The following is a 117,621-nucleotide window of genomic DNA, read 5'->3' on the forward strand; positions in this document are numbered from 1 at the left end:
TGCTACTTCTAGATCTGGTTCCTTAAATGACCTTCACAATTTTTCATGCCCTCTCTTCATTGTCCCATGACAATAAACAAAGACTTTTGGGAGAGTGGAGCTTCCTTGAGTCAACACTTGGAAGAGAGCTGCTCAAGAAAGCTGGAAGACCAAATTTGGACTGTAACTTTGTAAAATCACTAAGATTTTGGAATGGTAAATAGAGTTATTGTCCTCTTTAAAGGTATGATAAAGAAGAAATAATGTGAGCACATTCGATAAGTCTGTATATACAATTAATAACTAACCTTTGTACAGTTTGAATTTTATCTGTTGCAACATTGGAAAAGAAAAGGACCCATATAAAAGGGTATTCTTGGGTTCCTTGGAATATAGAGTATATCACCCCCCCCCCAAAAAAATAAGATCCTAGTGAATAAACAGATAGCAAAGGGAAATAAATAATTAGCTCTTCAAAACAGAATAAAAACCAGAAACGAACCAGGGAAAGATAAGCGATACTAGACAGTAATTCCTGAGCATGGAAATGTGATGAGAAGGGAAGTAGAAGAGTCATGTAAGGAATGAAAACATTTTGTGGTGAGAAAGGGGAAGCTTCTGTGAGTTCTATGGATGAGCTTTATGTGTTACCTGGAGCTGTTTTACCCAAGGAACAGCTTTTGTGTCAAGGGAATAAAGGCTCAGAACTGTGCACCTAAGAAATGAGTGGTTAAGAACTCCCATGAAAACAGTTTACTTAGTGCATATGATGAAAATCTGGTCTTAAAATAAGTAAATTATTGGAGAGTTTGTAAAGGAGAAAGAAAAATTAAATTTTTGAAGAGGAGTCAGATTTGCCTCATTCCACCTGGTACCCCCTTCTCTCCAGCAGTCACCCCTCCCCCATTAGTTCATGTCCATGGCTTATGTGTGTAAGTTCTTCAGCTTCTCCCTTTCCTATACTATTTTTAACATCCTCCTGTCTATTTTGTTCCTACTAATTATGCTTCTTAATTCCTGCACCATTTCCCCCTTCCCCTTCCCAGCAGGTAACCCTCCAAATAATCTCCATACCTATGATTCTGTTCCTGTTCTGGTTGTTTGCTTAGTTTTTTTTTTTTTTTTACATTCAGTTGTTGATAGTTATGACTTTGTTGCCTTTTTAATGTTCACAGTTTTGATTTTTTTCTTTTTCTTAAATAAGTCCCTTTAACATTTCATGTAATAATGGCTTGGTGATGATGAATTCCTTTAGCTTTAGCTTGTTTGGGAAGCACTTTATCTGCCCTTCCATTCTAAATGATTGCTTTGCTGGATAGAGTAATGTTGGCTGTAGGTCTTTGCTTTTCATCACTTTGGGTAGTTCTTGCCAGTCCCTTCTGGCTGGCAAAGTTCCTTTTGAGAAATCAGGTGATAATCTTATGGTAACGCCTTTTGTAGGTAACTCTTTTCTTTTCTCTTTCTGCTTTTAATATTTTCTCTTTATCTTTTACCTTTGGCATTTTAATTGTGATGTGTCTTGGTGTGGTCCTTTTTGGGTCCAACTTGTTTTGGACTTTTTGTGCTTCCTGGACTTGGATGTCTATTTCCTTCACCAAATTAGGAAAGTTTTCTTTCATTATTTTTTCAAATAAGTTTTCTTTAATAAGTTTCCAGTTTTTTGCTCTTTCTCTTTTCCTTCTGGCACCCCTATGATTTGGATATTGGTACATTTAAAGTTGTCCCACAGGTTACTAAGCCTCTCCTTGGTTTTTTGCATTCTTGTTTCTTCTTTATGTTTTGGTCGAATGTTTAGTTCTTCCTCTTTTTCCAAATTATTGATTTGAATCCTGGCTTTCTTCCCTTCACTATTTGTTCCCTGTATATTTTCCTTTATTTCACTTTATGTAACCTTCATTTCTTCCTTTATTTTTTTGCCATACTCTATGAGTTATCTGAGCATCCTTATCACCAGTGTTTCAAACTCTGCATCTGATTATGTAAGCTATCTTCATTCTGTTTAGTTCTTTTCCTAGGGTTTTGTTCTCATCTTTCATTTGGGCCATATTTCTTTGCCTCCTCAATTTGGCAGCCTCCCTGTGTTTGTTTCTTTGTATTAGGTACAGCTGCTTTGACTCCCTGCCTCAGTAGTGTGGCCTATGTAGCAAAGTCACCTGTAAATTTTATGGGGTGGAGTCTTAGGTAATTGCCAGGGCGGGGCCACCCACTTTATCACTTTGTGGCTCTGTTTGTGGTGGGGGCTCAGAGAGGGGACAGTGTTACTGCCTGGCTTCTGGTAATTGGCCTGGCATTCACCCTGTTTCCAGGCACTTCACCAACTTCTCGTATGTGATTGGCACCCTTCCAGTTGCTACCCTGGGGTTTGCATAAGTTCTAAGACAAGGTGGGCCTTTTAAACATTGAAAATCTCTCAGTTTTTTCTGCCATCGCAACCCCCACTGGTTTTTATAGCCAGAGGTGATGGGGGTTTATCTTCGCAGCACTGGAACCCTGAGCTGATTTGGGGCTTGGATCGTTTGCTCCCAGGGTATCCCTCTCAATTTTTATCCACCACATGCTGCCACCACCACCGCCACTTGTCTGAGCCACACCACCTTTCCTCTCCATCTCTCTTACTCTTCCCCTCCTAACCATCTGGATGAATGTGACTTCCTTAATTCCTTGATTGTCAGACTTTCATATAGCTTGATTTTCTGATGGTTCTGCTTATTTGCTTTTGAGATCTGGTTGTAATTCTTTCTATGGTTACATGAGAAAGTGAAGCATGTCTACCTAGGCCTGCATCTTGACCAGAAGTCAGTGCTCATCTTTACAAATAAATTCAATTTATATTTTATATTTTGCAGCATTTGCTATTCTCCTCCTTAGGATTTATCCTGTGCATAGGGAGATAAATTCATTCCTTTATCTATGCTTATTTATCATTCTTACTGTTCACAGCATTCAAAATACACTGTATACTGTGATTGTTAAAATCATAAAGACTCTAGTCTTTAAAGGCTTTGTAATATATTTTTTAAAAAAACTATTAAGCTTCTACACTGTACTCAACAATGGGGATATAAGAATGAGTAAATGACAACCCCTACCCTCAGTGAACATTCAATCCTTAAGGAAGGGTATTATTCTTGTTACCAATGTAAAGGGATTTGTTTGCCTGCATGCATTAAAGCCCAATAAAACAAGAACAGGAGTTTGGAGCAAAGAAAGTAAAGGTTTATTGAAGAAAATGGCATCAAGCCCAGAAACACAGGAGAGCTGACACTGTAAGATCTGGCTCCCTGATGGTTCCCTTGGGGACAGATTATATATGGGGAAAAATTATTAATCATGGTGACTACAGGAGTTGGGGTCATGGGCTTTACTGATTCGTTTGGGCCAGAGTATGAAGTCAGGTCCAGATATAAGCCAACATTGCATCCTTTGGTCTGGTTTTACAAGGGTGTGGTTTAGGGCTGCCTGCTTTCATGGGTCTGGGGTTGAAACAAAACTGAGGTCAAGATGTTATCTTCAGTTTGACCCAAAACTCTGTTCCCTTGATCAACAGACTTGAGTCTTTTTCCTTAAGACAATTTGAAGCTGATCAAAACCTGATGCCCAAAGGGCTAATGTTTAAGGGAGTGGGTGTACAGGATGTCATGGTGCTATTAGACTGGACAAAGCTAACTTGAATTAAGAAAAAAGTCATGTCAAATAAATGAAATTCTTGTACAGTTACATTCTGTACCCAATTCTCATGTGTGGGTTTCCTCCCCAAACCACCAAACAATTCTCTGACACCAGCTGGATGTCCTACAATCCAACTCAATACTGACACTTATCTCTGGATAGCCAGAGATAGCATCAGATTCCACAAGTTAATAGCTCAGTCCTAGGAGAGACTGTGCTCCACTCAAATGCTAATTACAACTCCAGGTTGTTATCTCCGCTTCTGACAAACTGGCTATAAATCCAGGATTACCATGACCCCTCGGGTTCCCCTAAATTTGATTACTTTGCTAGAATAGCTCGAAGAACTCAGAAAACTTGTTTATTCACCACATTACTGATTTATTACAAAGGTTGTTAAAGAATATCAACAGCAGAAGAAGGGATACATAGGCTGAGGTCCTGAACAAAGTAGCTTCTGTTCCCATGGAGTTTAGGGCCTGGCAGAGCGGCACTTGGAAGTGTTCTGATTCAGCAATCGGTCCTGTTGGGTTTTTATGAGGCTTCATTGCATAGGCATGCTCGAATAAATCATTGACTAGTTGTTGAACTCAATCTCAGGCCATTCTCTTCTCCCCAGAGGTCAGGAGGTAGAACTAAAGGGTTTAACACTCTCATCACAATGCTGGTTCCCCTAGCAATCAGCCTCCTCACTTCCATGATTTACAGGCTTTCCAAAAGGTAGTTCATTAACATAACAAAAGACACCTTTGTGTCTCTCCTCACTAAGGAATTTCCAAGGGTTTTAGGAGCTGTGCCAGGAATATATATATCATATTATAAATTACAATATTCCAATGATCCCCAGACATGTAAAGATACTGTTATAATCCAGTGAAATACTTGGCATAGTGGTTAATAGCATGAACTCTTAAGCACTCTTAAGTCAGATTGCCTGGGTTCAAAACCAGCTATTTAATATACAGGGTTCATGACCTTTGAAGAGTTACTTAACATTTGTGTGTTCAATGGGTAATAACACAATTTTCCACAGAGTTAATTTGAAGTTTAAGTGAGTTAATAGTTCTAAAAACCTAGAAGAATGTCTAGCATATAGTAAACATGGTATGTATTAACTATGATTATAATAGAAGAATCTACCCCCCAAAACTCAAAATTATCTTCTGGAGGGCAGGCCCCTTGTAGTACAGGCTTCCCCCACTAGGTGAATGTTCTAGGAACGCATTTGTATCAGTGTACCAGCTGGCATTGTTGTGAGACGCTGTGTTCGGCTTCAGTGAATTTTTTTGAAGACTCTTTCAGCACGTTTGCCCGTTTTGTGACGGGTGATTTACAAGCACACCTGCCCACACTGCACTGTGTGTCCAGCAGTTTTTGACCAAAAATGGCATGAGCCCCATGCCCCAGCCTCCTGATCTTGCCTCAAATGACTTTTTTTTTAGTTTCCCAGGATAAGAAAAATCCTATCTTCAAAGGAGAACATTTTGCTGGTGTGGAAGAGGTGAAACAAAAAACAGCAGAAGCACTAAAAGGTATCAAAACCGATGGGTTCAAAAACTGAGCAGTGGAAAAAATGTGATAGGTTTATTGCATCAATTGGAGAGTACTTTGAAGATGACTGAAGTTTAAACGTGTAAGAATAAATACACAATTTTTTAATAAATAAATTCCGGTTTTTTTGGGGTCCAGCCTCATATTCTGGGGGCAAAGAGAAGGAATAGGTTAATTTTGCCTGCAGGGTGAAGAACCTTATAGAGGCTAAACTTTGCAGGCCAAAGGGGAGAGATAAGTATTAAATCATGTGATAATTAATAATAAAAAGACCACAACTAAGATTGAAGGACCTGTAGGGGGAAATTTCATGCCCAACCACTCAATAGAGGCTGTCCCAAACAGGGAAACATCTGCCTTGCATCTGCAACAGGCTCAGCCAATGAGAGACTGTCACAACCCAGCCAACTGAAAGCCATTACACTTTGAATTCCCAGTTTCCTTCAGTGGATTTTTTCTGTTTAACAGCTCCTCCCAACTTCCTCTTTCCTCTGTAAAAGAATGTTGTATGTGCCAAATCCCAGTTCTCTGCTATTCCTGAATGAACTAATTTTTGCTGGTAAAATAACTATTTTTAAGTCAACAAATCACATTTGAGAGATTTTACAGACTGTCAGGTTTTAGAGAATGCAGTCTGGATGAATCAGTTTGGATGAATCCTTTAGCATGAACTTATCATTCAGAGGATGACGCCATGCCCAATGAGAATTTATGCCTATTGGTGAATTATATAAAAAGTTAGGTCTGACTAGAAGCAACTTTATTACATTCCACTAATGCTTAACATCTTGGTCTATAAAGCTAGTTTTTCTCTCTCTCTCTTTTTATATTGCACTTGTAATAGTTATACAGTTTAAATTCTTAGAGGGTTGGCTAATACTTAAATTTTCTTTCCATGTTACTAGTTTTAAAACTTACTCAACTTAGTAATAACTCAGAATTTTGTAGTGGCTTCTTAGATATGAGTCCATAATATCAGATCCAATGGCAGGCAAAAGAAGATATCTAAATGACACATTATACTTTCAATTGACTATTTTAGCAAGAAGAGTACAAGAGATCAAACAACTTCTAAGAGGTCTTTTCCAAGTTACAATGAAAGAATTTGTCAGTCCACTGAAAAATGACTGTCTCTTCTCTGTATAAAACAGATTCTTCATTTTCTGAAAATGAGAGAACTGTTAATTTCTTAATTTCATTCCCAGGGACTTTCAAATTTTTATTTTACTATGAGTGAGTCTGCACAGCACTTTGTAGGCTAAAAACAAATGTCTTCAGTTTTCAGCATTTGCCTCAGGGCTTTGCAACCAAAGCACCACCCTGCTTCTTTTAGAGGTGACTACACCCTCTCTTCTCTAGGCATTAGAATCTCTCCTGTACGTGTATAAGCATTTGTCTCTCTGACAAGTTTCATTGTCAGTGAGTTCCTAGATAGGGATCTATGAGTTAAAATCCCAAATTATATGCATCCACCCACCCTTATGTTATAATTACTCTCTTGGGGCTTTTAAAAAATAACTACATGTATCAACAGTTTCACAACTGCTCCACTGAGTGGCAAGATTAGTAGGCAAACTCCTAGAGAAATTATCTGACCAAAATTATTAATGCGAACACTGTTAAAATGTTTTAATGTTGTCATGATGGATCAAGGGGCCAAGTTTGAAGATTCAATCAACATGGTGCTGTTGGCTCTGCACTTCAGAACTAAATTAAACAGATTTGTAAGGTCTGTTGCTTTAGCTGTATGCTGCCTGTTCTTTTTTATTTTTTTATTTTTTTATTTTTTTGTTGTTGTTGTCTGTTTTTTCTCATAAAGAACATCAAGCAGTATTTGGGGGGAACATTAAGAAATTTTTCCTTTAGGAACTGCATTTAAAGTTACAAATGGTAGCTGCTTTGTTATATTTTTATATGATAACTAGTCAAACTAGTCATCAACATTTTTTTCTCTATTAATTTCAGTTTAGTCAAACAGTTCCCAAAATGAAATCAGAAGACAAGATTTTCCTGTATATACAGAAATTCATTTATTATTAAACAATTGCACAACATCATAGACTAAAAGAGTTGAGAAAGGCCATAGAAATGTTGATTTTACTAATGAATAGACTGTGTATTTGGTCCAGGGGGTGAAGTGACTTGCACATTCTGGTTGTGTAGTCTGTAAACTTCCTTAAATTATTCCTGGGCCCTTTACCTCAATTACTAACTCAGATTAGCAATATCTAAGTCATCAGTTCACTGAATAAGACTTGATACTGTGAATAAGTTGGACTTACTCTCTCTATTTCAAACTCTTTTTCACTGTTCGTGTTTCTGGCTAGGTGGAAGAGAGGATTTGGTATACAGCTCACTTTAGTAGGAGTGGTGAATTTTTCTAAGTCTGAACCAAAGTTTACCCATATTTTTAGCTTGATGTAGTCCCATTTGTTTATTTTTTTTTCCTTTGTTGCCCTTGCCTGAGGAGATACATCAGCAAAGACATTGCTATGAGAAATGTCTAAGATTTTACTGCCTATGTTTTCTTTTAGGATTTTTATGTTTTTGTGATTTACACTTAAGTCTTTAATCCATTTTGAGTTTAATCTTGTGTTTGGTGTAAATTGGTGGTCTAATTTCTTTTTTATTTTTTTATTTTTTGCAAGTATCTGTCCAATTTTCCAACACATTTATTGAAGAGACTGTCTTTACCTTGTTGTATATGTATTCTTGCCTTCTTTGTCAAATATTAATTGACCATAAAGGTGTGAGTTTATTTCTGGGTCCTTTGTTCTGTTCCATTAATCTGTATGCCTTTTTAAATACCATTACTAGGCTGTTTGATTACTGTGGCCTTGAATTATATTATAGTTTGATATCAAGTAGTGTGATACATCCAACTTTTTATTTCTTTCTCAAGATTGTTGAGGCTATTTGGGGTCTTTTTTGGTTCCATATAAATTTTTGTAATATTTGTTCTAGATGTTGAGATATGCTATTGATATTTTAATAAGTTATTTTGAATCTATAGATTGATTTGGGTAGTATGATCATTTTAATGATGTTAATTCTTCCTATCCATGAACACAATATATGCTTCCACCTATTTGTATCTTCTTCAATATCTTTCTTTAGTATCATATAACTTTCCAAGTACAGGTCTTTTACCTCCTTGGTTAAATTTATTCTTAGATACTTTATACATATATTTTTTTTTGTTGCAATAGTAAATGAGATTGTTTCTTAATTTTTCCTTCTGATAGTTCATAATCAGTGTATTAACATACTGCCAATTTCTGAATATTAATTTTGTATTTTGCTACTTTCTCAGGTTCATGTATCTGTTTTAGTAATTTTTGGTGGAGTCTTCAGGGTTTTCTATATACATTATCGTGTCATTTGTGAATATGGCAGTTTTACTTCTTTTTTTTCAATTTGAATGCCTTATATTCCCACTTTTTGTTTGATTGAATATAGGTGGTGAATGTGGATATCCCTGTCTTGTTTCTGTTCTTAAGGAAAATGCTTTAAGTTTTTGCTCATTAAGTATGATGTTGGCTGTGTGTTTGTCGTTGTTGGTGTATGATCCCTCTATTCTCACTTTGCTGCGAGGTTTTGTCATAAATGTGTGCTGGATTTTTTCAAGTGCTTTTTCTGCATCTATTGATATGATCAGGTGATTTTTATCCTTCATTTTGTTTATGCGATGTATCATGTTTATTGATTTGCAGATATGTTCCAACCTTGCATCCCAGGAATAAATCACACTTGATCATGGTGTATGGTCTTTTTAATGTATTGCTGGATAAGATTTCCTAATATTTTGTTAGGGATTTTAACATCTATGTTCATCAGGGATATGGGCCTACAATTTTCTTTCTTTGTAATGTCTTTATCTGGTTTTGGAGTTAGGATATTGCTGGCCTCATGAAATGAGCTTGGGTGTCTTCCCTGCTCTTAAATTTTTTTGAAGTTTTAGATGGATAGGTGTTCTTTGGATATTTGGTAAAATTCACCTGTGGAGGAATCCCATCTTTTGTTTGCTGGGCATGTTTTGATTACTGCTTTGATTTCATTAATTGTAATTGGTCTATTAAGATTCTCTGAGTCTTCCTGATTCAGTTTTGGAAGATTGTATAGTTCTGAAAATGTATCCATTTTCATCAGGTTGTCCAATTTGTTGGCATCTAGTTTTCCATAATATTTTCTTACAGTATTTTGCATTTCTGGGGTGTTAGTTGTTACTTCTCCTCTTTCATTTCTGACTTCATTTATTTGGGTCCTCTCTCCTTTTTTCTTGATGAGTCTGATTAAAGGTTTATCAATCTTGTTTATCTTTTCAAATAACCAGCTTTTGATTTTATTGTCTTTTGTATCATTTTTTAGTTTCTATTTCATTTATCTCTGCTCTAATCTTTATTCTCTTCCTCTACCTACTCTGGGCTTTGCTTGTTGTTGTTTTTCTAGTTCTTTTTGGTGTACAGTTAGATTGTTTGTTTGAGATTTTCTTTGCTTCTCGGGGTAGGCCTGTAATGCTATGAATTTTCCTCTCAGGACTGTTAACTGTGTCCCTTAGACTTTGGATTGTTGCGTGTTCATTTTCATTTGTCTCCATGTAACTTTTGATTTCTTCCTTGATCATTGTTAACCTATTTGTTGTTTAATAATATGTTATTTATCCTCCATATGTTTGGGTGTTTTTGAGTTTTTATTTTATTTTATTTTTTGGTATTTGATTTCTAGTTTCATACCATTGTGGTGAGAGAAGATGCTTAATATAATTTCAATCTTCTTTAATTTATTAAGGCTTATCTAGTGTCTTAACATGTGGTCTATCTTAGAGAATGTTCCATGTGCACTTGAAAATAATGTATATTTTGTTACTTTGGGGTGAAATGTTCTGTAAAAATTAATTGAATCCATCCAATCTACTGTGTTGTCTGGAAGATCTATTCATTGATGTAAATCTCTCCCTTAATGTCCACCAAGATTTTATTTATATATTTAGGTGCTTTTATATTGAGTGCACATGTGTTTACAAGGGTTATATATACTTTCATTGGATTGATTCTTTCAGTACTATGTAACGTCCTTCTTTGTCTCTTGCTATGGCCTTTGTTTTAAAGTCTATTTTGTCTGATAGAAGTATTGCTACATCAGCTTTTTTATATGTTTGTTTCCACTTGCATGGGATATTTTTTCCATTCCTTCACTTCCAGTATATATATATATATCTTTTGTTTTGAGGTGAGTCTCTTGTAGACAACATGTATATGGGTCAAGTTTTCTTATCTGTTCAGCTACCCCATGTCTTTTGATTGGAGCATTTAATCTGTTCATATTTAAAGTTATTATTGATAGGTAATTATTTATTGTCATTTTATCCTTTATACCTATATTTCTCTTTCTCCCCCCCCCCTTTTTTTTAATCTTAAAGAAGCCCCTTTAACAGTTCTTGCAATACTAGTTTGGTGGTAATGAACTAATTCAGCTTTTTTTTCTTTTTTTTTTTTTTTGTCTGGGAAGCTCTTTATTTTGCTTTTGATTTTATATGGTAAACTTGCTGAATAGAGGAACCTTGAGTATAGATCCCTGCTTTAAAAAATAATTAATTACTTAGTTCGTTTATTTATTTTAATTTTAGAGAGGGGGCAAAGGAGAAAGAGAGGGAGAGAAATATCACTGTGTGGTTGCCTCTCACTCACACCCCCAACTGGGGACCTGATGTGCAACCTAGTCATGTGCCCTGACTGGGAATTGAACCAACAACACTTGGCTCAGAGGCCGACGCTCAATCCACTGAGCCACAGCAGCCAGGGCTTAGATCCCTGCTTTTTATCACTTCAAGTATTTTATGTCAGTGCCTTCTGGCCTAAATGTTTATATTGAGAAATCAGCTCCCTTATGGGTGCTCACTTGTAGGTAACTGTCTTTCTTTTAACAATTAAAATAAATTGCTTTGAGGGGGAAAGGAGAGAAAGAGAGAGAGAGAGAGAGAGAGAGAGAGAGAGAGAGAGAGAGAGAGAGAGAGAGAGAAATTTGTTGTTCCACTTATTTATGCATTCATTGGTTTTATTGGTTGATTTTTGTATGTGGCCTGACCAAGGAATCTAACCTGCAATGTTGGTATATTCAGCTGACACTCTAATCAATTGAGCAATCCAGCCTGGACACCAACTGTCTTTCTCTTTCTGTTTTTAAGATTCTCTCTCTGTCTTTAACCTTTGCCATTTTAATTATGATGTGTCTTGGTGTGGGCTTCTTTTAGTTCATCTTAATAGGGACTCTCTGTGCTTCCTGAACTTGTGTGACTTTTTCCTTCAATAGGTTAAGGAAGTTTTCAGCTACTATTTCTTCAAATAGGTTCTCAATTTCTTGCTCAGATCCTGAAGGAGACAGCTGACAGATAAGGGATGGGGAACTTTTGGACAATGTTTTGGCTTCTAGCCTTTTGGGGAGCAAGGGAAGTGCTGGGTCCCGTGGGAGAACAGGGCTCTGAGCTTAAGTGCTCACTGCCCTCCCCAGGTTGGAATATTGTAAATAAAGACCTGTTTTCCTCAACACTAGTTGTTGGGTGTTACACCAAGGCACCACGTGAAAGAACCTCCTTTTGCTCTGTAACACTATGACTCCCAAACTTGTTATGTAGGCTCTCTGATATAGGTGCCTTGTAGGTCCCAGTGGCACAATCTTCTAGATCATCTGAGCGAGGCGCCCCAGAAATGTTTCTTGAATGGGTTATGTGTTCCCTCCTCTTGTAGAGTCTTGAATGCTGTTGGGCCATTCATGGGTGGAGTTAGCCCTCAGGCTGGCTGACTACAAGGATAGATCTCATTCATTGTGTATGAGTGTTCCTCAAGGCAGCGTTGTTCCCAGCAGTGTCTGGTTTCTGCTGGATTTCCCCTTTGGCTGTTCCTTTTGTGTGGATAGTTGGATTTAGCTCTGGTGAGGTTTGAAGCTCACCTCTGGTTCTGGGCCCAGTTGGATGGGGTTTCAGTGAAGGCTGGTGTCAGATGTTGTGTTTAACTGGCTTTGGGCTACCTGTGTAGAGCTACCATACTATTCACTGGGCCTGAATGTGTATGGGAGGGGCCAAGTTGTTTGGTGCCCACCTGTTGGCTACTACAACACCCCCCCCCCCCCGAGGTAGTCTGGACTTCCTCAGAGCCTTTTAATGCAAGACTGTAGAGAGGGCCTAAGCTGGCTGTACCACACAGTCCCTTCCACATGACTCAAACTGAGTAGGGCAGGTGACTGGGTCAGGATCGTGAGGCTAGTGGGTCTCCTAGTTAGGGATTTTGTGGTAAGGGACTCAATGGGGAGAATGTGGCCTCTACTCCAGAGCTGTACCACTCAGTCTCTGTTTGAGTCTCCTCACTGCACAAGCAAGCTCAGCAGGGCAGGGCCACCAGGACTTGGGAAAACAGATCCAGACAGTCTTCCATCAGGGGTGGTGCTGGCTGAGCCCACAGGAGGGGAGAAAGCTGTATGCCCTCCCTTAGCTGCATAGCCACCCCAGCTCGAGCTTGTACCAAAGCTTCTGAGGAAGATGTGCTCCCAAGTTCCCAGCTCTGAGTAGTGTTCCCTTCTTTCTGCAGATATGAGCTCAGCCGGGTAGTGACACCCCCAGACCCCATGACCTTCCTACCCTGCCTGCAGCTGTCTGGAAGATAACAGGATGTGTCAGGCTCAAAATCTCCTGTCTGCAGCTGCCTGGGAGATAACAGGGTGTTTCAAGCTGAAAATAAACTAAGCCACATTCTGCTTTGATCAGACTGTCGCACCTGCAGCTGCCAGATGGCCAAACAGTCGACGAAGCTCACAAAAACCTCCTTTTACTTCCCCCTATAAAAGCAATCCCCTTCTCTCCTAGAAGGTAAGAGTCCTGACCACCCGTGGCTGGTCTCCCCACTTGCTGATTCTCCCAATAAACTTCTATTTTCCTGCTCGTTATGTCTTAACGGTTATCTGAGTGACTCTGTTCTTACAGGTAGGGACACTGGGACTTGGGAAAAGAAATCAAGAAAGTTTTTCACTAAGGGTGGCATTGGCCAAGCCCGTGGGAAAGGACCAAGCTCTATGCCTGCCCCCAGCTCTGTACCACCACTGACTTGAGTCCCTGGACTGGGGGCTCCGAGGGGGATGTGCTCTGGAGGTCTCATCTCTTAGCAGTTTTTCCTTCCCCTAGGAACTGAGCTCAGCAGGGTGGGGTCACCAGTACTTCAGATGATTAAACAAATGATTCTCCTGTTGATCTTAGCTGAGCCTGCAAGGGAGGAGAAGACTGGCCCCTCTTCCAAAACCTTACAGTTCAGTGTTTGAGTGTTTGTCTATAGAGTCTTCAGAGAAAGGTGCAGACAACAGTTCTTTCTGCTGGACTCAAGGTTGTCAGGATGGTGTTGCCAATGCTGGAGGACCAGGTTACTGCACTCCCCAGGCTGGTGCTGTAAGAATAGAAGTATCCAATCCTAGGAATATGGCATCTGAGTGAAGTGTGGGATATTGACTCAGAGCTGGGATCTCAGTAGCTGAGCCCCAGATCTTCTTCATGATCATGCCACCCAGATCTTCTCTTTATGATTCCCATATGCCCTGAGTCACCTTCCCCTAAGTGCCTGATAGCAAGCCCCTGTTGCATTGGTTGTTTATGAGAGCACCCGGGATTCTAGTAGACTCCCTTCTCTTCTTGGTGGACAGAGTCCCTGCTGATTTTCATTGCCAGATCCTATGCAGGCTCTACTTCCTGGCTCTGGTGCTATCGGTTGAGGGTCCTGGTGTGGGACTGAGATCCCAGGCTACACAGGGAGAACTTCTGCAGCTGAGATATCCTTCCAGCTTTTCAGCTACCACATGTGGGTGCAGGGGACAGCTTTCTCTGTGTTTCATCCCTTCTTACCAGTCTCTATAGAGCTTTTTATATATATTTTTGGATATAACACTTTTGTTCAGCTGTCTTCAGGTGGACATTCAGGTTAATTTCTCTATAATTTAGCTGTAAATCTGGTTTGGTGCAAGGAAGAGGTGAGTGTAGCTTTCACTTACTCAACAGCCATCTTGAGATTCCGATAGTTTCTAATTTGTTCTTATTGTTTGCAACACTACTATCATTCCTTTTAAAAGTTAATGCTGACTGGTGAATAATGGTATAATTTTATTTTAATTTCCATTGTTTATTATAATATCTTCACCCTTTGTAGATCTTTTATGAATTGCTGTTACTTATTTTTTTTTCTATTGAACATGCTCATTTTTTATATTGATTCTTTTAAGCATTTAACATTTTTAATTATGAGCATTAACACTTTTTCACATACATTGTAAATAATTCCCCTTTTTGTAATTTGCTTTCTCATCTGGTTCACGTATTTTTAGAAGTAGATTGTGGTGTTAGTCACCTTGTTATGAGGAGATATTAGACAGAGACAGATAATTGGTCTGGGAAGAAGTGATTGAGTTGGGGGCATGAGTGGTGGTTTTGTCCTGGACTAGAATGAGGATAATTGGTTTATTCTCTTGGACAATGATATTATAATTTTGGTACTATAGTTATGTGCCACTTAACAATGAGAATACATTCTGAAAAATGCATTTTTTTGTGCAAACATCACAGAGTGCACTTATACAAACCTATATTGTGTAGCCTACTTCTGTAATTGTGTGTGCTATACTTTGATACAACTGTTAGTACAGTAATTTTGTTTACACCAGCATCACCATAAACGTCTGAGTAATGTGTTGCTATGACATTATGACAGCTATGACATCATTAGGTGATAACATTTTTTCAGCTCCATTATTATCCTAAGGGTCCACCCTGTATTTAACAATGACACTTCAGAAAAAGAAATTAAAAAAACAAACAAATGATTTATTTTGAAGTTGTAATCAAAAGAATAAAAAAACTAGGAATAAACTTAACAAAGGATGTAAGGGACTTATATACTGAAAGCTACAAAGCATTATTTAAAAGGTTGAAAAAGACACAAAGAAATGGAAAGATATTTTGAATTAATTGATTGGAAGAATCAACATAATTAAAAGGCCATACTACCCAAAGTAATATATAGATTTAATGCCATCTCCATCAAAATTCCAATGATATTTTTTAAAGAAATAGAATTTAAAATCATCATATTTGTACGGAACCAAAAAAGACCCCAATTAGCCAAAGCAATTCTGAGAAAAGAAGAACAAAGCTGGAGGTATCACATTACCTGACTTCAAATTATACTACAGAGCCATGTTAATCAAAACAGCATGGTATTGGCAATGGATTTTTGTACATAGATTTTGCATTTTGCAACTTTACTACCTTTGTTTATTGTTTCTAATAGCTTTCTAATGTAGTCTTTAGAGTTTTTTATATACAGAATCATGTTATCTGCAAGGAGTGACACTTTTACTTCTTTATTCCCAATTTGGATGCTTTTTATTTTTTTCTTGTCTGATTGCTCTTGCTGAAACTTCCAGAACTATGTTGAATAAGAGCAGTGAGAATGGGCATTCTTCTCTTGTTCCTGATTCTAGAGGAAAATTTTTCAGTTTTTTTACCATTGATTATGATATTGGCTGAGGGTTTGTCATATATGATCTTTATTATATTGAGGTATTTCCTTCTGTAAACATTTTATTGAGTGTTTTAATCATAAATGGATGTATCTTATCAAATGCTTTTTCTGCATCTACTGATAATATCATATGACATTTATCCTTAGTTTTGTTAATATGGTGCATTACATTGATTGATTTGTATATGTTGAACCATCCTCGTGTCCCTGGAATAAATCCCACTTGACTGTGGTATATATATTTTTATTATATTGTTGTATTTGATTTGCTAGTATTTTGTTTAGAACAGAGATATTGGTCTGCAGTTTTCTTTTTTTTCTGTTATCTTTGGCTGGTTTTGATATCAGGGTTATGCTGGTCTCATAAAATGTGTTAGGAGGTATTGCCCCTTCTTTAATTTTTTTGTAACTGTTTGAGAAAGATAGGTACCAAATCTTCTTTGAATGTTTGGTAGAATTCACTAGTGAGGCCATCTGGTTCTAAACTTTTATTTTTTGGGGGGTTTTGATGGTTGTTTTAATTTCCTCACTGTTGATTGGTCTATTTATAAATTTTCTAATTTTTTTATAGTTCTGTCTAGGAAAGTTATATATTTCTAGGGACTCATCTATTCAATCTAGGCTATTGATTTTCATGGTATATAGTTTTTCATATTATTCTAGAATAATCCTTTGTATGTCTGTGATGTCTATGGTAACTTCTCTTTCCTTTCTGATTTTGTTTATATGACTCTATTCTCTTTTTTCCTTAGTGAATATAGTCAGGGGGTTGTCAATTTTATTAATCTTTTCAAAGAACCAGTTCTTTGCTGTTTGTTAATTTTCTTGTACAGCCTTTGTTCTCTATGCATTCAATTCTGCCCTATTTTTATTATTTCCTTTGGGTTGTTTTTGTTCTTCCTTTTCTACTTCTTTAAGATATAATATTAGGTTGTTTATTTGGGATTTCTCTTGTTTCTTGAGATAGGCCTGTAATGGTATAAACTTCTCTTTTATTACTGCTTCCGCTGCATCCCAGAAGTTTTGATGTATGGTGTTGTCATTTTCATTTGTCTCTATATATCTTTTGATGTCACCTTTAATTTCTTATTTGACCCAGTCATTTTTTAGTAGTATGTTGTTTAATCTATAGGTACTTTTTATAAATATAAAATGAATTAAAAATTATTCTTAGAAATAGAACATATTTGTTAAAAATAATCCAACATAGAGTAGCTTTGATATCCTTCCTATGTTCTTGTCTGACTGTCTTTGTAGTCTCTATGACATTGCACAGCTGAAGTTCACAAATGACTCTCTAATGACTCCAGCAAAACTAAAATACCACGTCTCTTTGGATGATAATGCTCAGCTGGAGCTTCCCCCCTTTGTTTGTGCAGTTCCTTCCAAACAGAAGATACCCACTGCACTTCCACATTACACCCAATTCCCATATTACAACTCCTGTCAAAATTCTGTCTTGAACTGCGGTGCAGCTGGTCCTTCTGAATGCAAATACAACAGTACAGACTTACATATTGTCAATGCTTTAAAGTACAAAATTCTATACAATTCTATTATACATACATGCAAAATATTCATAGGGATTAAACATCATGACAACAGAGGAAAATATAAGGCTTAGGATGGGCTCTCTGTGAGAAGATGTGACCCACATCTAAATGAGTGTTACTCTGTAGCCACTACAAAACTATGTTTTGTTTAAATATTTTTCCCTATTTACTGCTTCCAAACAAAACTGCTTGCTTTGTGCTCTATTTAAAGCCAAAACCCGTTAGGTAACATACTTTTACATGCAAAATAAGATCAAGTAAAAAAAAAAAAAGAGAGAAAGTGGCGTAGGTAAAGGTGAAGAGGTGACTGTGAGATGACTTCTTCAAAACTTGTGCAACTTATGTCTCCGACTTCATCAGCCTGTCATTATGAAGTGAGGGATTCATTTTTGTGTCTAGATAATTATGGACAAAGCCTCTGACAATCTGCTTACCAGATGTTGGCACCTGTTTGTCTAGCTAGAACACTGCGGAAAGTTTCCAGGGTGCTGTCTCGAATGTGGCTTTGCTGCAGTAAAATACCAACCTGAAGCCTTCCTGTTCTGCTGGCTGACACGACTGTTACCTTTGCTGCTGTTTACCAAATGTCCACTCTGCCTCTACCACAGGCACTGTGGGCCCAAACACTGTTCTTGTAATTCTCCATGAGCCGGTTGAGAGCCTGCTAGGGCCTTGGCAAAACTTGGGAGCATAGGACTTGCAAACTCAAATGTCAGTAGAAGTCTGGCTGCTAACGGAAATGTGTGAAGACTGTGTAGTGTAACAACAGTGGCCATGACATTTGGTTTTAATGTCAGGGAAGTACAGGCAATGTGGAAGTACAGGCAATATGAGAGTAGTGGTGAACTGGGTAGCACACACTTCATTCTAAAGGAGAAGCTGCTATTTAGAGCCAACTGATTGTTGACCTGTGGGAACATGACTTAATCTGCCAGGTCTTATTTTGCAAGAAAAGTCTGAAACTCATATTTTTAAGAAAACCTTAGTTTTAACACTGGTATCTGATTTTTCAAAAAAGGCATTGCCATGGCCAAATCAAACATTTCTGTGGGCCTCAGTGGGACTGTGGGATGCTAGTTTATATTCATTGGCTTATAGCTGGTACCACAAGTAGCTACTCTTAAAACCTGTAGCCCAACTACAATTCCAAGTTCCTGAATAGCAACCATCAGACTTCCACGTGGCCTGTGCCAATGTATATATACACACATGCACACCATGCATGTGAGAATTCTATTCTTATTAGGGGAAGGTCCACAGCCTTATCACTAATGGGGTCTGACTCCACCAACTACTGAAAATAGTCACAGTGCCCAATTCCATCTCATATAACGGTTTATGTGAAAGGGTTATACTGTAGTCTCACTATCACTGCAGCAGTTGCAATACGGTTTGCTATCAGTCTTGCCTTCGGGATGAGGCAAAGAAAAGTTGCAACTGCACATATAATATGATTTTATCTCATTCTTCTGGGAGAAAATTTTTGAACAAAAATTATAAACACAGCTTACAACAAAATAGTAATTTTTAGGTAGAGAATGGACTGAATTCAGATTTAGGAGAATCTGTCTTCAGCTCTGTGGAGGCAGTCTTGCTAGTAAACCAAATTTATATTACTCAGCAGGACACTTAAGCCCAAGGTCAGGCTTCTGCTTGGGGCTATTCCCAATATGCAGGACTCTCACCAAGAATAATGAAAAACTCCTTGTATACTGGTGTAGAAGGGCCCACCCAATTTCCATACCAGAATGCACAAAAACTACATATCACCTTCTCATGGAAGCTTCTCCTGCTTCAAAATTTAAAGTTCATTCTCCACTAGATGGCCTAAGAACCTTGACTGCAGGCAAAACAAATTTAATAAAAGATCAGTTCAGCCACAGAAGCAGAAACAAGCAGAGTCCCAAAGTCTACCACCAGCAGTAAGAAACTATATCATGCTGGGGAGAAGGAGAGAGGCCACCTCTAGTTTTTAGATAACTCCGCAGGTAGGTACCCATTGTGGGGGAGATGCATCAGGTACAATGGAGTTACATAACTAATATCTATGATTCTGATTTCTTGCTTATTAGAAAATATTATGATAATTTGATTTGTCCAGTAGATTTGTCTACTAGATGAGAATGTGCTGGTCAAGCCGAACCAAAAAATATGGCCCACTTAACTAGACTGACAATAGTTCTCATTATAAATTAACAAACAAGTTTTCTAATTATACACTTTAGTTACATATATATATATTACATAACTACATGGCATGAATTCATAGGGAGTGCTTTATATATTTTACATACTTAAATATTTGATAATTTGATTTTAAGTAGGCATTTACTCAGATGGCAACATGGGTAAATTAAAATATCACCTTGTGCATTCAGCTCATTTTTAACTTTATTCATGAACTGAAAAATAAATTTCTATTTTTATTTCTCATAATTTTTAAAAAGTTAAATAAATTCACATTTCTCTATCCGCAATGTCTGCACTGCTATTAAGAAGAAGGGAGTGAAGAAAATTCACATTTATTGGCAGTTTACTTTTGTTTGGTCCCTTAAATATATTACATCATTTGTTTTGTACAATAATACTGGGGTAAAATAGGTATTCTTCTCATTTTACAAAAATAGATTTAGGCATGGGCCACACAGCTAGTAAATTGCAGGACTGAGATTTAAATTTAAAGAGACTAGATGACTCTTTTATTTCTTCTGATTTATTATTGACAGATTGAAGCCTAACACTCTAAAAGAACACATAATCTTGTGTGTTACTAAAAGTTTTAATCTGTCCAAACCAAAGTTTAAGTGGTATTTGAATGAGCCAGTTTGAGTTGTAGAAGGACAGGTCTTACAGATAATGGAGCCAGGTGAGAGACACGAGGCTTCAAATAAATGGAAAATCTACATCATCCTTTGTAAGGCAGCAGGAGGCACAAAGAAAAGGGTAGAAAATAAGTATGGCTTTGAAAGAATCAATTTAGTTGTAGAGAGGCTAGAAAAAACATTCATATATAGCAGGCAATTGACAGGAGACCTATGGATCTATAGTATCTAAAATATGACTAAATATCTAAAATATGACTAAAACTTATTAAAATACTTAAACTTAATGCACAAAAACCTAGAAAATAATACTATCAAGTTCGCAATTATTGTTTTCTTTGACAATGGCTCTGTTTACCTAATAATTTGACTAAATACAAAATTTCAGGGTCAATTTTTTTTTTCCACTCAATATTTGGCGCAGGTATATCATTGCAAGTGGTATGCTGAGGGAAAGTCTGTTTTTATTATCCTTCAAGGTCTTATCTTTCTAGTAGCATCAAGATTTTCCTCTTTAACTTGATATTCTAAGATTTTACCACCATGTTTTTGTGTTTTTAATTTTTAAAAATTTATTTATTTATTTATTTTCATAGAGGGGGGAGGGAGGGATACAGAGTGGGAGAGAAACATTGATTGGTTTCCTGGGGCATGCCACCAACCAGGGACTGGCCTGCACCCAGGCCTGTGCCCTGACTGGAATTGAACAAATGACCTTTTGGTTTGCAGGCCAGCACTCTATCCACTGAGCCACACCAGCCAGGGCTAATTTTTCATGGCATTCACTAGCCCTTTGGTTTTATGTCTTTGGGTAGTTCTGGAAAATTCTAGACGATTATCTCATGAAATAGTTCTACCACATTTTTCTCTGACTCTACTGAAGGATGTTATGCCTGGTGGGGTAATTTGATGACTGGTCTTTTGGATTATGAGGGCTTTTTATTCCTCTTAGTGTCACCAGCCATCTAGGACATTGCCCTATTTATCTGCAGTGTCCTAAGTGGCCATGTTTATCTTTGCCAACAGGAGAGGATACTGCTATTTTTCTTACATGAGGGGAAGGAGAGAGAAATGTAAGGACTCACCTGCCTGGTACCTTCCTCCAGCAAATCATCCTGCCAGTTGTTTCTGAGTCTAGCTTCTCCAGATTTCATCATCTACCAATACAGAACGGTTGTGTTGCTGGACTCAACTGCTAGGTTAGAACTTTCCCAAGATAATCCTGGACTGTGACTTCTCTTTGTATTTTTCAAAATCAATTATTTTTTCTGTAGTTATTTAAGTTTATGTTTGATTTTTACTATGACTTTTTAAATTTATTTTTAAAAATACAATTTCCTTAATTTCTATGAATTTAGTGTGGGAGGGGAGATTACACCAAATGGTTACCAATTTGAAACTGGAAGTCTGTCCTCCACTCTTTTATTCATGTGCTTTATAATTAATATTATGGTTAAATAACTATCCATGGAATTACCTCAAAAATCAAACTTAAAAAGTTAGAATATTCCCTTGTATTCCATATTTACCTCAGTCCACATTTCCCAACTCTGTTCATTTCCTCCCCAAACACACACAATACACACACACACACATCATATACTTATACATATATTACAAGTAGATTTACTGTAGCATGAAGACACAACCCTTCATTAAATGATGATGGAGAAGCAATGAAGACAAACCAGGAACTGTGGTTGATAGTATTTGAAATATTTACTTTTAACTGTATTAGTCATGATTATGGAACTGAGATGGGTAACGCATTCATTCACGTTTTGTTATTTATTTACAGCTTGATAATATTTTTCTTTTAATTTTTTCTAATGCCAAAATAGGGAAAGAAATCTTTATTTTAGGCCAAGTAACAGTCCTAGGAGGCAAAGTTTTTTTAAATTTCCAAAAGTATTATTTTTAAAGTTATTAATTCAATAGGCCCATTATTAAAAACACTTCTTTTTAACTGCTTTATTTGGCATGGAGTTTAGCTCTATGTTCTACTCTGCTGATTTTCTCCTGCCTTTGTGAAATTTTATTTTTAAGTTTTCTTCAGTTCTTAAATATAAAAAGCAAATCAGAAATAAACTTTGTCTCAGTTACCCGCCACCCCGCCACCCTCCGTCGCAGGACCGCGCAAGCCCGCCCCTCTCCTGTGCCAGGAACTGACTGGCACCATGCCCTACCAATACCCAGCACTGACCCCGGAGCAAAAGAAGGAGCTGTCTGACATTGCTCAGCGCATCGTGGCTCCGGGCAAGGGCATCCTGGCTGCAGATGAGTCCACTGGGAGCATTGCCAAGCGGTTGCAATCCATTGGTACTGAGAACACCGAGGAGAACCGGCGCTTCTACCGCCAGCTACTGCTCACTGCCGATGACCGCGTGAATCCCTGCATTGGGGGGGTCATCCTCTTCCACGAGACACTCTATCAGAAGACAGATGATGGGCGTCCCTTCCCCCAAGTTATCAAATCCAAGGGTGGTGTTGTGGGAATCAAGGTAGACAAGGGTGTGGTACCCCTGGCAGGAACAAATGGCGAGACTACTACCCAAGGGCTGGATGGGCTGTCTGAGCGCTGTACCCAGTACAAGAAGGACGGAGCTGACTTTGCAAAGTGGCGCTGTGTGCTGAAGATTGGGGAACACACCCCCTCAGCCCTGGCCATCATGGAAAATGCCAACGTTCTGGCCCGTTATGCCAGCATCTGCCAACAGAATGGCATCGTGCCCATTGTGGAGCCTGAGATCCTTCCTGATGGGAACCATGACCTGAAGCGCTGTCAGTATGTAACTGAAAAGGTGCTGGCTGCTGTCTACAAGGCTCTGAGTGACCACCACATCTACCTGGAAGGCACCTTGCTGAAGCCCAATATGGTCACCCCAGGCCATGCCTGTACCCAGAAATTTTCTAATGAGGAGATTGCCATGGCAACAGTCACTGCACTGCGCCGCACAGTGCCCCCTGCTGTCCCTGGGATCACCTTCCTATCTGGAGGTCAGAGTGAGGAGGAGGCATCCATTAACCTTAATGCAATCAACAAGTGCCCCCTGCTAAAGCCATGGGCCCTGACCTTCTCCTATGGCCGAGCCCTGCAGGCCTCTGCTCTGAAGGCCTGGGGTGGAAAGAAGGAGAACCTGAAGACTGCTCAGGAGGAATATGTCAAGCGAGCACTGGCCAACAGCCTCGCCTGCCAAGGAAAGTACACCCCAAGTGGTCAGGCCGGTGCTGCAGCCAGCCAGTCCCTCTTCATCTCTAACCATGCCTACTAAACAGGTGTTCTAAGGCTGCCCCCACAACACTCCTTGCCCCGCCCCCTCCCATACTCACTCTTGAAGAGGGGGCCTCATCTGGGGCTCTAGGCTGCTCCTTTCCACTCTTGCCTCCCTTGTGACATTGGTGCGTGGTATTGTCTCTGTATGCTAACTCCAGTGCCCTTTCCAGCCCACTGCCAATAAACAACTATTCAAGGGGAAAAAAAAAAAAAAAAAAAAAAAAGAAATAAACTTTGTATGTGCATGTCTTCTGAGTTTTTATTTACTGAATCGATGTTTGGCTGGAAGAGGTTTGTATTTTAAAAAGAAATAGTATCTGTCTTCATAGCTATTATTCTACATCCAAGTAAGTACATTTTTATAGCCCCTATCCTGTAACCTCTCAAAGTAATGAAAAGTTAAAACTTTTATCGTTTGATTAATTATTTTAAATCCTTAAGTATATCATACCTTAGACAAAATGTCTACTGTTGGTAAGAAGAGTGAGTTTTTCATAGGTATGATATCAAGAACTGACAAACAATATAAAATAATGAAGAATGCACATAGGGAATTCTTAAAAAATTATTGTGAATTTCTATTTCCTATGCTTGAAAGTCACTACTAAAGCCCCTTGTGCCTGATTCAGTAATTTCTTTTTGATTCTCTTTATGGTCTCAGGTCTACAGCCAGATGGCCTGTATCCTAATCTGCTTCCATTATTTACTGACTGAGACTTTGAGTACATTACTTCTCTAGGCCTCAATTTCTTCATCTGTAAAATGAAGCTAACAGGTTTGTTGTCAAGGTCAAATGAGATAGTACATATAAAGAATTTAGAATAATGCTCAGCACATAGTAAGTTCTCAGAAAATAGTAGCCATTATTGTTGTAGTTATAAACTTTTCTCATTTGTTCAATAACATTTATTAAATTCCTACTAGTCCTGGAGCAATACAGATAAACCTCTAGTCCCCACAATAAAGAATATCATAGTCTAGTCAGTAAAATATACAAGAAAATGGAAATCGCAGTAATATGGGATGTTAAATCCGAATAATGAACTATTATGCAACCACTAAAATCGACATTGGGCCTAGATTTGCTGATATGAGAAGATATTCATAAAACATTATTAAATAAAAAGAGTATAAACCTACCTTTATTACACATTCTAATATTTTTCCAGTAAGCAGTGCTAAACACCTGAAATATCTCAAGTACATGGTAGGTACTGGGAATATAGAGGTAAGTAAGACAGGAGTTTGGTGGTGGGGAAACTGCTACTAAATACATAATTCCAAATGGAATGCATGTTATGAAGAAGAGGTACAAAATGCTATAGCAGCTTTTCCAGAGCTAAACTAGATTAGAAGATTGGTTCTTTGAAAATATAAGGTAAACTGATAATTGAATTAGAAAACACAAGTTAATTTCATGAATAGCTGGAGTAAAAGTGTTCACAGCACAGAAAAGAGGATGATGGAATTCTAATGTGTAAAAAGCACGCTATGTACAAAGACTGAGAACTCTAATGAACCTTGGGGAGGAAGTGATGAGGAGAGTGGTATAATTATGGAAATGTAGGTAGGGGCTAAATCTTTTTTGGCCTTAAAGATTATGGTGAGGACATAAAATCTTTTCCTAAAGCTGGTAGAAAAATTTAAAAGCATATTAAGGAGAAGAAAGGCTCAAATAACTTATAGTTTAAAAGAGGTCACTGCTTGCATTGCAGAGAATAAGAAGGGGCACAAATGCACATAGGGAGGAAGATGTACACCAAAATGTGTTGGCTTGAATTGACTCAGATAGTGGCAGATTGGTTAACTTTACTCTCTTTAGACTCCTATATTTGCTGAAATTTTCACAATGGACCAATATCACTTTTTAATGATAAAAGTCAATAAAACATACAACAAATTCTAACACAATATTTGGGTATTATAGCTAAGGAAAGTACAGATTAGGAAGGACAACTGACCCAGACTAAAGGAGAATAGCTATCTAGAGAAGGTGAAAGATGGGTTAAGTGCTGATGCTTCCATGGGTAGTTCAGCCAGACCACAAAAGGGAGAATAGTTGATCTTCTGAATCAAAAGTAGAGTATTTATAAAGACATGCTGATTGAAAAGAAGATGGTTTAGGGTGAAAAGTATGCCATGACCAATGATGTGGCTAAAGAGGTAGGCAGAAAAGGTATTAGATATTGTGCTAATAAATTCAGGATTTATTTTAAAAATGGTAAATAGTAATTGAAATATTTTTCACAGGAGAGTGATATGGTGATATTGGCATTTCAGAATGATCATCCTAGTAAGATGTTGATGTACTGGATGTGAACAAGATTATATGCAGAAAAACCTATTAAGAGTTTGACTCACTGATCAAATAATAGTACCAAAAGCCTAGTATGTAATAATTGTGGGGTCAGGTATTGGAAAAACGGTGGTAAATAAGAAAAGGGGGTAACTACTATCTTTCAAAAGTTTTAAATCTAGCACATTGATGAAATTATTCAAGGGAAAAATATAGCACTTACCACTTTCTCCATTTAAAAATTATATGTGTTACTTTATTAGAATTTGAAAATACAGGTGAATAAGAAGAATATGAACAAAATCAACAATCAACCCAATTTCTAGGAAATGTTTACATTTTATTGTATGTATTTCCAGATTTTTAATGTATATTAGGTATTATATATACTCATATGGTTACACAAATAAATCATACTGTACTTAATAGTTTTGAAATGTTTTCCACTTTATAATATATGGTGATCTTCTGAGGGCCACAAGTCTACTGTCAATATATTTTACACGGGGAAATAATATCCTATTGCCTTTTAAGATATTTTGGGGACAACTATTCAAACAATGTTAAATATTCTAATAGGCAAATTTCTGAGAATATCTTATTTCATTAGGTTAAATTCTTACAAGTGAAATAAAATAAAATGCACATTTTAAAGGCCTTTGATAAATAATTGCCCCAAGCCCCTCTATGTACTTGTATTCACTAGTTCAGTGCTGCACATTGGAATCACCTGGGAGTCTTTAAAAACTGCTGATGCCTGGCTTTCATTCCCAGACATACAGATTTCACTGGTATGCAGCGAGACCTGGTTATCAGGTTTAAAGGTGCTCAACGTGATTCTCACGTGCAGGAAAGGATAAAAACATCTGCATTCTTTTATTTCTTCTGTTCACTCTGAAAAGTTAATTTCTATTGTAGGCCTGTACCTGATCTATTTTTACATTCTCTTTACATGTAATTTAATTTACCTCTTTCACTCTCACCTCTATGAATATAATTTAAAAAATTCATATCTTGCACTCTAATCTCTTTCTCCTGAGCTTCAGTTCCACTCTAATTGTCTACAAGATGGTTAACACTAACATCCTATACAGAACTAACTCCCAAACACAGTGTATCTCAACATTGAACCCAGTCAACCCATTTAACCTACTTTAGATAAAGCGAAAACTAACTACATGCTTAAGTAAACTACAATATTCATAGGAAAGAATATTTTTTAACTTCCAGTTGGTTGCCAACCTGTTCTTTTGATTCTTTCTTTAAAATATGTCTTAAGTCACTTTTCCCCACCCTTTCCACTTCTATTGCCACCGCCTGTGCTATCAGAGTGGTCTTCAACAGAGAATATCTCTGGGGCGCACGGGCTTGGGGTAGTCTGCCTAGAGTCCTACTTGCATAAAGCAATGTTGTAGAAAATACCAGTAAGTATGACTTTAGGGACTAAAATAAACATGTAATTAAGATTTTCAACGTATGTTAATTGTGTGTGTACTGCAGGGGCAGGGATAGGGAAAGAGACAGTGATCATTTCCAACTGTTTAAAGATTGCTACTCTTAGGCAATGTGGAGCAGTGTTGAGAGGCTTCAGGACCTTCCTAACTGATTTTAGATTGGGAAAGTTACCGGGGATTAAATGACCCAACTCTGGGGGTAACAAGCCCAAAGTTCTAAGAGAAAGAAAGCTACAAAGCAGAACTATTTTATTTGTGTAATAAATGTTTGAATTATTAAAAAATTTAAACTCCTTACCCAGGCCACTCTGTTGTAATCTCAGCTGAATGAGAACTAACAAATATATAAATTGAGGAATTTATAAGTGATAGAAACAAAAATTTAACAGCAGCTAATCTGAGATAATGAGATAATGCCTAGGAGGGTGACTGTCCTTGATATGCAGTGAGAAATCAGGTTTAAACCATTACCTCTGTCTCTTCTTAAACTATTAATCCCTACCCTCACCTAAAGTGACAGCACCATTGAGTAGGGACCTTGACTGTGCTATTAATTTTTTCCAGCAGCAGCAACAGTGACAGACACCTGGTAGCTGTGCAGGAAATATTTGTTGAGTAAATACTTTCTCATACTTGTGGATATAGTAGCAAGATACCAAGATATTCAAGTGTGTTAGATTTTTTTTAGCCTTTTAGGAATGTAATTCAGAAAATATACTAATATTTGTCTTTAAGAAGGTAATATAGGAGAGATATTAACAGGAGGAACATATAACTGTGTTAACTGAAGCACTTTATTTCTATCGCCAGATGTAAAACCCTTTATGATCAAGAAATAATTCAGTTTTGTTAGTTCTGTGCCATACTTTAAAGTTACTGTATTAATGAGGAAACAGCAGGATTCTTATAATTAGAATGGGTACATCTTGGAAAAGCCAGGAGAGTTGGAAACCTTTTTTTTTTTATAGCCTCACTGGACTAAAGGAATACTGTAGCCCATTGTAAAGCACATTTCTCTGGAATTCAGCTACAAGGGCAAATTATAGAAGACAGCTACCCTCACTCGCACCCTCAACACGTCAGCAGCTGCTTCTCACCCATGTCAACAAAGGCCATTAATCCAAGAGTGAGAGCAGTGATTCTCAACCTTCCTAATGTGGTGACCCTTTAATACAGTTACAGTTGTCGTGATCCCCAACCATAACTAAAGCATAGTGATTAATCACAAAAACAATATGTAAATATATATGTGTTTTCTGATGGTCTTAGGCGACCCATGTGAAAGGGTTGTTTAACCCCCAAAGGAGTCACGACCCACAGGTTGAGAACCGCTGAGTTAGAGGGAAAAGCAGAGCTCCCAGGTATGATGCAGAGATCGGCCAACTCTATTTCTTTAGCAAATCAAAGACTTCAATGGGCATGACCTCACAAGATTTATGGCTTAGTAATTAGTAAATAGAGATCCTTGAATTCAAATGGACCTGAACCCAGCAAGGTTTTAAACTACAGATGCCCCTCAACTTATGATGGGGTTACATCCTGATAAACCTATCATAGTTGAAAATATCATTAAGTCAAAAATGCATTCCAGACATCATAGCTCATCCTAGCCCAACTTATACATGCTCAGAACACAATATCTAAAAAAGCTGCTGGCAACACATCACACTGTAGAGTATCAGATGTTTACCCTCATGATGGTGTGCCTGTCTGGGAGCTGTGTCTGGTTGTTGTTGTCCAGCATATTACTAGCTGAGAAAAATTCAAAATTTGTAATTGTAAGCATAGTTTCTACTGAATGTATATTGCTTTTGCACCATCATAGAGTTGAAAATTGTAAGTCAACCTTGTAAATTGGGGATTGTCTGTAACTGAACTTTTAGAAGGAGGTAAAGCCCTAGCCCTAGGAACAGATATCACTCATTTGTAATGCAATCTTGAGGCATAATTATCTACACATATAAGGAATGATTTAGATTTGCATTCTAGGGAGACTTCCCCAGTATCCTTCATAGGGACTGCCTTGAAAGTTACAGGTCAAGGGAAATCTTTCTAGGGAGCAGAACTGAAGGTGCAGATTGGCTCATCAATGATATTTTTTCTATTTTTGAGAGAGCAAGTCATAATATTTTATAGTACATGCTTCAGAGAAGAGCCCCCTTTCCCCCCTTTTTTCTCTCTAAATGAGATACTTTATTGTAGTTATTCTGCTTTTGGTGTGCTTTTATTTGCCCTTATAAATTCACTGTTCAGCCTGCACCCTTCTTTTTCCTACCCTCTGTCCTGAGAAGTTGTCCCATAAAAACAACATCAAAGAATTCTTATATCCTCAGGTTTCTAGTTGGAGAGGGAGAGAAGTAGATCAGACAAAGGGGAAAGGAGAGGCCAGGATCCTTATCTCTTCATTCCTTTCCTGTAAAATTGCCTCCTGTGTTCCTCAAGGAAAGGTCACTGCTGATCTCAAGCCAACTGGCTTAGGGGCAATAGCTCCATTGTTTTAAAACCTGGGTTCCTGTGTTATACCTTGTAATTATCCAAAATTTACAGTTTAGTAAATAGTCCTTTTATAAACAAGTCCTCATTGAAAATATTATTTAGTTGTACTATTTATTTCTCCTGTGACCCTAATTGATAAGACAGTGAAACTCATTGTAAAACTCAAGATACATATTTTGAAACTTTACACTATTGTCTGACTCAACTGTTCTGAAAGAAGTTGTATAGAAAGCGTGGACTAGAAGAACACTGACCTCAGGACATTGCCTGTGAAGGTCTAATAGATATGACTGTATAATTTCCTGTTGGGGAGGAGGAAGGTGTTTTTGGTGGCACATAGTACATACTTAGCGGGGACATTTTTGGGGCTATAGGTATGAACAATTGAACAGTAAATTGTAGTGACTATCCACTGTGGTTCTATTTTATGCCAATAATTTAAAATTTTTTTCAGTTTATAAAATAATATGGATTAGTATCCTTGCCAGTTTAGCAGCATTATTTCATTAGAACAAAGATATATATAAAAAATAGAACATAAATTAGTGTCATAAATTATCATGAAATCCAAAATAATGCAAGTATTTGAGATTAAAAAAAATTCACCTTAAATAAAGGCAAATGACCAGGGAAGTGGCATAGATACAGTCAAATTTGGTATAACACTGATATTTACAACATTTATGATGAAAACGTATAATTTTTATCATGATATTTGCTATGGCTTCATTGAAGTGACTTCATATATAAACTATTGCTTCTTTTCACATTTTCTTCACCCATCAATTGGGGTTCTTTAGTAACAGAAAGGAATGCTATGGCTAAAAGAGAAATTGTCTATTCTCTTCAGATAATTCTAGTCTTAATCTACTAATACAATATCCTTTTTTGAGAACATTATAGCCCATCAAAGGATAATTGGTTAACATGACATATCAAGTTTAAAACCCCCGAAATGATGCCTTTTCAAAACCTGGCTATTTTGGCTGTAGCCAGTTTCCTATGGAGTCATTACTTTCTGACCCATCTGAAAAATGCACGAGTGTGCTGGGAAAACAATCACAAAAATATCTCTTGCCAAGGAACCCTACCTTTGTCTGGAGCTCAGCAAGGAAGAATTTGCATAGCATTCTACATGATGTGGCATAATTGTTCTAGTATTGGATTATAGTAACCTTTTCCCTCATTCAGTGGATTCACAGGAAAGAACTGCTATCTTGGTTCAACTTAGATAATATGGTTTTGATGACATAGTTGCTATCTTACAACTGTGGTCATTTGCAGGAGAGGTAGTTCTGTCTTCAGAAAGGGTATTGATATTGAGGGCATGTCCTTAATGGATTCACTGCTAAAGAACTTCATGCATTTGACACCATTATAATATGGTACAATAAACTTTGGGGGTGTTGGTAAGGTATAGGTACACAGTGGAGACATTCAAACATGATGCTGTGAGATTTCATTTATTGACATGGACAGATGTTCATGATATGTCATTAAGTAGACAAAAAACTAAGCTGTATGGTGTTAGGATAATTTTGGTGGTAAGTAACAAAGCATCCAACTCAAATGAATTAAAAATAGTTATTTTTATAATTCTAATTATTAGATTTATTAATCCAATTGACTTAGTCCAGAACTAGAGCAGGCTTCAGGATTGGTTGATTCAGTGACCCAACGACGCTATCAAGGAATTAGTTTGTTTCTCTGCTCTGTTACCAAAAGTATCTGCCTCATCCTAAAGCTGCTTCCCAAAATAATTGTAAATAGATTCCTGGTGCAATTTGGTATAACTACTTGCTTCCTCATTCACATTAAGATAGAGGAGAGAATGATTATCACTTGCTGTAAGGACTGAAAAGGAACTTTTCTAAGTCTCTAGCAGCTATCTCCTCATTTATCATGAACTAGAATTGTATCATACACCAATTAATAATGTCAGTTGGTAGAGGGAGTGTAGTTCTTTTAAAATTAAATTTATTGGGGTGACATTGGTTAATAAGATTACTGAATATAGGTTTCAAGTGTACATTTCTATAATACATGCCCACAATCCAAAGTCATATCATCTTCTGTCACATGCATTTGGCCCCCTTTACCCTTTACTACCTCCCACCCATTCCCTCTGGTAACCATCATACTGTTGTCTGTGTCTCTGAGTTTCACTTTTATATCCTGAGTGTATGAGTGAGATCATATGGTTCTTAGCTTTTTCTGACGGACTTATTTCACTTAGTATGATATTCTCAAGGTCCATTCATGCCATAGCAAAAGGCAGTATTTTACCTTTTCTTATGGCTGAGTAGTATTCTATTGTAGATATGTACCACATCTTCTTTATCCAATCATCTATTGAAGGACACTCAGTTATTTCTTTAGACCAGTAAGGGTCACTCATTGAGCTAATGTCAATTTCCCAAATCAGAGTGCAGCTAATCAAAGAAGATTAGGGTAGAATCCATTTGGAGAGTCAAACACAATGTTAAAAGTATGTATCATCTATCTAATATATCGTCTATTTAATCTCTATGAGAGAGAACAAAAAATTAATGTGACAATATGATAGTATATGGGCACTGGAATTACATTTCTAATATATTTTTTAAAATTATAGATCCATTTGTATTATGAATAGTCTAGAAAAGAAATACTACAAAATCATGGCATCTTGACAGTGAAATTACATTTCTTTTAGATTTTCTTCTTGTTGTTTTCCTGTATGTAATATCATTGAATAAGTAAGCATGTATTGTTTTTGTCTCTTTAACATTTTAGTTTTAAAATTTCAAATAAATCTCCAAGTAAAAGAAATAGTATAATGAACCCTCAAGTACTCACCACCTAGCTTCAACAATTTGACAAATCTTGTTTTATACATGTTTCATAAAAGAAAAAAATTGATTATAGTTAAAAAGAAGTTAAGAATTAGTCATCACTTAACATTTTCTCTAATCTGTACAACTTACCTTTATTCAAATCAGTGAAATGAAGGATATTCCAATATTATTCTTGTCAGTTACCCAAGACCCCTTTCAAATTGTGCCCAATTATTTCTTTGAAAGTTTGTTTTTTCTTATCTTCTTACCCTACTTATGCTTCTCAAAAATTTGTGCTGCAGTATCCCTAATGTCAGGGGAAAAACACATACCTCTGGGAATTTGGGTTTACAAAATGAAGTGGCTCACTGAAAACAGTTATTTTGAAATCTCACTTTTGTTTTTAAAATCCATGCAGATTTACCCTTTCTATCTATGTTTAATAGAAGTAGAATGTTGCAATTACTCACCATTGAATAAATTTGACACTGTTGGATGACAGTCCATGTTGGTCTTATGGCTTGCTGACCTCCGAGATAGCCTGATAAATACCCCTGTGAACACAAGGTCCCCAGTTTGAGAGGCACAGCCTAGGCTTTTCTCCCCATTTCAAAAACTCTTCTTTTGCCCCTCGACTTTGTTTTCTTGACTTTGAAAGTCCAGTCTCTTTAAGGACTTGGGCTTCTATTCAGTCCTTTCATTTTTTCCACCATGGACCTCCTTGGTTAGTGTGCCCTACCCTAGGAACTACTCCTCAGTTGCCATTCCTACTGACACTTGTCCAGACCTGGCCCAATACTCTGAGCGAGGATCTTGAATCCACAAAACCACAAGTGTGAGAATACTTGTTCATTTAATAGGTCTTTCTTGAGTCTTAACTATTTGTCTGGCACTTAGGCCTTGGGAACACTGTGATTAAAAAGAAGGACAGTTTCCTATCTTTAAGTAGTCTACATTGTTATGAGGGATGCATATGTACAGACAGTTACAAAATGGGCTAATAAGTGCAACTTTAGGTGAAGTATTGTGTTATATGAAGCACAGAGCAGGGTCCCTTAAGTGGCTCAAGGATGTCTTCCAAGAAAGTGACATAGTATAATGGCAGGAGAGATAAGGATGGGCTGCTTTGGTGGTAATTTTCTATTTGAATAATTCTGCCATGCAAAAGTGGTTCTTAGAAGTTAAAAGGATTGTCAAAAATGGCATGCAGTATGGGAACTTTTTTCCAAGGTTGCTTTTATATTTTCCTATCAAGAAGGGGAGAGCACAAAGAGTTTGAATACTTAGAGTTGTGGATTAAAAAACAAACACAAAAAGAAACTTATTTCAGATTAAACTTTTTTTGTGCAAACATCTTACAAGTGTATTATGCATTTTTTTCAAGTCTCAGTACTTTTGCTCAGTCTGCCGCTTCTTCTCAAAATCAACTTTCTTTGTTACACTGGTGCAATCTTAATCTTCGTGCATCCTTGTCCTTCTCTGTCATTCCTGACAAGTAGACTCAATTGCTCCATTTTCTATTCCATTAGCCTTTTGTTACCTTACCACACATATAGCATTCATATTTGCTTTCCTACTCACAGAGAGCAATTAATTATTCCACTGTCTAACCATGAAACTCTATACACAGGGGTTGGCAAGAGTAGGTTTATAATTGTCAGTGCATGAAACAGTTTATTCTTGTATTATTATTTATTAATTATTGGATTATTTCTATATAAACAACTGTAAACCTACATTTTTCCCATCCTGTATACTTAAATATAGTAGATATTAAAATATATAGATTAAACTGATGCAAATATAATTTTGTTTTCATAGTCAATTGATTCTTTTGATTACCTTTTTCTTAAAAGTCTATATTATCTCAGTATTTAAAAACTACATTTATTTATTTATTCTTGTTTCTCAATAAAAGAATGGGATAGTGGTAGTGATGGCATTACTTCTTAAGCCATCTTGCTTAAGTGAGTATGCTGTGAGACTCATTTCCCATTGAGTAATTCAGAAACAAACATCGCCAGTCATTGTGAAGTCCTCTGAGGTGCAGATAGAAGGATAGGCTTTGTCTACACACAATTAATTAGGACTGATTAATAGACTTGAATGAGAAAACAGATGAATAAAGGCCTGTGTCTACCCTTTGTTTCTTTTTTAAAAAATTATTTAGTTGTTTGTTTTTAGAGAGAGGGGAAGGGAGGGAGAATGAGTGGGAGAGAAACATTATTGTGTGGTTACCTCTCATGCGCCGCCAACTGGGGACCTCATCTGCAACCCAAGCGTGTGCTGACTGGGAATCAAACCAGTGACCCTTTGGTTTACAGGCCAGCACTCAATCCACTGAGCCACACCAGCCAGGGCTGTGTCCTTTCCTTGCCCTTCTACAAATGTATAGACCTGCATTTCCAATTACTTCATCAAAAGAATGTTTTATTTCTGGACTTTTTCTTTCCTAATTTTAGTCCTCTCTTCTCTTCCCTCTCATGTGTACATCCAGCCTAATAATGCTATATACAGTGATTTTTGATACTAAATATTCTCCCTTCAATCTTTTTAAGACCATGAAGAAATGGCATGTCCATTCTGACAGCTTGTTTAGGGGTTCTATTTTAATAATTTGTATCTCATGCCTTCAGATATTCCATACTTAGGGCAGGTCTCATTATTGCTTGTGTATCTGTGATAACTTGAAAAGGCCTGAACAAAGTAAGATAAGTCACTATTATGTAGGTAAACATATTACTGTAGTAAATAAAATTTGAATGGTGACAGGAAGTTGTGGCTCCCAGTGATCAAAATAGCCTTGTTTGTGATTTTAGAGAAAAACCAAAAGAATTGTTTACTTAGGACTAGTTTTAAATAAGCTGATCAACATGTAAGTATTTTATAACAATATTTCTAGTAATCCTGTAAATGCATTTGAGTGTCTCTGCTGTATTAGTCACTGTGCTAGATGTTATTAAGAATAAAAAATGAAGAAGAACGAAGTTATTTCCTTAAAAGAGGTTGCAATATCAATTAGCCTTTGCCTTCATTGTAATCAGAATTATTGTATAATTTTCAGACAGAGACATATGTGCCAAACACAACTTGGTACATCCATTGCTAGACTCTGCAGTTCAAGTTAAATTAATTTAGTACCATCAGTCCTGGCTCATGTGGACCGAGCGCTGGCCTGCAAACCAAAAGGTTCCCAGTTCAATTCCCAGTCAGGGAAGATGACTGGGCTGTGGGCAGCCAGCATCACAGTTTAAACTTGTATTGAGGGGAAAAGAAGGTGATCTTATTTCTATCAGATGCACAATTGAAGTTTTAAACTAGATCAAAGTTCTAATAACTGAAATTAGTAGCAAATGATGTCACGCACCAAGGCTTCATTAAGAAATATAAAATGGAGATTCAATATATCATGGTTGGAATGCCTTGATTAGAATAAAAAAAGCTATTTTTCATTTATGTTCCTGTTGTAATACATTATACAACTAACCAGCAAACAAACCGCACTGGATCTACAAAGGAGTCAAAGTGCACTAATTTAAATCATAATCTCATGGAATTTTATTTTATTTTATTTAACTTAAAATTTCATCCAGCTCCTGAGTTTTGATAAAGTGTTGATTTTGCCAACTGCCTCTTTTGTTGAAGAAAGTAAATGGATTTTCTTTCAATTAGCGACATATGTATAATACTAACTCTCCAAGCATTTGTCAGGGATGTGAACTCAGACGATGTCCTGTTCTGTTCTGATAAGATCTTATGAGAGAAGTGATATTTAAGAAAGTTCATCTTACAAACATGATGCCTATAGTTTAGGTATTTTGAGTTCTGACTTTGGATCAAGGTAGATTAGTGAGAATATACATTCATGAACACATAAATACATCTATAAAAATCTGTCATCAATTTTACTTCAAAGTTATGCTCTTAGGCTTCTTTAAATTTGTTATGAGAAAACTATACAAAACTCTCTTCTAGTTTTTGATTGAAGTGTTGCTAATATTACTCAATGCATTGCTCATTATGACCTTATATGAGAAATTTCTTCATCAACTTAGTGGCAGGCGAATTTTTCTCCTCATGCGTTTCTTTCCTTTCAATGATAAAACTTTTCTTAGATTTCTTTGTTATCCCTTACTGCCCAGAAAGTTCAAAGCCAACTTTACAGCTCTATCAGGGCAAGTATGTTAAACAATGTGTGAAACATATTTGCATTTGTACTTTTTCTTGAATTTAATCCCTATTTTATCAATTTATTGTATATTTTAGGGGAGTCTACTTGTAAAGAGACAGTATAGATAAATAAATTTACTTTATATCCCAAGAACAGCTTGTTCAGAAGACTGTAAATTGATCCCACTACATAAAATTTATTAATTTTAAAAATTATTTTCAAAGACTAATTGCAAAGAACCTGTTTTAAAAATAAAATGGAGTACTGGAAGTCGTAGCTACATCAATCAGAAAAGAAGAAGGAATTATCCAAATTGGAAAGTAATAAGTGAAACTGTCATTATTTGCAAATTATGTGATAATGTATATAGAGAACTCCAAAGATCCCACCAAGAAACTACTAGAACTGAAAAAAGAATTCAGTAAAGTAGCAGAATACAAAATCAATATCCAGAAATTAGTTGCATTTTAATATGCCAATAATGAATTAACAGAAAGGGAAATTAAGAAAACAATTCTATTCAGCATTGCTACTAAAAGAATAAAATACCTAGGAATAAATCTAACCAAGGATGTAAAAGACCTGTGCTCGGAAAATTATAAGACACAGAAGAAATAAATAGAAGAGATACAAATAAGTGGAGGGGCATACCATGGTCATGAATGGGAATAATTAATATGATTAAAATGTTCATACTACCCAAAACAATCTATAGATTTAGTGCAATTCCTATCAATAAGTCAACGACGTATTTCACAGAACTAGAACAAACATGTCAAAATTATTTGGAACCACAAAAGGCTCTGCATAGCAACAGCAATCCTGAGAAAGAGGAACAAAGTTAGAGGAATCACACTACCCAATATCAAACTATACTACAAGGCCATAGTAATCAAGTCAGCATGATACTCGTATAAAAACAGACACATAGATCAGTGGAACAGAATAGAGAGCCCAGAAATAAACCCACACCTTTATAGTCAACTAATATTCAACAGAGGAAGCAAGCACATACAGTGGGCTAAAGGTAGTTTATTTAATAAATGTTGTTGGAAAAATTGTACAGATATGTGCAGAAAAATGAAACTAGACCACTTTCTTACACCACACACAAGAATACATTCAAAATGGATCAAAGATTTAAATGTTAGACTTCAAAACCATAAAAACAGTAGAAGAAAACATGGGCAGCAAAATCTCGGGAATTGCTCATAGCAATATTTTATCTGCTATATCTTCAGGCAAGGGAAACAAAAGAAAAAAAATAGAAAATGGGGCTACATCAAACTAAAAAGTTTTTGCACTTCAAAGGAAATCATTAACAAAATGAAAAGACAACCCACAGAATGGGAGAACATTTTCAATACATTTGATAAATGGTTGGTATCCAAAATTTATAAAGAACTTACAAAACTCAAAAACAAAAACAAAAATAACCCTAAACAACCCAATTAAAAAATGGGTAAAAGTCCTGAAGAGACACATCTCCAAAGAGGACATAGATATGGCCAATAGACAAATGAAAAGATGCTCAACATCACTAATTATCAGAGAAATGCAGATTAAAATTACAATGAGATATCATCTCACACCTGTCAGAATGGTTATCATCAATAAATCAACAAACAAAAAGTGCTGGTGAGGATGTGGAGAAAGGGGAACCCTTTTGCACTGTTGCAGGGAATGCAGACTGGTGCAGCCACTGTGGAAAGCAGTATGGAGATACCTCAAAAAATTAAAAACAGGTCTGCCTTTTGACCCAGCTATCCCAGCTCTGGGAATATATTCAAAGGAACCCAAAATACTAATTTGAAAGAACATAATCACCCCTATGTTCATTGCAGCATTATTTACAGTTGCCAAGATATGGAAGCAGCCCAAGTGTCCACCAGCAGATGAGTGGATAAAACAACGATGGGTCATGTAGGTTTCAGGTGTACATTTCTATGACACATGATCTGTATATTGCATTGTATGCCCACCACACAAAGTCAAATAATCTTTTATCACCATATATTTGGACCCATTTATCCTTTACTACTCCCCACCACCTCTCTTCTGGCAACAACCATGCTGTTGTCTGTGCCTATGAGTTTCAATTTTATATCCCACATATGAGTGAAATCATATGGTTCTCACCTTTTTATGACTGACATTTCCTTTAGCACAATATTCTCAAGATCCCTCCATGTTGTTGTAAAAGACAATATTTCATCTTTTTCTATTGTATATATACACGCACCCCATCTTCTTTATCCAATCCTCTATCAAAGGACACTTTAATTGTCTGCCATGTCTTGGCCACTAATTAATTATATTGGTGCTCTTTGTTCTTTCAGTTTAAACAAATTAAAATGCATGGGGCCATTCAAAGCAATACATGATAGGAAGAAATGGATCCATAAGTGACAATAACTGTGTTTATCTGCTAACTAGCTGATTAGCTAGATTAATGACATTAGTCAGTTTGTGATGTACAACCCAATAAATTGGCGAAAAAAAAGATTGTTCTAAAAATACAGAGATAACCTTGGTATAGCTTTGAGTGCTTCTATAAATTAATCAGATTACTATGCATTTGCATTCAATAAAAGAACTTGGTATAAGCTAGGGGATATTTGAACCATGATAAAAATCATCCATGATTAGCCATACTGGCATTATACTTCTTTAACATATTCATGGTTATAGCCATCACATGCTTTATTGTTATGACACTGATATGTATAGGAAGGACTACAGAATAGTTTGTTGACTGGTAAAAATGCCTGTCGTCATGCTGCTATTTTACTAGTTATGCAATGTGACATATCTGCCATGGGTTTCAAGGCCACAGATATATTCCTCTGACTCTGCTTCCACATTGTACAGAAGGACATAGAGAAGACAGTCTGCCTTGATCTCAGACACAAAATGGGGGATACATCTTTGAATACATTTTCTTCACACAATAGTTTAGGACAAAGGATTGCAGGATAAAATTTATGGTTAAAAGAAAACCCAACAACACAGAAAAAAATATTTGAATAAAAAACAAACTTTTTTTCTAAGAGCCTCTTTTCCCTTAGAGATCAATTAATTTTAAAATGATTGACTTTGTTTTTGTATCCTACAACTCTAAGAATAATTATCAAAGGGAAGCCTAAGTACATAAAATGCTCTATTTGATGGATAATTTAGTCTGATGTTTCATTCCTTCTTCTTTCCTTGTCAGTCTCTAAATAGCTACTAAAGTATAAGTAATATCTTGAAATTTGATGACACACACTGTTTATGCTGTTTGAGTAGCCTGAACGAAGGACATGAACATAGGAAGAATATTCTTATGATAATCTTTTGATAACTTTAGGCTGATATTCATTTATCTTCTATTTACATAGCCTTAATCTCTGTTTTTCTGGTTTTCTATAATTTATAGTTTATATTCATAGGGTTTAAAAAAATTTATCTTTAGATATACATAATCCTAAGTACATAGGATCATAGGACTATATAAAAAGATTTATTTGAGTTTGAAATCTGGATTTTGGTTTAAAAAATAGTCATGAGAGTCTGCTAGAATGTGTGTGACAGGTGTGGGCCCAAAGTTACACTGAGGAAAGAATCTGTTTTTCTTTGAAGACAAGAGTATAATCAATGTTTTCATGAAATATGAGTATAAAATAGAATACAGTATTATTAAACCAGTATTATCAGTTCATTAGTGAAGATTTCACTTTTTGAAGGCTATAAAATAAGAACAGTTTAATCTCATAACATGGAAGTTTTTACTTCATTATTGTTGCCTTTTTATTTTTGGCTAAATTGTTTTTTCCCATGAGTATACAGAAAACTGACACTATATATTAAACAACATCAAGTAAATATAATGTTATTCTACTGTATTAGGGGATCTATTAGCCAGAAACACAGGGTAGATGTGATGTTCTCTCTAGTCCTGAGTACAGTGTGCCCCAACGTAGAGGTTTTGGGGGCTACTGCTAGAGAGTGATTCAATTTTTGACAGCCTAAGCCCATAATTCACTGTGGATCCCAACTTCTATATCTGTTCAGATCAGCCATTGGCTAAATGGATGTGTAATAAACATTAAACAGTATCTATTTGCTTTTTTAGTGGTGATTTTTAAGACTGGTCACACATATCCTCTTACACCTACCTTCTTTCTCTCCTTCCTCCCCATATGTATTTTTGAGAGCCATATTATTAGGAATACAGTTACTATCTTAAGAATTCAGAGTCCAGTGGAGTTGAGAGGAGTTGAGATACAAGTAAACAAAAAATTGTAGTATAATACGATTAGTGTTATGATACCATGAAAGCATAAAGGAGAAACATCTAATCTAGTTTATTAGGATAAAGAAAGGCAATTTAAAGATCATGCTTGACACAAATACACAGAGTTTTGCATACATATATGTGAACACATTTTAAAAATACATTATTTACTTTTCAGAAATAAGACTGTAGTGATTCAGTGTTGGTTGATATGCCAGTCTCCAGCATAATAAAAGAGATATACTGTCTCAATTGGGGGTTAATATTTGTAAACAACTTGACTTTTCTAGAAGAACAATGCCACATAATTTAAAGATATTAATGCTTCTCTAATCTATACTATATTTTAAATGGTTGGTTTTAGTTAACACCAAGGGAAAACTTTCATTGTATGCATGGTAGGGTGGAAGGCATGTCACATTAGTTTAAAAAAAAAAATGAGCATTCGTTTGGTGGTTCATGAATTATGTGATTTTTGACCAAGTCATTCAACTTAATTAAACCTCAGTTTCTTCATTGAAAACATAAAGAGGCTGAGCAAGGAGATTTTAGAGTTTCTTTCTAGATTTAAACATCTGACTTTTATAAATATTCTGATTTACATTAATACTTTTAAGTTAGTCTTAAGAAAAGGTTTTTAAGTTTCCACTCCTAGAAAGTACTTATAAACTATTTATGTTCTCTAGCTTCCTATAAAATATGACTTTGTCCTACTAGTTACACAAACAGTTCCCATCACATTAGCTAAGACCCGTCAGACTGGTTCCGTTTAGATCATCAGTGACTTCTTTCTTCACCTCATCCAGCCCAGGAAGTTGCTGATAGAGCCTGGATGCACACACTTGGTTGCAGATCTCGGTCTCCACAGGACTCTTCCTTGCTGTCCAGCAATGCATCCGTGAGTGTCCCCCTCTGCCCCACCTGTTTTTTCATCTTAAGTTAACTTATAGTTTAAAATGACATAAACCACACCAAGGAATGTGTACCTGTCTGATTTATTTTTGTTTAACATAGAAAAATACTTTTGATATTTAACATAAAGTTACATCAAGAAATAGACTTCTGTTCTTTCTATTTTAGTGTTTTCTGTTTTCTTCTGTCCCATCCCCAAAATTTTAAATATACTTTGAGAAGAGTTCAACAAAAGTTAAAGGTACAAAGTGTTTGACAGCTGTCTTGTTTTTTGTTTGTTTGTTTATTTCAAGAAGAATAGAACGTGTTTTTTGCTTGGGCTTTTGTATATTTGAAAATACTCTTATTTCCAAAGATATTCATGATAAAAAGTCTGATATCATGCAGATCCAAATTACATTTATTTATATAAGTAGTTTAAATTTTAAAAATTATAGATGTTTTTAAAGAGAGAGAATTAATTTAAAAGACAATAGTACTAAACTATTGTAGATGGCTTTTTAAAAAAAATCTAATGATTTACCCAAATGAACTTCCATAATAGATGAGCTGTAATTATTTTGAGGTTGTTTTCTTTTAAAGTTAGAAACTAAAAAAAAATCCAGGTTTTAGTGTACATGTTTGGACTCTGAAAGTAATTTTATATTCAGATTAAAATTTTATTTTCTCTGATGTTTTACCATATCTTTTATTGAAATTAATTTTTACTTTGAGAAGCAAACAGTTTAAAAAATGTAAAAATGTAAAACTTCCAGTGAAGTCTTAATAGGGAACAACACTCAGGCTCTGTCATTGATAGAAAGTTCTACATACTTGTTATGAAAAGTTTAATACTCTACTATATATGTTAATGAAGAAACTAAGAGCTACAGACATTAGAAATTTAGTCAGACTTTTGGCCTTTGTAAGTACTTCTCCATAATCTATGATGGTTTTGTGTCCTACCTTTTTTGCCTGCATTATTTTTAAGAATACTACCATAGAAAAGAGTGCCTTTATTTAAACACAATTCTATCAAACTCAATATATTAAATAGATTTCAGGTTTTTTTCTGTGTTAGATATGCATGAGTGTGGGATTTTCATAGAGTTGTAAGGTGGGAGTATTGGACTAAATTTTTCTACCTATAGTCTCTAATTTGAAGCAAAGATGTACCCATTTTTAGTCCTGCTTCAGAGTAGATGGAATGTGCATCTCAAGGAAAAAAAGAAAAAGAAAACCCTCCTGACCTAAAAATTGTATAAAAAGTGGAGCATATCATGTGTGAATTGACCTTTGGAAATGTTAAGAGAATGGACTAGAGGGAGAAGAGGTTATATTTACTATGCATATGTGCTGGAGTAAGTATACCAACAGCAGTGCTCTGATGAAAGAGATATGATTGAGATACTAGAATATATGTGGGCAATTTCCTTTTAAGGACATTGGTTCATAACTGGGAAATCACAGAAGAAGCAGGTGGAGAGTTCTATTAAATGGTATATTCCTCTTCAGCCAAATTTCTGATATACGCCCCCACCCCCGTACTCTACCTGTTCTAAATGAGAACCACTATTTTAGAATTTAAGGGTAAGAAGAAATTTAGACTGAGGTAAACATTCTTCTTTTGCTGCTATTTCCTCCAAATTCCTACACTATTCTTTAAGCATGAAGTGATCAACACATGAATTTTAGAAACACACTCATGGCAGAAGGTTAAAGAAAACTTTATCAAGAATAAGTTTATAAGGAAGAGAGTTTACAGGGGAGAACAAAAATAGGATTATGGTTGCGAGCATGCAAAACAGTTTATTTTTGTATTATTATTTATTAATTATTGTATTATTTCCAAAGAACAATTGTAAACCTACTTTTGCACACACACACACACACACATATGGATAGATAGATAGATAGATAGATAGATAGATAGATAGATGGGAATGTATGCTAACTGTGTCCACCAGCAACCACTAATGATATTTCAAATTTATAGACATTAATATCTACACACTTTTAAACAGATTAAGGTGAAAAGAGTAATATCCAAATTAAATATCATGGACAACTTTAATTTTTACCTAATAGGGTATGACTGTCTCTCAGTGTGTGGCTTGCATTGGACTCACTAGATGCTTGTTAAAAAGAGAAAAGGCCAATTCTCATTCCAGAAATTCTAATAAATCTCTGGTTGAGGAATGAAAGTTACACAAGTTATTTCTTATTTGTACTAAAGTTTGAGAAGAACTGATATGGTATAAAGCCATAAAAAGGGAACGGTTAAGATATAAAGAAATTAAAGCAGAAATGAAATATGTCATCTTTTAAAGAGGTAGCTCTTTGTTCTATTTGAATTGGCATAATTATATCTTACTGTGAGGTGCTCTCACCCTAGTTAACTTTCCCTGCAAAGGAAAAGAGCACTGATTTATGCAACATAGTGATAATTATGGATGAGAAGACAATTTATGAAGATATTGAAAACCTAAGGGAGGAGACAGACACTATTTAGGTAGTTCATGTCAAGCAGGATGGTGGTCATTTTGGACTAAAAATCTGTTTGTTTACATGGAAAACCTTTATGTAAAGCTAACCTATTAATATCTCCCCCAACCCTGAAATTAGTCAATAGATAGTGATATCAGAGGGCCCCTTTATTGAGAGTTAGGCTCAAGGTTGCTATATGATCATGCTACAAGTGTTTAACAGGTGCTTCACTTCTCCTTCAGCTAAGATCAGTCCTCTTTGCCCTGGCCAGGTAGCTCAGCTGGTAGAGCACTGACCTGATATGTCAAGGTTGTGGGTTTGATTCTGGTAAGGGCACAAACAAGAAGCAACTGATGAATGCATACAAAATTTGAACAACAAATTAATGAGCCCCCCTCAAAAAAAATCAGTCTGGTTCATGCAACAACTTTTAACAAGTTCTCAGTTCTTCATGGAAGAAAACAATCTCTTGATTACCTATTATGTATTGTGCATTTTGTAAAATGGTATCTCATTTAAATTTGACAATATCGTGAGAGGCAGTTATTGTGATCACTGTTTTAAAAGATGAAATAATAGCAGCTCAGATTGTCCAGGTTCAGTTAAGTGTTGGATCTAGAATCTGATCATGGCCTATCTGGCTCTAAAGTCTATGTTTTTCTACTGTAACACATTGTCTACATGTGTGGGGACCTAAAAGAAAAGTCTTTGAGAAGTTTGAAGTCTAACAGAGAAATGGTAAACATGCACACATGCATATTCACACATGTAGAAAATGTATATGTATGTATACCCACGAATACCAATACAAAATAGAGGAAAAGATACAGATCATAGATTAATATGAAATAATGTACAAATATACTTAAGAAGGAAGGTTGGTGATATAATTTTTCTGTCATTTATATGTTTTTAAAACATTTAAAAGAATACATGAACTGCACTTATTTAATTTTCTTAAAACTGTCTTTATATTTAAATAAGGTAAGACTATGACCTAACTTTTACACCCTATCTCAAGGATGATCAATGACAGAGAGTATAGCTCTTCAATTATATCATCATTATTTTATAAAAAGGATTACAACATTTGCTATTGTGTGAAAATCAAGTTCATCTGAGTGCATCTCATGAAAGGAACTCATCAGTTTACAGTAACTATAACTATGTAATAGACCTTTGTCACTCTTTCATTGTTGTCTGCTTTCCTCCAAAAATATGTCATTGCTTCACTCTAAAGAGGGACAAATAGGAACATTCAAGAAGAAGAAGCAATATCATGTGCTTCAAAATCAGCACAGAGGTTTATAAGGTTTATCATGCTTGATGGCTATATGCTTGATAATGGGGTGAGTTAAGCAGTTGTGAAGCAGGTCTTCTAAGATGGTAGGTGGTGAAATTGGTATTCTGGCTGCATTTCTTGGCTTTGTCAGGGTTATGATTTAGAAGAATTGTACTAAAAACTTCTAGAAATGGATTAGAGATTAGGAAAGTTTTAAGAGGTTGAGAAAAACATAAGGCTGTTGAGACACCAAGTCATGCCAGAACCTGCAAGCCCAATCTTCTTCTAGACACATACATTGCCTGCATGGTTGGGAAATTTCTGAAATTTTTAGAATAGTAATTCTGAGGAGATAGAACTAAGCTCAGGGAATTCAAAGGACGATACAGTCATCACTAAATTCTATCTTGCAACCTTTCATCTGAAGTCAGATAGTATCTTTTTTTTTTTTTTGGAGCTACAAAAGCAGATATGGAAGAACTTAGCACTTTGTTTAAAGTCAAAATATGAGTCATTGCAGAAGAAAATAATTGTTATTGTTTCACAAGTACTATGTTCCAACTACTTTTCTAAAGTATCATGCACATTTAATCTTTATAACAAGCTATGGTTATATTATTATACCCATTTTACATATGAGGAAACTGAGGCTCACAGGTAATATTATTTTCCCAGGGGCAATAAATGGCAGAACTGGGTAAGCCAGGTCTATCTGACTCCAAACCTAGGCACTTATTACAATACTATACCATTTTTACAATGTCTCCTTTATCTGCTTAGGTGGCTTTACTGCTACACTAATTTAACTCTCTTGTGTGTTTAAAGACATAAAAGTTAAATTTACAAAGAAAAATGTTATTATTCAGTCACTAATCTTCTAAATAGACCTCCAAGTCTGGTAGATAGTGAGCACTGCTATCTGTGTTCTATAAAGTAAGGGATACAGCACTCAAAGACTAGATAATTTGCATGTGGTCACAAGAATGGGTGAGTATATCAGTATTAGAATTAGAATCTGTCTTACCAGTTCACCTGTATATAAGTTCAATATTGTCAAATAGAAAAGTTAAATTAACACAGGTGTCCACGAAATATTATTGTTATTGTTATTACTAATAACATAGATTTGTATAGAAATATATGGCCTTTTAAAAATTAGTTATTGCAAATTAAAAGCTTGTCAGGTCACATTTAGTAAAATTCACAGAGGGTACATGTAGTAGGAACACATGTATTCAGATATATATTTATATATAATAGGTATATGTTCTTTATAATTCTAATATATATATTTTAATTTGATATCTATCAACAACCCTGTGAGGCAGACAATGTTAATATTACCATGATATTACAGATAGGGAAATCAAAAATTAGCAAGACTGAGATTTCCACATCTTTGGGTAAGTGAGTGAGCAAAGTAGAGTTTGAACATACATGTTCTAACTCCAGTTCTGTACTTTCTAGTACTTCCGGCTGCCTCCACCACACCATGAACCCTGGAATCACAAGTACTCCCTTGATTAAGCAGAGCTAACTTTCCTTGTTCTTCAACTAATAAGCTTAATCTTAGTATTTAACTTTTTCTAATCAAGAGAATACCAAATATTACAAATAACACTTCCAATAATTAAAATAAATCTTTCAATCTATATAATGCATTCAAGCTATAATTAAGCACTTGGACATACATTACTGGATTCAACAGCAAAGCTAGAGTTGGGCTTCATAAGTAGAGTTCAAAATCCTTGCACTAAACTCTATACTTCATGGCTGATTATTGGCCTTATTTATAGATTCTTAAAGACAGGTCCAAAGATGAGTGGTTTTCCACGTTTTCTTAACCAGTTGAATCCCTTTTTCACATAAGGCCTAATTCAAAGCCTTGTTTGTATGGAGCAGAGTTGCTAGGCATAGAGTTGGACTAAAGCTTCAAGCCTCATCTCATTCCCTCAGGAACACATAAAGCAACTTGAGAGACTTTTCAACCCATTTTAAAAACAAATTAATTTGTCGTTACGAAGGAGGAATAATGACAAAGCCAACATTCACTGAGCATTTACTGTGTGCTTGGCAGGATGCCAATTGCTCTGTAAGTCTTATTTCATTTAACCTTTAGAAGAACCCTATAGTTAGGTTCTTATTATCCCCATTTGTATGTGGGGAAATAGACTGGTGAAGGATAAGTTGCTCAGAGCCATATAGTTAGTGAGAGGAAGAGCCAGGACTAAACCCAAACTGTCGGATACCAAGGCCCAGGCCTTTATCCATCCACTAAGTGAGAAAATGGAAGTCATTTGCTTATAAGTCATAGAGCTTGTTATAATGGGATCCTCAATGGAACTTTGATATCCTGATTCAGTAGTATTAGGTGTATCACTTGTATGTCAAATTTATGCTGCTAGAAAATATTAAGTTAAAATATTTTTATCATCTTTCTCATATACAGAAATCGCAAGAGCATTAGTAAATATGTTTATTGATGTCTTCTCTTCCCAAAGGTTGTTACATAAAAATAGCTATTTACCTTGCTTGCAACTAACCTGTTTTGCATATTGTAATTTTATTAGATTTAGTTACGAGTAGCAGGGAATCCTGCTAGGGTTTAGTGGCTTTAATGTATAAAATGTAATTTTATTTCAGTTTAATGTAAAGGGAGTCTGAAGGCAGGCAAGAGAGGTTTATAAAGTCATTGGGTATCTAGGCTTCTACTGTTATACTGTCCCACTGACATAAACAAGTCATGATTCAATATGGTTGCCTGAGTTCCAACTAGCACATATGTATTTTAGCTATGGCATGTACATGAAGATTCTAGCCATTGAAATAGAGATTCCATTGGTCAGAACTCATTCAACTGGAGACTCTTATGGACAAGGGACATTATTCTGTTTTCCAGGTACCAAACCCAAAATCAAAGATTCTATTATTAAGGAAAAAGAACAAGTATTTGAGATAGGCACCTATGAGTCTCTGCCATAGACATGTTAAGTTTGAATGATGAGAAGCATATTATCATTCAAATGTGATGAATAGTAGGTGGGTGGCTCTATGGGTCTGAAATTTAGACAAGTTATTTATTTGGTAGCCATCAGCATGTACATAAAAATTAAATTCAGATACCAATGTCCATCAGCATCGACATTGGTATCTGAAAATATTTGTTTTTTTTTTTTGGATGAAATAATATTTTTATTATAATATTATGGTATTAATGTGCACAGCAAATTCTACCTTATTCTAATATGAATCTAAGCATATTTCACTATTAAAATGCCAGTAAAGCAGAGTATATTTAGGTTAAGGTGGGTATATAATGATCAGTTTCACAAATCTCATGTTCCATCCAAAAGTTAAGATTCAATACTTACATATATTATAGGTCAGCAATTGGGGTAGGAAATCCATTAATCAAGAAATATCAATTTTGGAAAGTAATATAAACATAAAAATAGCTCATACAATTTCCAATTGTGTTTCCTTACAAAGTTAATTCAGATAGGATTCAATACAGAAATTTCTAGATTATCTGAAGAATTCTTACTATATGGCTTACAGTGCTTGCCAGGGAAATAGCAACATAGAAGACATAACAGAGTTTTGGCATGTGTTCCGATTCGCACATTCCAGTTTTAAGGCCCTTCAGTGGATTACATAAAGTGGAATTTTATGGGTCCATGGACAATAAAACTGGCATAGGTTTCAAGTAATAAAGAAATTTTCGGTCTTCCTTATGTGTACCATACTTAGATTATGTATTTAAAATGACTTCCAGTCCTTTAATTTGACCATTCCAAATTATCTGGCCTGCAGCCACCAGAAAAATAATGCATTTGAAAAACTATGTTAAAGCTTATTGTTTACCAGATGGTGAATTTTAATTATAATAAAATCAAGCTTTTCTAGGTTATTTGAGGCATGGAATGATAGCTTTGGTGAAAACTAGAGAGCATCTATGTCAATTGAAGTCTCCATTATTCTTTAAAAAAATGAAGACAATGAGAGCACATTCAACATCATACAAGAAGAGTGTCAGAAGAAGCTGGGATTTGTGATGTTGAATATGATTTCGGATTTAGGACTTTTTCCTTAAATGAACACCCTTAGGAATAAAACACAGGTAAATTGGTATTCCAGTTCAGTTATTTCCACTATATCATGCCAACTCTCATAGGTTGTATCTAGACAAAGTCGTGTGAAAGACTTGGTAGAAAGACATCTCACATTACAAAAAGTTAATAAAAGTCTGTGCTACATACTAGCATTCTCAAGCATCCGTAGCTCAAGTTTCTCAATTATTTTTCTTCTGGTACACTTGCCGTGGAATACACACACACTTCCTATTCATTCTTATTTTCATTCTGCATTTCTAAGTGTGTATAATTCCCTATGAGGAGCTGAAGTGTTGTGCTTTGCCAACATTTCTGAGAGAAACTCCTGCTTTAAAAGTTGTTTATGCAGATCATGTCAATTTATTATCCTGAACTAGAAAAAGTTTAAGGAAAAGAAAACAAATATATTAGTGAAATTAAGGGTTAAATAGGTCAATTTAGAAGTTTATAAACTCATACCTAGTTACTTAATAATACCTTTTAATTTTTTGTGCCCCATCTATTTGTGACTAAATTTCTAGAGGTTAAAGTGACAACTTAGATTTCCTAAGCTGCACTGTGTCTGGTTGGGGAATTAATAAATAGTTTGATGATAACACAGTAGAGATGGGAGACATTCCTTGGTGTTGAGCTGCCATGAACTCTTATAAAGTACACGTATCTAACAAAGTCTGATGATATCATATGCTATCTTCACAACTTCTTGGTAAAGTAGGTGGGAGGAAAAATTATCACTGCAGTTTTATGGTTGTTTAAATATAGGAATGGTTAAGCTATGGGCTTTGCCTAAGTTAAAAGTTAATGAGTGGTAGGGTTTTCTGTCATTCATGGTATTTATTAAAAACTTCCTACTGTACAAAGTAATACTATGTTTATTAAAAACTTACTACTGTAATAAATAATACTGTTTAAAAAATATCCTCATCCAATGACATTTTTTTTTACTACTTTTAAAGAGACAGAGAGGAAGGGAGAGAGAGAAACATTGATGTGAGAGAAAAGTGTCAATTGGTTGCTTTCTTTATATATATATATTTTTTTCTTTTTTTTTATTGATTATACTGTTACAGTTGCCCCAATTTCCCTTCCCTCTGCTCCCTTCCACCCAGTGGTCACCCTCCCTCCGGTTGTCCCCCGCTTTTAGTCCATGTCCATTGGTCGTGCATATAGTTCTTCTCAACCTCTTCCTGTCTACTCCATTCCCTGCACTATGCTTCTTAATTCCTGTATGATCTCCCTCCCTTACTCCCTTACCCCTCCCTGCTGACCTCCCCCCAATATGTTCCCCATACCTATGGTTCTTTTTCCACTCTCGTTGCCTATTTAGTTTGCCTTCGTTTCAATTCCCTAGATTCTGTTGTTGGCTCTTGTGATGCAGTTTTCACTTTAGTGTTCATAGTTTTGATCCTCCTTTATCTAAACCAGTCCCTTTAACATCTAATATAACAGTGGTTTGGATCTAATGAACTCTTTCAGTTTTATTTTGTCCTGGAAGCACTTTCTCTGCCCTTCTATTCTGAATGACAATTTCGCTGGATAGAATATCCGTGGTTGTAGGTTTTGGATTTTCATTACTTTGAATATTTCTTGCCAGTCCCTTCTTGCCTGCAGGGTCTCCCTTGAGAAGTCAGCTGATAGTCTAATTGGGACCCCTTTGTACATGATTCTTCTCTTCTCTCTTGCTGCTTATAAGATTTTCTCTTTATCTTTAACTTTTGACATTTTGATTATAATGTGTCTTGGAGTGGTTCTCCCTGGACCCAGTTTTTCTGGAACTCTCTGTGCTTCCTGGACCTGTAAGTCTATTTCCTTTCCCAAGTTTGGGAAATTCTGCTTTATTATATTTTCACTTAATTTTTCAACTTCTAGTTCTTCTTCTTCGCCCTCTGGCAATTCTATAATTCTTATGTTCAGTCTCTTATAGCTGTCCCAGAGGTTTCTGATCCTCTCCTCATTTTCCTTGCTTCCTGTTTCCTCTCTCTGCACTGGTTGACTATTTGTTCCTTCTCTATGTTCCAGTTTGTTGATTTGAACTCTGGATTTTATTTCCTCACCATTTGTCTTGTATGTGTTTTTGTTTTTTTCGGTATGAGTGGTTTTCAATCCTTTCTCATCTTTTTCCAAATCTTTTGTTAATTCTGTAAGCCACCTGATAACAATGGCTCTGAACTGTGCCTCTGAGAGGTTTCTTATTTGTTCATCTGTCAGATTCTTCATCTGTTGCCTGGTGAGCTGCGCCACCAGGATTTCTATAGTTGTCTGCCTCATTTTGACTGATATGCGTTTTGCTTTCTTGGGCCGGCCATAGGGGCCGGAGACTGTGTACTTGTCACAACCCAGTGACCAGCAGCGATCCGCACCCTTTTTCGCCATGCTGTGGTCCTTTGTTGTCACTACCCAGCAACCGGTGGCGATCTGCAACCTATTTCACGGCGCCGTGGCGCTTTGTGTGGGGACGGGGATCCAAGATGGATTCTTGCCGTTATTCTCTGCTGGGAGACCCGGATTCATCCTCCCGCCCTTTGGGCCTCACACTCCGAGGCAATGCGGTGGCTGCCTTTCCCAGCATTGGGGTCAGGAGCTGCTGGGGCTCGACTGCAGCTGGGATTGCTCTCCCTGCTGCTGTCCCTGATGCTACCACAAACAGCACCGCCCACTTTCACTCTTCTTACCTGCCCAAAGGGCGCCGCTGGTTTATAACTTCATACGTTGGGCTTCATGTAATTTTATTTTCTGGAATTTCTAGTTATCTTTTGTTTTGAGGTAGTTGTATTCTTTTCTAGTTGTAGAGGGAGACCAAACGTGTCAGTCTAAGCCTCCATTTGGCCAGAAGTCCCTGGTTGCTTTCTTATTTGCACCCTTACCAGGGTCAAACCCACAACTTGGGTATGTGTCCTGACCCAGAATCGAACCCATCACCTTTGGTCTATGAGACAATACCCCAACCAACTGACCTGCACTGGCCAGGGCAGTAATACTATGTTTTAATGTCTATGATTTCAATCATCTTTTGATACGTTGTAATGTGAAAATGCCTTGTAGAGTCATTTCAATAATAATTAGGGAAGTATTGTCAGATAAATTATATCATAGAACTTGATATCTGGATGGTTTCACATTGCTCTACCCCACATCAAATAGCTTCTACTGAATAGTAATTGATGGCATTTGTTAGTATTGAGGAACATTCTAAGAGTATTATAAAACAAATTTTTGTTTCTATACTAAGAATATTTTAGAGAATATAATTCATTACATTATGTCGTATTTTTTAATGAGGAACTGAAAGAATTGTATTGCTTCTGCTCATTTTTTATCTTACGGGTGTTTTGAAAAATGTACCTGACCAAGGTTTTCTTGTTTTCTTCTTTGGTTTAGTTTTGTCTTCATATGGCTCCTACAAAGCTGTAAATTTTGTGACCCTATTTAAGAAAATGTCTACATGAGAATTATGAAATATAGTTTTAATTCTATTCCAATCATATGTTTTCCCTTATGTTTTGCTTTTTTCTTGCATCTCTAAACTTAACTTACTACCATATATTATATTTAACATATATGTCTATATAAAATTCTATGTATGTTTAAAATCTTATAAGCTGCCTTAATCTAGTGTAAAGCAAGGGGAATATAAATAAAAACACTTATAATAAAAACAATAAATTTCTTACTATTTGTCTTGGTGTTGTGAAAAGAAAATGAAAACAGTTGTCTAGTAATTAGACTAGTACCTTGTTATAATTATAACTTCTCTGTGAGAACTATTCATAGTTATTATTATAGGGAATGCAAACATAATTCAGTCCAATGACCTGGTTGAAGCTTTTAGACACTTTATGAGATGTATTTGTGCAACAGTAGACAGGGAAGAATATATTATTTTGTTATTTGTAAATTTATTGAGGAGTAATTTGTGTTGTTTTTAAAAACTAATGAAAACATATGCTCCGTGCACATGGATACAAAACTTTAGTTTTACTCTGGATATTTCATAGTCTTTTTGTAGCAAGTATGAAGAAAATCAAAGACTCTCCAATATCTGCTGATAGGAAAAATCATCTGGAAGATTTCTGTCGATAGGATAAGGAGGCACAATCCTATGAGCTAAAGAAATAAGCTAGAGCCAAACACAAAATGAAAAATAAATAAAATTTATTAATTTATATATTTAAATTATAAGCACTGATTTAGGGAATTAGCAATGTCATAAGATTAACTGAGGTCAACTTGGGCTTTACGTACTCAGCCATAGACTATATCATTTCTAGAAGGACAACCTAATTAATGGAGAATGATTCCAAGACTGGGTAGACAGGAGAAAACCCTGTTGTCAAGCTATAGGACAAGTTTTAGTGAAAATTGCTACAACAAAGTTAGTGGGAAAGACTACATTATACTTGATATGAAAGTGAGACTAGAAAATGAAAAGACCATTACAACTTCCCAACACAATTAACATTATGTCAGCTCTTGCTTAAGTCTACCATCAATAAATTATGTCCCAAAGGCCAAATTCAGCTTACCACCTGTTTTTGTGCAGTGCTTGAGCTAAGAATGACTTTTATACTTTTAAATGGTTGAAAACAAATCAAAAGGAGAAAACATTTCATGGCAAGTGAAAACTATGAAACTTAAATTTTATTGTAGAGAAATAAAGTTTTATTAGAACACAGACATGGTACTTGCCTTCTGGCAGCTTTGGGCTTATCAAAATGTACCCACATTTTAACTGCTTTATTCACCTACTATAGTCACTGTCTAATCACACATGTCCCCAAATGGAAAAGAAAAATAATAAAAAGAAAGTATTTTGGTGCCACTGAAGTAATTAGAATTCAACCAGTCTGTCTGAAGGTAATTTTATGGGAGGAGGTTCAGATAAGTTTCAACAGGACACACTAATGATTGCACAAGGGTTTATGTGCAGAAGGGGGTTAATCATACATTTCTGTTGATATGTGAAATGGTTTTATTCCTCCATTTTACTGATTTTTTTTAGTACACTTCTGCCACATCTAATTTGGAGCAACTCAGTATTGAATCACTTGCTGAGAAAGCAAAAATGAAGTAATTAAGAAACAGGGTGAACACAGTTTGAAAAACTATGCTGTACAGACTGAAAGGAAAAAGAAGAGATAATATTTCAAATGACAGGCATTTTAGTAATGTGGTCATTACTATTATTATTATTAATTAAAATAATGATGATAATAATAACAGTCCTTGCTATTTGTACAATGATTTTCTACTTGGGAGCTCAAAGTAATAAAATATGTTATCACTTTTTTATCTCTACATAGCTCATCAGGTTAGGAGAAGCCTGGGATTATTACTCTTGTTTTTCTTATGGAGAAAATAAGAGATGCTGAATCTGCTGGCACAAGATTGCACAATAAATAAGTTGATGGTGGGACTCAGCAACATGTTCTCTTAATTGTTTATTCAAAGCGTTTTTGATGGTTTCTCTTTTCTCTTTGTCCCATGCTATCCCTCTTATCTCATTCAAAGTCACCAAAGGCCATCACTGAAATAGCTGTAAAAGGTGGGGAAGAAGGACATATTGGTGCTTTGGGCACAATAGTGACAAGTTCCACAAAAAAGGCACATACATAATCATCCTGGTTTATTTTTGCTTTTGAAATTCAAACTCTTTCTCTCTCTCTCTTTGTTTAATTCAAAAGCTATGATATTTCTTAGAAAAAATTCACCACAATACAAAAAAGTACATTAAAATGAAAATTTCTCTCTTATTTCTGTTATTTCACTTCTTACTGTTCATAATTTTGCTTCTTTCTACATATTTTGCTATATACACACGTATATAGTTTTATTTACTAAAAATAAACACAGAATGCATATTCTTCTGCAATATTTTTTCATTAAAATACATCACTGACCTTTTGCATGTTAATGCATGTAGGTCTACCTCATCAATTTAATGGCTGCATTATTTTACTTTTCTGACTTGATTAAAACATCATAGGATAGAACTTCTGTCATATTTCACAATTCTATATATTGCTCATATACTTTTGATAATTATATCACCTGTCCTACAATTAAAAATGCATATATTTTTTATCTGGCATGTTTTGATATTAGTTGAGAAGCCCTTCCTTTCCCATGATCCCTCCCCCAACCAACTTTTGCTTACGCCTGCTGTATGCATCTCCTTTCTTCTGCAGCAGGTGAATAGCAAGCATTCAGAGTTGAAGGAACAGGAGTCAGTTCTTAGGTTTCTTAGGCACCTTAGGCACATTTGCTCATAAAAAATAATCTCCTGTGGAGAAGTCTCTTTATATTGCAGTAATTGCCATTCTAGAAACAGGTGTTTGGGATTCTACTCAAGGGAGAACTAGCATTGGAAGAGATTGGGGAGAGGAGGATGAAGTTTCCTTGGCTACAGCCTCATGGGAAAGTCACAGGAACAAGGGAAGAGACCAAATCGAGTCCCAGGAGCCTCCCACTACAACCCAGTACCTTCAACAGAGGCATAATCATGTAGCAATGATGGCATTATTCACTTCTAAAACAATGTTTGCACAAAACAGGACACAGAGTCAGAGACAGGATGTGATGATGGCGTGTCAGGGATCAAAATGATAATATTACCTCTTGGTCATAAGTCACCAGGAAACAGAGTCCCCTTCATTTCTGCAAACAAAAAATTTTTACATTCAAAATCTCATTTTGGGTCCCACAGTCACCCACATGCTTTAGATAGAATGGGTATCCTGTCCCTTATTGACAGATGGAGAAACTTAGCTCACAGTCTAAATAATTTGTACAAGTTGGTAAGGAAAGAGCTGGCTTGGTATTTTTTAAAAAATTGTTATTCAACCTCCAGTGCTCCTCCAAAATAACACCATACTTTTTCCTGAGTTCTCATGTACCAGACACTGCTCTGGAGGTATGAATACATGCCATTGATTCTAGCAGCATGGTAAACACCTAAAGAAATTTAAAATAGCATCACATTCAAACTCTTCAGCAAACTGACTTATTGTTTTATTTTCTCTAGTTTTTGAGTTTGCTTAGCAACTATTCTAGCAACTTTACTAATTAAACAAAAAGCAGGTTGACAAACATTTTTTTCAGGAATGTGTTTGATGGCGGAAAAAATGGGAGCAGTTGAGGGAATCTCAAGAAGAAAAGATTTCCCGCAGCATCACTGAAGTTCAGAGATAAATACTAGTTCAAACACTCAGCTTTTTCAGAAAAGACCTCTGGTTATCTCATGTGTGTATTCTCAAAGGTTCTTTAGAACCTGTGCACCCTGTGTTCATAGCAGCACTATTCACAATGGCCAGGTGCTGGAAACAGCCCAAGTGCTCATCAGTGGATGAATGTGGATTAAAAAACTGGTACATTTACACAATGGGATACTACGCAGCAGAAAGAAAGAAGGAACTCCTACATTTTGCAATAACATGGATGGGACTGGAGAGTATTATGCTTAGTGAAATAAGCCAGGTGGCAAATGACAAATACCACATGATCTCACCCAATACAGGAAACTAATGAACAAAACAAACAAACAAGCAAAATAGGACCAGAGGCATCTAAACAAGTAACCAGCCTGACAGTGACCAGAGGGGAGGAGTAAAGGGGAAAAGGAGGAAAAGAGGGGAAGGGTCTAGTCAAGGAACAAGTATAAATGACCCACGGACATGGACAACTAAGTGGGGATTGACTGTGGAGGGGGGTAGGGCAGGGGAGAGCAATGTGGGGAAAATGTGACAACTATAATAGAAAAACAATTTAAAAAAAGCTTCTTTGGAAATAAGTCAGAAAAATAGAAAGAGATTCAATTGAAACTCTACCTGGAACCTGATATTGTTCAAGCTGTAACACAATTCATAGGCTCTTTAGAATTCCAGAGTGGTAGGAACAGGCTTTAAACATTTCCATAGCTCCTGCAGTGCCTGAGACAGTGTCTTGCACATGGCTCAGTAAACCATAGATAACCTTGACATAACATTTTCTCCATGCTAGGTACTGTGTAGGCACTTTAGATACAGTAATTCACTTAATCCTTACAACAGTCTTATGAGATAGGTGCTATCACTATCATCCTCATTTTATGGACAAGGAAACTGAGGTACAGAGAAGTCAAATTACTTGCCAAAAGTTAGGCAACCAAAGTCAGACTGGCTTAAGCAACCTGGGACTGGGGTGTGTTCCAAAGAAAACAGTACTCTACCATCTAATTAAGTGTTCTGAACTCCCCAGAAATATCTGTTTTACTTAAGGAGTGGGCATGGTGTACCCTGTGATATAATTCACCTGTTTGCTTTCTTTCTCAGGCCTTCTGTAGGAAGGGTCAAGAAGAGAGCTTGTGTGCAGCCATGGGTTATTGGCTTCATCACCTTTCTATCTCTGATTGTTCTGGCAGTGTGCATTGGACTCATTGTTCATTATGTGAGATACAGTAAGTATGGGCTGCCCTGGTGTCATGTGATTTACCCCAAGTATTTCCTCCTGTACATTCCCGTTTTGGTTAGCCTCAGGCTTATCCAGTCATTACTATAATTTATTTGCATAGCTGGTACAAAGAACTCTGCCTGCTTTGTTTCATGTTTAATCCTCACTAGCCAAGGAAATGCCTTCTTCTATCTTTGATGAAGCAATGTTTCCTGCTGGGAATAGCATGCTAATATTCACATTCATTAATAAGCAATTATCAAGTCCTAATTATGGAAAGACCATAGGAGAGCTAGAGTCCAGTGTCTTGAGTTGTGTGAGGTCATAGGGCAATCAGCTTGATTTAAAATAATTCTAACTCTTTAACATCCTGACAGCCCAATAATCAGAGATCATAGAGAATAAATAGGTTCTATTCTGTGCTAGTAATTTGGAAAAATGCTCATGGTGATATATTTTTGAGTAGGGGCCATCTTGGGATATATGATAAATGATAAAAGAAGATAGGATATGATGAGAAGGTTAATTGTAAAGAGGTTTACTCTGCAGTACTCGGGTACCTCACTAATAGATGAAACATGAACACTGCTGTGTTGTTAGGAAGGTCCCCAGGGTACCTCAGAACTGTTCTTCAAGGGTATGGCAACACTTCTGAAGTCACCTTCTACTCTGACTCAGGTTTTAGTTAGTTGGCTCCACTAAGACCTATTGGTTTAATATCTCCCTTACTGACTAAGTAACACTTTGATGTTCAAGACCCTGTAACTAGAGACTGTAATCACTTGAATTTGCAGAAGTTGCTTTCCTGTAAAGAGAAATGGTGATCTGTAAATTGGTGATCTGCTAGCAGACACAGTTCAGCCTTAATTTTCCAAGCAAGGTGAATCATATACACACAGTTTAAAGAAAAAACATTTAATGTAAATATTTTATTTTTTGCTAAATTTGCCCACATGCAAATCTTTGAACTTGAAGTATAAGTCTTTGAAATTGAAGTACTGCATTTTGATAAATTTTCTGGAGCACGTTTTTAATAAAAAAGAATAGTAAAATAACTTTACAATTCTATAATTCTGTTATGAATGTATTGAGTTCCATGATGTGGTAAGCATCATTAGTCTTCTCAATGGGTGCCTAAGACTATGTTTTATTCAATTTTGTATTTTTTAAATTTAAGAGGATCTTGGCACATATTAGAAACTTAATGTTTATTGAATGCTGAATGATAAACAACAAGTGAGTCATATCTATGATATTTTCTAGAGGCATACTTTGGCTTGTGTGACTTCCCAGGGAATTCTTAGTAATGCTAAGGGTCTCAATACCCAAGTGAGAGAAAATGTTTCTTTTCCTTTGCCTCTTTCCAAGCCAAGTGCTTATGGGGCTTAAAATCTTATTCATATGCATAGAATGAAAGCCCAGCAAGATTCTTCTAGTAACCTGTTCCTGGATCCTATTGTTTGGATGATCAGCTGAGTAATATGAAACACAGTTTCTACTGCCCACACAGCACACCTGAAAAAAACAATTGCTGTGATGTACGTTATGTCATCATTGTGACCTGCCCTCTGTTCGCGGGGTGTAAACTAAAAACAGGGTGCATATAGCACATGTGTATTTAGGAGATGGTACACCTAGATAAAACTAAACAAAAGAAATCGATTACAGAAACAGACAAAGATAGAATTAATTAGACTTGAAAAAAGATTGTTTTGGCATAAAGCCCAGTACAGTGTAGAATTGTGTGCCATTTGTGTCCAGGGGCCTTTGAATCTGCATCCTTGTTCCCCGCTGTAATTTGAATGACAGAAGGCGAATCTGTTAGGAGTAACATTATTGTAGGCTATGGAATTACAAACCTGTTGGAAAACTTATGGTCATCCTTATTTTTCTTACTTTTACGTTAATATTCCCAATGATATTCTTCAACAACTGTATATGCTATATAATTCTAACAACTGGGAATATGTTTTGACACTTAGTGATCTGTTTAAGTCATTTGAGCTAAGTAAAATATTGACTATATATAAGTTCTTCATTTGGTTGAAGTATATAAAGTTGCTGATATTTGACCATTTCTGACCTATAGGAATGACAACTTCAAATGACTCAATCTAATAATTAAAATTTAAAAAAATACTAACAGTTATAAGGATATAGAAGAGTCTGTTTTCTTCTTCTTTAGAACCTTACTATTCGACATGTGGTTAGGCGTCAGCAGCATCAGCCTGGTGCTTGGCGATGAGGTTGTTAGAAATGCAGTCATGGGCCCATCTTTAGATTAAACTATTGGTCAATATTTCAATACGTTGAAAACCTTACTTAAATTGTGTATATTGCCAGGGACCTGCTTGCGTTTCAGCTTACACTGGCCATTCAGGAAAGGGAGGTGAGGAAGGAAAAACTTCCCTGATACCTTGGTTAGGTGGCTAGTGCTCAGTAGACCCCGACCTTTCAGTGTCTCCAGCCTGCCATCAATCTCCTTTATGTGTTACTAAGCCTTTTGTCAGAGTAAGACTGGTGGCTTCCCTCTTGGGATAGCCAGGATGTTTGTTTTCGAAATTTACCAGCAGTTTTTTTTTGTTTTTTTGTTTTTTTTTATAGCTGGTATATTACAAGATACTTCTCTTATAGCTTTAATGAATGGGTTTTTTCTTTTTCCCCACGCCAAAAGCAGTATGTGAAGAACATTTGTGCTCTGGGAGTTAGACCTGGGGATAAAAGCCCGGTTTTGTTTTTTTCTGGCTATGCCATGTTGGGTTAGGCAATTTATTGAATATTTCTTTCTGAAGCTGTATCCCTTAACTGATAAATGTGGATAATACTGCCTTCCCATGAGATTTATTATAAATTAAATGAGATATGTGAGTATGTCTGGGATACAGATGTTCAATGTGAGTTTTCTTTTCCTCTGGGGTTTAAGTGAAAAAGGAAAGAATGAGAAGCCACATGGAAGAGGAGAGAGATTGAGACTGGGTGAGACACACTCCATTTTCCTGTAATAATCAACACCAGTCTTGATTACCATTGTATGCCCAACATCCAGCACAGAGCCTCTCACAGAAGACATAGTCAGTATTAATATTTGCTTCATGAATCTTCTGAGGGCTCTGTGCTTACTTCATGTATAGGAGGATAGAAGGAAAGCTTTGCTGCATTAATTTGTCAGCAGGCCCCAAATATGGGCTGCTTAAACTAGATGCAGAAAGTGGATACAATGGCTAAGGAAGCAGACAAGCCAAGTCCTGTGACTGTCGGGAGAAAATTGAGTGACAAGGGAGCCAGGTGAAACTAAATAGTGTCCCTGGAAGGTTATGCCAGGTGGCAGCTCTAGCTTCCTAAACTTCTATATACTGAACCCCTAGCATTTTAAGCCCTATCCTCATTTTATTCTTTAGTCAAATACATATTATTACACTAGAGTCCTTGTGGCCAGAAATGATGTGGAATTTACTGAATTGGAAGAAACCTACTTTGGAATATAAAAATGCATTGACTCTTGGGGAGCTTCTGAATCCATCCCTGTGTGTACACTCAGATGGTATGACTTGCTGCTTCCTGTGGCTTATTCCGGAATAGATTACACATGACTAATTAACCCACAGGAAACTCAAGCATTTTTTATGACTTTTACACTCTAAATCTTATGATGATGCATGCTGTTGTCTTTTCCTCTGAGATAATCATGAGGCTCAGGGCAGGATAATGGAGATGATGGCTTGAGTAGGGATGTTCTTTCCAGTCTCAGGCTTTCTGGCAACCACCAAATGGGAAAATGATCAGCTTTACAAACATCTGATAAAAAGTATGATGGGTTTTTATTTCTCGCCATGTAGATCAAAGGAAGACCTACAATTACTACAGTACATTGTCATTTACAAGTGACACACTATATGATGATTTTGGAAGAGAGGCTTCTAAAAATTTCACAGAAATGAGCCAGAGAATTGAATCAATGGCAAGTATTTTTTTCCCTCCATTTCTAGGGCTATCACTTTTTTTTACCATCTCAACTAATCTTGCATACCTTTGCAAAATGAGAAGAGGCCCCCTATCTAAGAGATATAACATAAAAATAACAGTACACGACTTTAGAGAGTATGATGTGCAGAGCTGAACTGAGTGACTTTAGCCATTCCTTTATGCTTCTCCTACTCACCCTTCCTTCTCTAGGGCTATGTTCTTAATCAGTAGAATCCAGAAATTCCAAGAATGTGAGGGTTGATGTATCCTAGACTTCTTAAAGAATAGACCTTGAGCAAAACGCCACAAGATTGAAACTATTCAGACATATACTTGAATAGTACTTTAGTATTTAAAAATACTTAACCTTGGGTCAGTTTTCGGTACATAGGTCTATAGAAAATGTATGGGTACACACTCTATCCTTAAGGCAGTAACATTATCCTGAGGGATGAATCAAATATTTTTTAAAAATGGAAAAATAAGCAGTGTTGGCCAAAATAGAAAGGGCCTGGGTGATGATTTCTCATTGTCAGATTACATGGAGAATAATTTAGACTTTATCTGATACTTTGTGTTGTATTAGTGGTATGATGTGATGGAAAGCACCTTAAACTGGGAGTTGAGATACCTATTTTCAATACCATGTACTAGCTAGTGATGTGTTATTTGGTGCACCACGTATCATTCTGGAAAAATTTCTTTATATGAAGATTAGAACATTAAGACTAATTTCCAAATTGTCTTCCAGTTTCAACACCCTGAGTAAAAACAGAATGGCCCTCCTGGAAACTGCCTGGTAGACTAGAAGCTTGAGGATTTGCACATCTTGCTAAGGAGGAGGTCAAATCTTGGTTGTATTTGTACTTATAAACACCAAATCAGGGATATATCTGAATAAGTTCTTTATATATATAAACTTCTTATCAGCAGGTTTGAAACCATGTGATACTCATGCACTCATTTCTATAATCCAACTAGCTATTTGGCAGAATTATTTAATTTTCCTTGTCTACATTTGCCTATATCTTAGAATGTGAACATTTAGTCTTTTCAAAAACAGTCTGTTTATTCTCTTTTACCTCTTTCTGAGTGTAGCATAACATATGTCACTCCTGCCTGCCCTCCACTATGATTCCCCAGCTCCTGTAATACCCAAGGCAAAGTTCAGTGGAAATCAGAGTAGAATACTAAAAGGATTCCTCAAGTTTAGTACATGGTGAAATGTTGGTCAATGTGTTTTGTTTTGTTTTGTTTTTAATTTTAAAAAATTTAAGCTTCAAATTATCTTGCAGAATTTCAGAAAATTGTTCTTGCTGACATAATTTGAATATTTTTGGAACAGGTGAAAAATGCATTTTATAAATCTCCATTGAGGGGAGAATTTGTCACATCTCACATTATCAGATTCAGGTATGTAGATCTAAAATTATTACCTCTGAATATAATATAAAGCTAAAACTTTTAACACGATCAATTATAAATACTGTTCTAAGTGTTATAATAAAATGTAATTCAATTTAACAAATATTCATTTCATACCTGTAAGCCACGGGTTACAATGTGTCTTGTTCATTCTCTAATGTAAAAGAAAGCATTTACAAGATGATCGCAAGGGACAGGTATATTTCTTGGCGGCTACCTCATAGAATTGTTTTTTTGGAAACTAGCACAAATAGTAACCTAAATCACATCCTTTGGTTTAATATTAAATTGTGTAGTGGACAAGATTTGTCTCTGCCTGTTGGTTCTCCTTATCAATTTTCTTTACTTTCTTCTATTTTACTTTTTCTGCTCCAGATATTTAAGATCTTAGATCTGATTATCAACCATGAATAAATAAACATTCAGAGCATATTATTTTAAGCAAAAAACTAGATGAGAATCTTAAATAAATATATTGTTTTAATGAAATTTTTGTATTTTTCAAAAATAGGGTAAGAGCTATTTCTGATATTACTTCAATGACAAAAACTCCAAGAGTTACTCCTTAGTCTATTGCTTTGTGGATATCTTTGAGGTGGTTACTTTGACCACTTTCTCCTGAAAATTCAGTACTCTGTAGTATTTAAAATATTGTTCTTTTTTTGGATCTGCTGAACTTTTTACTTTCTGAAGGGGATTTCATTCACCCATGTGGTTTCATATGCTATTGAAATCAAAGTTTATATTTCCAGTCTAAACTGTTTTTCTGACTTCTAGAACTATATGACTGCTCACGTACATCTCCACCTTGAAGTTCCACAGCACTATTTCTAACTCGAGGAAAATCCATTCATTCTAATAAGAAACCTGGAAGCCATTATATACTCCTTCCTTTCCTAGGTGCCTTGCACGTTATGAATAACTAAGTTCTACCAATTCTATCTACTAAACCACTTTCCAACTTACTCCTTCACCCTACTCACCTTGCTGCTCTATTTTTTCTTCTTCTGTACTGCAGTAGAAAGAAACGAAGTGTGATGAAAAGTTGAAGTCAGTTTTTGAAATGTTGAATTGAGAGACTAGGACACCATATGAGCCTGACATAGGAGTCTAACTTCGGGGAGGAAAGGGGAACTGAGGTGAAGATATACATTTGCTCATCATCAACTCAAAGTATCAGAAAGTGTGGATATAAGTAGAATTTCTCAGAAAAAAGGTAAAAGAAGACAAAAAGAAAAGTCTGATGAAAGCTTGAAGAACAACAATATTTAAGGAAATATAAGAAAAATAGGAACCTAGAAAATAGGGAAGGAACAGGGAAAAAGGAAATTCATGACAGATATACGAAAGTTCAAAAAGGAAATAGTCAGCATTGACAAATACTACTGAGAGACCAAGTAATATGACTGGAAAGAATTAACTGGATGTGTCAATGAGGATGTCAGTTAGTTTACAGAAAAGAGTCAATGCAACTAAAGGGGAGGAAGCAGAGTGCAAAGAAATAAATATGAGGTAGAGTGTAATTTATCCTTTCAAGAAGGTTTAGTGTGATAAGAAGGTGGGAAATAAATTAAATAGCTGGGGCAGAGAAAGGGTTTTATTAAGCTAGACAGTATAGGGATAATTTAAGAGACAGAAGAAGAAATAATTGATATACAGGGTTGCTGAAAGGTGTGGAGATACATAACAATAATCTTTTTAAAGTCTTATTTGTTACTTCAGATTACAAAAGCAATAAAAAAACATAAAATTTAATAATATGTTATTACATAAAATAGGAAGTCAAAACTCCCTTTCTAATACTTCTACTCTCAGAAAGAATTCAACTTCTTAGCAACTTATTTTGCATGCCTTTTCAATGACCGAATGAACATTTGTTTCATTCTTTAGCTGGCCGTATAGTATTTCACTACAAGTATGTATCAGGGTTGAGTTAACCAATAAACTTTTGATGGACACTTGAGTTTTTACACATTTTTCTGATTTAAAAACAAGGTTATTATGAACATATGCATACATATCTCCTTGTACACAAAAAAGGGTATTTGAAGATTACATTTCTAAAAATAGAAATACTGTATCAGAGAGGATGGATAATAAATTTTATAATAAAACTGACTTCTAAAAATAATATTTTTATTTATATTTCTGTTTACAGTTTATGTGAGTAAGGGTTGCTGTGTAGAGGGAGGAATAAGATTCTTTAGGAACTGATTGTATGTGAAAAAGGGTGGAGCAGCAAAATGAGAAAGATCCATCAAGATTGACTCCAAGGCAGTAACTCATTCAAATGACTCTAAGGCTAATTACCCCTCTACCTTGAAAATAAAATCACATACAGTTAATACAGTTCGATCAAGCTTTCTAAGATTCTTAGGATTTAAGAGTTGTTTAGGAGAGTCTGAAGGTTGCTTAAAAAATTATTGGATTGAGCCTAAAAGCTAAAGAGAGACTTGATGTCATATTCAGTAATATTTACCTTTGATTATTTTGAAAAGTTGACAAGAGAAGTGTCTATTTTATATATTAATAACCATGTACTTAACTGGATCCTTGGGTGGTAAGGGACTGTGTACATACTAGTTTACTCTCAAGGAGGCTGAGTTGGAAGTTCTATATGTGGTAAACAATAGAAATAGAAGAAAACAAATTTGATTTCTTAAAATTACATTTATAGATTTGTTTTCATTTGTTTCAAATGAATAATAATATGAAGAAAACTACATTGTGATATTATCACAAATTTTATTCTGAACTATATCTTTTAAAACTACTTTGTTTTTTCTTTTTGATCCACAGTAAAGAGAAAAATGGACTGTTGGCTCATATGCTACTGATTTTTAGGTTTCGTTCTACTGAGGATCCTGAAACCATAAATAATATTATTCAATATATTCTACATAAAAAGCTGCAAGATGCTGTAGGACCTCCTGAGTTAGATCCTGAATCAGTTGAAATAAAAAGTAAGTTTATTTTCCTTATTTAGTTTAATTCTCTTACATACAAGAGCTCCATGTTCAGTTTGGTTTTAGACAATGATTTTTACAAACTACTTTAGATGTCCTTTAATTATGGGATCTTACCACTAGCAGAGGATTTCTTTGGGACCAAGTTGGTACTAATAAAGTATTTTAATTTTTAATACTACCCAAAACTTATGCCTTGCATACAAGTCTGTCATTAACTCCTGAGCCTGGGTTTTCTTTTTATATTGGGACTTATATCTTAGCTATAGAATCCAATGATAAAAGGAAAAATGAGTTTTCATATTTATTTATTCCTCTTCTTTTTCTTGTTATTGTATTTTAGATATTTTATGTTCTGAGAGCATGATGTCTAAAAAAGTTTATGCTATCACATATTTGCCTTTAAATGTCATTCATATATCTTGTTATAATTTCTTCCCTTAGAACATTTATCAATGAAAAATGTATAATTTATTTTAATGTATTTTTGGTATATTTTACAACTAATATAAAATTTCTAGAGTTTTGTTGTTTGTTTTTGCAGGGATAGGGAGCAAAACGAGCAGTGATAGGCCCTCATTCCTAGAAAGTAAGAAACATAAGAGATCCTCAGTAGAAATCAAAATCTGGTTAAGAGCTAAGTCATATTCTAGAAACAATGCTGATCTATACAAATATGCAGGCTAAATATATAACCTTAAAATTTTTAGTAGCCATTAAAAAATAAAAGTAAAAATATGAAATTCATTTAAATAGTTTATATATTTGATCCAATGTATCTAAAGTATTACTTCAAAAAGTAATCAATGCAAAAATTATTTATGAGCTATATTTAATATATTTTTGTACTGAGACTTTGAAATCTAGTGTGTATTTTATATTTATAGTACATTTCAATTTAGAGAAGCCATATTTCAAGAGCTCACTAGGCACAGGTGGTTAGTGTACAATATGGGAATTGGCAATACTAGAAATGAGAAAATAGGGGACAAGTAGAAAGCTGGTAGACTTAACTAAAAGCTTAACCTGGCGGTAAGTTACTTTATTTACTTAGAAAGGGAGGCTTTACTAGTCAAGGATAGCTACATAATTTGTGGGGCCCATTTAAAATAAAAATGTTGAGCTCTTCAAAAAGCAATAAAAAGGGCTGTTAAAGGCAATAAAATACAAGACTTTTTTTCTTTCATGGTGTCTCTTGATTTGTAATAATATTTTTGTTAATGTCATTCAAAGAAAAATATTAAAATTACTAGCATAAGTTTTACTGTTCACCTTCATACTGTGAAATGTCAATTTTAAGTGCAAATATAAGAACATTTAACTTCTATGTGGAAAGAATTTCCAGATCAATGAAAATACTACACAAGGCTAGTACAATCCTTTTTACATTCTCTTGTTGACACATGCACATTTTAAGAACATGCTCTAACTTAGCTTAAGTGTGGATGGGCCAAAAAGTCCTTCTGTATCATTATTTCCAGCACAAACTGTTGGCTAATACCAAGAAAAATGACAGCAAAAAACACTATTATCGGGTCCTTTGGTTGTTCATGTCTATTAGACTGTCACTGCCTTTTTTCTACATTTTAAGCAAGTTTTGGTTCAAACAGAAAACATGGCCTCTTGAGATTATCACTGCCCTCTGCTTATGTACTGGTAAACATTACATACTTATTTTGCACTCAGTTGGAGTTTGCTGAACATGGAGTTTGCTGAATCCTGAGTTCATAGGGTATTATGACTGAGATATCAATCGGGTGACAATAACCTGTGGATATACATGTTATGTGTATGTTCTCTACTCAAGCCATGCTCCATTATTCTATTGGACTTCACTTTCAAAACACAAGCTATGAAATAAAATTATTAAAAATTTCAAGACACTATGAATTAAACCAGATGTAAGGCCATGCTTAGTGCAGGGCCCAGCGTGGATACACAAGTCACATATCCATGAAGCTGGCCCTGTCAGTGGTATCAACATACAAAGACAGAATTTCCTGTAGGAAGAGCTTGAGACAGAAAGGGACAGGGAGAGCGATCAGTGATGGTGCTTTTAAATATTTACTGAGAAAATGTCACCTTTTGCTTTTGCCATTCCCCCCTAGAATAGCCAGAATAGAGAAAGTCAGAAAGAATCCTTTCTAGAATACATATTTCTAGTACATCAATACTATTAAGTACTAAAAGAAAAATTAACATTATGATTTTTGCATTTAGAACTCCCAAACTGCCATGTTCAAAGAGAATAGTTCTGGTCATTGGAAATCTATTTAATCAGGATGCTTAAAGTCTTATGTACCTGTGGCCTAGTGTTTGCATAGAGTTAGGGCTTGATTGTTCAGAAGTCAACAAGCTAAGGAGCCATTGGCTATAGTCAAATAATAATAAGAAGGCAAATTGTCTTGCTAAAACTTTAGCAGAAGGAACACATAAAGAAATAACGTCGGTTTTAAATGGGAGTGAGAACTAATTTATGGAGATGCCACTTGGATGTTAAACAAATGGGAGTATGCCTATGACTTTCGTAAAATAATCTGAAATAATAGTCAATAAAAATATCATTGCATTTGAGCAATCAATACTGTAGTTCAGACTATTATTTCCCCCAAAGAGACTGTGTCCACTTGAATCTTATTTCTTATTATAAAACTCATATTACTGAGCTGTAACACAAACTACTGAATCAGAATTACTGGGAAGAGAAATAGGAATTTACATTATGAAGGTGCTCCCTATGTGACTCTTACCCATACTCAAATTCATGAAATACTGTTCAGCCTGGACTGGTGTGGCTCAATTGGGTGGGCACCTTTCCACAAAATGAAAGGCTGCCAGTTCGATTCCCAACCAGGGCACATGCTTGGGTTATGGGTTTGGTCTCCGATGCTTCTTTATCACGTTGATGTTTATCTCCCTCTCTTTCTTCCTTCCATGCCCCTTTTTCTAGAATCTTTAAAAAAGAAATTCTTTGGATGTTTCTTTTCCCCAAGGCAATAAACATACTATGTCTATGATAAAATAACCATGTTACTTTCCTTACAACCTAGAGATATGCTATCTTAAAATGGAATTAAGCAGTCTTTAGTATTTGAAGTATTCAGAGGTATTATGCAATTCTGATGTTCTGACCCTGTTCACCATTTCTGTGTATTTTAGAAATCAACAAGACAGAAACAGACAACTTTCTGAACAATTGTGAGTTTAATATATTTATTATAATTGCATAACTTGAAGATGAAAAATTAACACTAAGTTACTTAGCTTACTTTATGTGGTGTTAAGGGTGGGAATAAAGTTTGCTTGTTCTGTTTACAGCTCATGGTGCTTTATCTGATCTCTGAGGATCATTTTATTACTAAATAAAAAAACTGGGAGAATTTTGGAGTGGGTATATGGGTGCCTATGGCAGATGTGTAGTGGAAGTGAGGTGTGCAGTTGTGTAAGAAAGGACAAAAAATACTCACTTCTTAATATTCTGATTAAAGCTCTCACAAAAGTTTTTTTTAAAGATTTTAGGAAAGTAATCTGTATGTTGGTATTTTTCAGTTAGAGGAATAAACTTGTTACTCTAAAGTAAATAACATCATCTTGATGTTATTAATTCCATTTTGTGGTAATCACACACAATTATGGGGTTGGAGTATATATTGATGAAATTACAAAAGGTCCAGAAATTTCTTTACTTGTATTTAAAAAAAACTGACTCTAGACCTAGTATTTCCCTTCCCCTGTAGTAGGACATTCCACAGGATTTAGAGAATACATTTGATAGTTACTGAATTAGTACAGAATGTATTTATCTTAAAAATGAAAGAAAATAGCTACTCACAAACTCAGAATGTTGGTTGATTCATAAATTTAACAAGGGATGAGACCAAAAGATAATCTCATTACATCAATGGCATATATTCTTGCCACCGATATTTATTGGGAATTTACTATGTGTTAATGCTGTGTTAGGCAGTAGGAATATAAGAGATGAACTATACTCCCTGTCTAAAGAAGCTCATACTATAATGGAACTTTATGTACAGGGACTAGTGCATAGAAACATAATTCTAAATTAATAGTTCTCAAACAAGGGCAATTTTGACCCCCCAAAAGATTATGCCCCATGGTAGCATTTCTGGTTATCATGATTGTGTGTATGGTATCTACTATGTATAAGCCAGGGATCCTTCTGAACATCCTATGATGCGTAGGACAGCCCCCCTCACAACTAAGAACTATTCATTCCCAAATGTCAGTACTTCCGAGGTTGAGAAACCCTGTAATAAACCCTGTAATAAGCATTATATATGTATATATTATATATATATATATATATATGATAGAAATAGAGAGGTATATTCAGACACTATATACAGGATATTACTACTTTTTAAATGAAAGCATTAAAGAAAGTTGTAATTAATCCAGTTTGATGGTGAGAAATTATTAGAAAAGACATCCTAGAGAAGGCAATGATTGATTTAAATCCTAAAACATTAACAGGAGTTAAATAATGAAACACAGCAGTTAAAAAAAATGCAAAAACAAGAGAAAATGTTTGATACTACTGGATCACAAAGCATGAGAAATTTGGAACACAATAACACAATTTGAAAGTTAAAAACAACTGCTAACTAATGTATCACCTCTCTTTGGCAGGCTGTGGGACTCGAAGGAATAAAACTGCAGAACAGAGCCTCAGGATTGTTGGTGGGACACAGGTAGAAGAGGGTGAATGGCCATGGCAAGCTAGCCTGCAATGGGATGGGATCCACCGTTGTGGAGCAACTTTAATCAATAGCACTTGGCTTGTGAGTGCTGCTCACTGCTTTAGAGTGTAAGTCCTGAAACTTGTGAGTGACGGGGGTAAGCAGAGTACATTTGGGCTTGGCAAGAAGAAAATGCCTTATGAGGTTTGAAAGTGATGAGTTTAGTATACATTAAAGAACATATATATTACAAAGAAAGTAGGAAACTCATAAATCTAGTAAGAGGTTTTACAGTCTGGAAATGGAAATGGCATGAAAGTAAATGTAGATAAATTATCCATTGGAGAAAAATTACACAATAATTTGTCAGAGGAAGCAGGAATTTTAAGTCATCTTTGGACTTTGAGCTTGCTATCAAAGAGAACAGCCATAATGTCTCTGCTGCATATCCATCAGAAATGGAGGTTAGGTAGATTGTAGGTTTAACCCAATGAGGAAATTCCCCATGATAAAAATTAAATATGAAGAAATCTTATAGTAGCAAATTATACAACTGAATAGGTTGGTTAGTTATATTCCAAGAAATAAAAACTTTCAACCCAATGTAAATGCCTATAGTATATGGATAATGATGTTTTGTTAATTTATTGTGTAGCCTTTTGGGTTTTCAGAGGAATGTGTATGCTTGTGGGTAGGTGAAATGGTGCACATAATATTCATTTAGTTCTCCAATTCTGTATAGAATATGCTTTCTATATGTCCCTTGGAGTCACTGATACATGGGAATGTCAAAAGACCATAGGATCTAGAGTACATGCAAAACAGTATGTATATCTCAAGGAACATGCCATTGTGGCATTTCCACCTGATCTGACCCATGAGCCAGATTCTCATATTGTGAAAACTTGTTTATATACATAGAAACTGTAATTTTTAAAAGAAAATCATATTGACAGATTAAATTCTTTCATGGAAATTATTATATTGGTAGCATGGAAAAGTGGAATTTATTCTTCATATCTTCCTCCCCAGGTATAAGGATCCAGCCAGGTGGACTGCCTCCTTTGGAGTGACAGTATACCCTCCTAAAATGAAACACAGCATCCGGAGGGTAACTGTTCATGAAAAATACAAATATCCATCACATGACTATGATATTTCAGTAGCAGAGCTTTCTAGCCCTGTTCCCTACACAAATGTGGTACATAGAGTTTGCCTCCCTGATGCATCCTATGAGTTCCACCCAGGTGATGAGATGTTTGTGACCGGATTTGGAGCACTACAAAATGATGGTGAGACTCTGAAGAGAAACTCAAATCATAGTAATCTAAGTTAGTATTCTATGGCATTTAAATGACATAATGGGATGTCATTATAAAAAAATATGTTAGTGGGTTGATCATATGCACCTGGGCCTAGTCAGGCTCTGCTCGTGGACTAAGTTGCCTGGAAGATACACAAATTTCTTCATGCCCTCGATTACTATCAAGTGCATTGCTACCACCATAGTGATGGTGCTTCGTAAGGTATCTGAAAGAGTAAACATGTCTGAACTTTTTACTAAGGAATTAAAGATATAAAAAATGAGGTATCATTCATGTATTCGATTATGAATATCAGAGAACCCTAACTCCACCATGACCTCCTACTGAAATTACCTTTGAAGCTTAACAATGGAATGAAAATTACTTAACATAACTTGGAGTTCTTTCCTAGGCAACTATTTCACTCATATGTAGAATCTAATGAACAAACTGAACTAACAAGGAAAATGAGGACAGACTCATAGATGGAGAGCAGGATGATGGCTAGGGTGGGGCAGGAGGTTAGGAGGTAGATTGAGCAAGAAGGAAAAAGGACTCATGGACATGGACAACAGTGTGGTGATTGCTGGGCAGAGGGAGGTATAAGGGGGATAAATGGTAATGGAAAAAAATACAATAAAGATTAAATCAAAAAAAGAAAAAATAAGCATAAAAATAAAATAGAAATGCATTCTCTCCCCAAATATTACTATATCTGAAAAAATACATTTCCTAAGTTTCTATATCAACATCTTATCCAATAGTTATGAAATTGTCATAATTATTTATAGGTCTATAAAATATATGTATATCAACAACTATAAAGACTATTTTGTTTCCTTTAGGTAATGGCCAAAATCATCTTCGGCAAGTGCAGGTGAACGTTATAGACACTAAAACCTGTAACAAACCTCAAGCTTACAACAATACCATAACTCCTAGAATGTTATGTGCTGGCTCTTTACAAGGAAAAAGAGATGCATGCCAGGTGAGTGGTTTGCTTATTAATACGATGCATAACATTTTGTTCATCTTATATTTTTAAAAATAATAATAGACTTACAGAAAGTTGCAAAAATAGTAAGAAGGGTCTCAGGTACCCTTCACCCAATGTCCCCCCACTGACTACATCTCACATAACTATTGTACAATATAAAAGCTAGAAAATTGACATGCATACAGTGTGTACTTCTAGTTATATGGCATTTTGTAACATGTGTGGATTTGTGTAACTGCCATTGCAGTTGAGAACTATTTCAACATCACAAAGATATCCCTTTACAGTAACACCCACTTTGCTCTCCCATCACTAACACCTGGCAATCAATAATGTGTACTCCAGCTCAAAAATTTTGTAATTTTGAGTGTTATATAAATAGAATTATACAGTAACTTCTTTTTTAGAATTCCATTTTGACTAGTCTATCTCTGTAGAAAAAACACTTTGTAGTTCCTCTAAGTTACACACACATAATTTATCACAGTCTACTGGTGTTCAGATTTTACTAGTTTGAGTGAAATGTGCAACAGAAAACTTAACCTCCCTTCAAATCTCTTTACCCTTCTCCATTTATAATATTAAATATTAATAAACATAAATATTAAATATTTTCTCTACATATATTAAGAACTGCATTTGGTGATATTTTTTCTTCAAGTGCCAATACGTAACATAGAAAACTCAAGAAAAGGGAAGTCTATTTATCTATAGTTTCATTCTTTCTTCCTTCCTGGTTTTTCAAGATTCTTTTTAAATTTTTTTAAAATTTCTTTTCTGTTTCAGAACTTTCCTTTAGCCATTCTTTTAGTGTAGACCTGCTGGTGACAAATTCACTTAGATTTTCTTTGTCTGGCAAAATTCATTACTCCTATTAATTTCTGAAGCATAATTTTGCTAGATATAGAAATTGAGATTGACACCTCATTTATTTCAGCACATGAATCATGACCTTCTTGATTTCTAATGAGGAATCTGTTGTTATTAGAATTGTTGTTCCTTATAGATGAGGTGTCATTTTTCAATTGCTGTGTTCAAGATTTTTTCTTCGTCTTTAGTTTTCATCAGTTTTGTTATGTGCCTTGGCATGAATTTCTCTGGGTTAGCCAGTGTGGGGCTTGATCAACTTTTTAATCTGCAGGTTTATGTTCATTGAGAAATTTGGGAAATTTTCAGCCATTATTTCTTTGAATACTTTTTAGCCCCACCCCCTTCTTTCTGTGCTAAGCACTTTATATACTCTTTGATATAATCTTCAAAATAATTATCAGAGGTAGGGATTATTAGGAGCATTTTAAATAAATAAATTAAAGATATTAGCCAGTTGGGGAGGGCCAGACTTGAAATTTAAGCCCAGGCATTTGGCTCTAAAATTCCTGCCCATTATCAGTAATAGACTCATCACCCTTCTTTTGGGAACTATGTAACACTGATAAAATGGCAACCAGTATGGGTAATTGCTTTGTCAGATGTACCAGATAGGTTAAGAATACTATTACCTAAAGAGATGGAGCCTTTAATCTCAGTGAATTGAACCATGAGGCTAATACAATTCCCCAGGTGGTAAAACACCTTCTTTATGTGAATTGTGACTTAGAAGGAATCACTTGTGCATTTGAACACACTGAAGACTTTAAAAAAACCCACTCTTTTATTAAACTCAAAAGAAAAATAGTAAATACATCTAAAATGAATAAATTACTAATTACTATTCTCATCCTTCTCCTTTAGGGTGACTCTGGAGGTCCACTGGTTAGTCCAGATGCTAGAGGCATCTGGTACCTTGCTGGAATAGTGAGCTGGGGAGATGAATGTGGGCAACCCAATAAGCCTGGTGTTTATACTAGAGTGACTGCCCTCCGGGACTGGATCACTTCCAAAACTGGTATCTAAGAGAAGAAAGCCTAGTAGAGTGGAATGTATTTTTGTTTATAGTTCATTTTTAGAGATGCAAAATTGCAGAAGAAGCCTTGCAGGTCACCTCAATCCGACTATCTGCTTGATGCATAATTCCCTTTCTAGCTCTGTTTCACATGTGAGCAACCCGCTTCTTCCAGATGGATCCTGTCTCAATGTACATTCATTTATTTTCCAGAAGTTTTCTGTCATTTGTGCCTTGTTGACATAAACTTCTCATGCATATATATAATTTGAAATGATTTCTTTCTTCATTCCCCCAGCTTATGTCTTAGTAAATTTCTACTTTAAAGGTGTAGGGAAAAGAATAAAAGAAAATACCATAACAAAACAAAACCCACCACTACATTTTTATGTATAGAAAAATATTATTTTCTGAACAGAATAAGGAAAATGATCATAGTCATTATGAAAGGTCAAACAAAGACAGAATACCAAACACTTCATGATGAACGAAGAATGGGAACTAAGTTAAGGAAATACAGACAGAAATAAGATATAAATATTTTTCTATTTCCAATCAAACAACTACAGAAATAAATCTGAGGAAGATTCTGGATATTTTTGTATGTGTGACCAACAGTAATTATACAAACTCTATATAAAGCAAGTAATATTTATTTAATATTGCCCTGCTGATGATGTTAATAAAAATAATAAATCTTCCTTTTATTTGACATTATAATATGGTAATCCATGAAGCAGGAAAGATGGGGAAATATCAATAATTAATTTATTGCAAATTCTTTAAAAGTCTGAGGCTAAAGTGAAATTTATTTAAGAATAACCAGGGACTTCTGGCCAAGATGGAGGACTAGACAGACATGCTGTGTCTCCCTCCACAACTAAGAAGGAAATACAACTATCTCAAAACTAGAGACACCAGAAGTTCTAGAAAATTGAGCTGCATGGAAGTCCAACAAACAAAGATATAAAGAAGAAATATTCATCCAGACAGGTAGGAAAGGTGGAGCTGGGGTGAAGAGGACACAGTGTGGTGGTGGCAGCAGCAGCAGCAGCAGTGGCAGGCTAATGGAAAGTGCAAACATTTTAAAAAGTTGAGAAGGGCACCTGGGGAGCACTCCCAGCACCAGACCACACAGCTCATGGTTTTAGCACCAGGGAAAATGAAGCCTCATTGCTTTTGACTGTGCAAACCAGTGGGGGTTGGGGTGGGGGCAGAAACTGCCAGTCTCTCAGCAGAGTCCATTTGTTTAAAGGACCCTCATTGTCCTAGAACATTCGCAGACACACCCACTCTGGGAACGACAGCCAGCGCAACAGCTAGAGAGGCACCAGTCCCCTCCAGAAGTGGGGGAAGTGCCTGAAAATGGGATGAGTGCTGAGCAAGCAACATTGTTCCCTCTCAGACTCCTCCCCTACACACAGCACCACAACGTGGTGAAATGGGTCACCATATTGACAAATACCTAAGGCTCCGCCCCTTATAATGTAACAGGTGTGACAGCTCTACCTAAGACATAGGGGCAAACACAGGAGCCTGTCAAGGTGATGAGATAGAGAAGTGTGGCCCAAAAAAGGAAACGGATAAGGGCCTCAGTGGGAGAACTAAGTGACAAGAAGATAGCCAAGTTAACAAACAAGGAGATGGCCAACCTAACAGATGCAGAGTTCAAAATACTAGTGATAAAGGTGCCTATAGGCTTGACAGATATCCTTAAGTATGGCAAATGCATAAAGGAAGAAGTGAAGGCTACACTAAATGAAACAAAGAGAAATCCACACAAAACCAATGGTGAAGGGAAGATAACCAGGGTTGAAATAGATGATTTGGAACATAAGGAAGAAAAAAACAGTCAACCAGTACAAAATGAGGAAACAAGAATCGAAAAAAATGAGGAGAGGCTTAGAAACCTCTGGGACAATTTTAAACATGCCAACATCTGAATTATAGGGGTGCCAGAAAGAGAAGAGGAAGAACAGAAATCGAAAGCTTATGTAAAAAAATAATGAAGGAAAACTTCCAAAATTTGGGAAAGGAAATAGACATACAAGTCCAGGAAGCACAGAGAGTCCCAAACAAGCCAGACCCAAAGAGGACCACACCAAGACACATCATAATTAAAATGCCAACGGTGAAAGATAAAGAGAGAATCTTAAAAGTAGCAAGAAAAAAGAAGAGAGTTACCTACAAAGGGGTGCCTATAAGACTATCAGCTGATTTTTCAAAAGAAACTTTGTAGGCAAGAAGGGACTGGCAAAAAGTATTCAATGTGATGAACAGCAAGACTACTCTATCTAGCAAAGCTATTATTTAGAATGGAAGGGCAGATAAAGTGCCTCCCAGACAAGGTAAACCTGAAGGAGTTAATCATCACTAAGCCATTATTATATGAAATGTCAAAGGGACTTAAGAAAAAGAATATCAAAACTATGAACACTAAAATGACAACAAACTCACAACTATCGACAACTGAATCTAAAAAATAAAAACACAAGCTAAGCAAACAACCAGAAGAGAAACAGAATCATAAGTATGGGGATCATTTGGAAGGTTATCAGCTGGGAGGGGGAAGGGGGAGAAATGGCAAAATGTTCAGGGACTAAGAAGAATAATTGGTTGGTACAAAATAGACATGGGAAAGTTAAGAATAATATAGGAAAGGGTCAAGTCAAAGAACTTACGTGCACGACTCATGGACATGAACTAAAGGGGGTGGGACTGCTGGAAGAAAGTGGGGTACTGGGCAGAGGGGAGCAAAGAGAAAAAGAAGTTGGGGCAACAGTAACAACATAATCAATAACTTATGCTTAACAAAAAAAAGAATAGCCAGCATATCATATGTGGTAAGATTTTTATGTGATTAAATGGGAGGAAATGAAAAGAGAATTAGTTCAAACTATTCAATGAAACAGGGTTATCACCAAGTGCTCGTGTATTTGTATTTGAAGACTTCCTTTGAATGGGAATCAACTCCAGGTGTTAGTATGTAGTCATGGTCATGCAAATGAAGCTACAGCTCTTTCCCCAAATTTATTTCTGTAGCTTCATTTCCAATCCTTTAAAATAATTGCAGACCTTCTTTTCCACTGCTGTGTTTCCATCCCATGCTTGCACTGTGGGCTTATTGGGGTTCAGATGGAAGAATATCATAGGGAAGAGATTCTGTAAGCCCACTCCCTGCATCTAGAATGACACTGAGATGCTAACTGCTTGGATACAAAGTGGAAGAATAAAAACTTAGTTATCAATCACTTTCATAATTTCAGTCTTGGTAAATTACTACTGAACTGTTAGAGACACAACATTCAAGTGATCTAGGCCATTATTGACTGGTGCTGTGACATAGGTCGAGTTAGTGACAGAGATCCCTTACTCTTTCCTTACACCCCTTGTTGTCCACAGCTACTTACACAGCTCTCTGTTGTACCAAAACCACTTTGAAACTAACATTATCAAGAACATTTGACTTTAATTGACCCAAATAACATTGGCATGTGAGCTGATAAAATGTATGCCCTTGGCTAAAAGAAGATACAAAAACTGACATGATTGGATAGTGTTAAATATTTTGAAAAAACTATTTTTGTTCTATTTAATAAAGTATTTTGAGGAAAAAAACAAAATTGAGAAAAGTGGTAACTTTTAAACAGAGATTTACGTACGTTTTAAATTAAATTACTCTGTTCCATTAAAAATAGATTTCCCTTATTTTGGTATCTTCTGCAGTTAGGCCTCTAGGTGGCACCCACAGGCTGCAGGAAGATTTAGGGAGGAGCAATGTCTGTGTGTTCAAGTAAAAATGAAAACTGTAGTAGAAATTCTATATTAGAGTTTTGTAAAACTAAAAGAATACAGTTCATGAAAAGGCATTTTAAAATACAACAATGTAAACTGGAATCAGGGTTAGTATTTTCCAGATTTCTGGTGGTGAGTTTCCAAACTAAAATAAAATTAATGTGTGACATGAAGAATTTCCTCTGCAAACTAACTTGAAGAAATTTAGATTGACCAATTTTAGAAGTTTAATTTCAAAATGGAATTACATTACTTAAATAATTTTTTATATTTTCAAAGGATATGAGAAATAGAGGCTGAGTCACTGAAAATATAAGCAATAATTCAAACTTTATGTGCACAGTAAAATAGGTAATATAGTATATATTTGCAAATGACAGCTTCTTTTGAAAGATAACATAGAAAGAGTTTAAAAATTATTGGAAGTGTATATTTTAACCAAGTCATTGGAGAAAGTTGTCAGGATCAAAATAATATTTACCAATTGTACAAAGAGTTGGCAATTTCTCTTCTCTATCTTTTATCTCTCTTCCCACAGGACCTAGTGAAATGATCTGTATCTAACAGTCTTTCAATAAATGTTGTTGAAAAGCTCTTTTATTTTCATTCAGAAAACATAGCTTTGTTATTTTTTTACACATTGATTTTTAAGGAGTAATATCAGTTTTTACACTGTATGACTTAAACTACTTATTTTAGCACTCAATATTTTATATCAAATGATTGTTTTTGGAACACAGTAGGTGCTCAAGAAACGGTGCTGTTGTAATGAAACAACAGTTTTGTTTTGAACAATTGGTACTTGATCATAATAGGTTGCATAAATATTTTTGAAATGAAATAATTAGACTAAAGGAATGAGATGTTTTCTTGTTTAATTTTGATACTATAAAATAAACATATATATATTGACATTATTTCAAAACATATTATCAAGTTTTTCTCTGACTGCTATTATATTTTCATTTCAACTTTTATTTATTATTTATTTATTTTTAGAGAGAGGGCAAGGGAGAGAGAAAGGGAGGGAGAGAAACATCGATGTACAATCTATTGCCCCTTGTACACCCCCAACTGGGGACCTGGCCTGCAACCCAGGCATGTGTGCTGACTGGGAATCAAACTGGGAGGTCACTGGTTCATTTCAACTCTTAAAAACAATAAACCTTATTAACTGGATTATGTCAAGAACTATTATCTAGTTCAAATAATGTCTCCTCCATGAAGCTTTCTTTCCTTGACTTCCTCAAGTGAACATAACAGTTTATTTTCTGAAATTCTTTACCATTAAAAAAAGTTTTTTTGTTTTCAGATAATTATAGGCTCATGAACAGTTATAAAAGATAATACATAAAAGATCCTGTGTATACTTTATCCAGTTTTCCCCAATGGTGACATCTTGCTTAGCAATAGTAAAATATCATAATTATGAAGAGTTGATATTGGGACAATGCCTCAACCTTATTCAGGTTTCACCAGTTTTAAAAATGTGCAATTATGTCTTCAGCTATGTATTTTGTTTCATGTAGTTTTATCACATAATGTAGATTTGTGTGAACACCACCACAGTCAAGGTACACAATAGTTTGACTGCAACAATTACACAGGGGAACAATTTTTAACATAATTCCAGTTGAGTTCAATTTTTCAGTTGTTTTAGAATTAAATAGGCATGCTGATTTCAAAATTGCAGTTAATTTTCTTCCATCACATCAAATTTTTTCTGTACAGTTTACCTTAATGCAACCACTCTAGGCTGGATTGAGCCTGGATTCAGGGAAGCACTAGTGCTCTCCTATTGGCTGAGAGCAAACATCCCTCAAGTGGGAAGGGGTAAGGGATGACCTTGGAAACCAGCGACAGGTTCATACTTGTCTAGGCTATTCAGTTCCACATGAGACAGTGTGGTGAGAAGTTGTGTGCTGCTCTATATAGTGAATCATATTCCAAAGTGTAGTCCGAGCTCTTGTCTGTATACAAGGAGTTAGCAGAATTTATTTTTTAATTTATATACATACTTATTTCCTTTCCTTCAAATCACGTCTGCCTCTGCTATTTTTCATCTTAAGTGCCCAAACAACCCTGATTTGTTTTGTTATATCTGTGGCAGTTTCACCATTCCCAGTCAAAGGACAAACATCAGCACATTTGTCAGGGAAGCCTATTTTGCATATTTCAAAGTAAAACTTGGTGATCAAGATATGTCTTGGGCCCCTCACAAGGTGTGGAAGCAGTGTGTTGAGAGTTTACAGATGTGAATGAAGGGAACACGCGATAAATTGCCATTTGGCATACCTATGGTTTGACGAGAGCCCAGAGATCATTCAGGTGACTGTTACTTTTGTATAGTGAAAACGTCAGGATATAACAAGAAAAATAAATGTAAAATAGAGTATCCTAGTCTACCATCAGCTCTACACCCAGTGCCTCATTCAGCTGAAATCCCAGTGCCAGTTTTCATTGAACTATCCTCTTTCAAAAAACAGGAGTATGGTAAGAACTAAGTGACAGCAACGATGAAGATTTTGAAATTGAAGATGACTCAGTTCGTAAGGGATTTGGTTAGCATGAGTTTAATGATTTGGCAGGACATTTGGGACTATCCAAAAAGGCTTCAGAACTCCTAGCATCAAGACTGCACAAGAAAAACTTGCTTGAAAGAGGAGCTAAGGCATCCTATTTTTGATCAAGAGAAAGTGCATTTCTGTGGTACTTTTGAAGTGACGGTGGCTTTGTATATGGCTGTAACATACATGGTTTAATGGAGGAATTGGGGATTCCAATCTACAATGCAACTGAGTGGTGACTGTTAATCAATAACTCAAAGCAGAGCTTGATGTATGTCCTTTTCAAAAATGGCAATATATTTGGTGTAGTTTCAATTGGCCATTCAGTTTGTTTTTGTGAAGAATATGAAGACATAAAGAGAGTCATTGATCTGTTGAAATACCACAAGCACAATTGGATCATCTGTGTTGACCTTAAAATGGTATGCTTCCTTCTTGGTTGGCAATGCAGATACACCAAATATTCCTGTTTTCTGTGTATGTGGGACAGCAGAGCTCGTGAGAAGCATTGGGTGGAGTTGAATTGGACTCCAAGATCTGACCTCAAATCTGGTGATCCCAACATTCTACATGAGCCACTTGTTGACACATAAAACTGGGTCTCATGAAGCAATTTGTTAAAACTTTGCCAACTGAAAGAGACTATTTCAAGTATCTCATTTAGGCATTTTCTAACCTGTCATTTGAAAAGATAAAGGCTGGTGTATTTGATGGTCCACAGAAATGGTAGCTCATTAAAGATAAACATTTCATTAGGACAATGTCAGAATTCCAAAAGAATGCTTGGTTGTCATTCAAAAACTTTGTCAAAAACTTTCTTGGAAATATATGAGCACAAAATTGCACAAACATTGTCCAGAAACTCTTGGAGAGCTTCAAAATGCTTGGTTACAACATAAGCATCAAGGTGCATTTTCTGCATAGCCATTTGCTGACTTCCCAGAAAACCTTGGTGCAGTCAGTGATGAGCAAGGTCAATGATTCCACCAAGATTTGAAGGTCATGGAGACACGGTATCAGGATAGATGGGATGTACTTATGATGTCTGACTATTGTTGGAGCATCAGGTGAGATTGTCCACAGACTGAACCCTTCAGGAAAAGCAATAAGCATAAATTTTTACCTTAATATGTATGTTTGGTAGCAGAACTTTACTACTTGTACACCATTTGACTTACAGTAACAATATATAGCCTTTATATGAATAAAATAACTCTAAATAAGCAATATATTCAGGTGACTTTTTCTTTATTTTCCTTTGTATATACATGTTGTATAATTTTTAGGACAAAGGGAGGGTATCCTGTACCTTAAAAAGTTGATGTGATAGAGAAAATCTGGGGTCATTTTTGGATTCAGATGCCAAAAGTTAGTCAAAAACAAGTGTCAGATCTAACTCAATGAAAATTGTGTTTCCCAGTGTAATTCTTCTACATAGTTGTTTTTTCAGAAAATGTGCCACAATGTATAACACATAACAGAAAAGAACACAGAAGACAAAGGTACAGATTAGTGAACTGTCACAAAGCATACACTCATGTAATTGTCACCTACTCAAGAAACACACAGTCAGAATCCCAGAAGCAACTCCCTTCAAAAAAGTTACTCCCAGTGAGCTTTTTCTTCTACAAAGCAAAGACCACCCTGGACTTCTAAGTCTGTACTTTAGATCTAACAGTGTTTGATTAATACAGAAATAAAAGCATATGGCCAATATAATTTTGTGTCTAATTCTTTCATTTGTGAGATTCATATGTTTCTGTATGTGTTTGAATTGTTTTATTTAAAGTGTTGTAGAGTGTTTTATTAAAATATAAATTATGCAGCCATTCTACTGCTGATAGGCTTTTGAGTTGCTTGCACTTTGGAGCTATCAGAAATAATGTGGTCAGGAATGCTCTTACACATGGCTTTTGGTGCACAAAATATGCCATTTCTGGTGGGTTTAGAATAGTAGTGTAATTTCTGGGTCATAAGACAGGTGCATATTCTGTTTTACTAGGAATACCAAGTGGTTTCCCAAAGTGCTGAAGCAATTTATACTCTCAACAGCAATGATTTAGTAGCTTTTCTTCTTCATCAACCCTTGGTATTATTATTTTACTTAAGCTATTTAGTCAATATGCAGTGCTTTTAATTCCATGATGACTAGTGAAGTTGAACATCATTGCATATGACTATGGACATCTGTATATCTTTTTCTTGAAGTGCCTAGTAAAGCTCTTTTTTTTTCCTATTGGGATGTCTGCTCTTTTTAAAAGTATTAAATTTATAAGCATGCTTTTTAAAAATTCTGGTGTGTTTTGTCAGGCAAATGTATTACAAATATGTTTTCCACTCTGAAGCTTGCCTTTTGTTTTTTAATGTGCCTTTTGATAAAGAGGAGTTCTAAATGTACTTCAATCTATCAATCTTTTCTTTTGTGGTAAATATTTTTTGTGTACTCTTTGTGTGAAAACTTTATTTTCTTCCAGATCATGAAGATCTTTTCCTAAGTTATTTTTCTGAAAGATTATTGTATTACCTTTTACACTAAAATTTATGATCCTTCTAAAGTAGATGTGGTGTAGGAATCAAGTTTATATATATATAAAGATATCCAATTTCAGACACTGAGTATATTCTAACACTAAGGATTTCACCTTTTAGGAGCCCAACTCAAAGCATAGTCATGTTATCAACAGCCCACACCTATAACAGGTCATGAGTTCCAATTTCTGACCCTGTTGCCCTGATACTGTCAGATGATGCCGCCTTCTGCTTTTCAGATTCACAGATTCCTTTTTCAGAAAAGGCGGTTCCAAATAGCAGGCTAACTTCTATGGGTTAATCTTCACTTAGATCTAGGCCCTGGAATCCTTTGTTGTCTTGTAAGCTTTATTATCACTTCAAAATATTTTTAACTATATATTTTATCCATCTCTCCCACTATAATTATCAGAAATATTGGTCTGAATTGCTTAGTCCATCATTACCAGAAATACCAGTCTTATGTATTTTTAAAAAATTAATCTTGACATTACTACTCACTATCTATGTGACCTTTGACAAGCAACTGGAATTCTTTGAAGTTCAATTCTTTCATTTGTAAAGTGAGTCACAGTACTTATTTCATAGAATTGTTTAAATAAGTAATATGAAATATTATATATAAAAATATTGGAAGAAACCATATAAGGCTGCTGGTATATATTCAATAAGTGGCAGCTATTGTTTTTGTTATATTAGCATTAATAGAAATTATGAAGATGATGATGAGGACAGCAGTATTTCTGAGCAACCAAATATAGCTATCACACTGCCCTGATCTTCTAATCTAAAAGGGATATAAGGTTAATCTGGCAACATTTATTTTATTTTATTTTTATTTTATTTTTTCTTTTTTTCTATCTTATTTTATATGTTTTATTGATTATGTTGTTACAGTTGTCCCAATTTCTTTTCCCTTTGCTCTCTTCCACCCAGCAACCCCCGTCCCTCCAGCAACCCCACACCCTTAGTCCGTGTCCATGGGTTGTGCATAATGCTCTTCTCAACATCCCACTGTTCATTCCCCACCTTCCTACCATGCTTCTTAATTCCTGAACCATTTCCCTCTCACTCCCTTGCCCCCTCCCAACTGCCCTCTCCCTACATGCTCCCCATACCTATGATTCTGTTCCCACTCTAGTTGTCTGCTTAGTTTGCCCTTGTTCCATTCCCTAGCTTCTGTTGTTGATAGCTGTGACACTTTTCATTTTAATGCTATAGTTTTGATATCCTTTTTCTTAAATAAGTCCCTTTAACATTTCATATAATAATGGCTTGGTGATGATGAACTCCTTCAGCTTTACTTTATCCTGGAAGCACTTTATCTGCCCTTCCATTCTGAATGATAGCTTTGCTGGATAGAGTAATCTTGGTTGTATGTCCTTGCTTTTCATCACTTTGAATATTTCCTGTCAGTTCCTTCTTGCCTGCAAAGTTTCTTTTGAGAAATTAGCTGAGAGTCTTACAGGTACCCCTTTGTAAGTAATTCTCCTCTTTTCTCTTGCTGCTTTTAAGATTCTCTCTTTATCATTAATCTTTGGCATTTTAATTATGATGTGCCTTAGTCGAGTCCTCCCTGGGTCTAGTCTGTTTGGGACTCTTTGTGCTTCCTGGACCTGTATGTCCATTTCCTTTCCCAAATTAGGGAAGTTTTCCTTCATTATTTTTTCACATAATTTTTCAATGTCTTGCTCTCCCTCTTCACCTTCTGGCAACCCTATGATTTCGTTGTTGGCACATTTATAGCTGTCCTAGAGGTTTCTAAGCCTCTCTTCATTTTTTTAAATTCTCATTTCCTCCTTCTGTACTGGTTGCCTGTTTGTTTCTTCCTTATGTTCTAATTTGTTGATTTGAACATTGGTTTCCTTTTTTCCCACTTGTTTCATATGGATTTTCCTTCATTTCAGCCAGGATAGCCTTCATTCATTCCCTGTCCTGTTTAATCTTTGTTGTCAGAGCTGTGAGCATCCTAATCACCAATGCCTTAAACTGTGCTTCTGTTATCTCCTTATCCGTTAGGCATGCTATCTGCTCATTGCTTAGTTGTGCCACTGGGACCTTGATCTGCCCCAGTTTCTTAGTTGTACTTTTCTGTCTCCTCATCTTTCTGTGTTTGCTTCTGTGATTTGGGCAAGGGCTGTCGCACTTCTTACATTATAGGGGGCAGAGCCCTAGGTATCCGTTAGTGCTGGCGACCAGTTCATCATGTTTTGGCGCTGTATGTGGGGGAGGGGTCTGAGAGGGAAAAGTGCCTATTGCCACAGCTTTTCCAGGCACTTCTTCCCCTTGCTATACTAAGCAAGCTGCCTCCTTTTCAAGACTGGAAGCTTCTTCCTGCACCCCTGCCCCCACTTGCTTTCACAGTCAGAAGTAATGTGGCTCTATTTTCCCAGGCTCTGGAACTGCAAGCTGTGTGGTCTAATTTGGGGCTTGAATCATTTCTCGGGTTTAATAAGTATGACCGTGTTTCTTTGTCAGGGCTGCTGCTAGCCGTGCCCACCTGCGCTTGCCCGCGCTCTCCCAGGAGCTGCGCTGCCTCTAGCTGTGCTGCCAAGAAGCACTGCCCCTGCACCAGCAGCTCCTTTCCTCTTTCTCTCCGCCCCGGCTCTGCCCCTCCTACCTTTCTGGATGATTAATTCTTCTTTATTTCTTGCTGAACTTTCCTGTAGTTCTGATTTTTTGGATTTTCTGGGGTTTTTCTTGTTTGTTTTTAAGTGGTTGTAAATTTCTTCTTAGTTGTGAGGAGAAGCGGCGTGTGTATTTATGCCTCCATCTTGGCTGGAGTTGACAGCATTTATTTTAAATGAACCAACACAGGCTTCAAGAAATGACGTTTTCCAATTTTTAGATTTGCTCAATCCATACTTTTAATAATTTAGTCTGGGTTTTACTTTACACCAAATTGATGTCAGACTCAGTGACAAACTTCTCGCAATATTAACTTCCCTCAGTTAAAAAAATAAACTGTATTATCTCTACCTCTTATATTTCTCTCATTTTATGATTCATCAAAATTCCATAAACATTAGCTATAACATTGAACAGCAATTTGGTCTCAATCTATATTAGGGAAGGTTGACAAGGGCAAGGCTTGTCAATCTTCCCTAGATTTTTTTTTTAGTTGAAATAGATTATATAATCTAATTGTATTTTTAGCAACAAAAATTATCAAGAAGAAATGGTCTTTTAATCTTGATGATTTATAGGCAGTGGACAACCAAGAGTCAGAATATTTTATTTGATATGTATATAAATCACCTATTGACTAGGCCACAGAGGTTCCTTAAGAATATGAAGTAGTTTCCTAGTGTGGACTGATGATGCATTCTATATACATGGAATAGGACTGTTCAAAATATAAGTTAACTGAATGATATATTGATCAGAAAAATATGAGTCATGAGTTTAAAAATATGAAGCAATTTCCTAGAGCTGGATTATTATGGACTGCATTGATGAAACTGATCTTTTAATATTGCTATTTTGCAAACTAGGTCCTGTTAGAAGTGAGCTTACCAAGAAAGTGTAATTATAGAAAGCCTCTATTAGCTGACTAGCCAAGCTAACCAAAATATTATCTCCAGTATCAAAGAAAATAGTACTAATAAAAATAAAATACTACATAGGATTAAACAAGTGATAGAAAGTTCTTGCTTCCTGATTCATGTTGTAAGATTTGGACAATCACCCTGTAAGTGCTTATTAAGAGACTGGAATGTATGAAAAGTTAGTATAAGAAAAACTCTAGATATGCAGGGGTGAAGAGTGAAGATGGGGGAAGTGAAGAAACCTGGAGGCTGAACTCCGGCTGTGGGCGCCCTGTCCAGCGATATGTGGGAGGGACTCAGTGAAAACGTGTACTGGTCTCCTCCCAGGTCTGGAACTTTGGCTTACTTATTGAGAAATCATAGGTATGATCAGCTGGATGCCTGCTGGAGTTGAGCCTTGTGGCTGTGGGCAGTCGTAGGAGGCTGCTTCATAGCGACCGGTTGTGTGCAGATCACGGAAGAGACCCCGGCAAAAGTCTTGCAAGTGCTGCCCTGGTATCCACGGGCAGCGACTCGGTGTGCAGAGCGATTTCACAGCACCTGGAAGATCTTCCCTGAGAGGTTTGGGGGCTGAAACTCAGGTTGGGCCTGTTGGCAGAGCTGAGAGTAAGCCTGGTGGGGTCTAGCTCTAAGAGGCATAAAGCAGTATTTTTTTGGTTTGTTCATTTGTTTTTGCTGACCCAGGAGGAATGGCTGGAGGCGCAGTGAGATTCTTAAGGGGAGCGCCGGAAGGAGCGCGCACTTGCCCCAGGCTCCAGTAGCGGTAGGGCGCAGTGGACTGGAGACGCTTGAGCTGAGATTGGGGTGGTGGTGTTAGTGAAAGAGAGTGGGGAGACAGTAGAACAGACCCCAGTGCAGACTTATCCCCACTGCTGCAGGAGAAGTAGTTTAAGCAGATCACTTCCCACTAAGTGGCAACAGCCGGAGGGGCGCAGTAGCCCCACCTGAAGAAAGTACTCAGACCCGCCCCATGGTGCTTAAGACAGACTGCAGAGTACAGTGACTAGAGTAAAAACTGAAAGAGAGCGAAACAGGCGTAAGAGCACCGATAGTTGCGATCTGGCTGCCTAGATCCAGACTTAGACACAAACTGAGGTCAGTAGGGGTGGATCCAGAAAGAGAAGAAAGTGGAAAAATCCAGATACAGTAGTCCATCTCATTATCGCGGTTCACTTATCGCAGCCTCACTGTATCACGGGATTTAAAAAAAAAATATTATATTTCATTATTTCACTATATCGCGGGATTTTGCAGTACTGTATACGTATGTTGTTAAAGTTACGTAGCTTTAAGTGTGTAGAATATGTTTAGGACCGTAAGTAGTGTTTATAAAAGTGTGGAAAAGGTTAATAAGGGACTGGGAACAGTTTATAAGTGTGTGGGAAGGGTTTATAAAGCCTTAAAATATATATAAAGACTAAAATAAATGTAAGGTTTCTACTTCGCGGATTTTCACCTATCGCGGGGGGGGGGGGGTGGAGGTGTCTACAACATAATACCTGCGGTAAGCGAGGGAATGCTGTATTATGGAGACAAATTCCACTGTGATCTTCTACAGGCGTTGTCTCCCGTATATACTTTTAACAGTCATTTTTTTTTGTCCTCCTGGTCTATGTATTATAAGTAACTAGTCTTTATATTACAGTTTATTTTAAATCTCATATTTTGCTCCTCCCTTTTTTGTATGTTTTATTGATTATGCTGTTACAGTTGTCTCAATTTCTTTTGCCTTTGCTCCCCTCCACCCAGCAACCCCCACTTTTTCCAGCAGTCCCCCCACCCCAGTTAGTCCCTGTCCATGGGCTGTGCATATAAGCTCTTCTCAACACCCCCTTGTCCATTCCGCAACCTCCTACTATGCTTAATTCCTGAACCATTTCCCGCCCTTTTTTCCCTTCCTTCTTCCAGCTGACCTCCCCTCACATGCTCCCCATACCTATGATTCTTTTCCCACTCTGGTTGTCTGCTTAGTTTGCCTTTGTTTTCATCCCCTTGCTTCTGTTGTTGATAGATGTGACATTGTTTTCATTTTAATGTTCAGAGTTTTGATCTTCTTTTTCTTAAATAAGTCCCTTTAATATTTCATATAATAATGGCTTGGTGGTGATGAACTCCTTCAGCTTTACTTTGTCCTGGAAGCACTTTATCTGCCCTTCCATTCTGAATGATAGCTTTGCTGGATAGAGTAATCTTGGTTGTATGTCCTTGCTTTTCATCACTTTGAATATTTCCTGTCAGTTCCTTCTTGCCTGCAAAGTTTCTTTTGAGAAATTAGCTGAGAGTCTTATAGGTACCCCTTTGTAAGTAATTCTCCTCTTTCTCTTGCTGCTTTTAAGATTCTCTCTTTATTATTAACCTTTGGCATTTTGAATATGATGTGCCTTAGTGGAGTCCTCCCTGGGTCTAGTTTGTTTGGGACTCTTTGTGCTTCCTGGACCTATATGTCCATTTCCTTTCCCAAATTAGGGAAGTTTTCCTTCATTGTTTTTTCACATAATTTTTCAATTTCTTGCTATCCCTATTCACCTTCTGGCAACCCTATGATTTGGTTGTTGGCACATTCATAGCTGTCCTAGAGGTTTCTAAGCCTCTCCTCATTTTAAAAATTCTTGTTTCCTCCTTCTGTACTGGTTGCCTGTTTGTTTTTTCCTTATGTTCTAATTTGTTGATTTGAACATTAGTTTCCTTTCTTTCACCACTTGTTTCATACGGATTTTCCTTCATTTCAGCCAGGATAGCCTTCATTCTTTCCCCATCCTGTTTAACCTTTGCTGTCAAGTCTGAGCATCTTTATCACCAATGCCTTAAACGGTGCATCTGTTAAGCTCGCTCTCTCCTCATCTGTTAGGTGCACTATCTGCTCATTGCTTAGTTATGCCACTGGGACCTTGATCTGCCCCCTCCTTCTGAGCTGTACTTACTTCTTTGTCTCCTCATCATGACAGCTTTCTGTGATTGCCTCTGTGATTTGGGTAGGGCTGTTGTACCTCTTACGTTGTAGGGGTGGAGCCCCCTATTGTGCTGGCGCCCATTTCGCTGCATTTTGGTTCTGTATGTGGGGGAGGAGTCTGAGAGGGAAAAGTGCTGGTTGCCGCTGCTTTTCCAGGTACTTCTCCACCCTCTAGGTACTAAGCAAGCTGCCTCCTTTTTGAGACTAGTAGCTTCTTCCTCTGCCCCAACCCCTACTTGCTTTCACACTCAGAAGCAATGCATTTCCCCAGCACTGGAACCGTAAGCTACACGGTCTGGTTTGGGGCTAGGATGGCTTCTTAGGTTTAAAATGTATGACTGTGTTTTTTTGCCACGGCTACTGCTAGCCACGCCTGCCCACCACACGCGCCCACCAGCCACTCTGCCTCTAGCCATGCTGCCACCAAGCACCGTCCCCGCAGCTGCGGCTCCACTTCTCCTTCCGCTCTGTCCCGGCTCTGCCCCTCCTACCTTTCTGGCTGATTATTTCTTCTTTGTTTCTTTGCTGAACTTCCCAGTAGTTGCGATTTTCTGGATTTTCTGCTCTTCTTTTTTTTTTTTTTTTTTTTTAGTTTTGAAGGGGTTGTAAACTTCTTCTTAGTTGTGAGGAGACGGAGCGTGTGTATTTATGCCTCCATCTTGGCCGGAAGTCTCCCTTTTCTTAATCAATTTTACCATCTGATTTCCTCCTCTTATTTTTGTTTTAAATTCTATCTTTTCTCTTACTATAACTAATTTCCAATCTACAGTCATTATTTCTCACCTCTCCAGCCTCTCCATGCCATTTTTCTTGTTATTAGTCACCTCATATTCTTTTTCCGATCATAAAATACACTTATTAAGCCCTGGATGCTGTGGCTCAACTGTTGCTGGTTCGATCCCCAGTCAGGGCACACGACTAAGTTGCACGTCAGGTCCCCAGTTGGGGGCATGAGTGAGAGGTAACCACACTGTAATGTTTCTCTTCCTCTCTTTCTCCTTTCCCCTCTCTCTGAAAGTAAATAAATAAACAAATAAATAAATAAATAAATTTTAAAAATGAAAAATAAAATAAAATACACTTATTTTCTCTCCACCTCGATCTATCTGTGACATTCCTGCAACTTTATGCATAGATCTTCACTATTCTCAAATCTTATCATTCCCCTCTCCTAATCCATTTGTACCTTCCTCTAGCCCTTTCCTTCATTTCATTTCATTTTATTTTATTTTAAAATATATTTTACTGATTATGCTGTTACAGTTGTCCCAATTTCTCGTCCCTCTGCTCCCCTCCCTCAAGTTGCCCCCCCTTTTAGTCCATGTCCATTGGTTGTGCACATACTTCTTCTCAACCTCTTCCTGTATACTTCATTCCCTCCTATTATGCTTCTTAATTCCTGCCTCATCTTCCTCCCTTTTCCCCCTTCTCCTTCTCTGCTGACCTCCCCGCAATATGTTCCCCATACCTATAATTATTTTTCCACTCTTGTTGCCTACTTAGTTTGCCTTTGTTTTGATTTCCTAGCTTCTGTTGTTGGTTGTTGTGATATGGTTTTCATTTAATATTCATAGTTTTGATCCTCCTTCTTCTAAACAAGTCTCTTTAACATCTCAGGTAACAGTGGTTTGGATCTGATGAACTCCTTCAGTTTTACTTTGTCCTGGAAGCACTTTCTCTGCCCTTCTATTCTGAATGACAGTTTCGCTGCATAGCATATTTGTGGCTGTAGGTTTTTGCTTTTCATTACTTTGAATATTTCTTGCCAGTCCCTTCTTGCCTGTAGGGTCTCATTTGAGAAATCAGCTGATAGTCTAATTTGGACACCTTTATACATAATTCATTTCTTCTCTCTTGCTGCTTTTAGGATTCTCTCTTTATCTTTAATTTTCGACATTTTGATTATAATGTGCCTTGTAGTGGTTCTCCCTGGGTCCAGTTTTTCTGGAACTCTCTGTGCTTCCTGGACCTGTAAGTTTATTTCCTTCCTCAAGTTCGGGAAGTTCTGCTTCATTATTTTTTCACATAATTTTTCTATTTCTAGTTCTTCTTCTTCACTCTCTGGCAATCCTATAATTTGAATGTTCATTTGCTTATAGCTGTCCCAGAGGTTTCTGAGCCTCTCCTCATATTCCTCACTTTTTGTTTCCTCTTTCTGCACTGACTGTTTGTTCCTTCCCTATATTCCGATTTGTTGATTTGATCTCTGGTTTTCATTTCCTCACCACTTGTCTCATATGTGTTTTCGTTCATTTCAGCAGGGCTAGCCTTCATTCCTTCCTGGTCGTGGTTGATATCTTTTGTTAATTCTGTAAGCTGCCTTATGACTATAGCTCTGAATTGAGCCTCAGAAAGTTTTTCTATTTGTTTATTGGTTAATTCCTTTATTTGCTTTTTGGTTAGCTTCATGACTGGTATTTCAATCATTATTCCTGTCATTCTGACTGTTTTCGTTTACCTTTCCTTCTTGGGCAGGGGTGTCATACCTCCTACGCTATCGGGTGCAGTGCCCTGAGCACTCGTCACAACCCGGCGACCCTTCTCACCACACTGTGATGCTTTGTGTGGGGGTGGGGGTTCAAGATGGATTCCTGCTGCTACTCTCCGCTGAGAGACCGGGGGCCTCTTACTTGGTCCCCATACCCTCTGGGCCTCACAGTCCGAGGCAATGGGGGTCTGCCTTCCCGAGTGTTAGAATCGCGAGCTGATGGGTCTCAACTGCAGCCGGGACTGCTCCTCTGATGTTTCTCACAGTCCTGCCACTATCCCCACTGCTACTGTGGACAGTGCAGCCTGACCTCTCTGCCCTGGTTTCGCCCCTCCTACCTGTCTGGATGAGCACTGCTGGTTTATAACTTCATACATTGGGCTTCCATGTAGTTTTATCATCTGGAATTTTTGGTTATTTTTGGTTTTGAGGTAGTTGTATTCCTTCTTAGTTGTGGAGGGAGACAGAGCATGTCAGTCTAAGCCTCCATCTTGGCCAGAAGTCTTTCGTTTTAAATTTGATTTTTTTCCCTGTCTTAGCCGGGTTTTCATTTCTCACCCTCAGTACTCCTCCCTCTATCATCTCAGGATCACTTCCTTTTCCTCCAGGCATCTCTTAAGCTTCTCTTTCTTTCTTTTTTACCTTTTACTCCCATCCCACCTATATTAATCTTAGCTCATAGGTTATTGTTAGTGCTGTGGTGAAACTTTTTCTCTAACTTGGTGCCTGTTTTTTTCTTCTTATTCTTCTTCCTTATTTTGTGTGTGTCTCTGTGTGTTTGTTCTCTCTCTCTCACATACACACTATATATATAAAACGACTTCTGTAAACTTAATACTACTTGTTTCCCCACTCTCAATTCATTCTGCCTTCTTCCCTGTTTTTTATATACAGTATAAATTTTACTTTCTTTCCCTTGGTGTCTTGTCCTTATTCGCTACTATTATTGCTCCTCCACCCCCTCTCAAAAATTAATTTTCTTTTAGTTAGTCAACTCTTGTTTTTCCTTTCCTATAATAATCATTTTTAAAAGTTTATTTTATTGATTATGTTGTTACAGTAGACCCAATTTTTTTCCCCCTTTGCTCACCTCTGCCCAGTACCCCCTCTTCCCTCTAGGAATCTCACCCCTCCTTAGTTCATGTTCATGGGTCATGCATATAAGTTCTTTGGCTTCACCCTTTTCTATATTATTCTTAACATCCCCCTGTCTATTTTGTACCAACCGATAATGCTTCTTAGTCCTTGCACCATTTCCCCATTTCTCTCCCTCCCCACTCCCAGCTGATAACACTCCAAATGATCCCCATACCTATGATTCTATTCCTATTCTGGTTTGCTTAGTTGGATTTTGTTTTTATTTTTTAGATTCAGTTGTTGATAGTTGTGAGTTTGTTGTCATTTTAGTGTTCATAGTTTTGATCTTCTTTTTCTTAAGTAAGTCCCTTTGACATTTCATATAATAATGGCTTGGTGATGATGAGCTCCTTTAGCTTTACCTTGTCTGGGAAGCACTTCATCTGCCCTTCCATTCTAAATATCTAGCTTCACTGGATAGAGTAATCCTGGTTGCAGGTTGCCTTTCATCACATTGAATACTACTTGCCAGTCCCTTCCTGCCTGCAAAGTGTCCTTTGAGAAGTCAGCTGATAGTCCTATAGGCACTCCCCTGTAGGCAACTCTCTACCTCTCTCTTGCTGACCCCAGGACTCTGTCTTTTTCTTTCACCTTTGGCATCTCAATCATGATGTATCCTGGTATGTTCCCTTCTGGGTCTTGCCCAGGACCCTCTGTGCTTCCTGGACCTGTATGTCCATCTCTTTTGCAAAATTTGGGAAATTTTCCTCATTTTTTTTCAATTCTTGCTTTCTCATTCTGCACTGGTTGACTGTTTTTTTTTTCTTCTTTATGTTCCAAATCATTGATTTGAACCCCAGTTTCTTTTCCTTCACCATTGGTTTTGTGTGGCCTTTTTTTCGTTTCACTTAGCATAGCCTTCACTTCTTCTCTTATTCATCTGCCATATTCAAGCATATTTGTCAAGCCTGTGAGCATCTTTATCACCAGTGTTTTGAATTCTGCATCTGTTAGGTTGTCTGTCTCCTCATCTGTTAGGTTGGCTATCTTTTTGTCGCTTAGTTCTCCCACTGGAACCTTGATCCATTTCCCCTTTTGGGCCATACTTCTCTGTCTCCTCATTCTGACAGGCTCTTGTGTTTGTTTTCCTCCGCATTCCAGGTAGAGTTATTGCTCTTGTTATGTTGTAAGGGGCGTAGCCTTAGGGATTCATCAGTACTGGGCGACCTGTTTCACCACGCCGTGGTGCTGCATGCGGGGGGAGTGGTTCGAGAGGGAACAACACCACCAGCCCAGCACTCACCCCCACTCCAAGCACCTCTCCCACCTCCGCACCCAACTGGCACCCCTCCAGCCGCTGCCCTAGCCATCGCCCCCAGAGTGGGTGGCCGGAAGTCTTCTATAATAGTCTTAATCTCTATATATCCTTATTCATACTGGCTCATTTGCAGTTGATACAGTGACTGAGGGTGGGAGATATCTCTGTGGTTGTGGGATTCTTGCTTGGGCAGGTGGCTTTGCTTTAGCAGAGCTCAACAACTGTTTATAAGATGAGGTGGGTGGAGTGACTCTCAAGCAGCTAGCTGGAGGGGACAACTCACCAAAGAGCAATACAACAACAAGCAAAACCAACATACTACCATACCAAATATATACCAAATAAATGGCATAAAGGGCATCCCAAGAACATCAAGTTCAGGAGATCAAGGAGTCTGCACCACTAAATCCACAGAAAAGGGAACCCTAGTGCACTGTTGGTGGGAATGCCACTGAAGAAAAGAGTATAGAATTTCCTTTAAAAAGTAAAAATGGAACTACCTTTTGATCCAGTGATTCCACTGCTATGATTATACCTGAAGAATGTTGAAACACCAATTCAGAAGAACCTATGCACCCTATGTTCATAGCAGCACTCTTTGCAATAGCCAAATGCTGGAAACAGCCTAAGTGCCTGTTAATAGATAAGTGTATCAAAAAAACTGTGGTACATTTCCATGATGGAATACTATGCAGCAGAAAGAAAAAAAAACTGTTACTTTTTGTGACAACATTATGGAGCTGGAGAGTATTATGCTTAGTAAATAAGTCAGGCAGTGAAAGAGAAATACCATATGATATCACCTGATAAAGGAAACTAATGAACAACACAAACAAACATGCAAAATAGAACCAGAGGCATGTAAACCAGGGAGGAGTGGGGAGGAGGGAAAGGAGGGAAAGAAGGGGAAGGGTCTAGTCAAAGAACATGTATAAATGACCCATGGACATGGACAACAGGATGGGGATTGACTGTGGGAGTAGAGGTAGGGGGGAGAAATAGGGGGAAAAGTGGGTCAACAGTAATAGAAAAACAAATTTTTAAGGAACTAAAAAAAGAAATTATATTTATAGAAGCATAAAAATTAAATATTATTTACAATAAAAAGAAGACATACACTCTACACTTCAGTATCTTGTAATCTACTTTGAGAAACAAGTAGGGCACAAATTAAAAAATAAATAATAATTAGTTATTATGAAGCACGTGAAATTGTTTCACAAAAAATAAAAAAAATTAATATGTACCAGAGTTATTGAAGAAGATTCAGTAAAGAGTGTTAAGGTAGTTTTGAAAGAGTTCGAGGATTTTGCAAGTAAATGCGTATAGATGCAAATGCTGTAATAAAGCTTTAGGAAAAATATAAACCCAGAAAGATGAAGTGCTGTCACGGGGTGAATAATTTCAGCTGCTACAGATCATTCGATTAATTTTTTTCCAAGTTGACATTAAGACTTCATGGTTAAATTGAAACTGGAACATGCAGTCTGTGGGAGTGTCCTTTGAACAATATACACTCTATAACTCATGCATTTAAAGCATGGTGATTCAACAAGATAATAAAAATAACATAACATATGCACTTTTGTGGTTATGGAGCCAATAGGAGAAAAACAACATAACTATTGAAATATTAGGCTTTGTTCAAGTGGAAGAAAGGCTCATCTTGGATAACATGGGAAGTTGAAGAACCACACCAGTCCACAGTTGCTATTTCTGATATTAAAAACAAATAAAAAAGACAATGAGAAGTTTGGAAAAAGACCCACATTTGATATCTACTTGATTTATAACAGAGGTAGCATTACAGTAAAATGAATAAAGAATTGTGTTTGTACATTTTCAATAGCTGTTCAGGGTCAACAAGTAGTTATATGGAAAAAATGTATCTTTATTCCTACTTTGTAATGCACACAAAATTAATTCCATATAAACTGTTGATCTAACTGCAAATAGTAACAAAATATTTAAAAGAAAATGTAGGAGAATATCTTTATGAAAGACAAAACATTCTTAAATATACTGCACACATGTAGATGTAAAATAGTCTACCTTAACAGGGAAGAAGGAGTATAGTTAAAGGTCAGCAGTTTAGAAAATTCGAAATGATGAAAATCAACTCAATTTTATTTAAAATTTTTGCAAAAGTGAGGTAACTAAAGCAGTTCTTCATCTTGACACAAAGAGAAGTGATTTATAACCAAACCCGAATAACAATAGCAAAACCTAAATGAAAAAAAAATTAAAAATTTAAATTTTAGATTAAATAAACGGAAATACTTTGAAGAAATCAAGTTAGGATATATTTGTTAACATTTTATAATTTTTAGTGTGATAAATAGACTACTAATTATTTTTTAAATGCTCTATGCATGAAAGGATTCCATTAAATAACAAAACATCAAGTTGCACACTGGGAATAAATAATTTTAGATAGGTGAACAGAATTGGTTAATATTCAATATGTATATTGAAGTGATGATGAAATGGTGGTGCAATTTTTCTCTTTTAGTCTGTTAATATGATTAATTGCATGAACTGATTTGAAGGTTGAACCCGTTTTGCATACTTGGGAAAAATCCCACTTGGTCATGTTCTGTATTCTTTTTTGATTCAATTTGTTAATATTTTGTTGAGCATTTTGCATCTATGTTCATGAGACATATTGGTCTATAATTTTATTTTCTAATGGTGGCGTCATAGAATGAGTTAATGGTATTTCCTCCACTTCTGTCCTCTGAAGGAGATTGTAGAAAATTGGTATAATTTCTTCCTTAAATGTTTGCTTTCTGTAGTTGGACACTCTGTTGTTAGGTGTATACACACTGAGGATTTTTATGTCCCATCAAAGGCATTTTCCATTGTTGTTAGTGTTTTTTTATCTCTAGCATTTTTGTGTGTATCTTTTGTAGGAATTCCATTCCTCTGTTTACATTTCTTATCTATTCTTGCATGCTATTTACTTTATTATTAGAGTCCTTAGCATATTAATCACAGTTGTTTTACATTTCTAGTCTGATAATTCTAATATACTTGCTGTGATTACTTCTGAAGACTGCTTGGTTTTTTTCAAATTTTGTTTTTTGCCTTTGGTATGCCTTGTAATTTTTCTTTCTTTCTTTTTTGTTTCTTTATTGTTTTTCTATTACAGTTGTTTCATTTCCTCCCATTGCTCTCCCCTGCCCTGCCCACCTCCCCCTTCTCCCACAGTCAATCCCAATTTAGTTGTCAATGTCCATGGGTAATTTTTTCTTAATAACCAAATATGATGTACCAGGTAAAAGGAGTGGCTATTAATAGGTCAATAGCAACACATTCCAGGAAGTGTTCTGTAATTCTATGATTAGATCCAGTCTTTTAGTGAGCCTATGCCTGTAACTTTCACAAGTTTTTCTCAGAGTTTTTTTCCCTGCTCTCAGGTGCAATAAGATGGCTGGAATGGTCTGAAGTTGGGCATTTCCCTTCTCCAGATTGGAAAGGCTCTGATAATACCCCAGCAGATTAGGCTCTGGTTAACTAGCTACTCCTGATTGCAGGCCTTGTTAAAAAGAACAGAATACTCTGCACTGTTTTAGAATGATTTCTTTTTTCCTCCTCCAGTGAGAAGCCCCAAGTGATTTTTCTTCAATATTTATCGAGGGAACCTGGGTGATCGAATTTTGTACTTATTAGAATGGAGGGGTGACTTCCAAGCCCATTACAGGCAGAACTTCAGTATTCACTATGCTATAGGGAACCCACATATATCCATAAAACAAGTAAACAACAATAGAAAAAAATAAGCTAAATTTCTGAACAGGCATCTCAGAAGAGAAACCCAGTGCTCCCCAATCAAAAATAAAAAAAATAAAAAAAACTATGTGAAATGATGATTATTCTCATTGATAATTAGGAAACAGGAAGTGCAAACCACAATGAAATAGAATTTTATTTGCATCAGAATGATGGCAATATTAGTTATATTGAAATTCACGCTTTGTGGAAAGTCACTTGTTAGAAACTTCTGCGTAGTTATAGTTGATTTCAGTTGAGGAGGAGGAAGCCACTAGGATGTAATTGGTCAAACAAATCTAGGATTATCTCGGTTTACAACAAAGCTGTTTCTTGGGTGTAACTTTTAGGTGACTAACCCAAAACTAGGATTTTTTTCTCCTTCTAAATGGCCAAGTCAAGGAAGTTTGTCATTCCCTGGATGACTCCTATCACGAAACTATAGAAATATGACATTCTTTAACACTAGTTAGACAAATTTCATCTTATTTGTTCTTCCTATTTCACCCAGCCCATAAAAACCAACCAACCAACACTGCATGTAGCACTTAAACCTGTGAAACATCGATCACCTTAATAGCTACACGAGAAGATCCTTATTTCTATTATCATTATCATCATTGTCATCATCACCACCGTTATCCCGACACCACTACAACAATCAGAATATTATGTACAGGTAAATAGGATTTTCTTTGGTAAATTAAGTCTAGAAAACTTAAGTTACTATAGTGTATCTTCTAGCTTTGTGCCAATTGGTTACTTTCTATAAGTCAGATTTTTATTTCTAGAAACTGTTGAGAAATATGCTATTGTTTCTGAGTTCTAAAGGCCTCAAAATCTCTGGCAAAGTTTCAGAAAGTTGGGAAAAAAGTAAGATTTCAGCAAAATCTTGTTTACTTCTTTTTATTATCACCCATAAGAACACTCCTATTTTTGTTCTCTAGTAATATAATTGAAGTAATATTTATAATATAAAATATTTTATAGAAATAATTTAAAACTCTAAATGTCTTTATAAATTTTTAGAATAATATACTTCACTTTATACACCCTGAATTAGCACCTGGCAAACTTCTGGGAGTTCTTAAAACTTCATAAATATTTAAATGAGATCCCTTTCTAAGGTACTCTTTTTCTGAAATTCCAGGAGAAAGTTGGAAGAGGAGGCCATTCAACTCATTTGATCATTAATTTCTCTGTTTATTATTCAAAACTTTCTTCTTAGTGATTTAAAGTCCTCTATGACAAAAAAGGGTATATCTTTATAAAATCTGGGTAATTTTTGCATTGAAATCTTGCATTAACACTCTTCACTATATAACAATTTAGGTGGATCTAATCAAATGGTCTGTTACTGAAGGTTTAATAAATGAAAATTAGTTTGTTATGTTTGCAGTTTAACAGTTAATGCAATATCAGAATATGGTTTAAGAAAATCTAATCTAGGAAATGAGACCTGGTATGGACTGTGGGATAAATTATAGTGAGATTGATGTTTTAAAATTGTGAATAATGTAGTTACTATTTTTTATATGAATATTATTATTGTCTTTTGATTAAGATGAATGGTTGATTATGCCAGAATAGCCAGTGAGCCTTTACTTGAAGTAGATTCAATCCAAAAGTGAGGTGATTATAGTTCAGTTAAGTATATGGAATTGGTTTAATTCACTGAAGATTAATTTTTAACCTATTCTTTTTGTTCAATGAGAGCTTTATCCTAGAATGTCAATTCCTACATTAAAAAAACAACAACAACAAAAAACAAAAACAAAACAATGGCCCAACATTAACTTGGTAAATGAAAGAATAAACTGTTTTCTTGGTATTTAGAACATCATTTTAATGGTTTCAGTTATTATTCAAAATAATACTCAATTCCTAGAATCCATGAATCACAGTTACTAGAGGAAATGTTGAATAAATCATAAACTACTACAATCTTATAGATATAAAAGAGTCTCCTTAATGGTTTAATGAGGTGAGGAGAACCATATCCATGCTATAGTCAATAATATGTTTTCTTTAGAACATCTAAAAAAGCTTTCATAGAAAAACATCTTAAAAGCTTGTTATGTAGTGACTATTTGTATAGAGACCATCTCAGCGACTTTAGAATCACCATTCAGGCTACATAATGTTTGAGTGCCTCAAAAAGAGTAAACTACCAGTCTAAGTTACTAGTGGCTAATCCAAAACAATTTTGAGACCTCACTATCACAATTATCTTCTAGTCATTAAAACAACATATTCTCAGATATTAGTAAGATTAAATATATTGTTGTTAATTACTCCAGTTCTATATATTTTTAAATGTGTGATTCATTTAGTTTAAGAAACACTGTGTCAGAATAGCCTTTTTCTGAGTGTGAGATTAAAGAATAGCATTCCAGTATGAAAGCATACATGAAATAGGGAGTCTCTTTGAAGAGATTTCAGTTCTGGAAAACATGAAGTAACAAGTCATCAAATAAGATACAAGGAAGAGGTAGGGTTAAGAATAGAGAACAAAACAGAGAGGAAATAAAACTGGTGAGGTTGCCCAGTTGTGGCCTAAGGGCTGTGGCCTATGGTAATGTTTTAAAAAATTGTAAAAAAACAAGAATAAAAACAAATCTCCTTTACCTAAAAATCAATTGGTTCTGTAAGCATTAGAACAAAAGGAAGATGCTTATTTCATAAAAAACATTTAATCTGTCAGATATATCCACTGGTTACAAATTCTTCTGTTTTGTACATTTTGTTTAGGATGATGCAGAATACAAAGAGACTGCAGAAACAGCTGAGGCTATTTTGAATTTGAAATCAAAAATAATTTTAATGTTATAGCTCTTCCTTCAAATGAGCAATTTCATGACATCATGTCTTTAAGGATATGAAAAATAATGTCCAAACCTTGTTAGAGTAACCATAAGATCTAACTATAACCTTAGATCATTACAATGCCAAGTCACTGTATTTTCTGATTGTTTTTAATCTAATTGATAATGAAATTTTACTCTCTGTCAATTTATATTATACAAATAATCCATGATTATTGTAGAAACATTAGAAATATAGTTAAAGGAAAAGTGAACAAAAAGAAAAAAATCTACCCATGATCTCATAAAATGAGATAACTGCAGTTGACATCATGATGTTTCCTTCCACATTTAATTAAAACTTATAAATGATATATTATGTATTTGTCTATAAGTCTATATATGTCCTTGTACATGATGTTGCTATAGTTTAGAAAAATACAATCATATCTTTAGATAAATAAAAAGAGCAAATCAATTTCTCCTCCATAAAATGAGAACAAAAACCATGTTTATTTTGCTCACAGTTCTATCCCCAGCAGCTAACATATTACTTAAATGTGTTTTGTTAAAAGAATGAGTATTAGGGTCTATCCATTTTGAGGTACCTGAGGCTTCTAAGTTTTCAGTTAGTATAAAGGCCTAATACATAACTTATAAATCATGATGTATACGTTGGAAGAGAGACAAGTAAATTTAGAATGTCCATCATCTGATTTGCACTATTTCCCCCTTTCATAGGCACGGCATATCTTCCCAGAGAAGATCTTGGCCACTATGTATGAAAATTCTTATTTTTCTTGGAGCGATGGCGATCTTGGGAGTAACTATTGGTCTCCTTGTTCATTTTCTGTCAGTTGGTCAGTATTAACAATTTTCAATTTTTTATTCTTACTACTAAATTTTCTTATACTTAGAAATTGTCAAGAAACAACATAAATATTAAATTTGTGTAAAATTCCTCATTTACTTAGTATTTTATTTCAACATGATACTTTTCTGTTTTATTTTGTTTTTGTTTTTTTAATTAGATGCCTCCTTGGTCCACTCTATAAATTGTATCATCAACTATGGGAATATGGCAAGATTGAAATATTCAATACTTTGTTGCTAATATTCATTGTCATTAAAGGAGGTTATGTAGTAGGCTTGTCATGGAGTTGTTATATCTTTTAGTAAATATACCTCAAACTGTAGAGACCTGTACTCTTCTTGGCTCAATTCTGGTATTGGCAGATTAATCTCCTAACCTGCAAATATCCAAGTTCAGCATACTGCATGTAACAGTATTAAAGATTCTGGTTATTTGCTTATCTGTTTGGTGATAAACTCTGGATTAAAATTATAAAATGGTAAGAAAAAGAGGGTCGTGGAGTTTATTTATTGCAATTTAGTCTTTGGTTATTAGTAAAAAACAACAACAAAAAAAAACCCCAGAAGACTAAAGTGATATGCCAAAGTGTCACAGTCAATTTGTGGCATGGCTTGAACGAGTTTCTCCAACTTCATATACTTTACACTTTTCAGAATGACCTTCGGTAACTTCTTAGACAGAAACTGGCTTTTGCTTTTCATATGCACTGGTTGCCATAAAAAAGTGCAGGAAACTATAGGAATAGAAAAAATTAATTTTTATTTTTAGATTGAAATAATATTTCTGACTTCTAGGAGAATAAATTGTTACAGCTCAGGAAATCATATTTCTTAAAGTCTATTATTAGCACTCTGTAGAGATTATTTGGTGCTTTTAAGGTAGTTCAAAAACACAATTGTTCTCAAAATATGTGAATGACTAATATACCCTTAACCAAAACAGGATGCCATTTCCTGTTAATTTCTATTTTTAAAAGTACATATATGACATGTAAGAACTATCTGTAGTTACATTTGGAGACAGGAAGGAATGGGGAACGTGAGACTTGTGATACATGCCATGCACCAGCCGCCATATGCTATAAGGAAGTGAAAGGGCAGATGAAGTCTTAAAGGAATGACTTCAAGGAGTGGAAAGCAGGCCAACAGGCAATGGTGCATAATAAAGGGTGCAAGTGGGTATAGATCATCCAGAAAGTGAAGGGACATGTTTGTAATGTATCCTGTATTACAAGTGCTTAGAAAGATTAATTAGGTAATCACTAGGCTAAGAATTTAGATTACACGTGAAAAATAGATTTCATCTCTAGTGTATTCTCTGGTAAATTGCTATTAGCTGCTTGGATTAATGCTTTGAGGAGGATGCTGAGGAACAGTGATGTCTTTTATCTTATGAAGAAAGGAGGAGTATCACTCTATGAATGCTGGGTAGCCATCATTTCTAGAATAAGTGCATATTAATTCCCCTCCATTTTCCTCCTCTTCCTCTCTCTATCCCTCTGACTATTTCTAATGTTGGGCTGAATGTTAATTTTGAGATAAAGATATGGAGGGACTTGAGGCCAATTTCTGTTTTAAAATTCTTCGAGTGTTTCTTTATTTCATAGGAAAGGATTACCATTACCAAGGTAATTTTCATATTTCTGGAGCCACATACAATTATAGCTGTGAAAATGCAGCTTCAAAAGTTAGCAGAGAACTGAGCACAGATATTGAGGCTAAGGTAAGTCAGTAATTTATTTTATTAATTTCATTATAAATTTGATCAAAATAGACACAGTAGCTGATTTTTTTTTTTCTCGTGACAGATGTCTGATGAATTTCAAAATTCTAGCATATACAAAGAATATATCAACTCTCAGGTCATCAAACTTCTGTAAGTAAAAATTTATTCAGGATATTATGGAAAAGGAAGTAAGTGATATGTCACATTAGCCCTGGTTTTATGTAATAACAACATGAAGATAAGAGAGAGAGAGAAGAAAAAAGGTAGGAAAGAGGAGGAAAGGAAAAAAAGAAATAAGGAAGGAGGGAAGGAAGGAAGGAAGGAAAGCAAGGGGTTGTCCATAAATTAAAGTAACACAGTATTTAACAGATTTCTGTTCATGGCAGAAACTATTCCATACCAATCTGTAATCTTATACCTGAAGGGGAATTGCAAGGTTGTTTTTGGCTGTCAGTTCTAACTAACTTCTACAATAAAAGATAATTGTAATTCTATGGAAAACAAGGAGTCCAACCTGAATGTTTTGTTACTCATATATATACTAACCATCTCTTCTTCTATCCATTTCTATCCATATCCATTTAACATGCTTTTCCTAAAATAATCTTCTTTTGGTCTCTTTAGTGTTACTATTACTGTAATAACTATGGAGCAAAGTGAATTGTTTAATATAGCATTTGTCGAAATATGTCTTTGAAGTATGCTTGAGGTTGGAGTGCGGGGTGTAGGGAATAGGGTGTCATGGAGCATAGGGGATGTGCAATAAAGAGATCACTTGTATTTTGGCACTTGCCAATATATATTCTGGGAATTCTGAACTTCCAAAACAAAACAAAACAAAAAAATCCAGGTGGCCAATTGCCAACCATCCAAACAACTTGCCTATAGACAAACAAAAACCTTCAAAGGCTCTTCCATTGACCATAATTATTTGAAAATAAATACAGTTCTGGTTTTTTTAAAATTATGATTAATATGGCTTTTGGTTTGAAAGTCTTCCAAAATGAATTACTTTCTTTTTCTGATTAATAAAAAGAATGTACTAAATGTATAAATAATGAAGATTCTCTTCATGCTTTAGAATTATTTCATGCTTTAGAGTTATTTTTCCGAGATTTCTCATGGTATAGATTTAGTGGGGTAGATATATATACAAACTATAAAAAGGAGCTTAGCATTAGATCTTGAATATATTTTAGAAGGTATCTTTTGAATGTTTTCCAGTTCTACATTTAAATCCTCACTTACCTCTTAATCTAAAATTATTAAAAAATAGCTGTAGGGGAACATGGTTTTTACTATGTTATAATAAAATCTCATGTCAAACATATATTGGCCAGTACTCAATTTCTGCTATGTGTTTGAAATACAGGGTAGGGCAAAAGTAGCTTAACAGTTGTGAGTATGCAAAACACAATTTAATCTATTATTATTTATTAATTATTGCATTATTTTACACATGAACAACTCTAAACCTAATTTTGCCCCATCCTGTATTCTGATTTCTAGTTTATGGCTCACATCTTCCTCCATGCACAATACTTCTTAACCAGTTAGAAGATTTTTGGGAACCTTTGCACTTTAAACATACTGGAACAATATCTGTGTATTGTTCTTTAATATATGTAAAGGAAATATGATAATTAAAATGTGGGAAATTCAATGTGTTCACAAAACATCTAATAAACCAAAGAAGCAACACACTAGAACATTTCTGTTGTTTCTAGCCCTCACCCCAGTGGTTCCAGTGTACAGCTGCTGCTGACATTCAAGTTTCCTTCAGCAAAGAGAGAGGTCATGAAGGCTGAAATCAAAGCTATCTTACTTCAGATGTTGAAAGACAATATGGTGTCCTGGAATGCTGTTCCAGCTTCCATTAAACTTATGGGTATTTCACTTATTTTCATTATTTTCTATTACTTGGATTTATGGACTTTTTTTTTTTTTTTTTTTTTTTTTTTTTAAGAAGTACTAGGAAAAAATAAACCAAGAGTTCCAGGAATTTTTTTTTTTAGGAAAAAATATGCTTCTCAGAGTCTGGCACTTCTCCCCTGAATTGGTAGTGGAAGGTGCAGTGCCACAGAATTTTTGTCTGAAGAGTGATTGAAATGAGGCTTAAACTGTGAACATGTGAGGTCTGTTGTTAATATATGGAAAAGATTGTGAAGGGTCCTAATTGAAGCATTATTTCTCCCTATTTTCTACTCTTGTCAGGATATCATTATAGGAAACAGATTTAGGATCTTCTTGGTCATTCAGTATGAAGACTGTAGTGGTAAGAATGAAGTTGGGAACAGGAAGTTTTCATTGCTTCTTGAGAAAGAATGAAAGTAATAGTATTAAAGAAAAAAATTATCAGTAAAAATTCTCTAGAGAACAAGGAAAGGAAATGATGACTTTACCCCAATACAGAAAGTCAAGTTTGTAAAGGTCTTCAAGGTTCTGCAAAGGTCTTGAAACTCTCACTCATATTGTTAAAGGGCCTCTTAGGTGATAAGCATGTGGTTACAGAGTCCACTCCTGTGGTTCTTCCAGACTGACAGTTGATCCCAGTGTCCTTGAAGGCTATGAAGGTTGAGAGCTGCCAGTTACAGCTCCTTTGACCCACAATGCAGACCCTACCACCAAAGGGCTGCTGATGAGAAGTGACTTTAAGGTGGAACTTCTCAAAGAAGCAACACAATTTTTTGTGGGTAGCTGTTGGGAAAGCTACCTGCACAAGTTACTGCCCCTGTGTCCCAGAGATTCAGAGTCAGCACTTTCTGGTGTGTCGTCCCTTAGTGCTCTGCTCTTCTCTTTCTCTCTAAAGTCTCTTCCCACAGAAAAGAGAATTGAATTTAAGTTCTCAAAATTTCAGAATTCAGAATTGTTTTAGTAATGAGATGACCCCAAAGAGCAGGACAGATCCAGTAAAGTATAATTTTAATTGGAATTTTATCTTTACAAAATAGATAATTCTGGATATTTCAAAGAAATAAGAATTATCATAGAGAAAGAATTTTAAAGATAATGTCCAGTCCCTTTTTTTTTCAGTAAGAATGTCAGCTTCTTACATCACTAAATGTTTTACTGAAACTATTATAAAATTGAGAACTGTTTTTTATTTTCCTTTTCCCTTTTCCCATGCCTGCTAGAGATGTGAAAAGAGACTGTCAAAATATAACAAGTAGGAATGAGAAGGGATGATAATACATGAAATAGTCTGAAGAGTTAAAATGTTGTTGTAATTAGACTAGAAAACTTAGCCTTTATGTCCTTGAATCTAAGATAATTGCTTGGTGATGTTTTATTAATTGTATGTCTTTTAAACTTCAGAAATCAGCGAGACTAATGCTGAAGTGCTTACCAACAACTGTAAGTTTAGAAACTTTTTTGTAAATTTAACACATTAACAAATATTTCTCTATTGTTTTCCTAAAAAGGATCAGGTAGCACATCACATGGATTTCCATAGTAGTCTTTCAAAATTATTGAATATACCAGATATATATCTCAATTTCTTTCTGAAAAACACTGGCACATGAATTTTAACATTTGTAAGCCATTGTCCCCCAAAATTAAATAAGAACTTATTCCAAAGAATGACATTATGAGTTAATAATATCATTCTGAGGAAGTTAAAATCAGAAAGATTGAAGGGAATAAAGGATAATTTAAGATAATAAGAAAAATTTTAAAAAAACTAGGCTATATCAAACATATTTGTTGTTAATGAAAACAGTTCTTTATTTTTTTAATAAATTCTCTTTAGAGTCTCACGTTGCCCCCAAGAAATTACCCTGCATTTATGTACTTGGTGGATATTTTTGGAGCATCTATTGTTTACATGAGGCCTTACTGACAGCACTGCATAAGCCATGCAAGATGCACACATTAATGAAGCAAAGTCTCCAACTTTCAAAAAATTTTCAGTTTACTTGGGGAGATGATAATGATAACAAATAGATACAATAAAAGTCAGTGGTTGCAAGATGCTGGAGACTGGAAAAAAGGACAAGTAAAAGTCACCCAAACCAAGACGGAGTAGGGCACTGTCATAACAGTACATTGCAGGGAAGAAACAGCATCACTTAGGAGATACTGGACAGTCACTAAAGGGATTCAAGTGATGTTTTAAGATATATATTTTATAAAGCATAATCAAAGATACCTGCTCTTGTATAAATAAACCTTTTCCTCAGGTTGTGGGACACAACTGGTCCACACTATTATATCAGAAAACCGAATTGTGAATGGGAGAAATGCCCATGAGGGGATATGGCCATGGCAGGCCAGTCTGCAATGGAAGGGCCAACACTACTGTGGAGCATCGCTGATCAGCAGCAGGTGGCTATTATCTGCAGCTCACTGCTTTACTAAGTAAGTGCAAAAGTTGGACTAAATATAGCATTCTGGGTGCTAGCCTAGTTTTGGTAGTCTGAGGGGGTTAGCCTAATATGTGAACATTCATCAAGGCCATATGAATTTACAATTACCTGCATAACTGAAGGGAAGCAGGAATGTTTAAATTTGGCAAAGCAAAGCAAAGTGTATAGAAACAATTCTCATTTTCTAAATAGCTAGTTTGGCCTGACAGTATTGTTATTTCATCACAACAATAATTCTGCACAGGAGATATAATTAAACATATTTAGAGGTGAGGAAACTAGGGTTCAGAAATAGTGACATAACTTGGCCAAGATCATAAAGTCCTTAAATAACAGAAACTGAATGTGAACCCAGGTATGTCTGACTCCAGTTACTAAGTACTTACACTTCTTGCCCTTCAGGGGTTTACAATCTAGTTTAAGAATTTTAAAAGTGATATATTTAAGGTATAAGACAATATAGTATAGTAAATATATACAACACAAGTAAGAACTATGGAAGTTTGATGAATAAAGAAAGCATATCCAAATAAGATATGATGACATAAAATTTGATCTGGCCTCTAGAAAGATAAGCTTTGATTAATAGGGGTCGGTGGATAGGAAATAATAATATGTATTTTGGGTTGAGAAAGCAGGCTTCTTCAAATGTGTTGAGATGAAATTGTATTCTGTGGATAGCAAACAAAAAGAGTAACTTGAAATAGAGAAGATTTTGTGAAGCGAAACATTAGAAAATATGCTTAGAAAATTTGTATTGATTGGGGACATCTCTAAATGACAAATCCTTACTTACTGAAGAAATCTCCTACAATGAATGTTCATAGGATTTGTCCCCTGATGCAATTTCCAAAAAGTAGCGCATGGACTACGGACCACCCAGAAGATTTGCTAAAAGTGTAGATCCAGAAGCATCACACTAAACCTTTTAAATCTAAATCTCTGGAGGTGGAGTCTAGGTTGTGCCTAAGGCCATAGAGTTTAACAAGCACAGCTGTTACGCATGTGGAGTCACAGAAGGTTTTAGAATGGTAGAAGGAATGAAGACTGTCACTGTTACATGAAGGACTTGAAACTTTAAAAAACAAAACAAAACACTCCACAAGCATCTGATCTTTTGAGGGAAGTTGAGAATAGTTCAACAGAATGTTAGGTTCTAAATTGAGAAAGAGTTTCAGTGGGGAACTGGAGAAATGGGTCATAAAATCTAAATTAGAAGCCAAAAATGCATAATAGGGTGATTGGGTGAGAACAAGGGGCATTTTTTTTTTTTTTTAATGTCTACAAATGCCAGAGCCTCCATAAGCTCTTGAAATCCAGGCTGTTTGACAATAAGAGTGATTATGGATATCATCCATGGAGGCTGCTCCGGTGACACCTACCCAAGTCAAATGTTCACAGCCCCGGATGGGGCTGAAGTACAGGAAGACTGCAGAAGGCTGACAGCTCTAATAGTCCTTAACACTATTTTTATGTGACTGCATCATTATAACATCCCTAATCAAAGATGGTTTTTTAAAAATAAGAAATTCAGTGCTGTACAGTGTTACTTGGGAACTTCATGCCTTAAGTTATGATATGACCACTGTAAACATTGTTATGGCAAAGAAACTAAGTGTATCTTACTTGAATTGTGTCCTCCAGGAAAAATAATTCAGAAGATTGGACCGTCAACTTTGGAATTGTAGTAAATAAACCATATATGACACGGAAAGTCCAAAACATTATTTCTCATGAAAATTTTGGCAAGGCTGGGGTTCATGATGATATTGCCCTTTTGCAGCTTGCTGAAAAAGTCTCTTTTTCAAAGTATGTTCGTAGTATTTGTCTTCCTAAAGCCACAATGAAGCTCTCAGAAAACGACAGTGCTGTCGTTACAGGATGGGGAACACTTTATATAAATGGTAAGTTTTTCTGTAAAAACATAATAGTTTCATGGGAATAATTATTTAAATGATTGATCAGTCAATCACTTTCTTATGCAATTGACCAGTCAGTAAATATGCTGAAAAGACCAAGTGCTAGAACTTGCCAAGTGCATGGCATTGTCTTCGATTTCTCAAATGTCTCTAGGAATGAGAGTTGGAAGAAGTGAAAGTGTGAGAGGTAGCCACCTGTAAGAAACATCAGAAAGAGACCAAAGTAGCCTGAGACTGGCCCGCCTCCTGGTGACCAGAAAGAATCTGCTTTATGTTATAGATATTCTTTTTCTCAACAAACAAAGTTAAGATCCTCTTAATATGCAGAATTTGTTGCTTTTAGGTCCCCTTCCAAGAATACTTCAACAGGCCTTTGTGGATATTATCGACAACAAAGTTTGCAATGCTCCACATGCATTATCTGGCTTGGTGACAGATGAAATGATATGCGCTGGATTTATGTCAGGAAAAGCTGATGCCTGTCAGGTACGTCTAGATATATCATCAAATCATTTTCTCCAGAAGTACTCATTAAACAGTAGTTTTTATCAACACAAAATATTTTTTCTGTGTTAATGATTTCCACAGAGTACCCTCTTATTTCAATCCATATAGTGAATATTGATAACCCCTATTTATATACCAGACACCACTCTAGATACTGGGGATACAATGGTAAACAGAATCCCCATGCAGTTTTCAGTCTGGGAATCTACACAAATAATAATACCTGCAAGGTAATAAAATAGATTTGGCCCTATTTTCTGGAAAACCTGCAGATCTGTAATGTTGACTCTTCCTTTTCCAGAGATGCAGCAGGAGATTTAGCATGTATACATGTCACCCATTCCTCACAGGCTTCATCATGGAGCAGCTAAGTCACTTTCTCCATAGTCAAAGTTGGACTCACTTTAAAGTCAATTTCTAGTCTTCTCAGTCCAACATGTGGCAGCTGTAGACAATATATTCTGGTTTGGAGTTTCCCTGGGTTTTGAATAAGCCCAAGAGTTTCAGAGTTCCTGAGTCTAAAGAGGGTGGATTGTTTTCAATGCCAAGGGGATATTGATAACTCTAGAAGAGAGGTAAAAGGACATTCTTAGACAGGATGAGCAATGATTTTCTTTTCTCTTTTTCCAGAAAGATTCTGGTGGACCACTAGCTTACTCTGACTTGAGAAAGATCTGGTACCTTGTTGGAATAGTCAGCTGGGGTGATGGATGTGCTAAAAAGAATAAGCCAGGTGTCTATACAAGAGTGACTGCTTATCGTGATTGGATTACCTCCAAGACTGGTCTCTGAAAGAAAAGGAACTTTGGAATTTAACACAAAGACAGCTGCAGGGTATTTTTATCTATTGCTTCAAAATCTTTTTCTTTTGATACCTAAAGGTCTTTATCAATATTTTATTATATTTTATTATCCATATTTTTACCTATGTAACTAAATGAGGAAAGAGTAGGAAAAAATAGACAGCCAGAGTATTTTTATTAATTTTCTAGTTCTGATTTATCCTACCTACCATTACATTCAGAATTGACCTTAATTTCTTTTTCAGAATTAAAAGATACGACATTTTTTAGTGTGATAACATTGCATGCTATATCTACCAAATAAATTCTTTTTATTCTACAAATTGTAATTGCATTTTTTAAAACTGGAATATATAAGACTTAGTGTACATTCATTTTCTATTTATATGTCAGATATTCTGTGTACCTCATAAAATCATACAATCATTGAGTGGAGATGGGATTTCAGAGTTCAGGTACCCAAGTCTCTCAATTTATAGATTGAGAAACTAAAGACTAGAGAAGAAAATTATTTGCTTAAACTCAATCTTCATCCTCTCTGATAAGATGCAACCCTCACATGAACTTTCCCTCATAGAGTTTAGACCCAAAATTAACCAGAAATTTAAAAATAATTTTTAAGTTGCAAACATTTATATTTTCTTCATGTCCTTCTTTTGTCATTTGTTTGCTTTCACTTGCAGCAAAAATAATGTGTGTTTTCAACGTCAGGGGACAGTGTGGAACCAATTCCATAGTCTAATCTCTGGAAATAATTTCCTAATATTAAAAAAGTATCCCAAAATTTTAAAAGTAGCTAAAGTAAAGTAAAACTACTTCTTACCTCAAGTGCTTGTAATATTACTTTTTTATTATAAGGAATGACCCAAAAGAAATGGATAATAATGCCAAGCCAATCCACACCAGGTATGACAAGATAGTATTTTTCTCTCTCTTGACTCGTTTCTCAGGCAGGGCACACATATTTATTAAGCACTTAGCATGTCCCAGGAACCGTCAACTATAGACACAATATCTTCTTTCAAGGATGCTGCATTTAGTGAATAAAGATAGTAAACAGAAGATAATTTTGGATTGTGATAAATGTTATGAAGGAAATAAAAATACGATGGAAAATAATGGGGCAGATGAAGAGTACTTGAGATTGGGCAGTCTGAATTATGTCTCAGAGAGGAGCATTTGAGCTGGAACTAATTATAAGAAAAACAAAACATAAAAAACCTGCGAGAGAAGAGAAATCCAAAGGAAACAAGTATAAAGTCATTGAGACAGAAGTAAGTGAGGTGGATGTGTGGGCAGAAACACTTTTTCTGTCATCAGCTGTTCCCTCTCAGTCTCTTTTGCTGGATCTTCTACATCTTCCCAAACTGCACATGCTGGAGTGCCCCAGGACTCAGTCTTCAGATCTCTTGTTTACGTACACTCATATCCAGTCCAATACTTTCAATACCAACTATTTGCAGACAACTCCCCAACGTTTTAACTCTAGCTCTGACTTCTCCCTGGACCTCCAGGAGCATTTAGCTAAAATTTCTACTTGAAGGTCTAATAGGTAATATACACTAGTATATCATAATAGTTTTTCATTTTTCCTCAGTCTTCAATGCCTTAAAACACCAATCCTGAAGTCTAGTGATCAATAAATCAAATCATTCTAGGAACAATATTTGAAATATTATTTTCTTATTTTCATTGTTAGAATTTGTGTAGGGATTACAACTGGACTGGGAAAGCTCTATCCTTATCTCTGGAAATTCCTGGATGCTTGGCTTCGACTATTGACTGAAACGAGGCCATTAGGACTTATGTGAAGTTTAAATTCTGAAACTCTATGGCAACCCCTGGGCCAGTTTGTTTACTGATCTAAGATCTTGCTGAATATTTCTTCCTTGAGCTGTTTTGGAGTTAACAGATTTTGGTGGTTCAATCTGTAGGCAAAATACATATGTGTCTGAATAAGGGCTGTGGGGAACTTGCACCTGTATGTCTTGAGGTCTCTCAATGTTTGCCTGTACTCTCTTGTGAGGTACTGTATTCTTTGCTTTTAAATAAAAACTTTATGTAAGCATATTTTATGGAATCTTATCAGTCCTTTACAATATCCAGACTTATGAAATCTTTTCAAATTTAATATTTAAAAATACAACAGCGGCGTGCTGAATGAAGCACGCTTGCACCATTGTAGGAGCTGAATGTTAAAACTTCAGAGATTGTGTTAACCAGTTGCAAAACACACCAGAGTTGAGTTATTTATGGTCTTGAGGTTATTAACATCTACTGTATCTGTACAGTAAAGATAAATAAAATAGAGTGCTGTTGCTCACATCTTCCCAAACATATGCTTGGCAATAGCATGAGGGTGCTTGAATTGGTCATGGTGTATTTACACGATGGAATTTGTCCAATACTATGAATTATCTTCTACCCCCTAGCCCTGGAACCAGGTTGTAAAATGCAAGCACACCACTGAATGCAAAAATTCCTTATTTATGGTTTTAAAAGAAATCTTCACCAAATGATGCACTGGAGCACAAATTTTATTTCATGACATTGCAAACTAGCTTTTTGGACATCATTATGGATGGAAGTACTGCCTACTGGTGGCTGAGGTCAAGAAGATTCATTACTGGTTTTCATTTTTCATAATTTCAATGCAAGCAGAAGTTTCAGAAGAAGTAATTTTTGATACATTTCACAGTGATGTTTTAAGGACATTTCAGATTTGCAGTTTACAGTGGTTAATTAAAGGATTCCAGAAAAGACAATTATATGTTATTTTAATATGCTATATTCTATATTATGTTTAACTTTGAAAATAAAGTAATTCTATCATGGCTTTTTTGTTGTTGTTTCTTAAAAAATTATCTTCATTTAAAATTTTCACAGTTCCAAGGGTGCTTATTTTACCTTTGTAACTTGTTTCCTGAGTCCATTTCTTCTACAGTTCACTTCTTCTGCCTCTGGGACTTTCTAAATAAACTTTCTCTTATAAAAAAATAAAAAATAAAATTTGTCACAGTTGACACTCATGGTTGATTAAACAAAACTTTATTTTTACTAAGGATAGGAGTACGTATTATACAAGAATTCATTGAACAACTATCTCTGGTTTTATAAGTTTACATTAATGCTTTTCAAGTCAGGTTTATCTCATTTACAAAAACATAATAAAAAAAATCAACAATGCAAAAACCACTAGCAAAGGTAATGAAAGATTATCCTTACAATTTGTTTCCCAGCCAGTTGTTGGAAGGTAAAGTATTAGAGGAATTTAGCCATTATCAGAGCAGGGACAAGGTTGTAGTAATTAGGAAGAACTAGTCTAGAAACACCTCTTTCCTTTGCTTAAAATTCTATCCAATCCTGGTTTCAACACCCTTTGAGAATAAAACCAATATTCTTTATTATGACTTGTTAGTGCTCTAGATTGCTCCAGGCATACACCTGTCATTGCACTTCCCACAAGATGTAAAAATTATCTATTTATGCATCTGAATACCTTACTAGACACTGAGCTTCTCAAAGGCTCTTTTCCATTTATGTGTTGCTGGACCTGTGGCTACTTCAATGGAGGTTATCATTGTGTTCAATTTAATAAAATTAAAATATGCTATTGAGAATGGGTTTCTACATGGGTCTCTCTTTTATCTCCCATCATGTAAATTGCATTTAACTGGTGATCTAATCACACTAGTGAGATTTCTAAAACATGCTATATTGGGCCTTTTCAAATAGTGTACTCCTTGTCTGCAATGTATTTCAATGACTTTTTTTTCCTGGTAAACACCTAGCATCTTTTAAAAATTAACTCAAACCTTTGTGAGGCTTTATTCATGGTGTTCTCGTGGACATTATGCTTATTGTTAACTCAAACCTTTGTGAGGCTTTATTCATGGTGTTCTCGTGGACATTATGCTTATTGTCACCAAGCCATCATTTCCTCCTGGAAAGTTATATAAAGCCAACAAATACAATTCATTTTAGTTAATATTAATTTGGCCTTGACTCTGAAGAAACTGTATTTTATTGTCAATGCCAACTTACTCTTACCCTGATCCATACCAAGGATAAGCTTGCATTTTATAAGTATATCTAAATTTTTAAATTTACATAACCAATGTATCAACATGTTACCCTTGTGAAAAAAATGAACCCATTCTAGATCAAGCTAAAGTGTTTCTTTTTTTAAATGATTTTAAATTCTGGTCTCTTTTCTTCCCCTTAGGGATAATTATTGTATTGTGAATTCTTCCATAACTTTTCATATGTTTATTTATATTTTCATTGATAAATACATGAATTAAAGTATATATATTAGCACCCATTAAAAATGTGAGATGTTACTTACTATTTTTTAAAGCGTTGATGGTGTCATATTGAATACCATTTTGAATCTCATATTTGTACTCAGTTTTTACTGAAGCCTTTCTATAGAGATCAACAACATCTCAGTCAGGATTTAGAGGAAGAAAGGCATTTTAAACAGAAAGAAATTAGAAACAGGAAATCGGGTATGCCAAAAATTGTTGGAAGGGCAGGAGGTGTAGGTTCTGATTTAAGTCTCAAGGATGATCCACAGAACACTAGTGAACTGATACCCAGGGGAAGAGACTGCAGCTGTGATTATCAAATTAAATACCTAAGATCCAGGGATCAGAAAGCCAGCCACAAGCACCAATGATATTATCACTGCAGCTTCCTTACACCCACAAGCTGCTCTGGTCTCTGCTTATTTGAAAATTGTTTCTTGGCCACCAGGAAGCTGGACAAGGGACAGTGGAATGTTGCTGCAGGAAGCATCCTATAACCATGGCCTTTTACTAGCATAAATCCAAAAACCTCATTTATGCCTTAGAAGACCTCTGATTTATTTGTTTTCCAAGTTTCATGTGAGTGCATAAACCAGAATCCTAGCTGCAAGGGAGTCTTGGAGATGTCATTTTTAGCTTTTCAATCTCTGCAGCATTGAAAGAGAACTCAGAATGAAGGATGAATAAGCCAACTTACCCTATTTACTGTAACATCATTCCTTTTAATACCTGAATAATATTCCATAATATTAATATACATAGTTTTTTAACTATTCCTCTACCAGTTAATGATTTGTTTTGTTTTGTTTTTTTGCTTTGAAAACTCTGTAATAAACATCCTCCTATATTTCTATTTGATTACATGTTCCAGGATGGATATCTAGATAGACACCTAAAAGTGAAACTGATTGGTTATGCAGGATGTA

General features: G+C 35.9%; 2 protein-coding genes and 1 pseudogene across 2 annotated transcripts; all 3 read left to right on the plus strand.

The window, feature by feature from the left end:
* The first annotated feature begins 22,224 nt into the window (after positions 1–22,224).
* LOC150020046 (fructose-bisphosphate aldolase A pseudogene) lies at positions 22,225–23,604 on the plus strand (annotated as a pseudogene).
* Positions 23,605–41,718: 18,114 nt separating this feature from the next.
* LOC150020047 (transmembrane protease serine 11E-like) lies at positions 41,719–75,697 on the plus strand. Its single transcript, XM_090266808.1, has 10 exons — positions 41,719–41,805; positions 57,986–58,110; positions 61,940–62,061; positions 63,412–63,479; positions 66,291–66,454; positions 69,617–69,655; positions 71,111–71,288; positions 72,193–72,452; positions 73,310–73,452; positions 75,193–75,697. Exons 1-10 carry the CDS (start codon positions 41,798–41,800, stop codon positions 75,352–75,354), a joined length of 1,269 nt encoding a protein of 422 aa, XP_090122934.1. The 5' UTR covers positions 41,719–41,797; the 3' UTR covers positions 75,355–75,697.
* Positions 75,698–100,954: 25,257 nt separating this feature from the next.
* LOC150020048 (transmembrane protease serine 11B-like) lies at positions 100,955–112,374 on the plus strand. The gene is made up of 10 exons (XM_090267387.1): positions 100,955–101,013; positions 102,932–103,050; positions 104,671–104,786; positions 104,872–104,939; positions 106,517–106,677; positions 108,105–108,143; positions 108,971–109,148; positions 110,801–111,060; positions 111,419–111,561; positions 112,213–112,374. Exons 1-10 carry the CDS (start codon positions 100,955–100,957, stop codon positions 112,372–112,374), a joined length of 1,305 nt encoding a protein of 434 aa, XP_090123513.1.
* The last annotated feature ends 5,247 nt before the right edge of the window (positions 112,375–117,621 follow it).

The sequence above is a fragment of the Furipterus horrens genome, unplaced genomic scaffold (genome assembly GCF_987537825.1).
Source record: "Furipterus horrens unplaced genomic scaffold, mFurHor1.1.pri manual_scaffold_2, whole genome shotgun sequence".
NCBI lineage: Eukaryota > Metazoa > Chordata > Mammalia > Chiroptera > Furipteridae > Furipterus > Furipterus horrens.

Bases quoted from the DNA above. Each gene is read 5' to 3' on its own strand.
- LOC150020047 (XM_090266808.1), top strand. The intron at 69,656-71,110 runs GTGAGTTTAATA...TCTCTTTGGCAG, and splicing joins AGACAACTTTCTGAACAATT to GCTGTGGGACTCGAAGGAAT. The intron at 71,289-72,192 runs GTAAGTCCTGAA...CTTCCTCCCCAG, and splicing joins GCTGCTCACTGCTTTAGAGT to GTATAAGGATCCAGCCAGGT.
- LOC150020048 (XM_090267387.1), top strand. From the start codon at position 100,955: ATGGTTGATTATGCCAGAATAGCCAGTGAGCCTTTACTTGAAGTAGAT. The intron at 101,014-102,931 runs GTGAGGTGATTA...CCCCTTTCATAG, and splicing joins GAAGTAGATTCAATCCAAAA to GCACGGCATATCTTCCCAGA. The intron at 111,061-111,418 runs GTAAGTTTTTCT...TGTTGCTTTTAG, and splicing joins GGGAACACTTTATATAAATG to GTCCCCTTCCAAGAATACTT.